Source organism: Gymnogyps californianus, chromosome 16, assembly GCF_018139145.2.
Source record: "Gymnogyps californianus isolate 813 chromosome 16, ASM1813914v2, whole genome shotgun sequence".
NCBI lineage: Eukaryota > Metazoa > Chordata > Aves > Accipitriformes > Cathartidae > Gymnogyps > Gymnogyps californianus.
In genome coordinates, this window is record NC_059486.1 from 10,781,131 (window position 1) to 10,925,309 (window position 144,179).

At 37.7% G+C, this 144,179-nt stretch overlaps 1 protein-coding gene and 1 long non-coding RNA gene across 3 annotated transcripts; both read right to left on the bottom strand.

Moving 5' to 3' along the window:
• Positions 1–26,261: 26,261 nt before the first annotated feature.
• FZD10 (frizzled class receptor 10) lies at positions 26,262–28,230 on the bottom strand. Its single transcript, XM_050906562.1, has one exon. The coding sequence runs from the start codon at positions 28,228–28,230 to the stop codon at positions 26,473–26,475; it is 1,758 nt and encodes a 585-aa protein (XP_050762519.1). The 3' UTR covers positions 26,262–26,472.
• Positions 28,231–30,971: 2,741 nt separating this feature from the next.
• Positions 30,972–101,854, bottom strand: LOC127022791 (uncharacterized). Of its 2 annotated transcripts, XR_007767374.1 has the most exons (5): positions 101,803–101,854; positions 99,978–100,037; positions 60,668–60,775; positions 31,776–31,893; positions 30,972–31,049 (listed from the first exon to the last, which is right to left on the bottom strand). It is a non-coding gene; the product is annotated as an uncharacterized LOC127022791 (long non-coding RNA). The 2 variants fall into 2 exon arrangements; XR_007767373.1 differs by lacking the exons at positions 30,972–31,049; positions 31,776–31,893 and adding an exon at positions 55,517–56,227.
• Positions 101,855–144,179: the final 42,325 nt, after the last annotated feature.

Sequence of the window (144,179 nt, forward strand, 5' to 3'; positions counted from 1 at the left end):
AAATACAAGACAGTATCAAGAAAAAAGTCAAAGAGGATAGTGATCTTCCAAGGATTTTACTTGATCTGTTAGGTATCAGAAGAGAAAAGCTGGTGTCAAGGTGCTCCAACATTGTAGCAATGGAGGAAGATTTGGGATTGGCAACTATTCTTACAACATAAAGGACACACAGCATGAAGATGAGGAAACATGTTGTATTTGATCATGTCTAGTGCCTAAGTGTGTATTCCCAACACTTCACTAGCATTTTTGTGGAAGTAGCTGCCATTAAAGGAATTAGCTTTCAAAAGAAACATTTGGAGTAAGAGGCATGAAGAAAACTTCCAGAACAAGACATACTCGTTCTTGCACTATATTGCTATGCCATTTGCCATACTGCAATTGTAGTTAAATCTAAGTATCTGTAGAAATGTTGACTGTCTAAACCCTCACTTTACAATGCAAAATCCCATGGGTGCAGAAGAAAAACATGCATATGACAACTAATACACACACACACTTCCAAATTCTTGCACATATATTCAACTTTAAACATGTACGAATTTTCTCTCAAGTCTCTTGAAGAACTATTTAAATCTTAAATATATAATATATGCTGGCACTTTTGCAGGACAGCGGTCTAAGACACAGCCACTCCTCAAATACTTTACAGTACAATCTGTGGCTGAACTTTGGAAAGGTGTCAGAGAGGAACTATGCATATCATCTGACATGGGTCTAAGTGATTTAAAATCAGCACACCAAAATGACAACAAAAACCTCTGATTTCATCCAAGCTTAACTAGTAGGCAAAAGCCTTCGCTTAGTTATTCCATTTCATAGTGAACTTCTTGGTCTGAATGCAAGATTTCTACATTTCCACTGGTGAAACTGAAGACCAGCTTTGTCCTATGCTCTCTGTCTGGCTTATTAAACCTGCTAATTTGTATTTATAATTATAAATACAGAGATCATACCCCCGGTCAAGCATCTTCTAAAATTCTCTGGTGTAGACTCACCCAGTACAATATATCCCTTAGTTTTAGTTGGCAAATATAACAGAAACAAGAATGAAAGCAATAAGACCTTATGCACTTGAAAAAACAAGATTGTTATCTCAATTTTTCAATTGCTATTAGTGAGAAAAGTAGCCAGCAATATGTAGGTCATCATCAGTAGCCGCTTTGGTAGTCTGAGAACAGTTTAAAGGAAGGAAGAGGTTTCTCTTTGTGGTTGAATAAGTTACTCTATATCCATGAAGTAGCTGTGTCTCACCCCCAAAGGGAAAAGCATTATCAGCAAATGAATGAACAGGGCATTCTGTGTTATGCCAGGAGCACTGTCTTTGAAAACAAGGGAGACAAGAAAAGTAGATTCAGTGTGGCTTTTATTTTCCTGTCTGCCATTGTAATGGAGCTCCTCCATTAACTCATTCTTGTCAGGTTGAATTGAAAGTGACAGTTAATAACTTACACCAGCATCTGCTTGCACTCGATGCAGTAGCAATAGAGCTCTGCAGTGTCCTCACAGTGTGTGGAGAGACCTGGTTTGTGGGAAGAGGTAGTATCTAATAGTATTAGAGTATTAGATACAGCTGGAGGAAAAATATGGACGTGCTCTGAGCCAACAAGCTCTCCTTTAGGCCACCTGGAAACTCCAGTTCCTACTGATGTACCAGTAAAATCTGGTGAATATAAATATTCTGCTTCAACTAAGTTATCAGAAGTTCAGTTCCTTACTGATACCACCCTGCTCACTTAATTAAGCTGCACTGGGTTTTCCCAGCAGACAGGAGCTGGATCTGAGCTAGAAAAATAATAAATATTTTTATTTTACAGCCATATGCAATGACTGATCCAGATGCTAGCCTCTTCTGCAATGTGGGAATTCAGAACTCAGATCAGTGACAGGGAAAGCTCCACTTCAGCCCATGTAGTAGTACTATTACTATAGCGTGACTGTGCCAAACAGCGATCCACCAGGTGGAGACCTGCATTACACTGTCATAAGAGTTTGTGAAGGACTGGGTCCTGGGCAGGCATGTCATCTGGCAGTGAGTGTTTCAATCTTGTCCTAATTATCTTTCTAATCCCTTAGACAATTTATATCATTACCACTATCTCCTTGAATGTGTTCTAACCTAGAAAAAATTACATTAGCCAATACATTGCTCTACCTGACCTAGCTGTGCAAGCAAAACTCTTGCATCGCTCTGAAATTTTCACTTGGGCTTTTCCATGAGACCTTTTAGTGCTCAAGTCAAAGTAACAGATCTGTAATTGTTTTCAAAGCATGCTTGGATTAAGTCATTATCTACCATCGCATAATGAGATATATCACACCCCTCAGTCAAATTGTTTAGGCATTCCTTAAAATTTGCTCTTATCATTGCATTTTCAGTAATTTTCAAACATCAGAGACTGTTGGTGCCAAATTTTCTTTTGTCCTTCCATCAATGTGTAGGACAGCCGCTTTTGGTACACTCACTTTATTCCCTCTGTCAGGTAGGACAAATTCTGCCTTTAATTATACCCTACTCTAAATGAACACTTATGTCTGGAGTGCTGATGTCTCCCAGTATTGCTACAGTGATTGTCTCACAAACCATTTGGCTGGGTTTTTTCACATTGTTATGTTGCCATTTTTTGTGATGTGATTTATAGTGTTTCCCTTTCATCTTCACCTGTGCCCTTTTCTGAATGGCGTACATGGAAAAAAAAAACTCAAAAGTGGGACATATTTTCCCAGTGATAATCTTTACTGTTTCACTTTCTTTCCTTCCTTTTCCATCCCACCCCTTCTTTCACTAGATTCTTTTGCAGTGGCCTAGATTTAACATCCTTTTACAGCTGATTCTTGTAGCTGCAAAGCCCTGCTAATATCATATTGTACTAGTCAGAAAAAGTTATTTAGGGCAGGGACAGTCTTTTTGGTCTATATTAGCACACAGATGCCTTGAGCCAGCACTGAAACTCAGAGGTACTGCTACAATATGAATGGTAGCAGGAGAGCTAAATATATCTATATGTATCTGTATATCTATCTATATCTGTAACTATATAGAGAAAGGGGAAGGTAAATGTATCTAAAATTTGAATGAAAGCTATTCTGTTTACTCACTTTATTTCTGATCCATAATGACCCTACTCCCCTTTATTTTTTCAGAGGTTACCCACTTCCTTACTTGTCCTTCTACAACCCCTATCCTCAACCTTTTTATTTCCTTAAGATTCTTGCTCCTGAATTATTGGTGTATTGTTCACAGCTACTCACCGTAGCAAAAGGTAACAATGGTAACGATCCATCGAAACAACTCTTAAAATTGTTAGCTAAAAATTCTAGTGTACCAGAGTGGCCTAAAGGGGAAAATTCACAAACATGGTAGTATAAGGCCGTGCATGAGTCTGTATTACTATTCCACTGGCCACAAGTCCAGCAAAAGATTCCTCGTTTCCCTTCCAACAGCCACTCATTTCTGCATGTTTGTCACAGATTACCATCTGTTCCATTTTGCTGATTCAGTGTTTGGATGGTTGTGCTCTATACCAGACCTTGTATCAGTTTTGAAAGCAAAACCAACAAAAAACGAACCTTGCTTCTACTTTTTCCTCAGTTACTATTTTTAAACCAGAAAATGTCATAGTTCTGCTTTGGGCCACAACCAAAATAAAGCACTGATTCAGAAGAAAAGAATAAAGAGGCCAAGAATAAGCAGGAATGAGAATTTCTTCAGTCTGTTCTAACAGGACACAGAACCACAGGCTAACAGTATGCAGAGGCGAAAAAAAAGCAAGCCTTGTTTGAAGAACTTGCAAGTAACTCAAGAGCTGCTGTTCCCTTCCCCTCAATTGAGTGACTGTATCATCAAAGGGCTTTTTGCATCCATAGCATCCAACAAACTAGCTTGAAAGTCTCAGGAATTTAGATAGTATCCTCTTCTTGGATTTTGAATGGGGCCTGCTGGATGTGATAGTAAGCTTTGTTCCCTGGTAAGCTAAAGATCCTTTTCTCTGTTTAAGTGCATGTGTGTGAGACAGAGTGGCTGTGTCAGAATGGATGATCTCAGCTTCTTGAGTGGCTTTAATTGTATAGGCTAATCATCCCATACAGGCTGATTTCATTTATTCTGTCTGTGACACAGTAAGCCTCTATGTAGCACAAATAATACAAGAATAAATAAACCCAAATATTAATCATTCCTGGCATCGTAACTGTTGAGTGTTGCAGGGGACCTATGTGCAAATGCTGACAAGCAATGCAGGGAGGGTTGGAAAGAGACGCATGTCTCGATTGGTATCACTTCTCCGTGCTAAATTATTTTGGACAAAGGAACATTTAATCCTTAGAGCTCATATATCTGAAAAGCATCTGATTCATATTTGAAATAGTATGGACTGGACAGGTGCTCAGTACTTTCAGAATATTTTGCAAGGAGAGAATAGTCCTGTCCTGGTTTCAGAGTATGATCAGAAAACCTAAGATTAATCCTTCTGGGGACTCAGACTTCCTGTATCAGAGTGGGTAAGTCATTAATTACTTTCCAAGTACTTTACAGTGTTACAAGCAGAAAACCTTTTGAACCTCTGCTCTCAGAATGGTCCATTCACTTATTCTTTCACCCAGGCTGCATGTGTGAAATCCATGTTTGTGCATGACAGCAAGGCATTTTGGGAGGTATGTGACACATGCCTTAATATGTAACTTGCTGACTATAATTAGAATGATTAGGAAACAGATTAATCAAAACAGTTTAAAGTGATGTTTGCCAACAAGGATCAGAAGCCTGTTAAACAATCCATACAAACACAGCCATTTTGAGCCTCTGCCATTTACCATCTGGCTCAATCTCCAGACTCCCCTCCTCTCCAAACACTCGCAGAAACTTAATTTCCCTCCTCGCAGGCATAACCTTGATGTGCAGCTTCTCTTCCTGGGCAGCAGGAGGAGGTAGGGCTCAAATACGTTTGTCTTCAGTGGTATCCCACTGTACTTATGGATTGCTTGCTTGCACTTGTCTCTAAATGTGTAGCTGAGCAGAGACTGTTCTACCTCGGTGCAGAGAGTGGCGTTTAATAATACAACTTCTTCCACAAACAGAAACATATTTTACCTGTAAACAGCTGGAACTACCCTGTCTCGAGCAGAATTGCAGGAAAAGAGAGCTATCTCAAAAGCAAAGCTTGAGAGTTCATAGGCTATATTATGGTAACTCTAGGATTTTCTAACTTCTTCTGAATTTAACTCTGAGGTTGAATTAATAGAATTTCTTTGCATTAATAACTTCATTTTAACTAAAGGAAAAAATGAAATGAAATCGCATGTGCTTAATCATGTTAGTATTTAAATTGTTTTAATTAGACTTTGAAGTTCATGTATAACTTAGGTGAAAGGGATAAAAGATGGCCGTTTCTCCATTTTTGTGGGTTTGCTTCTTCTAATTCTTTATTTTAGACTATGGCGAGGCTAACACAGAAGCAGGTGTGTTTACACTGTAACAGCTGCTCTTTGGTAACAATGCTGACTTTAGAGTTAGTAAGAGCTTGGAATTTGTTGAATATTGAAAAGTACAGGAAAATTATCAAATTATTTTAGAGATCTACAATATCTGTCCCTTTTTTGTTTGTTATTCTTCTTGCTTTTTTTCTTCTGATGTTAATGTTCTCATAGGGAAAAAAAAGGCAAAAACAAAACCCCAAAACTTACAGTTTTCTGTCTTGTGTTTTCCCCTTTTTTCTAGAATGAACAAAAAGCAAGCCCTATGCCTGTCTCCATATTGCCTCTCTCCATCACCATGGACATTACCTCTAGGTAAAAACAACTTCAACCCTTGCAATGCCTCCAGTGATCCTCCCACTACTGAACCCAGCCATGCCTTAAATCCTTTTCCATAATACGCCCTATTTTCTGTCATTGCCTTTATGATTCCCCACAACAGCTTTCTCCCACCTTCCCCAGCTACCTTTGTTTGCCCTCCTGGATGAGCGAGAAATAGGAAAAGCTTTGACAGGCATGAATGTGCATTTGCACTGGTTAACCAACTGGTATGTATGTACTGCTAGGCCATGAGATATGCCTGCGCTACCAGGCTGCCTAAACTGAGTGTATGAGAGTAGAGCCTTCCCTGCCTTCTACTCTCTGACTGCTGAATTCCTGAAACATGTGGGAATTTAAGTTCTTCAGATCTCCACCCTTCTTTAAAGTTTAGTGGAAATTAGCTGATAGGGTGAACAGAAATATAAGGAGGCAACAGATAAACATTGTGAATATATAAGCCTTATTTCCTTAGCATAACAAGTTAAAAATGGGTCTGAAACCCCATCTACAATTTTGTCTACTCTTTAACACTTATAATTAGAATGGCTGACTTGTTACCATATAATAGCTTTTCTGTTTCTTCTGTGTATTTATATGGTCTCCATTATCATAGTAATAGCATCCTCACATCCTTTAACGAATATGATTCCCCCTGTCTCCCTCCAATGAAGATGAACAGTACTGTCATCCCAATTTTAAATGTAGGAATTGGGCCAGAGAGAGACTAAGGCCTTAGTGTAGAAAGTAAGGTCTAAGCAAAGGGACATACGCATTGCAACACACAGCACTATAGCACTTCATTGTGTGTAAAACCTTAAAAACCTGTCTTGTGCTGTGGTTCCCCTCAGCAACCACCGTCTCAAAAAGAACATCACTTTCTGCTGTGCCAAATTCATGCTGAAGAGCAAATGCAGAGCAAAACTGTAAAGGTAATCAGATCAGGTCCTGCATTTGGTTTCTTGCTCCCCTTCTCACTCTCCTTTCTTTCCTGTTCCATTTCTATATTTTTCTGCTCTTTTTGCTATTTTTCCTTTCTTTTATTAAACCAGCCATTAAAAAGAGGCATTTCCTATCTATAGCACTTGAGAAAGAGCTTGTTTCAATAGAGCTTGACTCAGAGCCTTCCAGCTCACATCTGTGGCTCCACAAAGGCAGGAAAAACTTCCTGTTAGTTGTTTTCTTGAATTGTTTTATGCTTGTAGTAAATTAGTGGTTCTCCCTTGACTATGGAGCTCTTTATTCAGAATACCTAGCCTTCCACCTTAAGAGGCTGTACTGACCATGCTCTGTAAAAAGTTTATACCTTGAAAAACAAAAAAGGCATCCAATTTGGATTAAGTAGGTGAAGGCTGTCATTGTACAGTCTCTCCACAAGCTTCTGATGCACCTGACTGTTATTACAGATATAGATAAGTAAACAAAATATCTTTCTTCTGTTAAAGAGGTTTAGCTGTGTAATCAAAAGTAATTCAGTACCTGTTTAGCCTTGGTACTGGCTAACAAGAGGCAGATTCCACGCCCTACTGGAAGAAAGATCAAAGGCTCTTTTGCCATTAATGAATGCTAGCAAAAACCCCAAATATTTAATCAAGAGGGAACAAAACCTTAAGACTCATGCAGCTGTGAACATTTTTACAAATTTTCATAGTTTATACTTGAATCATATCTAAGGGTTTGTTGCCATATAGATGAACAGGATTAAAGTCAGGTGACAAAGGGTGGGATTTTCAAAGCGTTTTTAAAACTGCCGTAGACTTGAATGGGGCCTAGGTTGGGACAATAGGGGAAGAGCTATTACAGGCTGTCACTTCTGAAAAAGCATTTAATGTTATGGAGTGTGATTATGACTCAGAAACACAACAAATGCTTTAGAGGGAGGCAAAAAGAAAAGGATGCACCTGAATGGTTTTGTAAGGCTGGTTACAAGTGATACAATAATTCTTTCCCAACCAAAGTGGCAATCGGCTGATATCCTGAAGCAGAAGATTTGATTACGCAGCTTACAAAACACAATGCCAGTTGTCACACAATTACCCTAAATAATTATAATAATGTATTATTTTCATTGCAGTTGTGCTAGGGAGCCTTGGTGATGGATCAGAATCTACTTTGCAATGCCCCAACACATACAAAAGAACTGGAGGGTCATTCCCCAGAGAGTTTATGGAAGGTGATGGCAGGAAAAATACATGCAACCTGGCCGCTGATATTGGTCAGCACAACAAGAAGCAATCATATTACACCAGATGTTTAATCAATGCTATTTTTGTATAGACATCACAGCAGAGTAGACATTTTAAAAGGTATTACAGGGATTACAATGCAATTACTTAGGAGATGTTTAAGACATGCTCCACCTGTACACAGAGGTAATACAAAAAAAGCAAAGGGGCTTAACTGAAAAATAATAATTAAGTGATAAAGGTGACATCAAAAGGAGTAGTTGTGGACATGACACCTAGCTAGTGTGTGAAAGATGTTAGGTGACGAAATCCACGAAGAGCCTTGTAAGTATTTGAAGTGGTGGAGAAGGGGCATCTTGTAAAGGCAAGCCACAAGCAGATCATGCCACAACACTATCCAACCAAGAAATCAGGAAGATAATCTCTGCAGTAACGTGTTGATGATAGAATTGAGATAAGATGGAATTCATTGGTATGGGCAGAAAGAGGTTATACCTACTAAGATACAATATGAAGAATCTGCATTTCACCCATGTATATAGGGAAGAAAAGACGGATTTTAGAAGTGTTTTGCAAGCAGAAAATTAAGCCTTTCCATACAGCTTGGATGTGATGATCTATGGATAAAAAAACAAGGCAAAAATAGAGTTCAGGTTGTACACCCAAATGTTGGTGAGGATGACAAAAAGAAAGGAAGCATCAAAGTTTATACGTAAACTGTTGTCAGAAAGCAGCGTTGAGATTTTAACTTGGACAGGAGGGGAGTTTCCTTTGTAAGAGCTAAAAAGAAAAACAAAACCAAAAATTAGCATTCTGGTTTAAAAAAAAACCAACAAAATTAAATCAATACTCCAGTTTGGGGGGGGGGGGGGGGGAAGAGGAAATTAAATCAGTTAGGTCATCATTTCTGTTCTGGCTACCCTGCCTTAGTAATGTCAGAGTTGTCATCTTTCTGTCCATCACAGAACAATTGTTTACGCTTGTGCAAAATCATTAATTGCAAAAGAACCTTTCAAGTATTGATGGGATCAATGTAATACAGGGCTATTACTAAAAGTATAGTCTTGCATATGAGACTTTAATTACAGTGATGATGCACAAAGTGGAGAGAATCCTGCTTACCTCTTACAGTCCAAGTTGAATGTGGAGGACTGGCAGTTAAAAAAGCATTATTTAACTGTGCAACTGGTGCATTTACTGTGGAAATCAATGAGCCAGAAAAAAAGCAGAAGATTCTATGCAATTTGTAAGTATCTACTTTCAAAGTAAACCACATGAAAAATCCATTTAAATATTTTGGAGTGAAATGTTCAGGTGATGAAAACTGGGGAATCTCCTACAAAATCAATGAAGCTTTGCATCAGTTAAATATGCTTTGGTTACCTCTTTACTTTTTTTTTTTTTTTAATATGGTTGAAAACCAATATTATTTATGTGGACTACATAATGCTACATTAATTGAGAAATCACCTGGCAGATGAAATTTTAATGTGGATAAAACCAACAAAAAGTGAACTGCTAGAAAAATCTTGTTTAACAAATACTTATGTGAAGTACTCAGCTTCTTAGAACAGAACATAGATAATGTTGAGTATTTTTATTATTCATTATTAAGAACGATGAAAAGAAGAGACATTGCTCTCTTAATCCATCAAAGCCCAGAAGGAATCTATGTCGTACAGAAAGTGAATAAAAAAATAAGTGATATTCCCTAGAATGAGGTCAATGTTCATTCTTGGAGATCCAGAAAACACACTTTGCAGCACATAATTCCATGTGGGAAATGATCTATAAAGTTGCAGAAGCAGAAAAAAATCTCATGAAAGACAGAACATGTGCCAAAGTCTCACCAGTACTTCGGGTATCTGTAGGATTGTACACAGAGTTCAAAATTTTCGAAGAAATGTAAACATTCTTCTTGCATCTACAAATGCTTGCATATGAATTTGTAATTGGGGCAATTACCAACTAAATTACCTGCCTGCTATGTAACTAGGTAATCTGTGTACTTCAATTTGCATTTTTGTGGTACCAACAGCCTTTGTAATCGTGTCCCGTACTTTCACTGAGATCTAGTAATTAAATCAAAGGACAGAGGGCCTGGAGGTTTCTGGATCCTTATATAGGCTGAGTCACCTGTTGATTCTGTTGTGTCACAGGGTAACCGGAGTAGGCAGTTAAAATGGAATTAGTCATTCTCACTTGGGAACTAATAATCTGCAGAAACAGATATTGCCATGTTTACAGATATCAGAAAGGATGGAATTCTGAAGATTTCTGCTGTAGGACAAAACTTAGTACTCATCCAGAATCCTCCCTCCCCCATTAAATTCTAGATTATCTGAGTTTAAAACCAACAGATTATATCCGCAAAATACCTCTTTTTAGTCCAAAGATAAACAGATCAATTGTTTAGTTTCATAGCAGTAAAAATATCAGTACTTTTTTCCAACAGTTTTTTCTTTCTCATAGGAGCTTGTTACTAGAAAAGAACATCTGAATCATCAAGTCCAGGATCCGTCAGTCAGAGACAACCATGCAATAGATGCTCATCCAGAAGGGTCCACGAACTTGCTACTCCCTACCTTTCACGGACACTTCCCACCATCACATAGTGAAGTTTAGACCTGAAGTAAAAGACTGAGGGACACAGTAATAATTACTATTAGAAAGAGGATAGAAAAGCTGAAGTATATTACCAGAGATTTATGCTTCTGCTAAGCACCGTATTTGTTAGATGACTCTAGCAGGTGTGTGTTGCACCCTACAGGAGAAAAAAAAAACAATTTAAAAACCTCAATGATCTCTGCCAGTCTGACCTCAGAGAAAATTCCTTCTTTCCTGACCCCAAATCAGGCAATCAGCCTAACTCTGGGTGTGTGAGCAAGACTCATCAGCCAGGCATTTGTGAGAGTTTAATACCACTTGCCAAATCCACCCTCAGGCTGTGGCCAACATCCAGTGCTTCAGAGAAAGATAGAAAAGGGGGTTTAGAAGCACGATGCAAAAAGAAATTTTGGGCTTTCCATAGAGCTTAGTTGTGATGAACTACAGAGAAAAAAAAAAAGTAAAAAATAGAGTTCACGTTGTACACCCTGAGGATGACAATATTTCCACTCCATTCCATTTTCAGAAAAAGAAAGGACCAGAGCTTTTAGGCAAACTGTTGTCAGAAAGATGTGATGAGCTTTTAGTTTGGATAGGAGGGGAATTTCTTCTGTAAGAGCTAAACCCCCCCCCAAAATTAGCAAAACAACAAAATTTAATACTCATGGTTTTAAAATAGTCAGAACAGCCCGAATTAAAAAGTAATAATAACCAAATAATGTGTTTTTCAGTGAGTTTTGATTACCCCTGAGGAAAAAAAGTAGTCAAATTATACATCAAAATGGAAAACGTCCTTTCTATCTCTTACAGTTAGCTAGTGAGAATCCATACACCATGGTGTTTGTAAAAAATAAACATGAAACGAAGCAGAGTTCAAGCAGCTTTTCAAATCCATTGGGGATAGCTGCAAATCAAATACTCATGACTTAAAACACCAGGTGAAATACCTACCTCAAGATTCCCTCCTAAGCTGTGATCTCTTCCATACACTTACTGAGCTCATATCATTTTACCCCTTTAGCTTCAGAACTTCACAATGGAAAACAATGCCTGCTTTTTAACAGCTTCTAACTAGGAAAAGAAGTTAAGAGAAAAGGCATATACACAGTTTATGAGAGTACTTTCAAAGGCCATTCTCAGCTATCATAGAATGTATCTATGTACCTTGTTGAAGTTGATGGGATTACTTCTCAATGATACTGCTATCAGAAAGAACAGAATCTGTCCCATCAACTTGAAAATGTATGATCATTCTGTATGGTCCATTATTGGTTAAAGCTTTGCCAAGGGCTGATTGGCCTTGATTTACTCAAGCTGATGCATTTCATCTCAAAAACTGAGTATTCAAAGTAGAAATCTGCACTCCTGATAGATGATAATGGCCCACCTAAAACTGGAATTGTTTTCTTGAAGCCTGTAGCTCACCAGAGGAACCCCTTAGCAGCTGAGTTCCTAGTTTAGCTAGGAAGCCAGCCTTGTGTCTTCTGTGGCACTCTCTTTTTTTTAACCTGTTCATTTGTTAGTAAGGCACAATGTACTGGAAAAAGAAAAGGCAGACGAGCAGACTATTACTGAACAAATGTTGATTCCACAGGAATCAATTTCAATGGCTTCAAGTCATATATTATTCTGAGCACGATGTGGATATCCATGTCATAAACGAGTCGCATCTATCCTGCCCTCTGTAACAGGATCGGCATGAATGTCAACTCAGCACAGGAGATAGACCAGCTGAGGCCCATGTTTCCTCACTAATAATATGTCTATTTCTTTTGCTTTCGCTCATCTTGTATCATGTACTTGTAGCCTGGCTTTTATCCTCCCTGCATATATATTATGGTCAGTTGTTAATAGATAAGAATATTGATTATGGCTGATATTGATTTAATCGGTGTTTGGTAACTTCACGAATTTGGTCATTATGTATACAGCAGTGCAATGATGAACAGACCAGTTATTATTCTGGAGGAAAGGCAACAGAAAGTGGGAGGCTGTTTCAGCCGGCATGGAAAGATAGCACAAAAGTCATGAGTGGGTGAAGGAAATCAAAGCTTGGGTGGAGCAAAAAGAAAGGGTTAGGGTGTGAATTGAGATGATGGTGAAGCTGCAGGCAAGGGTGACACATTCTGTACAGTTATTACAATGCTTTTAATTATCTCTCATGCCTAACATTCCATTAGCACCATGCTGCCATGGGTGGAGACTGATGGGTGGAAAGGGGCATCGTTCCCCTCCTACCCTTATGCAATTCAAACCACAGTGATAACTGGCAAATCCCTAGACACAAGGCCCTTTTACTTATTGATTCCTCCTAAATATGAGTTGAGCTTTCTCTAGGTGTTCTACATTTCCTGTGTCCACGAATGTTATTCATCTGCTGAAGCCAAAGCATAACAGACATACCGGTTTTTGCAGTTATTAAGATCACTGAGGCCAGTCTTTCTTGTCCATACTATGCTCGCCGAGGGTGTGTGGCCTAATTAATAGGTGGAGCAGTTTAAAGGAAAAATAGAAACATAGGCCATTTTTTCCTCTTCCTCACTGATAAAATTCCTAACTGACAGGAAAAGATGCTTTTCCAGTAATCGCGTCAGCCCTGTTTCTGATTGGCACGGGCACACCCCAAGCGTAGTGACCAATCCCAGACTGTACCAGGATCATGAACAAAGAGAACTTAGTTTAAAAAAAACCTCAAATAACCTACACATTTTTACAGGCACTGCAATAAAATAGACTACGGTCACATAATTTTCAACATGTTTTAAAGATTCCTATTTGGGGAACTGCAATAAAATAGACTGTGGTCACATCATTTTCAACATGTTCTAAGATTCCTATTTTGGGAACAAGAGCTAGCATAGACTTTGTAAACTTGTCTTATAATTTATTCTTTTCTTTAGAAGAAGGATTCACTGTGCTGATGGGATCAGCTGCCTCAAATTTCCTTTGTAGTTATCTGACTTTTAGGAGCTGGACAGAGCATGGACTCTACTGCAGCAGGTCTCAGCAACCATCTTCACTGCTTGTGAAATGGCTCTGAAAACAAGATGTCCTCTTCTTGCGATGAAGACTATTTGTTCACCATCTCTGTTTTTCGCCACTTTTTCTGCAAAAATTTCAGAGAATGCTTGATTCTTATCTGCAGTGACAACCATGATAGGTCCAGTCTGCTCCAATATTTTGGAAATAATCCTACATCTTTTCTTTCACACCCTTTCTCAGAAATGTGCTACAACCTTTTTCCGAAGGGAGGGCGGGATACTTCGCCTGTCTTTTTGCAGTTCTGAACTCGGTTCTAGAGGTACTATCATACCTATATATACAAAATGAACTAATGAAAACTGTAAGTCTTAAATTTCTGAGGGAGATTTCTTAGCTAATCTGTGGAAAATGCTAGATTTTGGCAGATGAATCAAAATTCTCCAGCAAAAAGGAGTGACTGTAATGAAGAATCTCTTGACTATACAGTAACTATACACTAGCAGAATAAATCATCAATAATCAAAGGTTATATTGTAACACCTAAAGCTGAGGTGCAATAACTACTCCATGAAGTGCTAAACTGAGGATGCTAGTGTAGTACGTTGCAATGATATTGTCACAGGAAGAACTATCTGCTGTCTTTAGTGCCCATGATATGAAGTTTTGATTGCTCCCAGAACCTCATCATAGATACTATTTTATGAACGTTTATAAAATAAGAAAATAAAATTTTAGACACCCAATAACGTTGTATTTTATAAAATATGAGAATTCAGTAAGTCACCAGGCATTCACATATCTTCAATATACCAAGCTCTACTCTCTTCCAACCTTCTACCATTCAAACTCCCCTTCAAAAGCCATATCCCTTCCCTTGCTCTGCCTTAGCTTCACTCCTACATTTTAGACTGGTAATTCAAGGTTTTGTTCTCACTGAATTTATGAAGATGAAAGAGCCAGCACAGAGGCAAGATATCAGTCTTGCCCTTATACAAAAAGGCTGGTTCCTCATTACCCACAGGAATCCAGGAAGATATGGGAGCCCTGCCAAGATATCAGCTCGCCCCACGAGAGACAACAAGTCTAGTGGCTTCATGAATTTTCTGGAACTGGGAGCACACTGGCCAGATATCATCAGTCAGCTCTAACTTGTTCCTGAACGACAGTCACACTCTGCTCCTGCTGTGGTCCCGAAGCACCTCTTCCACAGCACCTGTGGGAACCACTGCTTCATGCAGATGTAAGATATTGTTGATGCTGTATCTAAAAACTGTGGCTCCCAGCTCAGCTGACTGGGGGTAATTTACCCCTCCATCCCTGTGTGAGTCAGCTGCTCCGCAGTGCCTGCAGCGATTCAGCTGTGCCTCCCTTCTAACATGTCTGTGCCTCACTAGCTGGGAACGACTTGTCTACACTCTGTTGCGTTTCAGTTCACTATCTGTAATAGGATGATATAGCCTTGGTGTTAACATTTAGATTAACAAACATTATAGTTTGAGGTGATCAGATATTACACTAACTGAAGCCATATAAAGATCTAAGATAGCAGACTCAGATTCATGAAATTCTGAGCATTTATTTTAGTTACTGCTTCATGGTTCTGGGCCCTACTCAAGGGCCCAGCTTGTTATGTTCTGCACTACAGAGTGCCACAATATATTTTAAGGGATTACTTTACTGTCACTTTTACTGTACTAGCATTTATTTTTCATCAGAGGTCTGATATATACCAGTAACACATTAATCATGTGTCACTCATCCCATGGGAAACACAGAAAACAAATAGAAACCAACCATTCCTTTCCTAACATGAACTGCTCTCATTAACTTGGGAATTTGCTTTGCTGATTGCTTTTGTTGTTTTCAGAAATTACTTCTGCAAATAATCAGAATGAAAAGGAGATAATTTAGGAAGGCCTTCCTTGTTAAAAAAGGAAAAGAAAAAACCTCACTACACAGTTTCTTGAAGTGCTGCTTGTACATTTAAATTAAAAATCCAAAAGATTAAACCTGCCTTGAAATATGATTTACTGATTTGAAATATCAACATACTCAATATTCTCATGGCGAGTTTTACGTATTGTCAGATTGTGAAGATAGAAAAGGATACTTTGTCATACACATTTACTAAACTACTCACAGACTACAACTATTTGAGTACCGTATGTTTTTGAACACATATAATGAAAAAACAAGTCATGAATCACTCGTTGTAGTGACCTAGGGTTATTGCCGGAACCGTATTATGAATTGTAGCCTTCTACATCAGTCACAAGCTGATTCTGTACTTGTTAAAATCAGTTGAAAAGCTTGCACTGGATCAGCGCTTTAAAAAGACTACTTTAGGAAAAATATATAATGGTAGAGCCCCTGCAATTTTGGTTTTGTTTTGTTTTTTAAATACCCTAGCAGGTGGAAGGAATAGATTTCATTTACTGAAATGTTGCCTTTTGGTATGTGTATGAAACAAGAGGTTGAGCTCCAGACTAGACAGATCCCTCTCCCATCAGTGACAGAAACAACTGTGCATTTCAAAGGAACCTCCCTACAAGTCCAAGGAACTTTTTGTTATGTAAATGAAACTAACTTGTTTGTTTTTGTTGATGTTTTTAAATGCCAATTTGTAGATATGTCTGTTGTGTTAAACACATCCAACAAGGAACCAGAACATCAGTCTCCTGCATTCTGAGTTCTGCTGTAGACATGGATAGTTTGCTTAAGGTTGCATTTCAAACAGCAGCTCTTTGATGCTTTAAATACCCAGCTGAACAGTGATCATTAACACAAGAAGGTGGGAACATGCAGTCAAATGGAGATTACTTGCAGGAGAGGGACATTAACAGGGGTTGCCAAACTGAAACAGCTTCTACCTCAAAATTACTTCAAACTAGTACAAAAGCATACACAAAACCAAAAACTGTCACTGCCAGTGTTGATATTTAAAACCTCCACTGCTACTGTGAGTCATAAAGGGGGAAAAAAAGTTCTGGTTCTCTTCAATCTGGAAACAGGAATTCTGCCATGGACATGGACTGTGGATTAAGTAGTATGGGATTCACTGTAGGACGGGAAATCACAGAACCTGAGCTGTGCTCCTGACTGGCGTTAAAGTGAGTCTGGGCATGTCTACATTGCACAATGGAGATCTTCAATCTGCACAGGTTGCAGTGCAGAGGTGAAAGCTGCAAACCCACGTCACAACATTTCAGCAAGTTTCACAAAAAGATCACTATGACGTTTTCAGCCCTTTTGAGCCTTATGATTCTCAAGTTAAAAAGAAAACCATTAGTTTGCTCTCTGGGCTCCAGAGACACCTGGAAGTTTCAGCAGGCAGAGATTTGAGTGCAGAATTTGTACAATGGAAACAGAAGCTTAAGTTCTCAAAATAACTGCTGAATTATTGCTTTCAGAATTTTGTTTCTAGGAAACACATAATATTTATAGATAAATTGAATCTGCTTTTTTATCAGAGAGTATATGATCCATTGAGTACTCACTCTGGCTGTGATTCTGCTTTGGTGTTATTTGTGTCATGCCTGAAACCCTGTGGATGACGGCAGTCTGAGGAGGGGAAGACAAACGCACAGTTGTTCCATTTCATCATATTTCCAATATGTGCATACACAGAAGAGGGCGGCTTCTGATTATCAAGGGCTGAAATAAACAAACACTTGGACCCAGTCCAGTCATTCTTAGGCTGATCTCCACTTTATTCTTTAAGTGTGGCAATCCCCCAATCTCATTGGTGTTTCCTGTACTACTTAGTGAAAGCAGAACCTGGTTCATTAAGGACCTTGTTCAGAGGTCACTAACCATCAACAGTCCATATGAAGCCAAATTTGGATGTTAAAAAAAGGAGTAAAGAACATACCTTTTTCTGCCTTTAAAATTTTGGGTTTATCATATCGTGCAAATGAAGGGCTTTGAGTAATTTTCAAAACTGATCAAAGAGCTGCATAATACACCCCTTCACAGTCCAAACTATGTGGGCTTTAAGGGTGGAAATTTCAAAGCAACATGCAGAAGAACCTGTTGCCCCAGATAAGTTAATTAACAAAACCAGTAATGGCTGGGGTTCTGAATTGGATTATTCTTCAAACCTTCTCTTGTCACTGCATTGTAATTTGTTTCAAAAACCATACACTGGCAACTTCAGTTTATCAAAAGATGTAACACTGTAATACTCTTCCCTTCTAATTGTGTAAAATACTGTGCATAAAATCAGATAACCAGATTCCACTGTAAAGATTGCTACACTTGTACATGATAACCAGGGAATCATGGAATCAAAATCTGTGAATGTCATTTCTGTATCTGTGAGGAGAGTAGTGGGTCAGAGCAGTACGATGGAAATCAAAGCTCCTGGGAACCAGATCATATTAATGCACAAAAAATAAGCAGTTGAGTTTGTGTATCTCTAGCTTTAGGACTTACACAATGACAACTCCCTTGAGGCAGTTTGTGCCTTCCTTCCTCCTCTCCCATGGTTCTGTTCTCAGTTTCTTTAGCCTACTTACTACCTATGCTCAATTTTCTTTCTCCTTTCTTTTTTGGAGGAACTCACAATTTGCAAAGTTTCAACTCACTCCATATAGATACACTCAGTCAGTGTTTACTTTATTGTGAAATTTGTTATCAAAGACAACCCTACAGCATTCAAGATTCAGAAGTCTCTTTCATACAATTCTCCTTGTTAGGTATACAAAGGAGCTTCTTAAAGATCTATTATAGAGTGTGAAAAGAAACATAAAATTTCATCCACTCTTTATGTTCCTATCTCAGTAGCAAGACTGAAACAAAGCAAAAAATACTACCCAGGATGGCAGCTACTTCTTTGTAAGACACTTCCCAAATGCTGTGTAGCAGTATAGTTTGTACTATCTATGGATGGTGTTATAAGTAGCAGTCAGTACACTTCAAAAGTTTTGGATATGTTTCAGCAAAGATTTCAAGCACTTCAGTACGGCTCCAGACTAGCTAAGCTGATAGTCAGCTGAAACACAGGCTCACCCGTGCTAATTAAATTTTCTGGATGATTCTTTGGTTATGACTGGCCCAGAACTAACAAAATATATCTACTGGTCTGTCCCATGCTACCTGGAATTCAGAGCCGAGCTGTACAAAGATATAAAAGAGCACAGATGAAAGAGCAAGCTAAGTTTTAGATAGCCCCCAAAAAACACTGGCTTGAGCTGACTTTAAGTTGTAGGAACAGGTTTTTGTCTGTCCCTTAACCATGACAGTGTTTGTAACAGCCACTCTTGTGCAAAGTAACTTTGCCGCTATCATAAAGAAGGCATAAAGCTTAGACAATTTGGGAGGTGCATTTGTGAATAAAAATCCAAACTCAGCAGTAGTGCTGTTCCATAAATGGGCAGCACCTATTACCTTAAATTGTCATAAAGATACAGTAGAATGGTACTATTGCATTATGCTTACGGTCCTTACATTACACTTCAATTCAATTGCCAAAATTTCTAAGAGGGAAATTACTAAAAACACCTAAAAAGATTTGCAAGCTCAAAACCATCTAAAGTGAGACTTGATCTTCCAAACCCCACAGTTCAAATTTACTCTACTTGGTCCAGTGCTCTGTCCTTAAAATTACCTCTATAGTTATCATCGTGCCTACACTGGGAATTGCATCAACTTAAATAATTTTTTTAATCTGGTTTCAAATCGATCAAGTTAAGTTAGCATAAAAGTCATATGTAGACATGTAGCTTGGTTTTTATTCTCTACTAATTGTCAATGAATAACTTATGAAAATGTTACCAACATGTCTTATCTCAAAGGCTTATTGAAGAAACTAAAAGGCTGCATTGAGATCATTGCAAAAGGATGAGAAGTCCAGGGAAACTGTCGTATCTCATTACTAAAATCAGTATCCTAAAGAACAAAAAAGGTTCTTTTATGTAATTTAAAAAAGAAAAAAGATGACAGGATTTAAAAAGAACCCAACACCTACAGTAATCAAAAAGCCTAAAACCTCAATAAAAATCTGTCCTTTCTTTAAAAATCAATTTACAAGACAAAATGCTGACAATATGACATAAAAATATTTTGACCAGATTCACTAAAATCTTAAAAAGAAGAAAAATAGTATAACTGAAAGAATATCAAAGGTCCAGATTTCAATACCATGACTTCTAATGTTATCAAATTATTGTAGTGATCATAGTCCAGTTTTAAAATTTGTTTTTGAAGTTAAAGAACCATGAAGGTCAAAATCAGTCTCATCATTGCTACTTGTAATGTAGTTGTAAGTGTAGCATTTTTATAGCTGTGAGGAAGTAAGGGTATGAGAAAGATAGGCTGAAGGCAGATAGAGTGTTTCTATTGGACCAACTGGGTATAACTGGGGAAAACTTGCAAGCTTTGAGGCATACAAACCTCTCCTCAGGCTAAAAGATTTGAGTGCAAGGTGGGGTTTTTTTCCCATTTTATCAATTGATCAAATGTTCTTTCTCCCTTTCCTGTTTATTATTTCACACAGATATTAGTCTCAGATAAAGGAAATATAAAATAACAAATATACAAGACAGAACCAAACAATGCTTTTCTTCAACAAAAGAGTATTTTCAAGTTTAAGGCACCTGCTCAGAACTGGCAGTCTCTTCTTGACAGTCTCCTGTGTTCATCAGCACCTTTGGTAGCTCAGAACTTTGAACCTCTGTTTCTTACCACAGTCCTTATCCAAAAAGAAAGATAAAACACAAGTTTTGAAATACCTTTTCATTTTAGTCGAACAAAAAAGCTCCAAGCAGTCCTAGCTACTGGCCAGTACTACAGAAAGCTGTGCGTGGGCAGACTGGAGACTAAAAGGATGGGATCACTTGAGAGGAGGGTAAGAGAAGGAAGTCACATGCAGATGATGAAAGACTGATCAGCAGTGGAAGAGAGGGGAAGGGGAACAGAAGTGCTGATCAGTGAAGAAAGGAGGAAACAAGGAGCACATTGTGGGCTCAACTCAAAATGTTGCTGCTCATCGGTAGCTCCCCTGGATACTATAGGTCTAAGCCCCTTGGAAAAGGTAGACTCATGAGCGAAGATGTAAATCGACTGAAGAATTTTTGATGGCGTATCCTGCCAGCAGGAAATGCGGATTTATTAATATTGAGCATTCTGCAATAAATATAAGTGCAGGGTTCTCAAAAAGTCTAACTAAAAAAAAAATAAATTCCACTCCATTCCAACATTATAAACATTCAATATTTGTGAATTTCATTTTGAAATGACACTTGGTTTTGCAACATACTATACTTTGTCCATTCTAACATAGTAGCAATTTTGAAAATATAATTGAAATAATTTCACTCACTAATTTTTTTTTCCATATCATGAATTTATGTCATATCAGGACTTTCAAAAAAATGCTCTGATGTGGAAAAAAAAAAAAGTCAAAATAATGACTTTTCCTGTAGCACATGCTTTCCCTGAGATAGGAAGTTTGATTCAAAGCATACACTGAAATTAGTTGGACACCCATTGATTTCAGTGGAGCAGATCTATGAGGAGATCTTTAAGAATAGAAGGAAGAAACTAGTGACAATAAATTGAAGGAATTCCTTTTTAAACAATGCCTTACAAATATACACAATGATCACTCAGTCCTGCCTTTGATGTACAACTCCCCAAAGCTTTCACTTTGCTACTACAGGAAAAGCAGAATTGGGCTCCAAAACCAGACAGGCACGAACCACATCTGTTCTCAGACACACTAGAATTAACTAATGAGATACCGCTGACTGCAGTGTGTATTTGCATCTAGATTGGCAAGTCCATATCAAAGTCCTGCATACACAACATTAAATAATCAGTGGAGACTCATTTCTGTGATTTGTCATATGGCCCTTGGTGAAGTCAAAGCCTTGTTTTGCGCTATTTTCTAGAAATATCCATTACATTTCACGAGTGAGACAAAGCTCTTTGGAACAGTATTTATTAAGCTAAAATCTGATCTACCAAACCAGGACCTGTTTGTCTCACAAACCTGATCATATGTCTCTTCTGAATAAACATGTAAAGATACAGAAAGCTGAAGCTGAACGTAGTCATGGGCAATACATACTATTGTTCGGACAAAAAAAATGAAACCAGGTTAATATTAGCACCCAGGCTGATTTTAACTTGTAGCTCACTGAAAATAAAGCTTTTGTAATGGGAATGTTGATACAACCTTAACTGTAACAGCACAAACACTGCTACTGAAATACAGTTTTGAGTAAGCTCCATCAAGGAGTGTTTTGTAAATGAATAATGACTTTGCTTAAAGCCAATCAACATCAAGTGTGTTAAAAAAGATGAAATAGTGCTGGAAGGCAGTGGGAGGTAGAGGAGCCTCAAAGTGCAAACAGGTGCTGATCTCCCTTCAGGGGGGATTGAGTGGCACAGACCTTACAGGCCTGTCACTTCTGATCAAAGCAAGCTCCAAGACCACATAATCACCATCACCCACCTTTTAAAGGATGCCCTGATTTATCATCTGTCAGTGTTAATAACTTGGCTACTCTGTCTAAAATACTTAAGAACATTACACAAGGATAACATTTCAAATTTTTTTAAAGAAATGTGTAAATGTTTTAAACTAAAATGCACTGAAGTTCCTCCTTTGAGGCCATCTGTTGTTGGAGACCACCTGTCATCAAAAGACCACCTGAGCACATAATATCCCATCATTACAGAACTATCCCCTTGGAGCCATGGATTTTAAGTGTTAGAATAAGAAGGGTGTATGTTACAGACATTGTTGTTACTGGGCTTTTCATATAGTTTGAAGCCGTGGGATGACAGCCATATGTGAATAATGGCTTCATAATAATATACATATGAAATGCTACTTTGGGAAAAATCTGATAAGAGATCTGAACATTCCTTGACTGAGCTCCTCACATCCTTTCGACCATGGTACTCGCACTCTGCTGTTCAAAGTGTCCTAATACGTCACACCTAAAACTAAACCTTGAAACTACTGAGCTTACTTTTATTTTCATTTATAAGAAGCATTGGCATTTCACTGAGAAACAAGACATATTATTGTAAATAGAATTTTGTGGTTTTTTCTCTGAATCCCGTTTTTCCCTGCTGATCTCATATCCTACCTCATTAATCTCTCTTCAGCAAGCAAAAGTACTCTACCAAGCTACCCTTGCCAAAAAAAGGAACTTTCTGCCTTTCTTCTACCTTGCCCTAACATATGAATCTCTACCTGAATGCTGAGACATAATCTGCATTGTCATAACCTACACAGTTTGAGACAATTTCTACCCTTGTGGGTAACCTACAGCTCTGACAGGAGAGAACAGAGCACTCGTACACAAGCCTGTGGCAAACATCTGATTCTTGATTTACAGTGTTCGTACACACTAACAGAATGAATTTTTTGAGATATTTTTATCTGATAAATGCCACTGGACTGTGATAAAATATCCTTTCCAGAAAGACATCCTGGATTTGTATTCCTCCCTCAACAAGTTTGCTATGGAGTGACTGAATTGTTAATATATCCACATATAGATACTTCTCTTAAAAGTCTGCTGATAAGCAAATACCCAATAGGCCTTGACAGTATTTAGAGAAAAATCCTATAAAATTCAACAAATAAAAATATGAACATGATTTTAGTAAAATATAAAATTACTGTGAAAAGTAAAGAAGTTCAATATAGAATACTTGTGATATTTTCTTAAAGACTTTTTTGTTTTATTATCAGTATCATTTAACTAATATGCAGCCTTCTAAGACCAGAATAAAATTCTCTGTTAAATTATTAATAATGCTATATTAAATCACTGAAATGTTGTGAAAATAAGTATATCACTTTCCCTTAACAGTTGTAAGCTTCCAATTCCTTCAATATTAAACTGTTAAGACCGTTAGGAGTTTTGGGACAGTAACAAGTACAATTTCTGAATTAATTCATTCTTAAGATGTCCTTAAAGACAGTCATTATACTCTGCTGCATTTACAGTACATTAGTCCTGATGTAATGAAGTCAGCATCATTATATACTTGAAGAATCTAATTTGCTTACCAGTAAAAAAAAAAAAAAAAAAAAATTCCTGAGTAACTGCAAAACTGAAATAAAATCTACATACTTAGTTTACAGTTTAGCAAGGATCTATTTGTAACATGATGCATCTAGCCAAGCATTCATATTTGGCATTTTCATAGAAGAACTTGCAGTTCTGCTCTGGTGACAATGAAGGGCCTAAGCTGACAACTGATTAAACTCAGAATGGCAGCAGGAATTCAGCCACTGCTGAACATCTTTCTTCATTTTTTTTCTTTTCCAGAATCCTAGTAGCAGACTGTAAAAATACATGATGAACAATGAAAGCAAATTATTTTCTATAGTCTACAAAAATAGTGAGATGTTTATTTCAGTGGCTAATGTATTTTAGAGTGAAGCCTGAAACCATTCTCCAAACAGATGTGTCACTAGTAAAACCAGCACTAACCTTTATGTCAGAGATGAAATTTGTGTGAAGCAGATACGTTACTGGCAAGGTGACACGCATAATAACAAAACACATATTTGAAGGATTCCTGTAGCAATTTGCAATACACAGGTTATTTTAAAACTTTTTATGTCTTAGGATCTAACGTAATTGATCTTAACTAGAACATACACAGATGCAAAGGCATTAATTCAGTAGTTTCAGAAGTGGATTTGTTTAGTGCAATGTCCTACGTTGGCTCCAGCAGGGTGTGCTCTGACAGGAGTAACTTCCAGGGCATCTAAAAGCTGTGTATCAAACAGTGGCACATACACACAAAGGAGGAAAAATATATTTCCTCTTCCCACAAAAGATAAATTTTATATTGAAAGCTGCTTTGCAAATGTGCATTTTAGAGATAAAGATTATTAATGATACCTGCAACATCATTTTTGTCAGTCATTGCTAGAAACATTTAAAAAGATTACAAGAAGACAAAAATTCATCTGTCGCACTGCACAGATAAATTGAAAAACCAGACCACTAAAAAAGATCCTTTTGTTATGAAGTTCCTAGCCACAAGATAACTGTCACAGGGATCCTCACTCTACCAAAGTCCATTAAGACCTCTTTTCTTTCTATGATGAGATACCTGAGAAAGGGTTTTCTAGAACAGCCTGTGTGAGAAAGTGAGGTTATATTACTATCTCACCAGGTGATCACACAGCGTGTTAGTTAACTGCATGGAAAACTTCAGGTTCATACAAAATCACGCTCCACTAAAAACTTTTTGAAAATGTATTTACAATTTTAACTTTATCAGATTGCTTTCCTGAAGTAGTACTCAAGTTCTGTATTTATATTTCCCCTCTTCTTTTCCCGATCTTCCCGAAGTCTTTTCCCAAATAATAGTGATACTTTCAGTAGTGTTAGAAGGGAAGAAAAACATCTCTGAAGAGTAGAGACTGAATTGTATTCAAACTGTGCTGAAGTGAGCCAGCTATCTTTAACATGCTGAACATACCCTATGCAAATTTTAAAGGGGTGTTAACCAAGGATCATTGTTGTAATCTCAGTGCTTTGTAAACATGGTACTACTCTACATCACTGCAGCTTTTTTTACATCACTAAAGTTTCTTCCCATTCAGTTTTCTTAGTTGCAAAGGCTCACAGAAAGATGCAACTTCAAAATCCATTTATTTAATTCCAACTTGCCGTTTCTTTTGAGTAAATTATTGTTCTATCTGCTTATACTTGCAGGCAAGTATACCAACAACTATTATATTCAAAGTGTGCTTTTATCAAATAATTGAGAAAACAAGTTTATTAACCACAAAGCACATCAGAGAAAGTTTAGAACACACAAAATTATCAAACTAAAGAACATATTTTATTTTTAATAAAATAGTGGAGCATGAAAAATAATTGTATATTACAAATATATACAGCACAAAACTGTGCACCCTCAGCACAGTAAAGAGCATTACTCTATACAAAGCTTCCCTTTGCAAAATCTAGTGCTTCTTGATCTATTCATAGTGAGAATTTGTTTAACAATAGAAAGAGTCAATAAGCCCTTTGGGTCTCTTTGAATTGATCCCCCCCCCTTTTTTTTTTGCACAAATCAGTCCAAACGTGTATAACATTGGCTTGATTTCCATTAAAAAGCCACAAAATGTAACACTAAAGGGTTTCTGAGGACTGGACCTCTTAGTTCTTTTGTTAAGAGATTTCTTTTGTTGTCTTTATGTACAGCAAAATACTTGTTTCTCTTTTCATGTCATGGTAAGAAAAAAAATGTATTGCACATTATTCTTATTCACAAAGTTTGTGTCTGGTGCAGGAAGTTTCTCTTTTAGTGAAAGAATATTGGTGAGCATTATAGATTGAACCTATTTTTAGGCACTCCAAACCCACTAGGCTGAGATGAGTTATAAAGGATTTCTCTCTCTCTTTTTTTTTTTTTTTTAAAGTTAGCACGGAAGTTGCTTTCACAGATAGCATACTCACTGAGGATAGGCCTCTTTGGGACCTTAGTTTCCCTAAAGAAACAATGCTCACTTGGGCACTTTTAAAATCAAATCATTGCTCCATAAAACTTGACTATACCTTGTTACTCAGAAATCTGTAGGAAATCCAGCTCAGCTACATGAAAAAGTTAAATAGGGTGTTGTTTTGGTTTTGGTTTTTTTTTTTTAATAAATCTGAAGGCTGGATGAAGTACTTAACTACAAATTAGTAACAGAAGAGACTGTTTTAATTCACAATATTCCTTTCACTGAAAACCTTTCCATAAGTACATTTACCTTCAGTTTTTCACCAGCTCCTGAATTCAGCGTGACACATTTTTTGCCTTGAGATATTAAACTGTTCTGACAAAAAAAGCACCATTTATTTTTTAATTTCTGACTGCTACTGTGGACATTTGTAAGTCTGTAGGGTGAGATATAGTCTTTTCTAAAACCTAGTCACACACAAGTGGGTGGTTGTAATGTCGATTCGTATTTTGCAAGGTGAGTTTTCTGTGGATGTTGAGGTTTTTTGTAGATTCCACTACTTGTAATAACACTTGCAGGTTTTCTCCTACTTCTCTTCTTTAGTCTTCGACTACAAACATTTTGCCAGGACTGAAGAGTCTTGGAAGTCCAGATCCACATACCACTAGTAATGCCCACAACTAATAACATAAAAATTTTGACCATAAAAATTTCTACTGCTGGAATAGAGTTATTCATCATGCAGTCTAAATTTTTAGTCTGATTGTTCATCTTGCATTTCTGTTGAGTTGCCACAATTTTCCAATAATCCATATTAAGTCTTTCATAAAAATAGCAAGCTATCACGCAAGTTGCAGGCACTGTATACAAGACTGAGAAGACACCAATCCTGACCATAAGTTTCTCCAGCTTGTCAGTATTCTCTCCACCTGTTTTCATCACCCTCCTGATATGAAAAAGGGCCACAAAACCAGAAAGAATAAAAGAAGTGCCAATGATTAGATAACAAGCCAAAGGAATGAGTACAAACCCCGTCAAGGCATTCACATCCATGCTTCCAACATAGCACAACCCTGTCAGCTCATCTCCAGCCACCCTTCTCATAACTAGGATCATTATGGTCTTCACAGCCGGAATGGCCCATGCTGCCAAATGAAAGTAGCTACTGTTTGCTTCAATTGCTTCATGCCCCCATTTTTTCCCAGCTGCTAGAAACCAAGTTAAAGTCAAGATTACCCACCACAAGGAACTTGCCATACCAAAGTAATACAGAACCAGGAACACAATGGTGCAGCCAGTGCTCTCCAGTCCTTCTTGGATGACATAGAGTTGGCCACTGTCCCTATCACAGGCAATACTTTCAGCACCTGAAAAGAGGCGAATAATGTACCCCACCGAGTAGACACAGTAGCACATTGAGAGGAAGATAATGGGCCTCTCCGGGTACTTGAAACGCTGAGGATCTATCAGAAAAGTGAGTACAGTAAAAGCACTGGAGAAGAAGCACAGAATGGACCAGATGGCAATCCAAATGACAGCAAATTGTTTGTCATCCTTGCTCCAGTAAACATCAACCCCTGGAGTGCAGAGCGGCGCGCAGGAAGCACTCTTTTCCACATGGTGGAACTTGCCAGGATTTTCACAGGAGGTTCTGCTGAGGCTGTCCTTATGCTGCTGCAGATCGTGGCCACTGCTGGGCCGCTGTGGACGAAACATGGGTGGCAGCATGCTGGATCCTCTGGGTGGCTCATCCGATCCGTTGTTGGGGGCTTCCATGCACAGGTAATTGGGGTCATTCTTGTTGGGCAGTTTGCTGCAGTCTAAGGAGTCTGGCCATTTAAAGTTGAACTGCTCCATAATGGGAGAGCATTTCAGCCTCGCCTGCTCGCACATAACCCTGCAGGCTGGGATTGGTGTAGAAACCTGCTCTGTGCACATAGGGGCATAGAGGGAGCAGAGGAAAAATTTCAGATGGCTGTGGCAACCATACTCCACCAAGGGGGCAAACTCGTGCAGCTGAATGGCAGCTTCCCTTTGGTTTTCGTGACCCATCAGGTTGGGCATCCTCGTCATGTTGTATCCTATATCCTTGCACATGGGGATTTCTATCGGCTGGCACCTCCCGTCACCGGGGCGGTCAATGTCTATGGAGCTTATCCCCGTGCAGAAGCAGGTCAGCCAGCAGAGCACCAGCAGAGTCCGGGCGAAGTTCCTCGTCGCTGGCCCCATCGCGGCGGCCGCAGCGGCGCGGGCAGCCACGCGTGCGGCCGGAGCGCGGCTCCCTCCCGCAGGCGCCTGGCGGTGGCGGCGTGCGGGGCGGGGAGCGCGGGGGAGGCGGGAGTCACTTCAGCGGCCGCACGGCTGCTGCCTGGGACGGCATCGCCCCCGACCTTCGCGAGGGAGCTCGGCGGCGGGGGACGGCGGCACGCAGGTCGGCATAGCCCGGGCCGCGGCCGCGGGCAGCGCTCAGCGCCCCGCGCCGCTCGGCGCCGGCCCCGCGCCGCTCAGCATCGGCCCCGCCGGCAGCGCAAGGAGGCGGCAGGCAACTTGGCAAACGACCAGGAAAAGAACAAGTACCCCCCAATCCACAGCTGCGCGAAACTTACTGCGGAGAGCCCGGCAACTTTCTTTTCCCCGGGCTCCCACTTTTGCGATCCGTCTTTCCACCACCCTTCCTCCTCCTCCTCTTCCTCCTCCCCGCTGCTGCTTCGTCGGAGCGCAGGCAGAGCGGTGCCGGAATAGTTTGGGTCTGGGCAGATCCGAGCGATCACTGCTTCAACTTGCACATGTCCCGGGCGGCTTTTTGGTGCAGCGGGTTTCTCCGGGGATTTTCCTCTCCCTAGAACGGGTCACAGCTCCGTACTTTCTTGCCGAGAGGTGGGGATTGGTTTATCCGAGTGCAGCATAAAGGAGGAGGAGGAGGAGGAAATATCTAAGCCATTGAAGAGGGGGGCCCTGAAAAATTCCCCCCCCCCCCCCCCCCCCTTCTCGCCGCCCTCTGGTTTGGGTTTGCAATAGGTCGGCTCTTCTGCGCTTTGCAGAGCAGGGCTGGCTCGTGTGTGTGTGCTGTCTGTGTGCCTGCTCCGCTCCCCCCGCATTAGCAGGAACTCCTGGGGCTGGAGCAGCTGGGGTTTTTAGGGGGCGGTTGAGTCCAAGGATAAAATAAAAAAAAAAAAAAAAGAAGAAGAAAAAAACAAAACCTGTGCAGGATCCGCCTTGCATACGACATCCACTTTGCATGAGAAAGGTGAAGCTGACACGGTGATTACTTTCCAATCACTCGGAACGCCTTGAAACCTCCTTAAGGACCCCTACAGGTTTTCCTTGATCAGCACAGATTAGAAAAAGCCCCATTTGTTTCTCTCTCCTTCTGTCTTTCCTTCCTTTCTCCTTTCCCTCCCGTTGCCCTCCCTTGAAAGTTTAACAAGATCTTTTCTCTAGAAGGCGTCAGCCTAACCTCCCTCACTCAGGTAGGAAGCCAGGGAGAGCGAGTGCTTCAGACTTCGTGTCTCCTAATAAGAGGGTTGAAGGTGGTGCCTCCTTGACTGCCTTTATTGGAGGGGGGGCAATGCTTTAGCAGGGAGGATGTGGGGAGGAGGATGCATTTTATGGCGAGTGCTATAAACTCTTCGCTGCCAGGGTCATAAAATATGGTTGCTTTCAGCCTGGAATCTCAGCTGTTTTCAAATGTCGTGCTTTGTCTCGAATTCCTAAATGAACAGGACAGGCAGGATTGCTGAAAAAGTACCTGATTATGGTTTTAATCACAGTATGGCATCACTCGAAAAGTAGCTTGCCTTTTTTTTTTTTTTCTTCTTCCTTCCTTTCCTTAAATAAGAAACCCTAAGAGGACTAGAGACATACCCTTGGGGAAGTTACTTCATCTACTATAGAAAAAGATACTTACAGATTTTGGAGACGGAGATCATTCTAAAGTGAGTTGTGTTTACTTTTTAAGTTAAGCTTTGAGATTTATTTTGCTTATTGGTCTATCAGAACTAGAAGGAGGAAGTTAAATCCCAAGCCAAACTATAATTCACAATTTTACAGACTGAAAGGGAGCACTGTGATCAGAAGTCAAAAGATGAGCTCTACTTTTTCTCCCCCCCCCCCCCCCCCCCCCCCCCCCCCCCCCTCCTTTGAGCTTAGTTTTAGCGAACATATTGATGAAGAAGGAAAATCTCTCTTTCTCTTCATTCATGCTTGCCCACACAAACCGGGCTCCTCTCCATTACTGCCTGTTTCTTATCGAAATGAACACGGATTCTCCTGGAAACTACCAAATCCCGCAGGGTCAGAGTTAATACCCCACCAGGCTCTAGAAAGGAAACTGTTGGCTTCCTCAATTGTGATAAGGGCGAAATGGATCCAAGCGAGGACAACAAACCAGGGCTAATGTTTGTCTTTGAAAACCCTGAAGATGTGGTTAGTTTTTGCCTAGAAGTAAAAGCCATCATAAAAATGTTTTAAAACAGTAGTCCTTCTTTTTGTGGCTTTTCAGTGGATCGAGGCGATTATATAAAGTATTGGTCTTAGGGGCTGACCTTTCCTTGGGCACTTTTAGATTCCTTAGGGAATGTTACAAAAGCAGGCAGTGTTATGTGCAAAAAAAGATTTATTTATTTTAGTGTGTCTGTGTGTACGTATGTGTGTGAGAGAGTGTGTGTGTTGGGGCATTTCCATTCTTCATTAATCTAAGCCTGTTTTCTTAGTATTTGTATGCATCCTGATTCCTCTTCTAGAAAGCTCAGTTGGGGGTAGTAGGGAAGTGTGGGGAAAGCTTTTACAAGGGACAAGTAAATTCTACTTTTTAAAGTAGAATGTAAATAATAATAAAAGTAGAATTTAAATAATGCATAAGATGAACATATTCAATATTTGTTTTATTCAACTTGATTGTTTGGGAGCTTGTTTTTCTTTTTTTTTTCCCAACAAGTATTTTTGAAAAGCAGATTATATCACCATTCACATTACAGTAATCTAGAAAAAATACATTAAATAAAACACGGCCTGTTTTCTTCTGTAGCACTGATAGCAACCTTTTTCTCCTAAGAGGCAAAAAGAAATACAAATAAAAGTGAGGAAAAAAAGGGGGGGAAACCCCCAACCTTTGTAGTTGTGTCTCTCTTAATTGATCTTTTATGTGCCAATTTAAATCAGCCTTGTTTTTCTAGCCATTATTTTAGCCAATGCATCCCGCTTTAGATCATTTATTTTACTTTCTATGTTTTTAAAGAGCTATCTAGGGGTATCTCCCATTCAACGAGCTTGAGTCAGTGAAACTAACAAATAGAACATTATTATAGAAAAATGAGAGCGCTGAGAAATCAGCAACTGGAAGATACCTCTGTAACTAATAAATGAAAAGAGCCTTTTGATGGCTCCAGCTGAAAAGATATTTTATTTTATTTTTTTTCTCCTGTGTGTGGGATTTGAGATGTGTGATTCTATGGAGCAGCCAGGCACCCCTGCTGCTAGGCCCTGGCTAGGAGTTGGCCCCCCTCTGGCAAATGTTATGGAGAATTGGGAGGAATTTTATGGCTGTCTTTTCCCTCAGCTCTTTTTTCTTTTGTCTTCTTTGAAGAATGACTTTAGACATTTTATTTACATATTTAACCATGGATGAAAGAGGAAAAAGAAAGCATTTGGGCCGTTGTGGGAATAGTGATATGTTTAAATTAATGGAAATCTTATTAGGCTTCTAAAATTTTAAGCAAAAGATTTTTAATGAAACTTTATAATTAAACATGATTTCAAATAATGTGCCAACTCACAGGAAAGATGCATTTTGCCCTCTAGCTATCCATCTCCCCACCTCCCAAAAATGTGCAGAGGAATCATCTGTATCTTAAAGTCCAGCTCTTCTGTTCCGCAAGCAAAAGATTAAAAAACCTGAATATTTAATAAGGCATGTCATAATTCAAACCATAACTAAATATTTTGTAGGTAAAGCAAACCATAAACAAGACAACAAAAAAGATACCACCACCCCTCATCCCTGCAATGGCAAAGTTTAATGCTGTGTAATCTATTGCAGTGACAGTGTAATAAAATAGTTTGATATGGGTAATGGTGAAAATCAAAGTTGCATCTATTCTATACATGTTAGAGTCAATGGAAATTACAGTGCTAGGCAAGGTTTTCTGAAATGGGATTAAAGAAAACCCAAATAATCCATTTGAGATAAAATGTTCTGACACTTCAGCAGTAAAAAGAAATGAAATGATAGGCTTGGGGAGTTGAAGAGTTAATTAATACATTAAAGATTTTTAGTAAAATAGTCTAGTTACTTATGATTAACAATAGTGTGTTATGACAGAACATGAGCTGATTTTCACAATCTTGTGTTTAAAAATTGTGTAGCTATAACTGTTTTTCAGGTTTAATATTTTTGGCCAGCGGTTTATTACACAAAAAATAGAGATCAGTTTAATGTTAGTCCCATTCAATAATCCTATCCTCATCTATGTTTGCATTCATTCGTTCAGACACTTTTTAAGTGCTTACATCTGAGACATGTTTCATTCTGGTAACACATTCTAACATACATATTTTAAAAAAATGTTAGACATACAGAAGATAGCAACTGTAAAAGAAAAAGATCACACACAAAAAAGCTGATAACTATTTTAGCAATATTATAAGCTTGCCTTTCTTACTGAATTTCCACTAAATATTCATAAAATTAAATGGCATACAGAAAAATGTTTACTTTTTAAACCAAATGGGCTTATTTTTTCCTAGCCACAGAATCTTTGTAGCAGTTTTCCTCCAATATTTAAATAAACATGTCTGCCTAATAGGACAGGCATACTGAGAAATATTCCCATGCAAGTGCGAATATTCACAACGCACAAAAGTTTTAATTACCTTAGAAAGCCACCACCACCAACAGTTAAAAGAATTAAAAACAAAAACAAATCATAAATGGATGAGCGAGTTGTATAGTATTGCTCTAATACAATTTAGCTGGCTATTTTAAGGGCACTTCCCTTGAAATGTGGTTTGAAATATTACCAAAGGTTCGACGGGGTGCATTAGTGTGAATTGCAAATCAGAACATTTCTTTAATCCCCTTTTCATGGCCTGGCTTCGGATCAGTGGCATCTAAGGGACTCCCCACTGATTCTGGCTCAGGAGGAACCATTCACTGGGGCAGCTTCCCTCCTCTATTCCCACAGTCCAGAAAACAACACCACAGACAGACACCCTCCAACTAAATTAGATTAAACTCCTTCTCTTCCACAGCACATTAGCCTTTTCACTGCCCAAGATTCATTATTCAGCTACTCCTAATTTAAAGATACAGTATTTTTCTCCTCTTAGGAACAAAAACAACAAACAAAACTAAAGCCAAAGTAGAATAAAAAAGATTCCTAGTCAGAAATAAACCAAATAATTCTAAAATTACATAAAGGTAGGAGAATATCCTTTTTGCTTATACTCTAATATTACAGGGATATTATCATTTTAAAGCACAGGCCACAGCAGAAATTTCTATAGAGACTAAAAATAAGGACAGGCCTAGTAAAAAAGAAAATACACACAGATTTTCTTTTCTTATATACACCATTTGATGAACTTCATTCATCATTCTTTTTGTGTGCACTGTTTGCATATCTTGCAGCCAAATCTAGGCTCAGAAAGGCATAAACATAGTGAAAACTGCATATGATAGTGAGGATTAATTAGTTTTCTTCTAGTCACTTCCTCCGTTATTTTCCATCCATAACTTCTCCCCTCTTACTTTTCAAGATAATACCAATCTTTTTAAAACTCCCTCATTCAGGTATGAATCTGTGCCTCTTCACAAATACAAATGCAAGCAGCTAACAGTAGACAGGAGTAGTAAGATCCCAAGCAAGCTGTCTCTTGGGTCTCAAGGGTCTAGATGGCTATTGCTGCCCTCACAGCATCAGGCGTTGCAGGCACATGAACAAGTTCCTAGGAACTCCCACTTCTGGGCACTATTTTATATAACCTACATTACTTGTGTACCACCTGGATGGTGCAAAAGGAGAAAAGTGATAATCTCCAGCCCTTAATCTTCTCCGATTTAAGAAAAAACGAACCACCCTGCTACAGAAGAATCTTTACTCCTCATGCTGTTTTGTAAAGCATCACTAAAGTGTCTTTCCAATAAAATTCCAGCACAAATGTTTGCAGCATCTAGCTTGCAGAGAACTGGTAAAATAGTTTTGTTCTTCTGGAAGATCCTGAAAGGTACTCTCAGTGCCTGCAGCTCCCAGTTGCAGTTTCAGTGCCTCTCTAAATTAGCACCTAGATTATGGAAAGATGACGGGGTAGATAAAACAATCTGAAGTATACGGCAATATTTCTGACATGGATGTTATCCTATTGTACTTGAGCTTGCAGCAGATGAAAGATGTTGTGTCTTGGTCCACCAAGAGCATTCATACCTAGGCATTAATCTTGTGGAAATCTCCCTTAAATACATACATAAATACAATAAATAAATACATTTATTACTGCTATGGTAGAGGACAGCAAGGTCTATTGCCCTAGTACTAAATATCACTCATTCATGAACTTCCAAAGAAATATACAGAAGTCCGTTTATCTGACAGTTACTCTACTTTGCTCATCTGAAAACTTGATGAGAAATGTTGTGAAATTAGGGTTTCTTGTGAAGGTTGCAGGACAGACTGATACTTTTCAGGCCTCAAATCTCTAAAAAAAGGGTAATGTAGCTATAGGACAGGTCTGAGGATTGAGATTTTTGGAGACAGTCTTTTTTCCACTCATACTTGTTCACTACTTGTTTTGGTGGTGGAAGAAATGGCCTGTGGGCATTGATGTAAAAGATAATTTCCAACTGTCTATAACTGTTGAAGTAGTCACATCCCAGCTTCTCTATCCATCCTATAATATTCAGAACAGACTGGGGACAGGCCAGAAGTAAAGATTTAGAATATGCAATTAGAAAGGGAATGAGGTTTATGAGAGAGCTGCCAGGGTAAGCAAACGTGAGCTGGAGATCCCTGGTGCTTTGACGTGAAGCATTTTCATCCTCAACCCAGGATTTAAGAGCCTCAAAGATGCCACAAAGTGTCATTCTGTGCCCACCACTCACGTCCCATTTTACCTAAGTAATCTTTTTTCAGTATCTTAATTCTTAATTTTTGAAACTTTTACAACACTTTCTACAACAAAGTATTGTTTAAACCTTCGTAAAGGTCACCAAACTTGTGTAGGTAGAAGGCAATAAATAGGATTACATATTCTTTTGGTACTTCCGTAACTGGCCAGATTCAAGAAATCATGAAGATGATGCACTTATTCAGAAACAAACAAAAAATCTGAAAATCAGCATATTTTCAGACTTCTACACTTCTCAGACTTGGTATAATAGTTAACAAAAAAAAAAAAAGAAGCTTTGACCTACAAAAATTGAAAAATCTCTCTCATTGAAAATCAGTGACAGCTACAGTCTTTAATTCTCTTACATGCTTTTTGCAATATCCCTGTTCCGTAAGAAGATGGCATTGTCTTTCATCAACTGTTCAGCAGCAGAGAGTTGGGATGCAATAGACAAGTCAGTTCTCTTTATCCTAAGTCTTCCAAAACCATTCATTATTCTGGTATTATTTCTATGGTCTTTTTCACTTCAGAAGACTAGTTTATGCTTTTACAGTGCCTCACTTCGTAATGCCTATATGTTTGTCCCATACAAGAAGAAGAGAACAATTTTAGAGTTTTATCAGTAGTCTCCAAACTGTCACACAGGGAAAACTAACGTAGTAGTGAACTTGTGTTAGCAATCCATTTAATGCATTTAAGATGATTTTCTAGTCTGGGAGGTAGGCTAAAATTCCACACCTCCCTATGTGAACCTTCATTTCTTTTCACCATCTCTAACTTATACTGTTGTCTTAAGGTAACTTTAGTTTGCATAATTTAATAATAGTATCAATTTTAACCTTTAACGGTCCTTGACCCAGTTTTATCTACCTACCTAAATGTCAAAGTAATAGTAGTAATCCTCGGAGGAGGGACAAAAGCATATTGGAAGAGAGCTGGAAAGTGATTTACAACCTAATGCAAGGGCCATTCTGGCCCAGCTTCAGCCCCTGAGAGCGTTACAACAGCTGAAATGCAGCAGCTTTCTGACGTATCCTCCCTTTGTCCTTGTCTTTGACACTTCACTATGTGAGCCAGAGAGGCCTAGGCCAGCTCCTTTGCCCGCTGCAGAGGATATCAGGATTCTTACATGTTCGTTAAGTAAATGGTAAAGATCTCTCAGGCCCTTTTATCCAACAGAGTTCCTTTATAGCACCGCATGTTATATTGTATTGCACTTCACAGTGAAGGTGGTGGCAGCCACAATAACACCCTTTTCTGAAGTTCTGAATAAAGGTTTTCAAATAATTTTTCAGAAGACGAGTAAGAGGCATTTACTTTCCTAACACTAGACTGGTTTTCTTTGATTCATCACATTATCTCTTTAGAAAGTTTTTACTCTAATATTATTTAAAAAAAAAAATCTGAAAAAAAATCAGTTTGGAAACCTGCAATGTACCTTCTCTCATGCTTGATATAGACCACTGTAATAAAAACATAGCCTGATATATCAGCCTTCTTAGCATGTAGAAAACAATCCTAGCACAAGTTGCCTTCCTGTCTCAAGTTCAATCCTCTTCATAAGAGCCTTTTAAAACTGACTATAATAGAGACCCGTGTCTCCCAGTGTTTTGCAAGTGTGAACTAATTAATGTTTTTAAAATCCTTGGGTGGTATTGTAGGTAAGTCCTTTTATAATCAATGTAAAGAAGGATAAAATGTGATACAAAATATGTACCCTGCATCAGAAACTGAAAGAAGAGCACAGTAAGAAATAAAATTCTGGCATTCTAATTCAAACCCTGCTCCTTCTCCTAGATTAATCTTTTTCTTTCTCAGATGTTTACCAACACCTGTCATTCACTGGACAACACTCCAAAGCCAGGTCTGAAAGGCACATATGGCGTGCACAGTACATATAGAATTGGCTATCTTGTTTCCTTGCAACAGTGGATTCTTTGTTGATGATGCCAAAATGGAGAGTATACCCTGGTAACTGCACATCAATTCAGTGCTGGACAGTTGCTAGTGTGCTGCCTGGTGTGTACTTCTTGTTAAGCAAAGTGAAGAAAGCAGAGTGTGCTACTGAAAGTCACTGAATGTCAACATTAGGGAACAGCTTTTTACAGACAAGGATTTCTCCAACTACTGCAGCTGCACAGCAAATTCATGTGCATTCTGCATCAGTGGAGTACAGGTGTGTACCAAGCAAGTCTCCTATTTTACTACTACTTACTCCTGCCTTGCAAACTCAGCAAATAGCCTTCAGCATATAGAACAAAATTCAGCTATTTTGGTTGAGCATGCTTAAAAAGAGTCAGTGTAAATGGAGAGCTGCCTGAGCACACTAAAGCTTTGCATCTGTGCAGCTGTAAAAGTGCTGGTTTTCAACAGTGACGTTGTGAACTTTGCTGGCCACCGTCAGCTGAATTGGCCAGTGTAAAGCAGGCCAGAGCACATACATTGTTGCAGTATGAAATGGCATGATGTTTTCTTTTTCAGGTGGATAACCACCCCTGTAAGGGCCAAATCCTGGTATTATTGGAAGCAAAGACTTTGCTGTGCTGTTCAGTGGAAGCAGTCATTGTCTTTCCAATTACATAGTTCTTCAAAACCATAGCTATTGTGGCCCATTCCTATCATGGCACTGGCCCACACTAGGATGGGTTTGTCTGTGCTTTGCTCCTGCTTCTTGTTTTATGTAAATTCTATTTTCAACTGTATTTTCCCTTGTTTTTCACCTCTGGTATTAAGTGATAATTCTTCAGAATATGGGCAGAGAATTCAAGAGAATTACTGTGCAAATGATCTGGGGCCTAAATTTTACCCTCACCTATTCCAGAATAAATTTATATCTACTTGAATTTCACTAGTGCTAGAAGGAGTATCCAGCAGTTTGGGCCAAAAGAAACCTGACTTCCATGATGCAGTTATGCTTCTGTGATGGATCTGAATGAAAATCTAGTAATTCAAAGCTTCCCATACGTACATGATAGGTATATATATTCCCCATAGGTATATGTTATTCCCCAATATATAGTATGATATAGTGAGGAAGTACCAATTCCACAATAGCTTTGTGTTTTACCCATTCTTACTCTCTTCCCTGGGCATCTGCTAGAGGGCACTGTCACAGACAGGATATTGGGACTTTTGGCCTGACCTGCATATCCATTCTACAGTCTTAGATTCTTAGGTCCCATGAATGGATGATATGGGTTTAATCACTGCTGTATGTTGCTCTTGGATATTCTCCATCTGGCATTTTAATTTTAAGGGTGTGATGGCAATCACACATTCCCTGAAGCAGGCATGAAAAGTGAGAAATTTAAATACCATTGTTTGGAATGCTATTTATTATTTCCAGATCACAAAAAAGAGATGCTTTGTGTATCTCACAAGTAAGGGGCACACGAGAGACGGATCCAGTAGTTAAGGTAGGCATGTCAAATTTCACAAATGAGCATAAAGGTCACATATAAAAGCTGGTTCTGTCCAAAAGCCACAGCTGATGTGTTTGTAGTTTCTCCCATCTGATGACCCTAAAAACTAATCGTAGCTGGTTGGCAGAATTTCTAATCTAGGATGTCAGACTGCAGGACAAGAGAGACCTGGTTAGGCTGTGTTTTGGGCCAGAGTGTCTGTTGGCTATTTGAGCCCCACATTCACTCACAGCCTAAACCACAGTCCATCTTCATGTCACAAAATCTAATTTCTTCTTTTATCCTGGAACCCAACTCATCATACGTAACCTGACAAGGCTGTATTTCCCATGTCAAAGCAGGAATTTGATAGAAATGTTAAAGCATTAGACTGAGAATCAACCTGGCTCAAATCCACAAACTGCCAGCATGGTACCGAATGAGACACATAAAGCTCTCTTATACAGTGAAGTTACACCAGGCACGAAATACAGTAAGGAAGTGTTACATTTAGATCACTCTCAGATGTCCAGATTTTTTTTCCTATTTACTTTTTTAATTATTTTTATTATTATTAGGAAATGATTAAAACAAGGTGGGAGAAAAGACCCGCTTAGTCTGAAATACTTGTATCTGCATAGGGAAGTGCACAGACAACAGCATGATTTAAGTATAATGATATAGTATTACTGGAAAATGCCTCTGTGTACACAAGCCCATTGTCTAACTTTGTGTTTCCCCTGTCTTTAAATGATGAATATTCTGCTTGATGTTAGTGAATGGGAAGTGCTCAGACACTGCAGTGTTGGAATATACTATTACTTTATGAGAGAGTGATCAGAAAATTCAGACATTTGGGAAGATACAGATAGACCTTTTCAGATTGATTATAAATTCAGTACACATAATATTCCAGTTTTGGCAATCTCATGTTCAAGAGCACAGAAACAGTGTTACATGTTGCACACATTAGGCAACCAAGTATACAGAATCAATTCAAAGCAGCTGTTGAAGATCAGAAATTTTAGGGGAGCTATAGGGTGAATTCCTCCATCTATACATCTTTTTTTGGAAGGGGGAATGCAAAGGAGAAGGGAATGAAAAATTGATACTGCTCTGTGCTCCAGATGAAAGAACAAACATAATTTTATTTTCTTTAATGACTGCACTGGATTCTGAAATTAAACCCAGCGGGTAAAAAGATCCTGTGCAGATTTCAAAAGAGATCATGTAGTCTGTCCATGTGCTAAGGCAGGCACATTTTTTAAGCCCTGCCATGTTCTGTAAAACTGAAAAAGGGTTATCTCTGTAAGCATTCTGCTTTTCAAAGCCATCTATCTCTCTCCACCTACCCCAAGTCAGTGGATATTCCAAAATAAATGTCATCCTAACTTTAAATGTCATTTTGTGGTTCCTCCCTCTAACTTTAGGATGAGAATTCCTGTATACGCTGCATTAAATATTATTAGAGCTCAACATACAGACAGCACTCCTTTTTTCTTAACCTCTCAGCAGAGCCAGACAAAAAAATAAAAAAGGAAAAAGCCAAAAAACCAACAAAAAACCCGGCCATATAAATAACTGACTATAATCCCCAGTACAGATTTTAAACCAATTGAACTGAGAATAGCTAACCTTCACTCTGAACTCACTCCAGCTGCAGGTTAATGCAGTTAATTGCAGAGCACCTGGTCTAAGCCTCAGGTATATGAATCATCCCCACAGCACACCTTTCAATCTTTTATTCTTATGTAATGCCCTGGGGCAGCTGACAGTGCCTGTTTAAGCTTTGTTCCTAGTGGGTGTGCCAATACGCTGTCAGAATGCCCTTATTATATGCAAAAGAAAGGCTGTACTTTAAAGCGTATGTATGTATCTCCAAGGCTGTGGTTTGAGGATACACTGTCTCCAGCAGCAATACTGACTTAACACGTACCCACCTTCCCTCCAAAGGAGCCTCTGCTGCGTGTTGCTGCTCCCAGGCTAGGTGCGCATTCCACCAGTTTTGCTAACACAGCTGTTTGTGGGGTCGTGCTGTGAACTGGATCAGGAAATTGAGTCGTCTTAAAAATCAACCCTAACAATATTTACAGATTTTTAACACCAAAACGGTGCATAACATTAAGCTAGTATTGCTTCTGGAATCAGCACATTCTCAAATGGTGGCCTGTGAATGTGGCTACATAAAGCAATATGTGTGTCTATATATGTGTATACATGTGTGCTTTTATTTGTATGTGTTTGTAATGTGTGCTTTTATTTGTATGTGTTTGTAAGACAAATAGTTACCAGTGTCTATGTACATACACATTACTTCAGACACTCATACAACACATCCTTTTAAAACCAAGGCTAGTCCTCTTTAGTTTGGTAAGTTCTTTTTTAACTCCATAAATGAATTGCATAACCTTTATCCATGGAAAGCCTGTTCTTGGAGACAGATTTATTTATAACATCAATAGCAAAAAGGCAAACTGAATTAACTGTTTACCTAAATACTATAATGTATATGCATATAACGTATGTACAGCCATGTGTGTTTTATAAATAAATACCTATGTGCACATGTATTGGGCACTGAAAAGCCTACAGGGTCTTTTGGTATGGGTGAACTACTTGTAGACACTCGTAAGCTCTTGCTAGTCTGGGATTGATTATGTCCTGCTTACTAAAGTGGTTTGTAGCTTTAAACTGGTAAATATAATTTAAAAAGGGCGGGACAATGTTTTGAAAATAGTTGGTCACTGCCTTATCTTGCACAGACGTAACTATGAAAGTACAATCTTATTTATCTTACCATATATTAACTGAATTACATTTCTTTACATAAGTTTAATGCAACTGTGTCACACAACATCCTTCAACTATAGGTGATACACAGATGAAGAACATGAAACTAAGGGATATAAAGAAGGTTAGTGGAGAAAAAGTTGTGAAGAGAAGGCAAATGAGCTGCATTGAACATGTACTTTATATACAAGATTAACGATAGCTTGTACAAGAATTGTATTATAAGAATGACAGTCTGGAAATTATAAAACTGCCCTCTTTGGCAATACTGATTTCTTGTTTCTTTGATGTGTGTTAGCACAGAAGATTAGGTTACTCCTTAAATTACACACAAATAACAATCAGACATTGTCACAACAATCTTGATGTTGTCATCTTTTCCATTATGCCATTCTACTACATTGGTTGGCAAACTACCACTCAAATATCAAAGTACACACTCATAGTGATTATGATTTCAAGCTACTTATTTTCAGTCTGCCTGATACTCATTTTTTTGTCCCTTGCCTCATTAAATGTCCCCATATATAATGAGTATGTTGCGAGTGTAAAATACTAAATTTCTGATTTCATAGCATTTGATGTTTGCTTTGTCCAAGCATAATAAAGGAGCAAACCCAAGGGAAGTGTTTAGCTATGTCCTGTAAGCCTCCACAAGTAGGAGCCTTCTGAGAAACTGGGATGCTAGCCTTTCAGACAAAAAAGGCCAAATCTGCTTTCATGGAAATCAACATCAAAACTCCTGCTGACTTACATGGAGTCAGGACTTTGTAGCTGGAGAGGTCATGTTCAAATGCAACTTTGGAGCCTACAGTGAGACCACACCTCAAGGGTGAGTGACAGATCCAAAAGAGTAGAGCGTTCAGCTACCCTTACAGGCTACAGATGAGTTCCATTATATAGAAACAAGAATTTCTATCTATGATGCCTGGTTTAGGATAGATAGTTATCTTTGATAACCTGTAGGAAGATTGGTGACTTTAACTTGAGCTATGGATAAGATGTAAATAATCTAAATGGTTTCCTTAGTTACACTCTATTTACCATCAGTCACAGCGCATTAATCCAATCAATATTTAGACAATCTGAGGTCATTACACTGTGTCTTCCCCCTTTGTAATCAGCATTGGCTCATTCAATTGGGTGGGATACTTCATCATATATTGTAATGACACAGATGTGCATCTACCCTGATGTGACAGGAGAATCCAAATCATGCAATTTATTACCTAAAATACTCTACCTGATTTCAGGCATAACTCATCTACTATAAATTAAGATCATCTTTCTGTAAGGGCCTGAACAAGGTCTGTGCATCACTTAAGCTCTTTAAGTAATGCCAAAGTGATGCACAGTGGAGAATTTCACCATGAGAAATGGGGTCCCTCTTATATTCTGTCTCTAAAACAGAATATATTAAAAAGTCAGCAGTGATTCAAAGTCCATGACGTAAGTGGGAAGTTGCTCCAGCAACCCTGATTTTGTTCAGTTATGGACTCTAGAATTTAGTCTAATGGTTTTAATGTTTTCACTGTCCTTGGCTTTAGCTTATTAAAAATTCAACTTGAAATTCAATTAGATGATACTTTATGTTATTGGAGTAAATACAGTTTTATCATCAGTTTGGTTATTTATTTGCCATTTTGCTTTTCCATGTCAAAACAGTGAAACAATACAGTTACCATAATCTCCCTGTTGCTACTGATCCCAGGTATTCCTGCAGAATCTTTCTTCCAATTCTAGAACAAGTGTTTATAAAAATGCTTTGTCAAAGGTAAAGCAGAGAACAGACACATCTCTTCTTGACTCTTATGATGAATGCTTGCTGACACAGGTCATAAACTTTATAGCATTTATTCCAAACAAAAGCCTGCTATTATGTAGTGGGGTTATCTGTAACAGGGGAAAGAAAAGAGGAATGCTTGCTGTTGTTTCTATAGTACAGTTTGGTTTTATTACTGTTTAGCTGATATTACAGTGTTTGGGTTTTTTCAAAAGAGGGAAAGAAAAGAATTGTGGACTTCATTTTTTTTAGCTTCTAATCTCTTGCCAAATGAATTAGCTAGGAGCATTTTATACTGACAAAATACAGTCTAAGCTGTAACAGTTCTGACTCACCTGTTGCTGTCCAGTCTCCCTTGAGAAGCAGCTTACTGTAGCCAAGGAAAGTTTTGGTCCCCAGAGTATCTATTAATCTTCCTTATTAGTGGAGATATTTCTTTGAATCTAGGATCTCACTGCCTTATGAAATGGTAGCACAGGAGAAACCCACCCAAGTTTACAGGCTAAGGCAAGTAATCAATCAATGCAAACAACAGTGCCATACGGACAAGATTTAATAAGAAGAATGAATGGAACCAGCTAAGCCTCCAGGGACAGATGAACCTACTTCTCATTTTCTGTTTATTAAAACCATTCATTTCAATTTGTCATGTGGAAGCATTTACTTCATTCAAGCACAAGTGTAATTTAAAAATCCTATTAGTAATACTTTAAAATACAGACTGTCAAATTCTTTACACACAGGTGATAAGGGAACCAGAGTGGCAGCTTAAGATATCTAGTTCCAATCTCAGTGCAAGATTTACTAAACAATGGGTCAAACTCACTTTTTCTGTAAATTCTCTGAAGCTAATGCAGTTACAGAAGGCAGGAATTTAGGAAAACACGTCCATTCACTGCCCTCCAAAGGCCAGATACGAACTTCTCTGAAGTTGCTAAATTTTTTTTCATCGATTTTCTGAGATTTATCTTTCTATTTGCTCTAACTGGCTGTGAAATGAATTCAAGAAACTTGTAAGAGTTCCTGGAAAACTCAAACAGCTTTTGTTTCTCAGGAGTAAGAAGCATCTTGCAAGCTCTTCCATTACTGAGACCAAAGGATACTCACTCTGGCTAAAAGGCACTTGCTGTATTTTGCATACTCACTGCAGGTCTCCTTATCCATGCTACTGAAAGGAGCCAAAACACATACGTGCTTCCCTGGGCAGAACTAAGTCAAGCCATTAACAGTTACAGTTATTGCTCTAGGGAGAATGCTCTTAGAAGACATTTAGTGGGAAAATTTATCCAAAAAAAGTAAATTGCTAGGGAGCTAGCCCTGTCACCTTGTTTCTCTGCATCAGTCCTTGTGCAAATGTATACATTTTTATGAATTAGAAAGATTACATTTGACTCTGTTCTACCTGTCTCTGCAGTGAGTTTTGCTTCTGGGCTTGATCCAAAGCTTGCTGAAATGATAGTCTCTTCATTTACTTGAACTACCTATAATTCAGACCCTATATATGTCAGTTTAAGAATATGACAAATATCTGTTTGTGGACTTTGGGAGTGTAACTGCCAAAGAGCAAGTTGAGATGCAAAACAGAAGTTTTCCTGGTGTGGCCTTGGCTTTGCCTTACTCTCTTACGTTCATTGCCAATAAGCCAGACACTTAGCCCTAGCATAACATCCATCTTCACATATGTAATTAGTATCACACCTACAGGCTCTGTTTCTTTTAAATAATCCTTTGATGAATGCTAGAGATATTAAGCATATTATTAGAAGGAGATGGTGCTTAGAAGAAGCAAAAAATGCTATGCTTCCTGACTGCTTTGTTCTTTTGAATTATTGCATGGTAAAAAAAGAAAACAAAACCTTTTCTCTCTTCCAGAAGAATATACAAAACACTGCTACAGATTTGGCAGAACTGTTTCAGGTTCAAATAGTTACTAATAATCTAAGGCAGGAAGGAGAGGAAAGGCAACCTCAAACTCTCAAAATATTCAATAAACTCATGGTTCAGGAATAGCTCAATACATGACAGCCTATAAACCTCAAGGCTGGGAATTGAAACAACAGCTTGGTATGAAGTGACCAGACCAGACCTCCCTCCTTAAACTAAGAGACTACAGTACCTGGTAAAGTTTTATAGCCCTAACAAGTTCTTTAACAAATTAAAGCCACTGGAACTATGACTTTGTTCTTTCTTTTCAAGCTGCCCACCTTCCCATTCCTATCCAGCAATGCTACTGCCCAACGGATGGTTTTAATTCAGGTCCCAGATTGGTACAAAGCTTGGTATTCATACAATAAACCTTTCAAAGAAGAATTTAGGTTTATTGGAGTTGTTTAATTGTTGTAGAAGCTCCGCTATAATAAAGGCTTCTGTCATTTTTGTCTCTTTGTTATAATTGACTAAATCTATCAGAATATATTCATAGCTGAGGGAAGACTGGGATCCCTGTGACTGCACTTATATTTGCATTATTTATGTAGCAACAAGAACTAGATAAGGCAAAGAAATAAGATCCTTGATCATCATCTCCTTTGATCATCTCCCCCTTCCCCCACCACTTATGCAGAGCATACCATAGAGGTATTCTGGTTCATAACTGGAGTTCTACGTATCAGTTCCAGGAATACTACACCAAAATGCACCCAACGTGAAGGTACATGGGGTTGCCATGTTCTGAGGCTTTACTGTAGGATTATCTTTTTGACTGTGGCAATACTAGTACCCTGTATAATGGCCTGTGAATTGCTAAGCATACACACCTGCAGTATAAGCTATCCTGTGTTGCCTTCCTGCCCAGTAAACAGGCAGTCAACATGCAGTGCAAGCATGAGAAGGAAACACAAATGATGCAAGTACTTCTTCACCAGAAATCCATCTAAACTGTTCATGTAGAAAAGATTTGGACCAGCAGCAATTCAGTTTACCGTCAAAGATACACCAGCTCTCAGCATGGAATCTAGGTTCTATCTGCTTTTGTTCTCCCAGCTAGGCAGATGTGCCTGTGCAGTACTTCCCATAGTGCTGTGGATGCTCAGTACTTTTATTTCTTTCCTTCCTCTAAGAACCTTGTTTTCTGTGGACTTTCACTGTTTAAATTCCCAGCCAAAGAAAGATGCTCATCAGAACATAGGCAATGGTCCAAGGAAGTCCCTTTGCATACAAATATGAGACAGACGCAGCAAGCATTTTCCTTCACTTTCAGTTTAAGTTTCAGCTTTAAATCATAGTCCAAAAATTGTCTTTCCATTCTGTTCAGGATAGCTCTTGGTTTTAGTATGAGGCTACCAGAAAGTAGCAAATTGGTACCAAGACTTTGCATACTTAAAGGAAAAGGAAAGCACATTCATACACACAATAGGATGTAAATCATGTCAGTGAGCAGAAAGAAAATGCCAGGCAAATCCTCTCCTATTACATGTATGGAGATTTGGGTTTAGTTCTACATAGTTTGCAGTTTGAATTCATCGTCAGGTTTGGCATGTGCCCTTCCATTGCTTACAAAGGAGCCTAAGAATCAAACAGAAATCCTGAAGATGTTGCATTTGAAATCAGATCCGCATTTGTTAGGGAGCTTACATGGTCCAGGTGTAAAATCTCCAATAAACATTAGACATAACTCAAACAGAGACAACCACCCCCTAGTTTGACAAGCTGCTAACCACAAGGCCACAAAGTACAAAGAAGCAGCTTCTGACATCAAGACGCATGGTATTCTTAACTGACACCCATAAAACTAAAATTAGTCAAAACACATTCTTCACCAAGGCTTGGAGCTGTGTTTACTACACACTGAATAAAAAACCCCACAAAAGAAAAAGTTCCAGTTGCTGAGACTAACCTTGGAAATTACGTTCCCAAAATATCCTCACTGCAGGTTTAAATCTTATTTATGCACTTTGGAAGGCTTTTCACTGACTTTAGAGATTATTCTCAAAAAAAGTAAAACAAGCTTTTACCCCCCCAAAAACATAGAAAATAACACTATTCAGGACAAAAAAAATTGGAAGTTTTTAGGGTGTTGCTGCTCAGGACTGCAGGACTGACAAATAAATTTATTAGAATACGTAGTGAAAGTCTATACTAATACTAGGCCACTTCCACTTAGTTGAACATTTCTTCGTGATGAGTAGGAAAACACACTTTCCAATGACGAGTTGTTTTCACATTTTCCATAATACGTCCCAACTATAAATCACATTTTGCTATGACATGCTAAATCTCTTATGTAATGTCTTTTTTACACTATAGCTGATTTCCTAGCGTGTAACATTTTGCATTTCATGACTTGTAAATTTAGCAGACTTTCTTTTCTAAGAGAAATTAATATAAACATTATGGAATCTTTTACCTCCGATTGTCTCTAATTCCTTCTACAGTACTGTGTGTTTCTTTGATGACTGCATTAGTGAAGGAACATGTCTGCCAACCCGGATGTTTATATTTCCACTGAAACTTGTGTTATGATGCTGGAAAAGTGCAACAGAAAATCAAAGCTTAAAAAGGCAAAAAATTAGAAGCCAGGAGAACCTGGGAAGGAAAAGAGTGGGGACTCCCAACCAACGTTGCTGTAGAATGCAGACAAGCGTAGTGACTGACTCCTCTTTACTACCTGATGACCCCTTCTAAAATCCATCTCCGTTGACTTTACTGGGCTTTGGGTCAAGCTGTTAGCAGAGAAGTGCTCTAAGTAAATGCATCTCTATGTCAAAAAATCTTCATAGCATGATGGTGTATAATACAATATTCTAATGTTCTTGAAGAAAATGACCGTCATGATCAGTGACTTCTTGTCTGGCTAGTCTGAAATTCTGTTTCTGTATTGTGAGTCTCTAACACCCGAAATGGAGCAGACAACGTGCATGCAACAGACTGCATTGTGGAAATGTATACACTCTTTTACATTCAAGTTCAAATTACAAGCAGTTAATGAACAATGTGTTAATGCATGGCAGTTGCTGATTACAGAATTTAAGAGTTGAGTCTGGTGGTTTATAACCATAGCTTATTAATGTCTATAGGAAATCTATTTGTTGTCCCTCCCCTACAATTTCGAAGCTCTGAAACAGAAGTGCGGTGCAGCGGACTGTCTTGATGACTCGCAGTGAGAATAAAGTCTTATTACTTGAACTTTCATTAGGAGAACCAGAAATGAGTAAAATTCTCTTTCAATCCGTATAACAATGTCAACACAGATAAGACTTCAAAAACCATTAACCATGGCTCCAGATCCAAAATAATGGTTTTTCTTTTCCTGTAACTTACCAAGTCGTTTAATTTCATTGCAACAGATGCATTTTCATTTCATGATTCTACCGTACTTTATTACACTAGGCCAAAGGAAGAGAGGAGAGAGAATATCTAGAAGTCATCTGTGATATAACAGTGATGGTGAGAAATATGGAAATAATGTTATCTGCAAATAGCAACTTTATTACATTTGCACAATTAGTTGTATATATACAAAAATAAAAAATATAAACACATTCCTTGAATTGCATCCTTCTGCATTTTTGTTATTTGAAGTTTGCATATGCTTTTTCTCTGCACTGGATACTTTATTCTATCTGAATGGTAGCCCATGGACGTCTTTCCACTTGCTCAGTTGGTTGAGCTTGAGTGTTTGTTCTTAATTCTGTCTACTCTAATAGATCATCCATTATATTCCAGTTTAAAGAAATGGTTGATCTCATATTGCCCTGTAACAGTGGTTTTAGCTGTGGTTGTCTGTAAGCAGCACAGTGCCATAAGCACCTAAATAGAATATTTCCTACTTGGAGGGTTTGATCAACAGGTGTAGCTGACCGTACACTCTTGTAGGAGATCCAGATACATGTGACCTATTAGAAGCAGTCCAGAAATCATGGATAGTGGTGGTCATACACACAAAGGCAACAGTTTTGCTGGGGCACAAGTTAATGCAGGCAGTGAGACAATTTACATGTTTTCAGAATCTGACTCAGTCTCTGCATGTCACGGAACCAAGGAAACACACTGCCCACTGTCAGCCCTTGCACCTACTTTGGCACCAATACAGGGAAGAAGGGAACACAAAATATGCATAACAGTCGGGGAAACCATGACTTCAGAATGATATTGAATTCATCCCTAGCTTTTAGTGTCTGTACCTCTGTGTTATAAGACACAGACAGGATCTTGTAAAATAATTTTGTATAGGTACTTGGGCTTGGTTCTTTTTACACCGGTATAGCTGTATTATACAGAAAAATCCTCATAAATATGGGGTCCTATAGCAGGGATTGTTGATAGTCAAGCCTCAGAATGTCACAAAGCAGAAAAATCACATCAGTCCTGCGATGTCTTCCTCACTTGAATAACCTCAGGGCTTTACTGGAGGTACATGCATGGGCTATAAAATCATAACTTTCCAAGGTAAAGCAGCATGCCAGAAGTTTGGACTTGGTTCCTAGCAAATGCTGTGCAAGGTCCAAGATGTGCTCAGCTTCTGCTGAGTAGGTGACAGTGTAAAGGCCTATGGTCTATATTCAAACTGAAGACTGCTGCAGTTCAGACTCTCATGTTAACATCTTGCCACCATTAAGCTAAATTCAAATGTTGTGATAGCAGCATAAGGTTTTATAATACTTAGAGAAAAGTATTCGTTTTCTTACAAACTCCCCTGATACAAAATTTGGTAAGGTAAAAGCTGGAGGGGTGAAGCAGCGTGCCAGTAAAAGTTTGTTTTCTTCTGCCAAGGAAACTGCTGTTTTCAAGGCAGATTCAATTAAAGGCAATGGATGTTACCTTGAGGAGCTACTTTGTTTACATTTCAAAGGCCTAGTCCCCTTGTTAGACTGATACTGTTTCATGCAGCTCCTTAATGAAAAGCATTTGTTTGGTACTATACCTCAACAGCAAATTAGGTTCTCCCAAGACAGTTTGACTATGTGAGAAAGCCTTTGTGACTGCCCAGACTTCTGTGGTGTCATTAAGATAACGACCCTCACATCTGCTCTTTCAAATGCTGTTCTCAAGGAAAACATAAAAATTATTCAGATCTATTACAAATTTAGAGGGTTTATCACCCCAAGTGGATTTAGATAACTTATTTTCCCCCTAAATTGCTGAACTCAGCTTGAAATAAATCACAACAGTGAACATTTTGAAAGTTTTTCTTACCCACTAACTTTAACCAATGTCCCTTTCAGACTCGGACAGTGTCTGATTATAGCAAGCAGCAGTGGCAGCATTTTTCAGAGGGTTTTGGAAGTGTTCTCACTATACCAAGAAATGAAAATGATGGAAAAGTGGCAAGGAAAATGACTGCAACCATGTTAGATATTTCCTGCCTCTTGCTTCTCTTGTATTGTCATTAAAAAAAAAAAAGGGCACTCTCTGCCTCAACTGAATATTTCCACTACTGATGGCTAGAAATGAAAGTAAAAGTCTACCTGTAAGTTACATTCAAAGAATCTTTGTGATAAGATCCAGAGAAAGCTAGAACTCCACTTATTTTGAGGAGGAAACTCTATTGTAATGTAAAATAGCTATAAAATGGTTATATATATGGAAGCTAGTGAGGAAGCATTTTAATACCCATCACTTTAGTGGCTAGCACATGCTAGAAAATAACTGTAATTTATGCGGTGAGAGACCTATGCGGTGAATACCATTCTGGAGTACATGCCAATCAAAAATCCCTTCAGCTAAATGATCACTAAAATCTAAAAGCTGTGTTATCTTTTCTGTTATTCCTGGTATGCTATTGCAGTCAAGTTTGGAGTGCTCCCTGAATGAAGCATGGAAGATTCATCCCAATACTACAAATATATTTAGAAGAAAACACCATAATTAAGATTTATTTATATTCACACCTCAAAATCGCTTCAGTATTATTTGTCACGTACAGAAACTGAGCACATGTGAATCACTTGCCAACTTTACATTCAGTCACTGAGCCTGCTAAACAAGGTAATTTTCACTTTGCCAAAGAAAGCTAGAAACACTGTATCCTCACAACCAGAAGAGCTTGAATGACAAGTGACTAATATTAGGAATTCCTTGTGTTCAATCAGCTACCCTTGATGTGAGATAAAGAGAGTTGATGAAAACAGACAGAACCCAGTTTCAGTCTTCTCTTGGGAAGAGTGAAGACCATTTTTACATAGGGACAAATTCATTCCTGGCATAAGGCTTTTTACTGTAGTGGAATTATACCAAGGATGAAAAACAGGTCATCTTGTTTTGTACTACATGCTTCACATCAATGATGAAATAAACTGGGTCTCAAAGGAGAGGTGATAAAAAGTCAGCACTCATGCTTTGTTGTGATTTCTTTTAAACTATAAAACCTTCTAATGCTTAGTTTTCAAAATATATTAGTTTGATGTATCATTGACTTATGTAACACTCGGTGCAATGACAACTAAAAGCTTTTCATGGAAAATAAAACACTACTTTCTGAAATCATCCAGACCCAGCAAAGCATATGTATCATAGCTCTCACAAAGAAATCAGAAATCACCTGCCTTAAGGATCCAACTGGAAGGAGGAACAAAAAAGAACCCAAAGGCTTTCTAATTATTCTGGATATCTCCATTTTTGTATGCTTGATTTGTGATGCTTTAATGAATCCTGATTCTCAAAAAAATGCTGGGTACCTGTTTACTGAGAATTAGGCATATCATACTAGGCATCCAAAGACAGTTTATGGGAAGATTCAAGGAGAGCAAGCATAACTGAATATTTATTTTATGATTCTATCCTGGTCTGAACTATAGTTTTTGTAACCTGAACATCTCTTTTATACTATTCTGAAAATATTTATAGCACTCTATAGTAATGGTTGAAAATGCTGCAGTCACACTATCATGCAGAGTCGGCTCTATTGCTTTGATCATCCTATTATTTGGGTTATTTTACGACAGTTTTAAATGGCTGAGAACCGTGCAGAGATGACTCAATTGTATCATTAACCATGAACAGCAACTACATGTTAACAATCTGTAACTACCCCTGAACAATGTAAACAGGATTTCCACTGTTCTTGCAGATAATGTTTCAATGATCCTAGGTCACAAATAGAGTCACAAATTAAAAAGCGTCTTCACGAAGTGCCAGCTAGGAGTTTTAACTGTTGCTGGACCAAAAGAATAGACATTTTAAGCAGTTCTTAAAGAGATTTTATATCACTTCAACAGAAATATATGAAAACTGTCACAGCGTTTTAATTTAGTTATATCGTAATAAACTCCCAGTGATATGTCTGACATAATGTGTATGATACCTGTGATGCATTTTTATGATTAAAAAGATAACATCTACTAAATATTAACAAGAGCATTATGTAAATTAAAATGAACTTTAGACCTCAAAAATGATCCTCTCCAAATCAAGGTAGTCACGAGCTATTCTGGTAGTGACCATACATCTACTAGAAAGTTTTCATTCTGCTTTGGGGACTGGCCAGAAATTTGGCCAGTGAGCCAGTCAGAATTTTAAAATGTGAAGAGAAATGGAGATAACTAGGGCTTACATAACATATATTCAGAGAAAGATGAAAGTTTTATTGGATGGGAAAGTAGTTTCAAATCCAATCCAGAACCAAAGCATGTGGATTTGATCATGGTTCCTTTGTCCATATACAAAACACACTCTAAAGCGCATCCTGGTTCCTTGATCATCCAGACCTACAGAGCATGTACCACAGCCTCCTCGCACCATTTGCACCTGGGTTCCTAATTCATGGAAATTGGGTCATGAGGTAAAGGGACAGTAAGTGACCTAACACTGCTGCGTGCCCAAGGACCTGGGACATGGCTGGAATGCCCCTGTTGTGACAAACTGCTCAACAAATGAATTCAAATTAATTCACAGAGAATAAAAATCAGTTAATAGTGAAAAAAAAACAAAAGTGCAAAATACTTCAAAATCTTAAGTACTTTCTTGATTGTGGTTATAAATGTAAAAATGTTGGCTCTATATTTCCATGACTTCAGAATGAAGTGACTGCGTGACTGAAATGCTGCCAGGAGAATCCTCTCCACTACCCATTTTATGCAGCAGACTAAGAATATGCCCTAAACTTTTCTATAATAAAGATATTCTGGAAAAAAATAAGAAATTCTAAATCTCAAATTCTGAATATTTATGCAATGTTGTAAAATGCTATGTGTTTGCAGGTTTGGGGGGTTTGGTTCATTTGGCCGTTTTTTGTTTGTTTCTTTTGTTGCTGTTTTGGTTTATCCCAAAAACCTTCACAATACGTTCCTGGGAACAAAGCTATTTAAAGTAATCTTCAGAAACTCCCACGACATCATCTGAGATCAAGTATTTCTACTTGGATAAGAAATATTTGAAACCCACAGCAGAAGAGTACAAATTTATAACTGCAGATTCCATTCAGTGCATTTTGTGGAATATGGAAAGGGACAAGGACACAAGTCATACTGATGACAGCAAGGAAGACGTCACTGCGGAATTAACTACAAGAAAAAACCAACCACCTTATAATTCAAGAATTCCTCTAAAAAGGTACTATATTTTCAATACACTGTCAAAATATTGCATTTAATTGTTGGGAAATTGGTCTTCAAATACATATAAACGTTATTATTTTAGGATATCTTTGCATTTTTCTATGTTTAGCAAAATTTCCAGACTCTTAGTGCCTCAGAATACAGCAGTCCAAAAAGAAATCAATATTAACATCAGACTAACAGAAGAAGAGCTTTGACCAGTCCTCTGGCTCACAGAGGCTTTTCCTTATTGGGAAAGGAAGTCTCCCACTCCTGTAATAGATCACAGACTGCCAGGGTTACTGTTGCTGAAGGCTTTTTCACAGGGCTTGCTTCTGGTATCAGAGAGCAACAGTCAGCCCTGCCCTTATCTGACAAGTTCACTGATCCCCCTCTGTTCAGATTCCTGCAGACCCCTAATCTCCTCAAAATCTGCCTGATTCCACCAACAAACATCTTTCCTCAAACCTAACTGATCCCTCAAGGCTTCCACCTAACTTATTCTTGGGGATCACCTGCACCCCCACAGCTCCCTCAGACCTCTACTGACCTTTTCCAGCTTCCTTGCCTGACCCCTCCCAGACCTCCCTTCCCTCTGTCCCCTACAGTGAAATATGCCACTGCCACAAAATAGAATTGCATTTATTTTGCTGAGAAGCCTCGAGTCGGTTAGGTACATTTAGATCCATTTCCAAATACTGTGTTTGGAGGTTCTGTAATCACAGTGACACATCCATTTAAAGGCCTTAGTATGTCTATTGACTGAACTGACTTTGAATAGGAGTTTTAGTGACCTAAAGCAACTAGGAGAACCAATTTTTTACTGTATGTTCTACTCAGTTTGATACAATCTATAGAGCAGAACAAATTGTGTCAATAGTTATATTGGATTTTACTGAAAAGCAACCTCTATATAAATAACAGAACAAATCAAATGAAAACACAGTAATCTGAACAAATGTTTTCAGTACTAGAAAGTGTAAGGTGAGCAAATTGCTGCCCTAAGGACAAGGTGAAAATCCCTAGCCCCCCTTTCCAAAGCAAACAAATAGTAGTGAAATGTAATTTGATGCTCATTTCCACCAAGGGAAAACATTTTGTCAGCCACCTTTTTTCTGAGGTTGCCTTAACATTGTTTTCTCGTAATCTGATACTAACAAGTGCTCTCACTAACTATCTTAATGACTCTCAGGGGAAGGCAGTTGATCAGCAAGCCTACTAACAAGGCTGAATTGTGCTGTACACTTCAGTACTCACCTTGCTCAAAGATTCTCAAGCAACTTAATAAATAGTGAGTTATACATTTTACTGCTCTTTGGCCACGACATCCATTTTACATATGGATCAAATGTGGTATTTTTCAAAAGCATCCATTTCAAAACCAGCAAAATGTTCAGTCTTTAAGAAGCCTGCAGAAGCTACAGGTTTTCAGTGACTGAATACGTTTCTCCCCAGATACCTCAAATTTTAAAACACCAAAAATTGAGGAGTTTTAAAAAAGCTGGACATAATTGATTTCTTGAAAATCACATAAAAATCAATAATATGACTAGAAGTAGAATCCAGAAATTTTAAAATTTAGTATTTTGTACCATCCAGGTTAGTAGTGACCAACTGAGACAGACTGCAAATTTGTGTGTTGAGGACTGACTATGATATGGATTTATTTTTAAGTGGGCTTACAAACAAAGAAAAGCACCACCAAAACTTGTACCAAAGTTATGGGTTTTTTACGTTTTGATGAAGAAACTATTTCACTCTGATTTCAGAGTTTCTTTATAGCTTTTGAGTGGCAGGCAGCCCTTTACATTATTAATAAATGTTTTGAATTCAAAGTCTTTAAACTAAAAAGTTTTTTGGGAGGAGTTTTAAAAAACCTAGAAATAAAGCAACTCATCATAACACTTACAAGATAAAGCTTTTTTCACACTGAACTTTGGTTTAATATATCAGAGTCATGAATTTAATCACAAATTCTATCTAATGTTGAAATAAATGCCAAGAATGATGACTAGAGGAGCTCTGTCTTTATAAATCTCCCATCAAATAAAATGGGAAGGTGAAATTCACCGGCGTGTACCAGGAGGGATCACTTCATTGTCTCAGAACAGAATTCAGTCCTGTACAGAGGGTAAGTCCAGAGCTTGTGCATTGAGCAGCGGAGAGGAATAGCAAACTTCAGCCTAAGAAGCTTCTGCTCTGATTCATGGCTGAGAGCAGCCTATTTTCCACCAGTGATTATGGAAGGGATGGAGGAATTCCAATCTTCCAAGCTAAAATTAGCCTTTGAAAAAAAGCCACTTAAGAACTTGGTCCAGTGTCCAGCACCAGCGGAAAAGCTCTTCTTGAACAGCACAGAAGCAAATTATTGTACAAGGACTGAGCGATGATGCATCTGGCCCTAGGGAATTCCTCTAGATCTGCTGCTATTTTCTTTTATTGATCTGAATTCCTTTACTCGTTAAGTAGACAGGCTTACTGCAGGGAGGAGTTTTCTTTTCCCCCTAGGTCACAAAGCAGCAATAGATCTACTTCTACTGCGGCCTCTGAACACAGCACAAAATCCAAGCAGCTATATTGGTTCAGAATTAAGGTCCATCTAGCCCAGTATTCCATTCAGCTCTGTGTAAGTGACTCTCCCTAGGCACAGCCAACAGCATATACAGACAGAGACTGATCTGCAAGCAAAGCAGATGAGATTAAGCAAACGAAACAGAATTCTGTGGTCCAGAGAAAAAGAACATCACATTATTAATGAAGCAACACACAGTTACAGTAGAAATGCCTTTAGGAGAGTAGGAAAGCTGGGAAGGTTAGCCAGCTGACTAACCAGCTGAGGGCTGGAGAAAGGGGTAATAGGAGGCAGCTCTGTGAAGTAAAATGAGAGAACGGGGGGAGAAAATTAAAGCCAGGAATGGGAAGCGGAGTTTTGGAAAAGTTAAGTAAGAAGGCTCAAGGGCCAAGTGTGTTTCAAATGGCTTTGTATAGGTGAATGAAGAGATAACTGAAGTTGACCTCAAAGCAGCCCCCACTCTTTTTTCCATACTCTTGGCTGCTGCCATCTAATGCCTTACTGGGAAGGAAAGGGAATGAGCCTGCTTCTGTCTCAAGGAGGGAGAGGGTGTGAGGTGGAATGAAAAGCCCTTACTAGTGGTGTTTTTACTCCTGCAGCTGCTAAAAGATGGGGCTGACAACTGCTACTGCTGCTGCAGAGATGGCCTCCTGATCACTCTCCTCCCCAAACATTATCAACTCCTCTATATACACCTAACTTAACAGCTTCTTTGGTTGCAGCAAAAGTAATAGAAAGGAGGAAACAAATGGTGCTTGAGCAGCTGGTCTCCTCTTGCCCAAGGGAGACAATCTGCCACCCACCACTTTGTGTTCTGCATGTGCCTAAAGCACCCTCCTGCATTTACACACTGATTCATGGGAATGTCATACTTGATACAAGCACTCACACAAATATACACATAAAATGAACAGAAGTGTCTTAAGTGTCATGAAGAAGAGATTTCAAATAACTGTATGACATAAAATACAGAGATTAAGTCATCCATCAAACCAGCAGTGAACGTTGGAGGAGGACCTACATTTCCCAAATACTCCAGTCTCACAGTTAAGGGAGGCATTACAAATCACCCTTGCTTATCACCCAATGTACGATCATTCAGTATGATACTCTGACAGTGAAGTTCACATACATTTTCTGTTTTCAGAGGAGATTTCTACTTGAAAAACTACTGCAGGTTGTCATTCTCATTTATGGTTTCACCTATTGAAACTTCCTACACATGTGCAGCAAAGTCTGTAAGTCATTTGCATGCCAGCAGAAGTGTGAGTAGCAACCAAATGTCACAGTCCATTGCAAAGTCCTTCGCGATGATTATCAGTAAAAGTCAAGTTTTTTGATTTCACTCAAGCAATACATAGCAGCAACAGCATCATTCATGTTAGAACTATAGCTCATATTTAGGTACAGGGTTGGCATTTGACATACAGGAAGTTTACATTTTGGTAACATAAAATCTTAATGTATGGTAATAAATATACTGGAAAGGATTTAATCATGTGTTTTGTTTCATCATAAATTGACAGGAACCAGTGAATTAAACAGACCTCTATCTCTTTTCACATGATAACTCTCTTAATAGTTACAGAGTATTTCACCTTTCATAACATAAGGGTTTTTTAAACTACATTTTAACTTAAAACAGCTTCAGTGTTTATGCAGGGTTTATACAGATTGATCTGCAGTAATCTATCTAGAGTTCTTTGCCTTGATGAGAGATATTTGAAGTGGTCCTTACTGTATTCTGATGCTTCACTCATTGCATAAAGAGCTACTTCTGAAAAAGCCCATGATGTACTGGATAAAACATCAAGAGCAATCAGATTTAGCAAAATTATTCAGAAGAGGCCCAAGATCAAATAAACATTGCTTTTCCACAGCAGAGGGGAACACTTTCTTACTTTTTGCCTAACAACAAGGTACTGACAGCAGTGTTTCAAGCGGGATGGGGCCAGACTTTGATCTTAGCAGGGGGGCTTGTGTTAACCACAACTGCAAGCTGTCTTAAAACCCACAGGTCAAGCAGGTATGTTTAGTTCTATTTTGAAGACGTAGAAACATACTTTCTCTCATTTCAACAGCAGGACTATTTATTTTGGGGTGGGAAGGGAGGGGGAACTACAGACAGATATATTGTTGAGATAAACCAAAATAAAAGAGACATTCAATATTTATCCATTAAGAAAAAATAGAATACCTCCTGTGTGACAGAATCCCTCCCACCCATTTTAACGGCTACATCCCTCATAAAAATTAATAGGTAAGTATTGAAGAACAATGTTCCACAGCAACGTCTGAAGCTCAAGTGACAAAACAATGAGGGAGAAGAGATGGGCTGAGGATAGCACAAACAGACAGTCACCGCCAGACAGACAAAACCCTGCCATGACAGCAGAAGTCTTTCAGAATATTCAAAGGTCCCTGCAGCATGGACTAGCTGGACTATATGCTTGTCTTCTCTCCGTACTTTTACCCCAAGGCCAAATAGCAGTGGGAGACAGAGAGGCACCACCTGTTTCCTCGGTTTCTCCCTTGCAAAGGTCTGAATGCAAAGGATTCTGGTGAAAGCTGTACTGGAAATAGCCTGCATGTGGTTATGGCCCCGAGCCTGCAAAACTTGCACACATGAGATTCCCACCGACTTGGATGGGAATTTTGTGCATAATCATTTCAATGTCTGACCACAAAAGCCATAATTGGAATTAAAACATCAACTGAATTGTTAAATATCCAGAACCTTGGCACCAAGATAATATGGTTTAACTTTAGACTGAATACATGACATTTACATCTATATATTATCTTACATGATCCTGGGCACTTTAGTAGATTTTCATTTACTGCACAGAAAGAATAAATTAAAAGTTGCCCTATATGGTGGTAGTAAGGATATTACAAACACATATTTTAAATCAAAGCAATTTGCCCCCCTCCCCAACACCCACTCACCCAGGAAAATAATTATTAAAAGTACAGTGCAAACCACAACTTTTTCCTTGTATTTATTATAAAAGCTTTCTTTCCCTTAATGTTTGATCTATCTATAAAAGGCAAAAATGTTTTGTTAGTAAGCCTCAACCTTTGGCAGCCAACAAAGTGACTAAATTTCCTACAAATAATATCAGTTACTCTTTTGTTTACCAATGTGCTTGTTTCTCATAATCCCCCTGGGAAGATATAATGTCCCTGTGCAGATGTTCAATGTTATAATTGGGCAGCATTCAGCAGAAATGTCATCAGTGACACAACACTTTAACAATAAAAGAAAATGAAATAGACATCACAGGGGACTCCCATTTCAAAGCGAACCTTCAAGGATCTGAACGGGAAGCATATTTTCCATATTACAAGTTCTCATTTAAATTACAAAAGTACATTGACATTTATTTCCTGAACAGATGAGTTTATCATTAGTTTAGTAATGAGTATCAATGGCAACTGAAATTACAGTTCCTTTCATACTGAGCTTCTTTTGATAAGTGCCTTTCCTTTACTTACATTCTCATACAGATTTCTTTTATTCTGACTATAACATCTAACATTTTGCATGAATATAAATTTTCATTTTATTAAAAATAGATGCTGCAATAACACATGTTTTTGCAGGACAGCATGAACAACCTGTTTCAGCCTGGACTTGTGCCAAACGCTACCTTCCAGTCAGTCCAGCTGTAATTGAGTACTTGGTCTCATGGTCTAAGAGACCAAAGGGAAATAGCAATAGTGCCTGCACTGTTCCCATATTTGCCATTGGCTACAGAAGCTGCTGTGCTAACAAGACTAGTCCCAGTGCAGCACCCCAGACTCAGGGAAACTGTGCTGAAATGTCCTTCTGTGCTTGAACAACTATGTTCACATAAGTGGAAACATGCCAGCAGGACATACAGGTAATAGTTTGGTTCTTCTGGCTATTGTGAGACCACCCACTCAGAAATCCCAGGCTCCCCAGGGACGTCTTCTCCGTGAACCATCATCCCACTAATAACCAGCCACATGGAGACCTAATGTGAGGAGTACTGCATAAGATGGTAAAAGCAATCCCACAAACTAATACTGAGGGAAAAGATCTAGAGGTATGTCTAAAAAGTTATGAATCCAAATTCTGTTCTCAGGTACACACAGGGTAAACCCTACTACCTTTATACAGGTAAGAATTCAGAGAAATTATGTGGGTAAGAATTCAGAGAAATTCAGAAACAGAGCAAAATTCATCTATATTCCATCGGCTTCATCCAGAAGACAAGTAAAACTGGCTTTTCTACATTCTCTCCCAGAATTTATACAATGGTGATCCCTGCCCAACTCACTAGCAGATTACCCAGAACTGTATTTAAGTAGTTACCACAGGTATTCCACAGGGAAGCTTTGGGGCACATCAAGGTAGACGCTGCAACCGAGGATACCCATGCCATGCACAGCATAATCCTTTGCCATTGAGACTGAAGGGATACACTGATTAAGTAACTCAATATTGAATAAAATAACACCCAGTTTTTGTCAGATGCCAAGCAAAACCAGTATATAAGAATCTTTTGTGCTGTCTCACCTCTTATTCCCCATGTACAGAAGTGCACAATTTCAGAATCTCAGCGGAAGGTTCAGATGGATGATCCTCAGTTAAACTCACCTCAGCTGGACAAGGTTTTGCATTTGGCTGCAGAACAAACAAACAAACAAATCTAGTACAGTGCACAAAAGAAAACTTTGAAGCAACTGTCTGATGCAGTCTGAGGTACAATGTGCTAAAGAAGTCTCAAATGAAGAATTGCAGGCGTCCATACCTGAAGGGGAAAGGAGGGAGTATAAATTGGAGCAAGGAATTCACACAGTACATTTTCCTTCAAAGCATCATGTACATTTGCAAGCCTTGAAGCTATAATTTGCAGTTTTGTCATAAACATTTTGGTAACGTAGTGGAAAAATACCAGTATCCAGTCTATATCACAGCTACCATGATTCGCTATATTGACTGAACTACAGCTATGAAGTCTGTTAGCCTAGACAAAGCATCCAGCATGACAAAAAGGTTTTCATAGAATATTCCAGGTAACACAATACATCCCATGATTACTACCACCTCAATGGTACTTCTCAGCTGCTATAACAATTTTCTCCAGAATTAGAAGAATTTCCTTAGAATTTCTGTACCTTCTTCTGGGCCTATCTATGCTTTGCCCTTCTGGAACTGGACAACCAGGCAAAATGCTAATAAAAATTACAAATTTATCAGATGAAGCAGCATACATAGGAGGAAGAACTCTTTTCATCTCCTGAATTTCAGTCACCAAACTAACACCCTGTATGCTGCTGCACTCCTACAGAGTAACAACAGAACAAAAAAATCTAAACCAAACTCCTGTCCTGTCTTTCCCCAGCAGAGTTTTGACCCTTCCAAAGCAGACATTCCTGAGATTTTATGAAGTCCAGCAGGAACTTGGTTTTGTTATTGATCTTATGTGAAAGTCATACAAATGCTACTAGCCAAGGATGGTGGTTTGAAAAAGCTCTAAAAGAAATGACGTTACATAGACACACATGACCTCTAACGACAGGGAAGGAATAAATACAGTACTGTAGCCACCTCCTCTGCCCTCCTCAATTCGAGCCACCTTGAGACTTTGTTGCTTTCTTAAGCTCCTGCTGTTCTGACTGTGTCTTTTCCCACCTTCTTCAATCCTTTCATTCAATTGCATTTTCCTCTGCACTAAAATCAAATACTCGTTCAAGGCTCTGTGTAGGTGAGGGCAAAACTACGTCTCTTACTTCATTTTTTCTTCCCCTCCTCAATCTCTCTCCTGAAGGTTCCCTTAATCTCAACTCAGTCTCCATGCCTTCTCTCCTGCTAAGTTCTTATGCTGACAATAAGGTCAGAGTTTTGCCATCTCCCCTTCCTCCTTCTTGTACAAAAACAGTCTACAGACTCTTCAGTGATCTCCACATCCAGTGACCATATTTTCCCCTCTTTTAACTATTGGCATAGTTGTCATAAACTATGTCTTTAGTGACACAAGCCTATTTTAGCACAAACAACTGTATGCTTCCAATCACTCCATTTGGGATTAGAAACCACTAATTCAGCCATATTGGTGTGTGACATTTGTGTGACAGTAGGTCAGAGCTGCTTGCTGAGGAGGAAATTATTCCATATGGAACGAAAATAAATCATTCGCATCCAGAATGCTGAGAGGAAAGGAAAGAAAAGAAGGAAAATGGCAGTGGGAAAAGGCGAAAACTGATAAATAGGAGAAACGGACCAATTTTGTATGGAGGTTCTGATAATGAGCGGCTCCTACATCTATTACCTACTCCTAACTAAAAGAGCTGACCTTGACACTGAAAATCTTTAAGTTTTGAAATAAAAGTGATGGAAAGGGGAAAATGGGACAACACTTTCAGGAAAGCAGTTATAAAAGTGTGTTTTTCCCAGGCAACACGTATATGTATGAGACACTGAGCTATTACTCTGAATTTAACAGTGGAATTTCCAAAATCAGTGAACACTTTTTAGAAGTTACATTGCATTGCCTATCTTGTAATGAATCAGATCTCAGTTTGTTCATGTACTTCGGTATCTCAGCAGGAACACAGCAGCTGGAAATAAGGAATTCAAGAGCCTACCCCATTGATTCTTCAGCCATAATCCACAAACTCAGATTCTGCATTTAGATTCTTTAAAATCAAGGGCAGGGGAAGGTGTTGAAAACAGCTTCAGAAAGTTACCTTAAATCCTCTAACATACTACAATGTATGTACATCTGTGCTGGCTCTAGCAGATGTTGGAAAGCTTGCTTTTTTTTTTTTTTTTTTTTTAAGTGAAAAAGAGACAACCAGGCCTCTAACAGACCCTCTTTGATCTCACCTGGGAGGAAAGTTATAATCTGTCCCTGAGAATCTCTACAGTTCAGGCTTAAAAGACAAAAGAGAGGAGAATGTGAAAAGAACAGGAAGCAGCACATAAAATAAAGCAAATGGGCTTTGAAACGCAGCCTGGTTCCCGGGAATGGCACTTTGTCTAGTTATGTCCTTGGAAGGTTGTTTTTTTTAAAAAAGCTGTCTCAGAAATGTGCCAAACCACTTGCTTTTGATTTGGGTGGCAGCAAATGGGACACGACAAGTAGAGCAGAGCATAGTTTTTGCACTGCCCACGGCAAAGAAAGTACCACTTAGAGGACAGCAAGAAAAGGAAAGGTGATAACCCCTGAAATTGCCCATCCACAAGAGAGAGTTTAAAGACGACAATGCCTGGAAAGCTGTATTTTAGAAAATAAAGCTTATCAGAACACACACAATATAAAAAATTAGCATATCTCTAACTGTATATTTTGTTTTCTTCCAAAGACAAGAAAAATTTGTACCTAGTTATCATGATTAATAGTCCTTAAATTACAGCCAAAGGAAAGTGTAAGAAGTTAAAAGGTACTGAAAATCTGTAATAGAAAATTAACAGTAGCTACTACACCTCAGAATCTGTCCATTAATGCCATTTGGCATGAGCTGGTATTGTAGCTGTCCCATTACCACCCTGACAATTGCACTGTTCCATGCTATGGATTTTGTAGTGCAAACAATTATATTTCATTATCGCAAATCAGTATTATTTCCGGGTTTTATTTTAATCTTCAATTTTTTTGCAACAATATGAGTGTATGGAAGTAAATGCTGGCTACTTTACTGAAGAACATAGGTGCTGTGTCGAGTTACAGAAATATGAATTTTATCTGCAGAATACTGTGCATCATAGGGCAATGATTGTCACAGAGCTCTATATGCTACACTAAACTACTTATGGGGCCTTGGTCAATGGCTAGCACAATTTGGAGTCATGATCTCTGCTATTAGTCTGCTGTGGAATTTCACAGAAATCCCATATCCTTATCAGTTTGTCCATTTAAAAGTGTACGTAATTAATTATTATGTACAGATTGCAAAACAAGCAAAAGATGCTCTGACATTTCCAATGCAGATAGTTAGAAATAGTTCCCAAACAATGTTTCTGATTTTCTTGCCAGTTATTGAAATATATTTCTATATCACTCTTGTATAATTTAATAACAGAATTAAGCTGGTATAGTTGCAGTGTATCTCGCTCCTCGGTGAGAGAAACTCTGGCAGTGAAAACATCCTTTTAGTATCTCCATTAGTTCTCAAAAATGGGGAGAGTAATGTTGCCTCATACCTCCTGCAGAATAAGAAACAGTTCTGGAGAATGGGAAGAATTTAGAGGTGCTACTGGAATGGGGAGGATAGATGACCGACATGTCCGGCAGCTCCAAGTTCAGTTACAATAATGGATTTTACACATATCTGTCTGTTGCTATTTCATCTCTGTGTGTAGTCTGCAATTTTCTTTGACTTCAGTGAAATATATGAGTTCCATAGTCTGTGGAGGAGACGAATGAGGCACAGATAAAGTACTGTTATTTGTTTGGGGTGGGAAGAGGAGGCTCTCAATTTTTTTTCTTTTTTTCTTTAAAAGATTTCATCCCAGGATTTGAATTTTTCCACTAAAGCATTCCTATATTTTGTTCTGTGACCTTGGCTTTCCTCTTATGCTGTTTGGTTTAAATTCTGTCAGTTTTAGACCCTGGATGAATATCAAGGAGGCAAAGCATCTGCAGACTTGGTGAACTAAGTCCTTGTTAAATGAATGAACTATATGTTTACAAAGAATAAAACAGCACTTAACTAAATGGAAAGGCTATTACAAGAACCAAAGAAGGACTGATGGCTTGAGTCCTTGCTGTTTTGTCAATGGGGAGCTGTTATATATTTTTATTGCAAGAACCTCTATCCTAAGAAAAATTTGAACTCTAAAAGGAGGTGTATAGAGCCCCTTGAAGCCCAGACTGTAATGGTCAGAATACAGTACAAAATAAAGCAAACAGAAAGTAGTACAAGGTGGGAGAAAAATTTTGATGTAGATGCAGTGAAATTATTTGGATTAGATATCTGCTTTATCCTCTCAATAGTCAAGTAAAGTTGAACTACAGCAATTCAGAAGAGTGTGCTTAATTTTATTTTTCTAATCCTGGTGTCTGTGTTGACTCTCATTGTCCTTCTTTCCCAAGGTATTAGAAACAGAAATACTGTCCTAATGGTTATTTCAATTTCAGCAGCAAAAGGCAGTCTCAGAAACCCCACAGGTAAACCTACACATTCTTAGCAAAGATTGTGCCTCCTCTCTCAACCACAGATAGGAAAGGAAGGTTTGATACTCCACAGTGTTAGGATGGAGCCTTTGTGGCCTTGAAAGAGCTCCACAGTCAAGAAATTACCATTTCTGAGTTTGCAGTGAGACCAAAACTTTTCCAAATTAGCCTAGCTCTATCGATTAGGTTAGAGTATCCAGCAACTGTATAGGCACACAAACTCCTCTTGAGAGATAAAGGAAAGGCACCACCTTCTTGGATACTTCTTTTATCTCCTCATTTCTAAAATCTAGAGACACTTGAGAACAGAAAAAAACTTATATTACAACAATTTTAAAATAAACTAATAAATTGTACCTGTACATCATTGAACATACACTTTCCTATGACCTTGAGTGTCCATGCTTTAATTTACTCTTTCTCTGTTAGCTGAATGGGGTACATTGATAAACCCCTACGTGTGCCCTTTCTGTTGTTGTTTCACACCCTACCAGCTATCCTCAGAATACAGCTATACCTGTTGGTTTTGCTTTGAGAAGCGCTCTCCCCTTTCGCTGATCAGGTAGAGAGCATCGTGCATGCCACCACATGCCTAACTATTGCATCCATGGCTTTGCTGGATTGAGACATCCAGTTTGTACTTGCACCCTTTACGAATGTCACTCGACCTGCCTGAAGATAATACACACCCGCTTGTATCAATACACAAAATCAAACCTGTGTTTTTGGCTTAAGTTAAAAATAAATCAAGGGAAGATCTCTTACATAATTTTCTATGTCTTTCTGGTGTTAGTTTGTTCTGTATAGAATTTTATCAACAGAACTTGTATTTGACTGAAACATGGAGTGATACGTACTGTTTTTAGGTGGGGCTATTTACCCATACCAAAAGAACCGTTCAGTTACCAGGAGTTTCTGAGTATTTACTTTTCAATTTTCCTAAGCATCACTTAATTTACCATTTTCACTAACAGACTGGCACACAATTTTCCACTTAGCCAGTAGTTTATCCGTATCAACCAATGGGTGATGTACTTGCCTTTCTTTTCACTGCATTTCTCTACAACAAAAGATTTCCTGCTGTCAATATTCAATATTACTTGATATTTTTTCACTATTTGTATATAAAATGAGATTCTCTCCTCCCTAGGTTGTACAATAAAACCTATCCCTACAGCCCCCTTAGGTAAGGGAGTGGTCCTCTTGCAGTTCAAATATATCAGCAATCACCTCTGTGTCTATTCCTAGTGTACAGAACCAAATCTTCAGCTGGTGCAACTGTCTTAGCTCCATTGACTTTAAAGCTGCAGCAACCTACTCTCATTAAAGATCCAGCTTATATACTAGAAACAACTTATATCTGATTGACAGAGACCTCTGCTTAACAGAATGCAGGCAGTATCTGAGGCAAAATTATTTCATCATCTTAAACCTTTCTTATTATACTTTATAACAGTATAGGCAATTCTCAGGAAAGGACAGTGATATTTAAATGAGACTATGGTCTGTGTACTGGGGCACAATTTACAGCAATATAAATATTATAGTGTGTATAGTCCAAACCAGATAATGCCAATCCTGCGTGTTCTCAGCAGCCTTCATTGATGACATGGTACTGATGTATCTCATATATTGCTCCATCACAGGGCTCACAAGGCTGCACGTTTACTCTTTCTTCACTGTAAAGAGTTGTTCCTTCTCAGTTCATGTAACAGGGAAGGAACTCTACCAAGTTATCTTTTTTGAAGTCTTTATAGTTCTTTCTTCTAGCTTCATTAATGAGCTGATGGCCATGGTACAGCAGTAAATTACTCCACCTTTTAAAAGTAGGTTAGCAACCTGAAGAAGAGTGATTCCACTCCAGCAATTCTACCTCCTCCCCCCCATCACACACCCTTTTTAATTGCACATTTTCTAAAATAGTCTGAGATCTGGATCAGTAAATGGTCTTTTTGGTGCCAGCACAGAAAATATTAATATGTCAAAACATCCTGCGCAAACTCACATATCTCTGTGTATCACAAATGTTACATTTATATGCTTGGTTTTAAACAAATGCATTTCCAAGCACACTTTTTCATAGCAGAAGAAGCTGCTGAAGTTTTTACCACACAATATTTTCTTCCTTCTTTTCTTGTTTTCAGGGTTTTTTTTGTTTGGGTTTTTGGTTTTGGTTTAGGTTTGTTTGGGTTTTTTTACTGCTTATTAACAAGGCAAATCCTGTTTTACTTGTTTACCCTCAAGGAATTCTGCTATTACAACTATTTTCATAATTTTAATTGTAGTGCAAATATATGAAAAAAGTCTTTCTAAAATACTAGCTGTATTACAATAGCACGGTGGCCCACTGAATATTCGGGACCTGTTGTATTACTATATTATTATGCACTGCCAGACTATATAGAGTAAGCCTCACTCCGGAGGAGTCTGCAATCTAAATAAAATTTACTCTCCATATTCAGAGCAATGAGTGGTTATGATATTTCAGGCAATGGAAATATCAGTACAATACTGATTCCAGACCCCAGTAAGTTCTCAAAAGGCCAGCCTGTGTCTTGTACACAGCCCCCCCCATATGGCTGTTTCCAGGAAAGTTTACAAGCTTGAGCAAAGTGCCTTGCAAATGCACAAAGCCAGCTCAGATGTATCTACAACAAGATTCCCAAAGCTTCTGGTTGCAGATACACGGCACAGGCACACCTGAACTGTCTTAATATCTGAGCAGGTTTATTAGCTTGGGCCCAGCCTCACATGAATGGAGATCTGAGCTGACAGCAGAATCAGTGCATCTGCATATCACACACAGTCGGAGCTAACGAGCCCTTCTAGGGTAGAATCTGTTCAGAGCTGGTTTCAGCAGCTTGGTACCCGTGATTCCACTTACCTGCAAGCTGGACAATCAAGCTGCAGATGTAGAACTGAAGGTAGAGATTATGGATGAATGGCACATGAAGATACAGAGAATAGGTACAACAGTTTGCCAAGATCTCCACAGCTTGCTTCTGGAAATTTCTGTCACTTTTTCAATTCACAATCTAGATACTTAAGCTTATGACTAGCCTTTCTCTTATTAAAAAAAAAATAAATTATAATATCAGTCTTAAAATTTTGCTTCTGGCTACACTGAAAATTTAAGAAGTTAAGAAGTCATTAACTAAAGAAAGACGTATCATATACATCAACATACATTGTATTTTTCTCACTACAGGGAAAAGCTTTTTCATAAAAATATAAATATTATAGTTTCACATAGTGAAACAGAAGGCAAATTAAACTAATAATGCATAGAAGATTTGCTATATGTATGAACTGACAGGCTTTAAATAAACACTCTCGTTAGCCAAAATCTTGTTCCAGTTTGTAGGATGTTAACATACACATTAGTAATACCTCTGAAATTGTCACTCTGTAGACAGGAAGAGAAATCTAATTTGCATTAGGACAGTAAACATTAAACTAATCTTGATTTCCACAGATCAAATTTATATTTTTATTTTGATTTACTGGATATCAAGTGTCAATTTAAAATGAATGTCAAAGAACATTCATTTTCAAACCCCTGAAAAGAAGAAGAAATCCCCCAGAGCAGTCAGCAAAACAGATCATGTTTCCTATTCCAAGAGATTCTAGTTATAGAACTTTGATGGTAAAATAAAACTCTTTAATCTGTGGCATAATCCTGAAGATAGCATGCTAAAACTTGAAGGACACCAGCATGCAGATGTTCTGAGACATATGTTTTTAACCCCTGGGCTACCTCACTTGCCAAGAAAATTTAATCATCTAACATGTACATTCATGAACAGTCTACTGCTAATAGTGTCTATGGGACAGCAATGTTTCCTGCTGACAAGAGTCTCATCCTGAAGCTACTGCACCTGGTATTTAGATATGGTGGAGAACAGATTATTTTGAATTTGACAGGAGTTTTTGCAAAGATTGGAGCCTGGTTTGTGGACTTTTTCTTAAAAAAGTTTATTGCAAAAACTCCAATCTCTCATATATTCAATAAAAAAGTTAAGAAAACCATTTCAGATTTGTGCACCTGACATGTATTGAACTTTACTGATGGGGGTAATCACCTTGAAATCAAGAGATGACACCTGCAAGTAAAATGAAGCATACGTACAAGGCTTTATAGACCTGAAGCCTATTAATGAAATATATTTACTTTTACAAAAAACTCATGGGCTATATATAATCCTTCTTGTACTTTCTCTTTAAAAAAAGTAAAAAATGTAAAAATTGACTGTTAAGCAAAAAGCACACGTTATCATATAATTATGGAGACATGCTTTTTAGAGTGATCAAAACAAAAATTTTGATATGTAGTCTTTTAAAATATTACAGCCAATGCTGAATGAAGCAAGCATTCTGAAAAACCCACAAGGCGTGTAAACTGGGAAAGGATTTGTGCTGGCCACTGTGCTGAAGGTAGAAACAAATGGTTTGTGGTTCAAATTTGTTGAGAACCACTTAGCCCTGCTTTTTGTAAAGTTTACTGAATCTTCCCGTTGTGGAAAGGACACAGAATCGCAGGCTACCAAGGTGTATATAGGCACTGTCATTTATTGTCGAGAACATGGTAGCCAGGGTCCAAAGAATGAGCAGATGTTTTGCAGTGCTGCTTTCAGGTGCATGTAAGATCTGAACAATCACTCCACATAGCTCATTTCACAAGAACGTAGAGAAGATGGAGAATCCAAAAAAAGAGAAGGAAGCAATCCTATAAACTGCACTAGTAAACAGTGCATTTGATTAAGCTCTCAGTTGAACAAATGCAGTTTCCAGCATAGTCCATAAATCCATACACAGAGATTTCAAAAACCCAAGATATTTGAGAAAATTAAAGAAAAGCTAAGAAAAGAATTTTATTCTTTTCTAAAACTTTGAAAGATGGCCATGGGACTGAATTTTGATCTCACCCATTAGAATCTGTACAGTATTTCAGACTCCACCAAAGTATTTCATGTGAAAGCCTAACTTTCAAGATTTCATCATTTTCTAGTCAGGAGTTTTACATGGTCCATTAGTAACTTTTTTAAAAGGGCACATTCAGGTTATTCCATCTAGCATACAGACTGATAAAGAGATGGACTTTCTATGGATTTAGTAAGGTAAATCTTACAATGATTACGTATCACAGCTGCAACAATGAAATCCATCAGAAAGCTGACTGCTGGAGATACTCAAATTCCTCTGTAATTAGCACATTGGTAAAATCCAAATGCCAAACCCTAGCAACCTCAAGGAGCGTGCAAAGAAGCTAAGTAACACAGCAAAGAAGTGACATCGCCATGACCCTGGCTTTTTTACACAATATCAGGCAGCTGGAAGACTGCTGCTCCTGGAGGAGGAGGAATGGGGGAAGGGGAGCAAGAATAACTGAAGTTATTGCTTTGAAAATTTAGTACTTTTATAATTGGGACTTTAGCTTTGAGTAATTTTCCAGAATCTTTTTTGTTACAGGAACTAGGAAGTAAAATAGGAAGCAATTTTATCTTACCTTGTTTTGATTAGTCATTATGAAGATACCAATACAAAACCAGGACTGTACTGAACTGAAGATCTATTATGACCTGAAATTGCCTGGAATTCGAGTTTTCTCTCTTGATTTTTTTAAAAATGATCTTCTCAAAGTGGATGCAACTTTGCAATAATCTTTGGAAATGCCTGTTGGTATAGAACTATGTCAATTTAAAAAAAAAGAGTGCATAAGCTGGGATTCCACACCTGCTGTTGCTGATCCAAGTTTAGGTTTTGCATAATATATGTGTTCACGACAACAAACCTACACCTATTAAATGCCACAGATGCACAAAATTCCCATTAGTTTGATAAGCAGCAAAAGCTCACTTCATGTGTCCCTCTATTCTTCAAACTCCTGTCAATCAATGGGAGTCATCCAAGGAATACTGGTTCCAGCTGGAGATTCACGTATGGAAAATGACACTGAAGAGGAGTGAAAAGTATGTTTCTGTATAAGCATAAATCCCCCAAAATCCAGACTACCTCAAGACAAAGAGATTGGGCCTATATACCTTCATACAGGATCCTACCTTAGAAGTGTGGACTTTAGGTCTACCTATATTGTGGGGACAGAGTAAGTCAGCTGGGAGAGGTTAAAAGAAAAAAAAAAAAAGCCTTGCCTTTTTTTTTTTTTTCCTTCACTGTCATGTTCACCTCTTTCTCAATGGCCAGTACAGGTCAGCCAGCATTTGTACGTTAGGTGTTGTAATCTGCCACCAGCACAGATCAGCAGGAAAATTGCTACGTCCCAGGAGCAGCAGAAAAGCAGGGAGGGAATTGTGACTCAGAGGGATGTGTTTGAATCACGGGGCCTTCTGAGGGAGGGGGATGCAGTTTGTGCAATTCTTGCTCAGGGCTGTGCTTTGAGCACTGTCTAGTCTTTCAGATCACAATGGAATGGAAAAAGCAATATATGGGCTTCTAGCAAATATCATAAATGAGCATCTCATGACAGCTCAAGACAGTAAATGTTTATTACATGTTATGCAATTTATATAGCATAAAGAATTATATCCTTGTTTATCTAATCTGATTGTTATTGCTACTGAAATAAATGGCTTGCTTAAAGAAATAAGGAAAGCGTGATTTGATGGGGTGTGTAACAACAATATTGAAGATATTTTTCAAAGCAGACTAGGAGATTTAGATGCTCAGTCTCTTTTAATAGAGACACTTTGAACCCCAGCCTTGAATTTTTCCTACATATATTAGTAAACATGAAACATTACAGAAGCCATATGTTTCTGGGGTAGGAACTTCAAATTTTCCTTTGTATATGTGCACTACAGAATCTAGTACGTAATAGCTGATCTCCCCAAGCAATGGGTTAACTGAGGATCTATAGTAAAACAATAAATGTTTTGGAACTGAGACTGAGATTGTTGGGACTGAGACTGTACAGAGTATGGTACACTGAAGACTTCAATAATTTATTTTGTGCTAGGCCTCATAGGAGCACCAGAATTCAGATACACTTAGACATGAGTTTCCTTTATTTCTGATCATTGGGCAGTTGACTGCACAAATACAGTTGGTATAAATAAAGGAACTCCATATAAATAAATATACTCCAAAGGAGAAGAAAGTTGATTTAGAGCTCCTCCAGCAGCAGATTGTAAGCATGTCCTACCAATTCTATTTCATTCTCAAAATCTGTCTGAAACTAAGAAAAATAGTAAAGGGAAAACCAGCCTGTTTCCACTGGTTTACATTTCGGGGTGTGATAAAAAATACAGAAGCGATAGCTCTCGGGCTTGTCAGAAAAACGTGACTTATAAGAGCCTCTAGCTATTGTTTGGAATAAATCCACTTTGGACTCACAAAGTTTAGCTTGGGAAACAGAAGTGGTTCCAATTCAGCTACAGTTCAGGTGCAAAATTAAAGCTGCCAGCTCAGCAAACATTCTAGCAGCTCCCTCCATCCAGCCACTGTTTGTAACCTCCTGTAGGCTCTGGCTATACTTCTGAGAGACTCTTGCAGCCCACATATAACAATAAAGCAGGAAGAGGCAGTTAAGAACCTTTCTGTGCTTGTTTGTCACAGAGACAGTGCCTCAGAGCTGTCTAGCATGCTGGACGGCTGTAACTTGTCGAAGGTTTTCTTGTTATTTAATAGTACACACTGTGTCCTTGTTTCTAGATCAGCAGCAGCAGCAGCAGCAGCAAAAGGCCTCTCCTAGACTGGCAGGGTTATTTTAAATTACACATATAAGTCTGTCCAGGGTCATTACCTAGATTGGCAAAATCAATCTGATCTGTATTGAAGTTGTAGCATTCATGCATGGACTTGTAACCATGTCCAAATACAGTGGTATTCTACTCCAAAGAGCCAAATAATGCTCCAAGGAACCTCCACTGATTTCATTAAGGCTTGCATGGATGTAACTATAATCCTTAAATGGTAAGAAATGTCATGTGAACATTTTCTTCTTCAGATTTCTTTCAGTGCTTTAGATTACCATCCTGAAGTTTAAGATTTCAAACTTTCATCCCAATTCATGGAGGAAAAATTTAAGATCTACTCTGGACACTTTAGCATGGAGTTAGAGAAAAGCAGGAGAGTTACCCCAAGAACAGAAGAATTAAATACTGAATTTCATGCTGCCTCTTATCTGGATTTCAAAATAAAGCCACAGAAAAGTTTTGCTGAATACACTGAAGTAGTTATTTAAATTTACACATTAAATTTACAGTTAAACATATTTTAGCAAGTTTCCAGATTTTTTTCTTTTTCTACTTTTATCCTCTTTGTCCTTCCTTCATTTCAAGATTTGGAGTACAGCTCACATTTCCAAAGATTTAACCTTCGCTGGAAAAGGGAACACAAAATACTCCACTCCCCCATTCTCCAGTAGTATTTTACAGCAGAACAGACAGTTATACTCACTTTTCCTTCATTTCTTCCATTCTCTCAATCATGCACCCTTCCTTTGGCAACAACAAAGATTGAAGCAACTGGGGTTGTAACATTCAAATATTCCCAAACATCTTTGGTAATCTTATTTTTTGTAATATTTTGTATATTTAAGTAAGTTAACGCAAAAATCTTCATGGTCAAAATACGGTATGTAGAAACAACTAAAACACAAATTGGCGCTTTGTGATATCAGTGCTTTTTCCAACACACTGTTTTCATTCCTAAAGACACTTTTATGAACCAATGCAAGAAGCAAGACTATCTTTACATAAACTGCCAAAGCAGATATAATTGTGAATGGTCAGTGATTAAGCATTATGCCTTGAGCTCCTTATCTGAAGTTGAAGTTACTTTACAGACCAGTGCAAAGTCTGATGTATCATTAAGCCTCTAACAAAAGCCTGTATCCCACTATATTTGCATGCAACAGGTTATCATGCCAACAGAAACACTTCTATTAATTTTTAATCTGTAACGTTATGCACAAGTTTCTGAAGTCTGCTTGCAGCCCAACATTAGCCATCTTTGGAACAGTTCTTTTGCATGTTTTACATTGTGTGTTATGTCATATTATGGAAGACCACTGCTTCCTCTCAGAAGTATGGCATTAGCATAAAATCAGTCAGAATTTCAGGGCTGGACACTCAGCTGTCATGCCAATACAAACCAGTCAGAGAAAAACTTGGAAATTAAACAACTCCATCCCTGCTTTATTTTCCCAGCTATAAAATGGGGATAATTATCAGCTACTTTTCAGGTGTGATTTGCAGTTTAATTGATATTTGTCACATCCCTTGGTATTCTCAGATAACAGGTGTTAAGTAGTCTTAACTTAGCTACTATTTTAATGAACAATATTTAATAAGTAGAGAACAAAAGCCAAAGGTAAATTATCATCTTTTTAAAGATACTTTCTGTAGTAGTTTCTCTAGATGACGAAGTAAATCTGTCATATTATACCATTATGCATTATTAGTAAGACAGAATCTGACCTGAAGTGGCTAGGTAGTCCAGCAGCAAACACATTTATAAGCAGCTGATGAAGATGGGGAAACAAGAATCCTTGTTGCCACTGTCTTGCTATGAGCCTTGAAACAGACTGCTTTGTTCCTCTACTTCTACCACTTCTGTGCGTCTATTTAGACTGTAATTGTTCTGAGACAGAAACTGTCACAGCTTTAATTATAGTCAATAACCAGCTTCCCTAATAATTCTTGAAAATGTTTTTCTGAGGCTATTACCTTCTAGAGAATAGTAAGTTTATTCTGTGATAATTGTTCCTAGCATAGCGCGACCTGCCTCTTACCACCTTCTTTAATCTAAATAGCAGACAAAGATTTGGAGGTAGAGAGGCAGAAAGAGATAAAGAGTGATTTGCGCGAGATTACTTAGCAGGTCAGTGACTGAATCAGGAATGGAAATCCTGGTTCCTGACATCCACTGGAGGTTGTACCTGCTGGACCACATCATCACTCTAAAGATCCCAATACTTTGCTCTTCTACAATTGCACCATTCATCCAGGAAGTTACAGGCACAGCATTCTACTCTGCAGAAGCCATGTGAAGCAGTTAAGGATCGTATACTGTGCATTTTGAAAACATGAAAGAAACAAGCTTTGTTTAGAATGTTTGTATTTAGTCCAAACAGCCAGTTGGAATGACCGAAACCAAATCCAGGTAAGAGTGCTTAAAAGTTAAGTGTGTGCTCAGCGCTCCAAAGGTTTAAGAAAAACGTTAAGAGAAGCTATTTTCATATATGTTTTAGAGAACAGCTCAATAGTTTGCAGGAAGGTTAGAAATAAATACAACTCTGTGGCAGGAACATTTTAACAGAGCTTTTCCTGCAAAATGGCTATATCCCAGCTAAAGCCAAGATGATGTGAAAATGTTTCCTAGTATGCTGTCTGTGCTGTTGTATAGCTTTCCCATGTATGATAATATCAGAACTTCTTAAACTCTCTTTAAAAGAGAGAGAGACATCAGGTGACAAAATGATGTAAATACTGGGACAAGGAAGAGAGAAAGAGTTGTCTCATCAGTGCTAAAATTCTGACCATCCTAGGCATCATTAGCAATGGTGCCAGCCATTCAGAAACAAGTCACACAGCAACCACGACTGATAACAGAATCAATTAAAAGCTTCAGGCTTCATTTTCACTTTTGTTTTTCCTTAATTATCCTTGAAGATTGATAGTAATTGAAATAGAAATCCTACATTTCACCACAAGATGACAGCAATATCAGCTTCCCATACCAATCCATAAATATCCTCTCTGACAAGGCAGTAACACTCTTTGTTAGGGTGTTCTCACCTTTTGTTTATTCGACACTCCAATATAAAGTGGGCTTAAGATGCAGCCAATCAAGCAACTTTACTATCTTAGCTTACTTTCTACTTCTATGTTGTTGTTCTAGGAAATTTAAAAGCAAGGACTACTTACACTGCACACATCCTTACAGCATGTCATATTAGAGAGAATAATAAATACAAGAAGGATGATGTACTTAAACAAAATTTAAAAATTAAGTAGTAAAGTTGAGATCAAGAATATAGTTGTCCTGATTCTTTTCACAGATTTTTTTTTTTTTTTTTTGTCTCTTGCCCTTCCACAATGGAGCTGCAATAATTTAGCCCTTTACTTGGCTCTGTAAAGCACTAAGGAACGCTCAGTAAATCAAACAGATGTGAAGTGGGTGCAATAAGCCTAACCCTTGCTTTCCACATACAGAGATTTTGTACAAAGGAACTGTGTCTGAAAAGAAATGCAGGGTTTTAAAATTAATTTATTTTATATACTGAAGGTAAAAAATCTAAAGGATGTGAAGTGCTTTCTACTAAGTCTAAATGTCACTGTAAGATTTGTCTGAATTAGAGGATTTCTTGAGGAATGTAGATACTGCTGTATGCGTGAAGAAAAGCTAAACATGTTTCTATACACAATATCTACACTATTCACAAGGCAGCTTCTGATTTCAATCAAAGTAACCTAGGACTAACATAAATGGATGGTATATAACAAATGGAGAAATCAAAAGGTGGCAAAGCTTCTTGCTCCTTTCCCTGGTTCTGTGCAGCTTACCCCAGGCATTGTGACACCTTAATGTCATTCAGCAGCTAGAGGTAAGTGATCTTCCTTTCCTGCAGGCTTGGTATGCACTGTAGTTCTGTAGTTTCTTCTCCATCTCTCATATACTATTGCAGCGTATTTAAAAAAAAAAAGTATTTGATTTCTATTTTCATTGATCTCATATCAAATTAAATTCTGAAACTGTACTTTTAAAAACATATATTTCAAGGTGTCTAATCAGCACTGTCTCCTGATCCCTAAGTGAGGACCCTAGGAGCTGCTAATATTAATATCAATACTGTAAATTGACAGTAATAATTGAGCCAGTGCCACGGAGGCTGGATTTAATCCATGAGCATTTTGAACTATAGTCTTATCAGTGGTAAATAGATACAGCTCAATGACTTCAATACAGCTTTGCTAATCAGAACCATAATTGAGGTTCTGATACATTGTACTACTAAGTCTGGAATGATTTCCATTCTAATTTCCTGTTTTCAATTGTTCCTAGGTTTCTAAAAGATTAGAATTTAAATGGAAACTTTTCTTTCTAAGGGTGAACAGGGTGACTGCTCCCTGTTTGATATAACAGAATATAATTGCTAAATATAGGAAATACATCGCTTCTGTTTTATAAGGAGAGAATACTTGTTTGTGCCTGGCTGAAACTGTTATTACATATTATTAGTACTCAGTGAAGCACAGTTGCTGGATGGATGTGGAAGACGACCCAGGATATTCTTATTAAAAATGGTTTCGTATGCACCCACCACAATAACTCCAGCTCTCCTCCTTACGTTCTATATTGCTTGCCCTTCTTTTTATTATAACACCAGCATAGTATCCATTTCTCTGGATTCCCTGCATGCCCTTTTCACTAGAGGGTCTGTGGCAGCATGGGCTCTCGTTGGTTCCAAATTGTGGATGTGCTGACTGGTTAGCCTACACTAGAAGGCTTCCTGGTTGAAAGGCAGGGCAAACAAGAGAACTGTTGATATTACTGATAATACTAACATATAAACAATCATTAAAATACATAATACTAAAAAAGATAACATACAAATGGATACTTCTAAATATGTAACATTGCTTTCTCACAGGTAAGTTTTTGTTGACTCGTTCACAATTCTGCCCAAAATATAATCACCACAAAACAGCACTGAACGCAAGGTTTGCAGGAAGTAGTATCTTTTATTGGATCTGCTGACTAGAAAATATGTACGGGCCCATGGTTCCTTCATCAACAAAACAGCTAAAACAGGTTTAACATAATTGTGTTAATCAGCTAGACAATTTAAAAGAAAAAAGTTAGTCAGTGTGGAGCAAAGAAAATGCTAGCAAAGAAAGTGGTGAAAGTTCCTGAAAGAAACCTAAAAAGTCTGTCTAATAAAGTCAAACCATATGAATGCCTGCCGATACTCCCACTGATTAAATTAGTTCATTTTGTCATACCATATCTTCATTAAACGTTAAAAAACCCCAACATCAACAAAAAACCCCTCTCTTTTCTATTTCCCTTTCTGCCTTTGTCTTTAAACTCATTGATAAGAGCAGGTGAACAAAAAAAAAAAAAGTGCTATGATTTGCAGAATCCTCCTCTTTCTGCTTCTTTATGGCTACTTTTATGGTGGAACCAACAAAAAAAAAATATTCCCCTACTATCTTTTTTAACAAGGCCAATGGAAAATAACCCTTGATCTAAAATAATCATCACTGAATGAACATTTGGCATATAGTCTGTATGACAACAAAATGAGCTACATCAAAGATAGGACAGCAGGAAAAGGAATGTGGGGTAAGGGCAGGGAGCATCATTATAAATACAATGACATTAAACTCATTAGTTTAGGGCAGAAGGGGCGATACAGCTGTGAGAACGCCATCTGAGCAAGATAAGAACTTACCTTGTTAAAAGGACCATGCTATTAGTTTCTAAAAAGATAAGAAGATGCGCTCCTAATCTAAGGAATCTGTGAACTAGCCTGTCAACACAAAATATGGATTAAGGGCATGTTTGGCTAGATTATTAGATATCTAATTTACATTGACTTTATCTGAAATCATGTCACTAACATCCCACAGGAGAGTACAGTATTTGCAAATTCACTGATAGGAGATCGATTGTTCATTTTTAAATTTATACTCTACGTTTTTACTTAGTGGAGGTCTGTTTGGCATTTATATCCCTAACTGCAATGGCATTCGTATGCTTGAGTGTTGTTAGATGGAATTCTCCAAGGTCTATTTAGCTCCTATGGATAGTAAGAAATTTAAGAAAGGAAAAATACTAGATACATCTTTTTATTCTTATTTTTAAATTAATCTTGTAAAAATCATTCATGTGTCAGTATCCACCGTGGGATGTATACTTCAGCTTTAGAGAATGTTAGACTGATAACACTGCCCCTAGGTGGTCACAATTACATAATGATAAAAAGCAATATGTATTTAACATGACTTTCCTAGCTCTCTTCATTTAGTGGAAGGTAACATTTAGTGAAACTCATCTCAGGTGAGTTACAGCAGATGCTCACTGGAAGCTAAGAGTAGTGTGAACACTTTTGAAATACATTCCTGTGTCTCTTCCAAAAACATCTTGGGCCTTTTAAAAAATCCTACTTATCTGTTGAAACACTGAATGAATCAAGGAAATACAGTCTTGGGACAAATTTCTGAGAGCAAATTCTTACTTTTACAGCTTTCATATGCACAGACTGCTGGAAGAATGGGAATATAAAGAAAATTAAAACAAACAAAAAAATGGGGATAAATATAAAGAATGTTCATGTACCTGTGCTCATGTATGTCAATCCCATCACTTTTACCGATAAACTGCAAGTTTGCTGATAATCTACCTTAACACTACTTTTACTGGCAGTATATAAGCTTGTCAAACATCTCAACTTCACAGACAAATGGCCACTGGAATGAGTAGAGAAATATCTATATGTTGCAGATTTGACCTGCAAATGTGTAGCGAGTTTGATAATATCAGGAATGTTTAAAGACCTGAAAAGTATACATACTTTTCCAGATGGTCTTCCTCTACAAGAGTCCAAAGATTTTTTGGTAGTTTTGGAAATACAAAGCTTTGAATATGTAACCCCTTTCAGCTGATTGTACAATTTACACAGTGATTTTTTAATTTACATTTTCACAGTCTTTTTGTAGGATTAATGTTTTTTGGAGAAAGATAGCCAGCAGCAGATAGAAGGCTTTATTTTTCCACTGATTTCAGTGAGTTTGGCATCTAACTTGTTTCAAAATTTATCCTTCTTAGTTGCAGCTTCAAAAAAAATCTTAATCTGCAGAAAGGGAATAATGGAACTGTTCTACTTGAAAGAGACACTGGGAAGATATCTTCTCTGGGGACATGCTCATATTGCTTGACAAGACCAAAAGAATAAAAATGAACAGACCAAAAGAATAGAAATCCCATGTGTTTATGACATCTTTGACACAAGACAGCAAAGTAGCATATTTCCCATGATATAGCTTGGTTGTGTTTATTAGGATAGTACAAAGCTATTTTGTATCAAGATCTGGACACAACCTGTACTGGAACTATGATCTGAATTACAGTGTAGAAGAGGCCAAAGGCTTTCACTTATGGCTAGACCTGTATTCTTACGGGAAAACCATCTCCTGCATATTGTAATGATTATGAGGCTACCTAAAACTGCATTCATTATCATTTTTACCAAATGCAGACTAGATTAAGGGGCTGAAACTGGGGGGAAATTATGTATACTAACATATACATCTAAACTCTATCAAACAAATTAACGACACAATAAACTTTATGTGTTACAACTAATTTACATTTCAATATCCCACAGATATCCCAGATATCCCCTCTGCTGACTGTGCCCAAAGGACGTGCTTTCAACTTAGTTACAATCTGTTCTATTCGGTTACAGATTCAATTTATATTAGTTTTCATATCTACAGACTTATATGTAACTTTCAGAATCAGGGAGGATTACCACATTGCCGTGGGGTACTTAGCTGAAATGGAGCATATGGCTATTAATATTATTATGAATCTGTTGCTTTAGGCTACATTAGATTGCCGTTGGGGTTCTGATTCTTAAGAAGAAAGGATTGAACTACAGTCATCCTCTTTTGGTGCAAAAGACTTGGAATAAATAATCGCTCTTGTACTTTTTTTTTATTTACATGCCTCATTTAGGTAACCTTCAACATGGCAAAAATTTAGACAGGGTTCTATCTCATCATATTGTTCGTGGCATATTTAGCTTTAAGCATTTGTTTTTGTTTTCCTTCTTTTGTTAAAAAAGTTCATAATACTTTTACAGGGCTTTATACTTTTAAGTCATTATATTAAGAGTCATATTTAGCTTTAGAATTGCCTGCTTCTCTTCAGTTCAATGTCTTGATGAATTACTGCACTTTTATTCACTATAACAGCTAACGTGAGTTACTTTCTTGAAATAACATCTTTCAAACTATTGTATCTTGTGTAGGAATAACCAAACTGAAAAGCGTTGGTCTGCAAAGAGAAGCTAAATTAACATTTTATAAGCTGGGTTACTTGAATTGCTGAGAGCCAATTACATCAAGCATCAGTTGCAATCAAAGCTTCAGCTTCTCTCTTCAACAGACTAACTAGCTTGAATTTAAAGCATCAGATAAACTGAGCTAGATATTTGCATGTGTGAATAAGAGTTGAATTAGAAACAAATCTTAAGGGCTATTTTGGTCTTACAATGTACTGAAGTCCCAGATTTTTACCTGACACTCATCTCTGTCAAGCTGGGGAACAACAGGACACAGAGTAACAAAATTATGTCGGGGTCTGGAAAGTGTCAAAGGGTATTTAAGGCGAATGGAAAAGTGGTATTTGGAGGGATAGATTTACATAGAATTACAGAACTGGACTTTCTAACTTTTGTCTCTACTGACAATCCCCCTTTCTCTTCTCAGTAAAATGAGAATAAAGGAATTTTCAGGGAAAGGGGGAGATTGCTTAGTACTTTAAGTCCCACAGCATGAAAAAACAAACCCTCTTTTAAAAGTGAGAGAGAAAAAGAAGGAATGAAAAGATAGATTTACTAGAATAAGAGAATGTGAGCAGATACTGAAGTTCTGGAGTGGCTCTGATTTGCAAGGCATAAAAAAAATTCAAAAAAGAAGAAACTGCAACCATTTTTTATTTAAGACTTCACATTATAATTACTCGGTATCTTTCCTCAAACAAGAATAACAACCTAATGTGACTGTGCTTAATTGAGAGAAAGGAAAAGAATGTGAGTGATGGTATTATAGTACACAGTCGCCTGAAAATGAACTGTCAGCAGATACAGCTGACAAAAGCAAGATTAAAATCGAGCCTTACCTAGTACATAGCCCTGTCCTCAGGGAACCGTGCTCCTGTATGTGGGGTTGATCTTGTTTTACAGTTTGGCAATACTCAGCACGGATTGAAACAACTGTGATATTATATAAACAACCTACCATTGAGCTCACACAGGACTAAATGTCCCAAGCAATAATACCCACAAAAAATACAGAAGTCATCAACTAATTGCAAACTGCAAAACTGCGTGTCTGAACAGGCCCTTGAAAGTGCTAATATTAATCTGCAAGTACAAGTAATAATTCTACACACAATGAATTATGCTGTCTCCTAAGGCATGTAGTACATTTTGCAGGTACCAGTTTGCAAACTGACCTGCAGAATCCTCACACTACTATTTAAAAATATCTCAGGTGTAACCTCACTATATGAGACCTGTTGTGCACCTTAAAGTAGTTTACAGTACCTCTTGCACAGTATTTCACAAAGATCACTCACATTTTTAAAATCTCCTTCAAACTGCCACAGCCTGAGCGCCTTGCCCCATATACAGCACATTTTCAAAGAAATGTTGATTCAAAACCATGATTTACCTTCTCCCTCCCAAAACAAGAGATATACATTCTCCCTCTAACTGACACTTTCTCATGAGATTTTATTTTGATATGTCTTTTTGTCCTGCAATGTTTCACCACCCAGCAGCACTCTGCTAATCTACACTTCAATGGTAGAATTCACCAGAGGTACACGTTTAAATAGCACATCTTGAGATGGGAACAATGAAGGGGGGATGGCTCTACAATAAATAAATAAATAAAGCCCTATCACACACTTAAAGCCAAATGCCTGCTGGGACTTAGGTTGAAAAGCACATTTGGAAACTGATCCCTTGAGAAGATATGTTTGTTACGGTGTTTGGCCTCAGGATTTAAAAGGATTTGCTTTTAAGCTGTTACTTTACTGCAAGTATGTGACTGGAGGCCTCAGGTGTGAAAGTCCTTTGATAAAAGGGGCTAGTGTGTGCCAGATACAGCGAATGAAAAGCATTAAGACTAATAGGAGCTGGGAAGTGGAAAGCAGGGAAAGGATGTGGACAAAGTCCATCAAGTTTAAGGCAAGCAAATGCTTGGAATGCAAGAGGGATGAGAAACCACAAAAGCCCTTGAACTTCTTGCTTTGCATACATGAGTGATTACACTTAGGGAACCGAACACCAAAGTTGCAAGGAAGGGTCATTTCCACTTAATCAGGTGAAGCCTGGCTGGAATCTGCGCACAAAAACCTCCATAAACTACTACTGCTGGAAGAAACCACAGGGGTCATCTAGGCCCTTTGCTCTACTGCAAGATCAGCTCTACTTAGGTCACTCCAGACAGATAAATGTTTATCTACCTGTACTTAAAGACCTTTAACACTGGAGACACTGCAGTTGCACTGCAGGAAATCCATTCCAATGCTTCATTCTATTTCCATCAGAAAGTGTTTCTTAATGTCTGACTTGGATGCTTCGTGCTGCAACCCACGCCTGTTACTGCTCATCCTGTCTGTAGGGGATAAAAAGAAGAGCCTAATCCCATTCTCTTTCCCAGCCTTTTATGTATTTGAAGATCCTTTGGTCTCTGAACTATGTCAGTCTCATCATACTGTGCTCCTCATACACCACTCTGATTACATGAGCAAAACTGCAGCAGTTCTCTAATCGGAGATCTCTGCATCATTTGCCTTTTAGAAGTGAGGTGTACCATTTTTATCTTACCTTAAGATAATTATACTTTGTTTCCTCAACCACTCCTATATAAGAGAAACTTTCCTTCCATATCAAAAATTGCTCCAAGAGAAACTACAGTAAGCACAGCATGTTGCACTGAAATTTGCAAAACTCATACTTTTCCACAATTTGCTTCATACTGGGATTGAGCACTGTAAATTGTTTTTTCAGTGTATTTCATGGTAGACTGCTCTTTCAGTGCTCTAAAATGGCTACAACTGCCAAACCTGCGGGCTGCACTTATAGTCTGCTAGATACTGGACAGATTAATGGTGGTTCAGTATCAGAAGCTTATGCTGGACAGTATATGCAATATATTTATTGGTTTGTTTCAACTTGAAAACCCTGAAGAACTATGTGTACATGAACCAAAACTAGATGTAGGCACATGATGAAAAAATTACAGTCTCTGTTACATACAACATAAATTTGACCTAATCTGGAGAAAGTGCCTGCAGTCCTAGAACAGAACTCTTGTTAACTGTCATTCCTCTACTGAAATAACAAGAAATAATAACTGGAGCACTAGATCATCTGAACTACTTCAGGTCATTCAACCACATATTTGTCGTCAGTACCCATGCCATCATTTTCAGAGTAACAAAGAATTCTCAGTTATCATGACTATAAACTCCTTAGCATCAAAACTATGCTTATCACATTGAGGGTGCAACCACAAATAAGTTAGAGGTGCATGACTTCCACGAAAAATCAGGCTATCTACCTTCTGCATAAGAAAGTTCTCAGGGGCACTACTTCACCATAAGAGGCTGTCATAATATATGGATATCTTGCTCTGGAATGCCACATATGCATTAAGCTGACTGAAGGGAAAAGAACATTATATTTATATGACATTTCATATTCTATAGCAACAAATTCAGAGCTGCCTTGCCAAATAAACACTGCATATATTGTTATATGTTGCACAGCATTCAAGATCAAATTCAGAATATCCACTATATAGCATCTAGGTATGAAGGGATAAGGAAAATCAAAATTTTTCTTTCTGACAAATAGTTGCATTCTGGGAGAGGGGAGACGTATATTGACTTTTTAGATGAAGATTACATGAGACACAGAGGAGAAGACAAATGTAAAAGAAAGACAAACTGCAACAGGGGGCCCAATGTTAATCATATTAGACGTCATAAATTTTGGTGAAATGTTTAATGCAAAACCAACAAAACTTTTCCAAAATATGTAGTAATTAAGAAATAGTTATAATATGTCATACCTGTGGTAGCCCTAATGATACAAGCACACTGAGGAAGAGCATGCAAGCTTTCTGGCCTACAAGTCCACAGCTGTGAAATAGCTCTGAATAAGCTCTTGCATTCCTGAAAGGACAACCTGTTTTCTTAGTGTATCATGTCATTAGATATATTGTGTCTAATAAAAATGTTACCTCAATCACCAAGTCATTCTTTTGTTTGATGCAAAAATATTTCAGGAAAGTTTCTGAAGTCAGAATCAAGCAATGACCTACCCTCTAACAGCTTAGTTATCAGGAGAACAATCTATCTTAAATGCAAAATACCTAGTCCTAGAGCAGGAACTGGAACCTGAATCTTTTAGATAATATCTTAAATACTATGCTAACGAAAGTCTCTGAATTGTCACAAGTATTTCTCTCACGGTAGTAAAAAAAACCCCTGGAATTACTTCTTGAAACTGCAGTCTATTTCAGCTTTGGTGACCAAATGGTATTCATACATGTCCTTTTTCCCTTTTCACTTTTTCAACTACAAAGGAAAAGGAAATCTCTCCACTAACAAGTATACAGCCATTATTTCACGTTACTTCAGACAGTGAAAAGTCATTCTCAAATATACTTGCCACAACAGTGACTAAACCCCTTGAAAGTTTACATAGCAGAAAACCTGATTCTAATCATTGTATGTAGCTCTACCTCGTGGCCTGATGTATGTACTGCAACAGCATTAGCCAAAACCAACCTGCTTGCAACAAAGAGGAATTTATTTAGTTGGCAGTTGCTTTGATCATTGATGTTATGGAGTTGTATTTAGTTATCATTTAGTCCAAAAAAATGATCTGTCTCTTTAACCCTAGAAGTGCCTACACTCTACATACTTATGTCACTTCCTCATTTCACTTTTGTTGTCAAAACTCACTTTTTAATTTCAGCATCAAGTTATGCCATTGATGACAGGGAATAGGAGCACAGGATCTAGATATATGCATAAGCCCAACTGGGATCTAGAAACCGTGTTTTTCTTTGTTGGATTCCCATTAGGGTCTCAGTCTATGAACTAATCTCTGGATATAGACTGTACAGGGCTCCACAGGAAAAAAAAAGTGTATGTAACAGCAGCTTTCTTTTAAGCTAGAGAGGCAGCCCTCACTTTTATTATACAGTCTTCATGTAGTTACAATATACATCCAGAAACTAGGAGATACAGGTTAAATTTCTACCTTAAGAGCCTCTGATCTGTACACCTTTTCTTCCAGGAGTAGACCCAGACATGTATGTTGTTCTGTATAAAACATTATTCACATTTTGTACTGCAACTATGTGGAAAATCCAAAAAGCAGAAAGATAAAGAACTGTACAATCACTGTGCACTGAAACATCAGTTTGGGCAGTCATATCAGGGTTGGAGATGTGGGGTTTGCTTCATTTCCAAGGTCTGTTTTGTATTTTATTCAATCATGAATTCAAGTGAAATACAGAAATGAATCCTTGCTCTAAGGACTGAACAAAGGCTTCCTCTTTCCCCAGCCAATGATTTTACAATTATATTAACAAACATGACTTGGGTATTCTTTTTCTCTCTATGTCTGGCACAAACCTTTTCCTTCACAGTGGTAAAGCTCGAAGTACAGCTGTAGAAAGAGCCTGCTACTTGCCTAAAGATGGCAATAAGGGAATTTCTTCTGAAAAAAGAAATACAAGTTTGAATCACTGTCAGATGGCAGGATAAACTGAATTAATGCTAGTTTGTTATATAATAAGGTATGAGATGGCAACACTCATTTTATGAGTCTTTTAACTCTCTGCTTGCAAGTTTTTAAAAGAAAAGAGAACTTTGTTCATTTCCTTGAAAGAAATGAAAGAAATACAGCCACTGGCAGAGAGGTGAAGATTACGGCTATAGATGAGGTATGAAGGCCCTTTCTGGCAGACATGACTAAAGAACTATTGGGATGGAATTAGAAGTTCATTCCTGTGAATTGCTCCTGTTGCCTTGCTCTAGGTAGCTAGTTGACTGTGGTGACTAGCTGTCTCCCCAGTTAGCATACTGGATTAAACTCCACCATCTCCAGTCTGTCCTACACATTGCACAGGGAAAGGCCTAACTTGCAGCCAACTAAGTCCTTTCTTGGAATTTATCTGTATTCTGTCTCAGTTCTCAATCCATTGGACATGGAAAAACCAACACTGAATACCTTCATAGGAGTGTTATAAAGATATGCGTAGCAAGGGTGTCAGGGGGTATATGACACAGCATACTATTCTGAATAGGAGATGCAATTCCATACTTTGCATAAAATGGGATGTTAACACCTTCACTGCACTGTTTTCCACCTTTCCTGCTGTAGTCTGTCATCTATAAGGGAAATACTACAAAAATAGGGTTGTTATTTCTACTGCCTCTAATGTCAATTGCAATGACTAGTACACAGTTAATCAGAAGATTCAGTCCTTTCTACCTACTTTTTTTTTTTACCCTTTTGATCACAGCAGAATTAAACTAATCATGGTCTGACATCTAATTGTAATTGTATAATGCAAGTGCAGATCTTATTTGGTAGACAATTTAGATTCAATATTAGAGGAAAATTGAAATAGCATTAAGCAACAGAGAAGATAGAGCTCATTTAAAAACAAAATTTTATTTGTACACTAAAAATCTTGAACCATGAATTTTTAAGACCATCCTCTTGCAACAACTTCACAAAGTGTTTTGGTATTTCCAGATCTAGATTATTCAATAAAACCAGTTTCAAATAAAAATGCAGTTTAGTTGCAGCTGGGATCCAAGTTGGAAAAACTAATGCAATATATGTAATCATACCAACAGAAATCATGACTCATTTTGCTTTAAGATAACACAGCAAATACTTCCAAAAGCTGGTGGCAAACACAGGACTGCTGTAAGATTATGTGTCACTGCTCTGCAACAGTGCATAATAGAATGGATTAAGGCTTTTAAACATCAGGGATTATAGGTGGCTGACACCCCTTCTGATAGTGCAGCAACACATCTAAAATCTCAGCAAAATTATATGATGAAAACAGAGGTAGAGGCCGAAGTGCCTGATTTTGGCACCTTTCATGCCTAAAATGTTGTAGTATTTAATCTTGAAAAATGGCAAATGGTTTTTTCAGTTTTAGCTAGCTGAGATTCTGCACACAACAGCATTAAATGCTAAAGGGGGCATCTTGACATTCTCTGTATTTCCTTTTTCCATTGATCCCTTTCCAAAGAAGGAAATTAAACTGACATAACACAAGTGATAGAATACAGATGAAGAAAATGGTTAATCATATCAGACAATTTTGAAATCAGCAGCCCATGCATGCCAGGAAACATGGATTTATGTTGCATTTCTCTATATTGGGGCATTTTCTAGATTATTCTTCATTAGATAGAACTGCAAAGTACATCTCTAAAATGTGACACACAAATCAAATTAGCTCACTAAAAGCAACAAAATGGGAAAAGATAGTTGTGATACTTAGTTAAGGATGCTACAACATAGAAAATGAAAATATTATTCCCTTAACCATTAATAATGATTTATTAGGTCATACCAAAGGTACAGTAGCCCAGCACCCTGTCTCTGGTCACAGCCCCAGCAAAGGCATAAGAACAATGCAAAGAGATCATGATACTTCTCAGAATACTTCACCAGCTTCCAACAATTTGTGACTCCAGGAGCTTTCAAACCAGTAAATGTGCTTGAATTTAACAGTTCTTGGTAATTGTTTCCTGCATGAATTTGTCCACTTGCTTTTTAAGTATTAGCACTAATGATTGACAAAATACCAAATTCATACATTGTCAGTATTGCTTTTGGAAAGCCAATGGAAATTCTTAACGTGCTTCTCTGAACTGGATTTCAAGATTTTGTCTTAGTATCTTGGAACACAATGATTCAACAATTGGTCAGGGCTGAAAGCTTTTGATGCCTTCTATATAACATCATTCTATTTCTGCAGAAAACAATTTAATAACCATTTAAAGGCTTTTCTACTGCATTCAGGTTAGATAACCACGTACATTCATATGTCGAACTCACATGAAGATGAAAGTATTTTCTTTTGCAGAGTATTTAGACTACATGATGTTGAGATAAGTTACAAAGAAACAAGCAATTGAGAATTATTTTAAAACTAGACACTACAAAGCCTCTACAAGAATGAAGACTGAAAGAAACTGCAGTTTTAAAAACAAAGCTTATTACCTAGTTGCAGTGCTGAAAAGCGTGGTTCATCCCTTTCAACACTCCTTTAGAAAAAGACAGGTGACCGAGTTGAATTTTACCCTATGCTGTGCAGCCACTAGATGTCAGCATCTACTACTTTCATCATTTAAATACATCTTTCCGTAAGAAGACAGACATGAAAGAAAATGAGGATGGCATGCACAAAGAATTTGGCTTTGCACCAAATCCTGGTATGTCCACATTACTGCTCATCTTGATCTTCTGAAGATATTTCAGAGCTTCAGACTGGAATTTACATCTTCGTATAGGTAAAACTGTTACTCAACACTGATCTCAGTGAGATTTTTGGCTAGACATTTTTCTTGAGAAGCAATCACATGCACATACCAAAAGATTATATCTCTGTCTCACCTTTCAAGCATATTTAACGAAGGAAGAAAGCAACTATATTCCAAATTCTACATTGACAACATGCATTCTTTTCTGTGCAAGACTTGGGAGATTTTTTTCAATATTTGTTAAAAATTATGACTATTTCGGTACATTAAAAAGGTGTATCTTCAATCAGTAATACAGGATGGAGAACAATGGACTACTGTAGCAATTCTGTGGGGCTGTAACACATCACTAGCTAAACAGTAGTCAACTATTTTTGCTTCAGAGGGGATACTCAAGCAAACATTTACTGGAATTACATAACATAGCTGAACTTGCCTTGATTAATCTTAAAATTCTTACCACTCATTTTCCCATGAGTCTGACTCACATGAAATTAGGTCCATAACATCGCAGGAGTGAAGCTGTTGTCATTTTTATAACATGGAATACGCTTCCTAGCCAGTATGAGCGATTGGTGAAGTCCTCCATTTAAAAGTTTTTCAAACAGTTCTTGAAAGCATTAAGCAACACCTGCACCTGTCTCATCACAAGCTAACCTGCACAAGCCTGTTACCTCTTGGCGCTTTAGCAGATACTGAAGAACACTACGCAGCAAAAAGATAGCTTTTATAAAGCCAACTGCTTTTTTGCTTTCCAGCAGCATTACTCCATGCAATGGTTCATTTAGAATCTAACTTCACTTAGACCTTTAAACAGCCTTCACTGTTTGGGTTTTTTTTAATTAGTCTCTTCAAATCTGCTGTGTCAAAAATTCACCAAATATTGCCCAGGGAACCAAGGAAGTCATTGAAAGAGCACCACTATTAAAAATAGTGAGAGTTCTGGGCAAGTTTAGTGTGGGCTCTGGACATGCACTTGTCCTTGCACCATATGCATTGCTGAAAGGGGAAGCATACTAAAGATTAACATATTTTAAAAAAGCATGCAGAGACAGGTGAATTAAGACTCTCCTCCAATTTCTGGATATCCCTGAGGACTTGGGCAAGCTGATGCTGAAATTCTGCAAACTGACATCTTCTGAATAAAAATACTCCAGAAAGCTATTCCAATTACAGACTAGGTTTGTTTAAAATGATTACATTTTTAAACTTATATAATGGAAATCAAAGAACTGCAGTGGGCAAAAATGGTATTGCATACTGATTTTGCAAAGTACTGACTACTTGACACTGAGACTTGGCTATTTCTAATTACCTATCAATTTTCTTACATGTGTGAGGGGGTGACCAATTCTGCTTAGTTAAAACATTTAGGACAGAGGAAGGTTAAACATAGCTGCATTCTCATGCAGATAATAGGTTTGAATTTAACCAATGCCTTCTCCTAGTGCTAATACCTTTGGCAGATAGCATCCTATCATGTTATCACATTATTACTTTCCTGTGAATGTCTTAGTGAGAAATGTCATTTTATATCTTGACTCAAAACTGCATTTCACTTTTATGAGAAAAATTCTGTAAAATTCAAGTCCTCTTGCATCATCAAATAGGAAAAAATTGACAAAATAAATTAGATGTGTCATTTACATATTGTCACTATTCAGATATCTCTGACAGTGGTCTGTGTTCAAATTTCAGAGGGAATATAAGCAATAGGCACCTTTGTGGTACCTCTCCTCCATCCTCCAAATTAATCTTCATGCTTGTTTAAAGGATGAAGATTGGCTTAAACATGACATCTCTGGATATTCTTGTTATCCACAGAAATATTTAACTCCTCTAGATCTTTCTCTCCTATATTTCTTAAAAACAAGCCAGGACACCTCTCCTAATTTTTGCCTCATTTGTGGACATCTGTCATTATGTACAACAGAGGATTGGTCTCAATTTTATTCAACAATATTTAATGTGACCCAACACTAACAAAGCTATAGGAGCTTTTGCCATTTTGATAGGAGCAAAAAGCTATCCTTCCACAAAGTCAATTGGAAGTCCTCTAATCTCTAGTTGCTTTCAATAGGCAGTAGGTCTCATGACTTACAGCAGCTTCAGACTTCCGTGGCAGAGGTACACACTCAGCTCAGCTAATGCCAAAGGATAAATTATCTACGTAATTTGCATAAAAAGTACTCCAATCAGATATATCCTTTCCTGTTATGTTGTTTGATGTGGTATTTCAGAAATCATATTCATAGATCAATGAATTCAGCTACTTTAATTCCCTGAATTTTACAATGAGGCTGAACCAAACATAAAATAGATTGGCATATCCAAGCAAAACAAAATTCTATATTCTACAAGCTATGAACATTATATCACATCATTTCAACATCAAAGGGCTGATTAATGATCCTGGCATTTCTGAACTTAGCAATTTTTCCTTGCTCAGATATGAGGCATTGCAGAAGCTATGATAAGTGTCCAAAGTCCTGTCCATTTAATCTTACTAAATTATTCCCCATTCATTTATCTTTCAGCTGTGTTATTTAAGAAAGTCTGCATTTTCAGGCAGAAATCTGAGCAATGACATCTTGGTAGGCTGGTGGGGCATGCCAAGTTATGGAGCACTTCTTCCCAAACTGAATCCAAGATAATCTTTCCATGGAGGCAGGACACTGGAATTTGTGTACTGATTATAGGAACAAGCAAGGTGCCAATCTCAGCTCTAACCCTAGGTAATAAACTTGGGTCATAATTCAATCCGTGCCTAACAAAGCCAAATCATTCAGCCCTGCATTTTAAAAATACAACGGGTTGATTCTAGGAAGAAGTGAGTGAAAACTTTCTCTCCTTAAATGTTTTTAGTAAAATGTACACCTCACAATGACAGTATTAAAACCATGTTGATCAAAATCTGCAGTCAACAGGAAGGTATCACAAAAGGCTTAAGTATAACTGACCAAAGTACACAAGATGAAACAATAAAAGCAACAAGACCTATCCTAAGCTGAAATCCTGACCCAACTTAGGTCTGTTAAAGCTTACCCTTCTCTTCAAAATGCCACGAAGTTAATTTGTATTATTTTTATTGAATATTAATAGATTATGTCCCAAATTAAGGGCTTTGACTCAATTTGAAGTATATTTCTGTCTACTAGGTGGTATACTAGCAGATGAAAAGAAAATGCATAATGTAATCCATAATGCCAACATTCACACTGATTTAGCCTGATGTTCACCACAGGCCATTTCAATTTCAGTATTTCCACACAATGTTTTCAACATATTAAGTCATAACTATTAGTGAGCTAGGAAAAAAGTAAACAAAAACTAAGTCACACATCAAATATTTTGCAAAAGATGCTGTGACTGGAAAAAAAAAAATCACTGATCATTTTCTGTACCTGCACTATGTTTTTAAGTTACTTTCATTGGTAAAGACAAATTTGCTATTAAACATACTCTTGCCAATTCCATTCATTTCAATTAACAATGTCTGTGTCTCATCTCCTTTCCTTAGTCAACCAAGTATGGGAATTTGTCTACCACTTAATCTTTACCGCAGAAACTCATAAATAGCCTCAGTTCAAGCCCTGCTGTGAGTTAACACTGCGCCTGTTCAAAACACCCACCCGTTGTCCCCAAGGTCACAAAAGGGGCCTGGGAGGAGTTGCAGATCTTGCTCCCAAAGGCCTTGTTTACACTAGATTCCTTTTTTTTTATGCTGTTCTCCACAACTATAACATAGCTGCAGCTCAGCCAGTGGCAGTCTGGGATTACACAGGCCACTGGCACTTTAGATAAAGTTTTTCAATCTGGGCCATCTGCCAAGTCCCATTAACTTCCAGAAAGCCTAACTCCGCTATGTGGCTTTGAAAACCCAAATCCTAACACTTGTTTCTTCTTGACCTCTTCTGATCTTTTCTTCTGCCATTAGTTTTGAGTTCAGAACCACATCCAGAAGAATCATGGTTAAAATGCCTGCAGTACTTCCATCAGGACCATCTTTACTGAAAATGTAAAAGCCAGAAGTAAATTTGGAAATTTAATACAGAATTTTGCTGGCTTGAGTACAGTAAGAACCTTCTGATGCCTGGACATTTGAGTATTAGGATCTATACCTACATCCAGAACAAATGGTTTTCAACAGAAATCCTGGCAAAAATTAAACTGGAAATTAAACAACTTTGCAGCTGAGCAACAAGTATGATTTGCTCAAACAGAAAAGGAAAGCAGAATATAAAAATCAAGTTCTGCCTGGTCTTTTCCACTCTAGAAAAGTAATTTTGTGCATATTGCTTTTCAGGCAGATGTTCTGAAAAAGTTTATTCTATTGTGACATTTACATACTCAGAAGTGTCATTCAAAAATGCAAAGCAAAGACACTTCTTTGAGATAGATTATCAAAAAGAGATACTGTCTTGCTTTTTATTAAGATCCAGTAATTTGATATGATTTTACAGCACATATGCCAAAAATTAGAATTGTTGTTACTCATGTTGATTTTCATGAAGGTCTGAAAGTAAAGTTGTGCATTTACATTTGCTTAGTGGATAGAATATTTGCTATTGAGGGTAGTAAAATAAATAAAGTACACAAGTTATGTAGGCTAAACAATCACAGAAGGTTCTGTTTGGTGAATTAAACAAACTCTTCCAAACCTAGATGTAATATCACACAATATTTACCTAAAAAAAGATTGTGTGAGTAATGCAGTGAAGGAGATTGTATGAGCATGGAAAACACTCTGCTTGTTATTGTAAAGTCCTTCATATTCTTTAGATGTATTTCCCCATCCTAGCTGTTTGTCTTCAATTTGCTCATCATTACAACATTTTGTTTCACAGGAAAATTCTTACCAATTTTTATCAGTGCAATCCAGGTTTCTTCATGACCAAGACTACAATCACTCAAAAGAAGTTATTCAGACACCAGAACAACATGGTCTATAACATTGCTCCAAACACCAGCCTGTAACATTTGAATATGTTCTGGCCAGATTAAGAGTGAACTACAGCTGTGGTCTGGAAGAGTTTTGTCCCAGGCAGATTTGGACAAAGTTCTCAAAAAAAGTGACTATGGAAAGATACTGAGAGGGAATTTATCCCTTTGAGCAAGTTATCTGGTTATAGTCTAGAAAGCACATACACATTTAATCCTTATGGGAAAAATCCTGCAAAGCTTTATGTATATTATCACAGAAATACATGAAAATAGAGCACTAAACTGAAAATGGTAATCTGTACAGAGACTACTTAAGCAAATTCAGTGCAAGATCCATCTTTCGAAGAATTTAGAGAACTTTTACATATACAGGCTCCCTTCAACATTCTTCAAATTCCATTTACAAGTTTAGAATCATGTTTATTGGTGTGAAGATTATTAGCTAAAAACTTAAATATTTGTCTATTCCTCATCCTTTATGGTCTTAGTGATACATTAAGCATTAGGAACTGCACTTAAAATTTCTCATGGAGTAAGAGCATTGTCTTTTTATTTGTAGCTGGTTTCTAACTATTGTTAAAGCAACTGTGTTAATAAGTATGATACATACTGTTATAAAATCCAGAGATCTGATCATCATTAGCAGTGCCTGTTTCCAGTATTCTACTAGTAAACTATGACATGTACCATAAGAAAATGTAAATCTACACAAGCACATCTTGGCATCATCAAGAACCACAATTCTACACCTCACATCTTTCTTCCCCATTCTTCCCATCTGTAATTACCACTTGATTCCTCACACACCTGCTTTTGTTTCTGCTTTTATGGCTGAAATGGATCCCTGTTTACATTGATATGGGACTGTGGTGAGTTGACTCTGGCTGGATGCCAGGTGCCCACCAAAGCTGCTCTATCACTCCCTTCCTCAGCTGGACAGGGGAGAGAAAATATAACAAAAGGCTCATTGGTCAAGATAAAGACAAGGGAGATCACTCAGCAATTACCATCACAGGCAAAACAGACTTGACTTGGGGAAAGATTAACTTAAATTTGTTACTAATCAAATCAGAGCAGGATAATGAGAAACAAAAACTAAATCTTAAACACACCTTCCCCCCACCCCTCCCTTCTTCCCAGGCTTAACTTTACTCCCGAATTCTCTACCTCCTCCCCCCAAGTAGCACAGGGGGACGGGAATGGGGGTTGTGGTCAGTTCATCACACATTGTTTCTGCTGCTCCTTCCTCCTCAGGGGGAGGACTCCTCACACTCTTCCCCTGCTCCAGCATGGGGTCCCTCCCACAGGACACAGTCCTCCACAAACTTCTCCAACGTGAGTCCTTCCCACGGGCTGCAGTTGTTCACAAACTGCTCCAGCATGGGTCCCTTCCATGGGGTGCAGTCCTTCAGGAACAGACTGCTCCAGCGTGGGTCCCCCACAGGGTCACAAGTCCTGCCAGCAAACCTGCTCCAACATGGGCTCCTCTCTCCATGGGGCCACAGGTCCTGCCAGGAGCCTGCTCCAGTACTGGCTTCCCACAGGGTCACAGCCTCCTTCAGGCATCCCCCTGCTCTGGCATGGGGTCCTCCATGGGCTGCAGGTGGATATCTGCTCCACTGTGGACCTCCATGAGCTGCAGGGGGACAGCCTGCCTCACCATGGTCTTCACCACAGGCTGCAGGGGAATCTCTGCTCCTGTGCCTGCAGCACCTCCTTCTTCACTGACCTTGGTGTCTGCAGAGTTGTTTCTCTCATATTCTCACTCCCCTCTCTGACTGCAATTGCTGCTGCACAGTAACTTTTTCCCTTTCTTAAATATGTTATCACAGAGGCGCTACCACCGTCACTGATGGGCTTGGCCTTGGCCAGCAGCGAGTCCAACTTGGAGCCGGCTGGCATTGGTGCTATTGGACATGGGGGAAACTTCTGGCAGCTTCTCACAGAAGCCACCCCTGTAGCCCCCCTGCTACCAAAACCTTGCCATGCAAACCCAATACAGGAACAAAGAGAAGCAAGTAGCTCTTCAAAGAGTTAATTCTGCATAAGGTTAACTGTAAGAGAAAGTATAATAGGAATATCACCAAGACTCTCAAAAACTTTTAGTATTAGTCCTCATTCCTCAAAGAAGGGAGACAGACAAAATTCTGCATGTGCATGAAAAAAAACAGTAAGAAAAACTAGGGGCATAGATAAATCACCTCCTGGACCCTAAAAATCCTACCTTGTCCAAGCTGCCTTTCCAACTGCTATTATAGAATTAGAGCATAGGAGAAGAAAAGGTGTCTCAAATTTTCATATAACCCATGTTCATAAAGCAAGCCTAGCAATTTATTATGATCTTTGAGAAGTTCATTTAGGAAATCCTCATTTGTCAGGGTTTGACTTCCTCCAGTTGATGAGATTGAACCGTATATTTTAATCAAGAGCTGATTAACATTTCTTTTTCCCCTCTTCCAATAAAGGCTCAGTAATAGGTTCTGCCCAACAACTCCATGCTCTATTGTTTCCAATGGAGACAGATGAAGTTATATTCTCTGCAGACAGCCTCATTTCCCAAGAACACATCAGCTGATCACCTGCTACATTGTCCTGTGGCAGAGACATTTCTTTTTTTACTACTTATAAGTTTCTATTTAGCATATCTGAAGTATTACGATTAAAACCTGATGTTATCACATTGCTTAATATGCCAAAGGAGTGTGAGCTCTTGCAGCCATGACTTTGGGCATTGAGGTTCATGACCAAACAAGAAATGCAAGCAAAGAACATTTGAACATGGGTTGAAAACAATCAACTTTCCAGTAAAGTAGTTCTCATTGTGGGTGAAATCAAATCACCTCTGTATACATGGAATACATAGTACCTGAAGTTACCACTTGCCTCCACCTACTGATTAATGTAAAAAACCAGAAGATGGGACTAAATGTTATTTCTGAAGGTACACTCTTATCACAGTGGCCCTTCATTTCCCTCCCACCCCAACTCAGTGCTTGTTTAAAGCCTGAAAAAATATCTGTGCATATAATTGGCCAGTTAGTTTTTCACCTTTCTCATCACCTAGAAGAGATACAGCAATCAAGACAGCTGCAAAGAAGCAATTTTCTAGCTGACCCCCTATTCCTACAGTAAGAGTGACATAAAAGCTGTATGTAGGAAACAAGATTGCATGGGACAACCAGCAGATGACAGTATATACTTAACACTAAATTGTTTCCAGTCTTAAATCTATCACTTAGTTTTTCCATTTATTAAACTGAATGAATACACTTTGCAACATTAGATACACCTGATAGCAACACAAGAACCTGTTTATAAATAAAGCCAGTATACTAATGCCATTAAAAAGAAATATTCTAACTTACCAAATTATTTTAGACTGAAGAAAATGAGACTGGCCTATCTGATATACCATGCCTATATTAGTGGAGTTTTAGCCAAGTATGCCAAATAAAGATAAATCTGTTTTCTGGTCATGAGTCTACAAAATAGTTTCATTCCCTTGTTTTTGTTTTGGTTGGTCTCAAACTCCAGGAAACAGCATTTTCAAAAAGGTTTAAAGTCAAATCATTAACAGTTCTCACATGCTTTGAGCAAAAGTGATTTTGATTTTTAAATCTCTTACACTTAGTCCAACCTGACTGGCTGCTGCCACTGAAGCACTAGCCCTACTTGCTCCTAGTGAGAAGATCCTACTTTTTTTTTTCCAAGTCACTGGTTTATTTGCTTCTGCATCCCATAATCTTTTCACTCTTCTTTGGTGTGTCCAATTTAGAGAAATCATCACACTTCCTCTTTTCATTAAATGTGCTCAGAACACTTTGTATAAAATAAATAAAAATACTGACTAGTTCAAAAAATGTATATTTTTGATAGGAGGAGGTTTAAAGCCAAGGCACTAATTAGCCAACACAGATGCAGGAAGTTAGATTTTGATGATGTGATCAGATGTAAAAGAAGATAATACACAGTCAAAGAGGGGAAAATGATGCATTATACCCTCAAGAAAGGGATTTGATTTGTTTGCCTTTTAAAGTCAAGTGCTGAAGCCGAATGAGCTGAAACCCAGTTTTGATGCATGGAGAGGAACATCTGTGATGGGGATGGTCCAGAATATGCAACATATGGAACGATCAGACAAAAGCCCATTTCAACTTCAGAGGAAAAAATGCAACCCTCCCCTCCAACTACAGATCCTAGAGAAAATCCCACAGAAAGGGAGGGTCAGTGGTAACTAGCAAACACTGATGTTTCAGATGTAGCTGTACGGAATACACCTGTGTAACAGCTGGCATCTTGGCCTGTCCCTGTGCTGAAGCAGCTATTTTTCCTTTTAACAGCAAAAGCAGACTCACTTCCTCTGTGGAGCAGGGAAGGAGAAAGACATAACTCATACAGAACAGAACCATGAAGTCGCTCTTAACATGTGCAATTTAGTCATTTGGTGCACAAGACATTTTTGCTGATAATGCTTTGTCCACCTATCTAGAAAGCTCTTTTAAGACTATATAATGACATGAACATCAACAATAGCAGTGGATTAAGACAGTATGCTATTATCAGTCTGAAGATTCACCAGACAGTGCTCTCAATCTTCTCGCTTGCCCTTTTTACCTTTATTCCAGGAATTTATGTACTAAACAGTAGTGTGATACTCAAAGTCCTTCCGTAATAACTTTATCTTTAGCAAATATTCAACAAAATCATTCTATTCTTCTAGATTATTTTGGGACTGAGCTGCAGAGACAGGCAAAAGCAAATCTCTACTTCAGAGTCTTTCTTTCTCAGGGGGACAAACTAAAGTAACACATCTGGGGACAAGGGCTTTGTCTCCTATCCTGATGGACTTTGGCACTGCAAATTTCAGTGACAGTAGGCATTTGTTAGCATCCATCACTATATAAACTGATAAACTGCAAAGTAACCTCATTTTTAACAATGATTTAGGGTGCTGCTAAAGCTTCGTACTTTCCAACTTGGAGTGACAAATGTTGCATGCATAGTTCTTTCTTAATAATACAAGTGTTCAAGCTGTTACCATTAATAGAAAAGAAATCACATTTTTAGAAAACTAGAACCCTTTAAAGATAATTAAATTTGTTTACTCAACCACCCAGCTGGTTTGGTAGAAAAAGTAAATATTCCTTTGAAATTCCAACATCTTGTTCACTATTAGAAAGCTTTTTCTGAAAACACCCTTAAAAGTATTTTTACAAGGAGAAAAAGTGATAGGCAACATGATAGAAGCCAGATTTTTTTCCTTCTCTCTCCCAAAAGCCTTTCTTAGGCTGAAGGTCAGAAATGTCAGGTGTTCTACACTGTTTTTAGGCAGAGAGTTCACACAGGTGTTAATGGCTAATTCAAATTCTGGTTTCTTGCATGTGGTATTTAAGCAGGTGAAAGACAAGACCATCTCCAAAAGCTGTTAAATAAATATGTAAAGAGCATTTTGGTACAATCAACTCTTACCTTTCCATTGAAGTTTGAAAACATTTTTACTTCACTTCTCTTTTACTTCTAGGAGTGCTTCTGAGAGGAAAAAAGTTAGAAATTAATATCCTTTATGTTTCTAAACTGATAAACAAGCAAACTTAATTGTCAGATCAGATAAAGTAAATCTCCCATCATTCCTTTTTTCCATGTTTTTTTTGGGGAGGGTTCTTTGGTTTCAGAAGAAAATCCAGGGAGTTATCCCAACTGCATATCTAGTTGATATAAAAGAACCTTTCACAGCCTTGAAAAAACTCTTAAGGCATGCCAGTATCATTACACCTATTTTCTAGATGGGCAATAAACAAACTCAAACTCCTGCTATTTTTTGAAAAGTGACAGGCACCTGTGATTGTAACAATTGGTGTAAATTCAGAATTTCTAAACATTGTCCCTTATGTGTCCTGTTCAAGGCTGCACAGTAGACCAGCATCAGCCACAACCAGGAATCTGGATATTCTGATTTCCCAATTTGTGATTCCTTCACTAGATTATGATTTTTCCCTTGGGAAAAACACACAAATATTGCTATTTACTCAGTTACACTTTTTGGATACAAAGCTGACAAACATTTTTAGTAAATAGCTACCATTTGTTAAAATTCCTTGTAGAACAGTACAAAACACTTGGGATTAAATGTCGGAGGCTTCTTAAACCAGGGCTAAAGGACTGCCATAAGCATTAAGGAAGCCTCACTGTCAGTGATATTTACAGCTGCCATTTCCCACCAGTAAGTACAGCAACATGCTTGTGGAGGTATCCTGCATTCCAGCTTCTTAGCCTCATTTTAATGCTATTCTGATTCATGAATATACAACTGTAAATACAGCAAAATAAATCTGTGCAAGTCACATGAGACTTTTTTGAGGTATAAGTAATAATGCATGCAGGTCTTTTCCTGTTCAAATCACAAAGAAGCACTTAAAGCAGTTCTCATATGAAATATCTTTTTTTAAGCTCTGAATATAGAATCAGGCTTTAAATTCACATAGGCAATGCTGTATTGGCTGGAATGGAAAATCAGATTTGTGCATGTCAAAAACCAGAATAATTTCATCAGAAATAAAGGCAGACTTAGAAGGGCTATTAAGAAGAACAGAAAAGAAGCTTTCTTTTAATTGCTGAAGGGAGATATCCAAATTAATACAAGACCACATCAGTATAATTGAAAACATTACCAGATAAAATAATGTGAGCTCAAATAAAAGGCAATAAAGCATTGAAGTTCTTGTGACATTTTAATCAGAAAACCAAATACAGGCATTAATATACAGAAGTGACTGCGGCAATTATTTTAAGTTTTTGAAATTGATTTGTTTTGCATTTCTTCATACTTGAACTTGTACATTAATACAAAATACAGTTTTCCAGTAAGGCCATGAGAATGTACTCTGGGTATTTAAAAGCAGCTAAGAGTTAACTACTTATGAGATAAATAGAAATAAATTGCAACATTACAATTTAAATTCTATCTACAACCAGGACCACCACAGTAAACTGGAGGAGAGTATAAAAGCAGTTTTTATAGACTATCTGTAGCACACCAAGGTCTACATCAATTCCCAGTTACTTTAAATTACACCTGTTGGCAAGGACCCACAAAGAGACATTACAGCTCATAGGACTGACCGTGTGGGAAGCTCCAGCTACTACTCTTTCTACTTCTGACACTTGTGCATTAGAAGCAGGAAGTGTAGAGAAGAGCAAGGTTACAACTGATCACCTCTGCTAAACTGTCTTGTCTGTTGATCACAGGTGTGTTATCCCCATAGACCCTCATTTTTGGATGACCCTCAGACATTACCTTAAAAAAAACTAGGTGATATTTGGCTCTGACATCTCAAACATTGGATCCTTGTAGAAGGAGCCTGCAAGTAGAAATTTGACAGAGGTGCTTCAAAGGGAAATCCAGTGAATTACTTTCTGTAAGTCCACTAAACTCTCAGCATTAAATCCTAAGGAAATAAACTTAAGCTTTTGATTCACCAGTGTTTTGCACTTTGGTATAACCACTTATACCCACATAAATCCAATATAATGGTAGCATTTGCCTCTAAATTGTACAGTACAGATTTCTACAAAGCCTTTAGTACTACTGTGAGAAGACTTAAGTTTTTACTCGAAAGCAGTTTTAGTAATTAAAAGATACATGTATACACAAAGGAGAATGGTGGATCATAAGTTTTATAGATCCTGCTCTGCAGAATACAGTCAATAGCAAAAATGTCATTATTTACTGGTAATGAGTTGCATGTAGATATTTATCATTAATATGCCAACTGTTTGTTTTCATCTGGAACTGCCTATTTGCAAATTGGGACATACAAAAAAACCTGTTTCTTGACAACTGAGACCTAAATTTCTTAAAAAAAGTTGCCTAAATGATACTAAATAAAAAAATCATGATTCATCTTTTGTGTGTGTTATGCAAGGAGGTATCACTGTTCATGTTTTATAGCTCAAATGATAAGCCTTGGATCTCAATTTCAACTCAAGCAGGAAGCCTTCTGTGCCTTGCGCTGGTGTGTATCAGAGCAGCTTTAGCACTGCTTCCATTTATGCCTAAATAAAGCACATTAAGATTCTAGTTATTACTTTCAGTGTTCCTCTTCTACTGGTGACAGTACTACTAGTTATTCAAGTCAGTGTGCAGCAACTTGTTTACTGTATAGCACAGGGCAAGCCATTTTACTTTTGAGTGCCCTTCCTGCAACCCCATAGTGAGGATTAACTAGTATTTCCAAAATGCTCCTGGAAACTTAAATAAGTTAATTTCTAATTAATAAAGATCTGGTACCTTCTGCATCTACAAGAGCACAAAGTGTGCATGACAAAGTATTCTGAGGAGTTTTCTGAAAAAGCTCTGAAAAAACTGCTGGAAAGGAAACATCCCATTCCCACACCAGATCCATGCATTGCTCATGTCCTGATTACTATAATTATTTATTCATTTTGAAATACACTGTTATGATAGTTGAGACTTACTAACTTGTGGGAAGTATCTGAAAGAAAGTACAAAGCTATTTTAGGACATGAAGCACAGAGCATTTACTGTTCATGTATTATTTTCCCCCGAGTCCCTTGTATGTGAAAAAATATTTCCACAAAGGAAAGCATTATTCTTAGAAGACATTCTGAGGAAAAGAAAACCTCATGTTCTCAGACTTGAAGCTAAACCCCAAATAGCAAGAGTAAGCTTAAAATATCTGGTTTCATTATTTATTTGGGGGAAATTAGAACTCTAAACTCACTTATAGCCTCTTACCACTGTCTTGTAAGTGCAGAGGAGACAACATAAGAACAGTTGATTTTGCTTTTAAAAATGCTGTTAATCCTATTCTACACACATCTAACAATACTAAGCATAGGGGAAGAACAAGCAGAGATATCTGCTTCATTTGTCCTACACTAAAAGAGCAAAAGACTTCAAAACAAAGAGGTCAGTTAAACAACTGGTTCTCTATTGGTTGGGATGAGATCTATTCTTTTTCTAAACAAGCTCTAAAACTAAGATTCACTATGATAATCAGTTTTCAAAACTTCATTGACAAAAATTGAAGTCTAAGAAGCTAGGCCTATTTCTTAAAACCTTTGGGTCAATAAGAAAAAATCACCTTTTGTTCCAATTCAACACAACCTGTTTTACAGCTGTTGTTTATCAGCTCAAGCACACTTTCATGAACCTGAATGCAATATGAAAGTACTTGATGCATTTTAGAGAACAAGACACTATTGACACTTCGTATATTAGAGGCTGAGAGAGAAATGCATATTGATGATAGCAGAGTTGTTCCAAAAAGGAAGGAATAACAAACCATTTAAGATTTTATTAGATACTTTCTGGATGTTGGATTACCCAACTTTAATAGTGACGTAAGGAGAGCATTTCCTAGCTTTGGTATTTTCTGCATTCCATTTAATGCAAATACACATTTTACCAGACAGGATGGCTTGGCTGCTTTTACCCATGATCAACCACTTCCAAAAACTCTCCTGGTAAAATCTTGAGCCCAAAGAGATCAACAGCAAGTTTTATCTCAATTTCAATATGGACAGATTTTATTTTTTGTAACATACTAGTCCTTTAACTACTACCATACAGAGACATAAAACTTCATGAAGTACACAAATGTACTGTATGATTTATTTCCCCAAAAGACAACATAGTATTAATGAAATTAAAACTTCTTTCCAATCACCGCTGCTACTGCTTTTTTTAAAATCAGGATTAAATGGCAATTACTTAGAAAGAAGCATTATGCTTAATTCGCTCATTTGCAGTACTGGCAAGCAGCACATTAACTAGATACAGTTATCAGCTGTAAAAACCTTATTAAGCAGAAATAGGAATTAATTAGGGTTGCAACTCTAGAATCAAAGAGGGTCAACATCCTAAGGTTGCCTGAGGACTTTTGTTTGACCTACAGATGATTACTATAATAAAATGCCCTCAGGAAGTTAACTCAGTGGGGAATGCTTTATTTATGACTTACATACGCTATATGACTAAATAGCATGACTGCAAGTCAGGTTAAAATTATTTATTAGAAGGCCTTAAGTTTTGAGTCCAGACCTTACTGTTGCATAATACACAACAACTGTCTGCCACACCAGCATTCTAAAAACAAACACATAGGATTGCTGGAGCTTTTTATTTCTATTGTACTGGCATGTATAGTAGCAAGCCATATCTTTAAAAGTTGTCTGTATAGAGATTTCTCAGAGTAGTAGCTATACGCTTTTGAAGAAAAGGAAACAACTCTAAGTTTTCATGCTATTTTGACTTCATCCACTTTAGTACATTCTTCTTTTCTGAGATGCTTACACCACATATTATCAAAAATATATCTGAAAAGATATCAATTACCTAGCTAGACTCAGGAAGAAAGCCTTAGCATACCAATAAAACACCTGTTGCAATGTCAAAGTAGAAAGAAAAACACAAAAATCATAGTTTCCTTCCCCTTTTACTTAAAAACTATTTTGGCAAAGAAGAAATTGAACTAGTACCATAAACTGTGACTCTACCAACAGGCCAGAATGCTGTCTTAAAGACAAATGGAGCCTAAACATGACAGGACCACAATTTGATTGCAATTTTTCCAGTTGCAGAGGAAGGGCAGACCATTACAGACCAATATGCACCATGTTAACTGCTGGACTAGCTTCACCACACATGGGGAATGAAACTAGCGCCATCTCTCCTGTTCACATTACAGATAGAAACATATGAAGGAAAAATTTCCTTCCTCCTGCCTGCTCAGCACAGGTGGAGACAGCTGTTACCTGATGAAGGCAAACTACATTGGAAAGCCTGCTGTCCTGCATTACCTCAAGCACTACACCCTCCATTTCCACAAAGGGGATTCTTATTTACTGGAGCAGGGAGGACACAGGTGCTGAAGCCACAGTCCTGAGGAACACCACAGAGTGCCCATAGCCACCTCTAGTGCCCAGCCAGCTAGGGAGATCTCCCTCCTGGCTACACCAGGGAGGAGCATACCATCTAGGCTAGAGCAAGTTGCTCAGGACAGACAGCACAGCTAAGAAGCGCTGCCACAGGTTCTCATCTCACACGAGCTACCATTATTACCACAGCGACTGGACGCCCACCGCCCAGGCACCGCGGACGGCACGACGGGGCTTTCCCGCCCTCACCTCGCGCTCCCGTTTCCTCCCGCCCAGCACGAAGCCATACGGCCTCGCGCCCAGCCTTTTTATCTATCTCACCTGCCGAGCCCTGATTGGCTGCTGACCGCCCCTGCCGGCTTTTTAGCCGGTGGAGGAGGCGCTGGTGCTCTTCTAGGTGGCGGCGGCTCTCGGCGGTTTCTCGCGCCTCCTCCCCTCAGGGGACCGCCTTGGTAGGGCAGGTGGGTGTGGGCGGCGATGTGGGGCGGCTGCTGGGGCGGGCGGTGCTGAGGAGCTCGGGGAACGGCTGGAGGGGGGTGGAACTGCTGGGAGGGAAGTCAGACGAGCTTCCCTGGTACAGTCCCTGTTCGTGGGCAGTGCCCGGGACACCTGGGCTGAGCCGCGGTTCCCCTGAGGGGAGGGAGAGAAGTGGGGGGGCTGTGAGGTAAAGCTGGGACCTAGAGCGGGATGTTAGGCTGAAAGCATCCCATTCTCTTAGGAAGTGTCTGTAGTGCAGGTGGGTGCTGCCCTGCCCCTCTTCCCTTGCAGGTGGTACGAGAAGGGAGAACATCCTGGCCCAGGTGCTGGGGAACCCCCTTTTAGGCTGTCTCCTTCTGGGCTGTGAGTACCTAGCTTGACTGGTACTGGAAGGAGGTTGGCAAGGTGCTGTGGCCCTGTGGGGCTGTGGTAAGGAGGATAGAGATTAAAACACTGAGCAGGTCTAGTGGAGAGGGAAAACTAGACCAGTCTGCCAGAAGCAACATGGCTGTTATTAACGATGCTGAAAAAATGACTGTAGTACTCCTTCTGCCTATGTTAAGGTGTGCTTGTCTTGGGGTTTGAACTAACAATGGGTTTTGTCTGAAGCATGTCCCTCACAGCTGGAACCCAGCATCATAGTGAACACTGCATCCCAAGTCTGTTCTTGTAAAGTTATTTGGATTTGCTGTTGGAGTTGCATGCTAAAGATTAGCCATACCACAAGCTAGATATATATTTCACTTAAACTGTTTAACAAACCATAAAATAATACAGGCCACACCACGTAAGAATTTTGCTCATATTGGGATAGACCTTTTCTTGTTCTATCATTATAAAAAGCAACAGACAGCAGTAGATTTATCTGTGATGTAATACACACTTACTATTTGTTGTAAAATTGTGAGGAAGTCTATAAAGAGGATCTAACTTTATGAGAACCAAACTGATGAAACAAACTGTGCTGATGCATTGTACTGATGTGACAGCTGAAAGATATGAGTGCAGACATAGCATTGTGCTTTCCAGCCACTGGTCAGGACTATGACAGGGAAGAGGTGTCCTGAGATTGAAGTGTTGTGTGGGCTGGGTGCAGCCTGTGGGCCAACAGCTGAACCATGCTAGCTGAAATCAAGATTCATGGCTTTGTTAATGCCACCCAAGTTCTAAATATTGTTTTTAATAACAAGCAAAATGCTTAAGGCCCTGCATTATCTGGGTGCTACGCTATTTAAAGACCACAGATGACAAATAGTGCTATAACTGTGTGGTCTAGGACAGCTATCAAGATGCTATTAAATTTAGTTGATAACAGGGAGTATAAATCTTGTGGAACAGTGCAGTAATTCAGGGTTCTGTGTTAAAGTGACAGTGTCTTTTTGTGGATTGTCTTTTTGCAATACAAGACAAGCTCATGATAACTGGTTCACAACTGCAGCTATAAAACATGAAAATAGCCTTTCTCTCGTCCACTGTATGAACTGAAGAGATCAAATGTAATGACTGCTCAACTGCACTTATTCAACCTACAGCTTAACAAAGAAAAATGAAATTAACCATGTTTAACTGTCTGTGTTTGGATATCAGTAGATTTCATGATGATAAAACTGAATAGAGTACAGAACTGGCAGGGCTTATGTATCTTTCTAGTTCACAAGATAGCTCTTGGGAACCTGTGATTTAAACAAAAAAGTTTTGGCTGTCCCCAAGGGGAATGAAACCAGCAATAGTCTTGACTGTTTATAGTTTGAGTTCTCCTTGCTCACATGATAATCCTGTTCCTGTCTTCCAAAATACTGAACAGTCTGTTGAAAGCTAGATAGTGTATCATGCAAATACATTGTCATTGTGTAGCTGAAGTTCTCATCCCTAAAAGGAGAATGGGAGCTTGAAGCAATTTGGTAGCACATACAAGTTTAGTTTTGAATGTATCCATATATTTTCAGAACTTGGATAGTCAGAATTTCAACTAAAGCTTGACAAATTAAAAAAAATTAATGCTTTGGCAAATTCATATTGTACCCAGAAAAACATTGTCACACAAACTCACCAGGATACAGAAACATAATAGGGCAAGAAGGAAAAAAAGAGAATCATCTGATGCAGCTTAGGTTAAACAATAAGCAAAGAGGACAGCTGGATGATCTGACAAGGAATCAGATAGTAGTGATCAGGTAGTTTCTGACAAGGAATAAGGAGAAGAATTCATTGCATCTTTGATTTTTCTGCATATCCATTAATATGCAGTGTAACATGAAAAATACTTTATGCCATCAGTGCTTCTTTCTTTCTATAGGAGAGAACAAAATATAAGATAAAAATATGCAGCAGCATGAAAAAGTTCTGGTACAGCAGAAGCATTGGATATTTGATAATACAGTCAAAAGACCCTGCAGCTTCCTCTCATTAGCTTGGGTCCTCTGGAAAGCTGACACTAACAATGCATTTTTGCCATATTTGTTGTGACAGCATAGGTGTCTTGCCCAGTATATGCTAAAAGTCTTTCTAGTGTGACAGTGGTTCAAACAACATAACCATTTAATTAGGCAAAGTGACTTTTCTTCCTTTTTCCTTTCCCATCTTCTACAGCAAATGCTGTAAAATTACTACTTTGTACATAGAAATCAAGAATGTTACTACATCTATGTCATTGTTGGTCTATCAATGAAACACTGCAAAGATAAAGTTTCAGGCCACCAATATTAAAGGAAGGGGAGAGAGAGTTGGCTATAAGCACTTGTTTCTTCTTGGCCTGTTCTTTTATTAGTTCTCTTATTAATAAAGTATTCTGTACTGTCCCTGTATTTTTTGTTTGCCTTCCCCCTTTCTATTTTGGTGGTTTTGCTGAAGTTACTATTGACTTCAAATATCAAACAGGTAGCTGACATTGATTTCTACCTCATAGTGCACTAAAACTTAAATGCATGTGAAAAAGCCTTGACTGGGAAGAGAACCCATGACACTTACAGAATCATGGAATGGTTTGGATTGGAAGGGACCTTAAAGATCATCTGGTTCCCACCCCCCTGCCATGGGCAGGGACACCTTCCACTAGATCAGGTTGCTCAAAGCCACATCCAACCTGGCCTTGAACACTTCCAGGGAGGGGGCATCCACAGCTTCTCTGGGCAACCTGTTCCAGTGCCTCACCACCCTCACAGTAAAGAATTTCTTCCTAATATCTAATCTAAATCTACCCTCTTTCGGTTTAAAACAGTTACCCCTTGTCCTATCACTACCTTCACTTTCTAAAAGACTGGCCTCTGCTCAGCCACAGTTATGCTGATCCCTAGAAATCCATGATGTGTTTTTCTGACAGAAGGAATTAGACTTATCTGATCTCATTTACAAAAACATATGGAAAACTGGTTTTCTCTCAGCATGATATTTTTTAGCAGTGTAATTGCTGACTGAGGTAGACCTTGCATCATAGAGAAAAAGATGAGAATTTAACTTCTCAGAGTAGCAGACTTTTTTCGCATCCTTAAACTGAACTATTTAACTATTAAAATGAACTGTTTTGCTGATAATTTTTCTTGGAAAAAATCCAAGCACACACATTTGAAAAGGAACAAATCTTCCACAGTATCTGGATTGTTGACCCTGCTTTTGTTTTGGGGGATAGCTTTGAAATATTTTTTCTCCAGAAAGTCACTGCACTGGCATAGACTTCTGAGACATAATTAAAGGTAATAACTTCAAATCCACTGAAACTCCTAAGTGTTTGTTACACACTCTTAGTTATCCGTAATTGAATACGCAGTTAAGATTTTAGTCGATTTGTCTGGAAGTATTTCAGTTCATTGGCTTTATAAAATCTCCTGGGTTGATCATTACATTACATTTGCTGCATACCTTCCCTCATACCTTTCATTTTCCAGTTAATGCTCAAGCCTATTTCCATGCAAAGGGCTGTTGCTTAAGACATGAACAAACTGCATCTTAGTTTTACTTGCATACATTTAGGTCCCAATGAAAACCCTCATGTTGAAAACATTTGGGTTAATTTTAGACATTAAATTTAACAGGAATATTCATATGAGTAAATATTTTCACAATTGCTTTTGTCCCAGAGGATGGAGATGAAATGAAATTTGAAGCCTAATATATTACTTTTTCCTGTGAATATAAATTTCATAGGAGAACACTGCTTTTTCATTCTTTTCCATTAAAAGGATAGTTAAAATAATGAGATTTATTAAAGGGAATCTATCAAGACATAAGTTATGAATTGATAATGTGACAATATAAAAAGTCAAATCCATAAGTCCTTTGTGTTGGTAATCCTCGGTTTTCTGTAAGACCAAAGTTCAGCCTCTGTAAATCTCACTACAGTTTTGTGTTTGGATTGGGCAAAGAAACAGCATCATTTTGTGACAAATTTCTTTTTTTTTTTTCTTCTGAGCTAGCAAATGTAGTTGTGTGGCTTTTATTACTATTCTTGCTTACGTGCCTGTGGTTTTTTTTCCTTCTGAACCATAAAGAATTATTTGGCATGTCTTAGGCTTAAAAAACTGTGTAGGTTCTTCAGGTGAAAAAATATTACATGTTGGACCTAAGTAATGAAGGTATTTGATGTCCATTATCTGTATTTTAAAGTGAAGATAGCATTGAAAGAGGGAAGGACTAATTTTTCATATACTGCTTACACAAATGTACTCCTTCAGCCTGATTCACTTTTATATCCACATGGAATTGAACTGAGACTGTTATTCTTGGCATACATGCAGGGATAGATGTTTGAAAGCATTGGAGTTAAAGGCTGTGGAATCCAAGCTTAATTTTTTTTAAAGTTCACATTGTTGATGTAGATTATGCTTTAATTTGTCCAAGAGATGCAGATGCAAAATTATATGGAATTTATTCTCATTACAGTTAAACTAGCATCAGTGTGCCCTTTTACCATGCAGTAAAAGGTCCTTCCCAGGCTTTTGTTACTTTGCCATCATGAAGGGAGCGTCATCTACTTTCTGCAGCTTTTTAGCTGAAGTGCCTTTTTCATGTTAAATCAAATGAAAAGTATTAACTAGTTAACTGTTGTTGCTGTTTTGTTACCTGAAGCATTTGCCTGACAAAAAAAAATCCCTGAAATATCCCATAAGGCTTTCTACCATTATCAGCTTGACAGCAGCATAGTGTTTTGATTTAGTTTAGTGGCTCATGATGGCTGCTATTAAAACTTTTTCTTTCCCTGAAAACTGTATTTCAGTTACTTTTTTTGTGAGAAGATGAAGGAGCTGGTCTTGAAGGTGAATTGGGTTACTTTGTGTGGTTAGGATTCAAGTTCTTTCTATTTTGTCATTTGCATTCTTTATAAAACATGGCTTTATTGGGTTTTTTATCATTTAATATACTCAGTTGAAGTTGAGAGAAGTTACCTAATAATTTTGCAGCTAAGAACTTTTATGTTTCAAAGGCAAAATAATTCAACTGAGCTAAATAAACCTTGCAAAACCAGGATGTATTTATTCCTCTCCAAGGTCATTCCTCAAAGTCTTCACTTTGCATGAAGCAACAGCAAGTGAACAAGTGGCTGTGATACCCCTTTCTCATTCTGATTGCTGCTAGGGAACTGCCCCAAGGCCTGCAGCAGTGATTGTCCCCAGCATTTGGGACTACTACTTAATTAACTGTGCTCTGCTTCTATTTGACATCAGCATAGACTTCCCTAAACAGATTCCATTATGTACCTTGTGTTTCTGGCAAACTTCCATCATACCTTCTTTGGGTTTGATTGAGATGAGAAGCAACAACAGGCCAAGCAACTGGGCAGAACAGACCTAATCAGAAATGTGAATTATGATTCACTTTTATAGTTGAATGGAACAGAAATGTTCCCAGTTCTTCCATATGCTGTATTTTCATTTAAAATAATACAAGTGAAACAAACGTATAGATGCAGTTAACTAGAAAGATGATTATGAAAAAAGCTATATCACAAAAACTTGATTGAAGCAGTAGCCTAAATAGCATGTTCTTTCTCACTGGTTTTGGCCTGAGTTGATTTGTAGGATTCAGTGAAGAACATCCTCGAATCTAGTCAGAATGAACTGCATTGGAAGTGTTTGAGATGTAGTCTGACTGTTACACAGTCCTTTATGCAAAAACTAGAGCTTTCTGCATTATTTCCTCAATAGCTAGCTCTGTGCAGACAGTGCTGCGCTAACATGTCTGTGTTGCTTCCAAAGCTGAGCTAATCCTGGAAACTTCATAGCTGTGTTTACTAGGTATTCAAGTCTGAGCTAGCTCACTCCTTGTGCAAGCAAGCTGAAGAATCTTCATACCTGGTGCTAATAATCTGTAATCTAAATAAATTGCCTGCAGACTTTGCATGTGAAAGGTGATAGCTCTAGTGGCTGATGCTTCTCATTTAACCTGCTGTTTGTGAGCCTTTCATGAAACTAATGACAATTTTATCTGAACAAACTTGGGTGTGCTCTTGATAGCACAGAGGCAATAAATTACTAACAACTGGGCAAGTTTAGATAGCCAAATCAGTAGCTAGGTTGCAAATGTCACCCTTGGCTTCTGTTTTCTTGAATCAGACCACAGAGCGTAGAAGTCAAAAGACTAACCTGTTGTTCCCCTTTGCCCCACATCCCAAGCCTACCAGCCCTCAAGTGTTCAGCACTGAACACCGTACAAATTGCCATTCAAGCTACCAAATGCAGTTTAAGACATTTGCATACTTGCAGTACCGTACAGCTGTGACCCAATAATTTCATGGCTAACACAAGATTTTTATAAAACTGTGCTCCACTTACAAACATTCTCCACACCCCACACCAGCACCCCTCACTCCGCCCCCCCCCCCCCCCCCCCCCCCCCCCCCCCCCCCCCCCCCCCCCCCCCCCCCCCCCCCCCCCCCCCCCCCCCCCCCCCGATTTAAGATAGAGAAGTGGCATTCTCTCCCTAAGCATATTTTCTGGGAGGCTGCATTGTGAGTCGTGCTTTCAGTCACAAAAATAAGTAAGCTTTTTAGCTATACCTAGCAAAATTATAGTCACTCCAGGAGAATCAAAGTTTTGTTAGAATCAAATTAACTATATGTCCTCTACTGTGTAATTATAGAGCTTGCTCTATTACATTGAGGCAAAGAAGAATACCTATTGCTCTTTTTTTGTATAACAGTCAGGACAGAATAACAGCACCAATGTTGTGTACCTGTTCTGCCTAATAGTATAGGTTAGGAAGTATTTCTCCCCGCTGGAGTGTGAAACAGAACAATTAACAGCTAATATTCCACTGAGAAAATAACTTAAAATTTTATTTTAGCTTTCTAACCCAATTAATGATTATTTAGATTGTACTTGTGTTACGTCTTAGGCCAAAGAACATAAATTTTCAGAAGTTCAGTGGTCCATCTTCCTATTGCTGAAATAAAAACAACCAAAAGTCCCACAACAGTTTGTGTAAGTTAGTAAGTGCGAAATAGTATCCCAAGTCCACATAAGGTAGACTCACCCATAAAGTGGACTTTATCACTAACAAATTAGTTGTTTGTTCTGCTTTCAAAAGATGATTTAGAAAGCTCAATTCAAGTAGTAAAGTTATCCTCAAATCATCTCCCCTTTCTTCTTTAGAAAGACCAACAGGGAAATAATGTCGAGTTGGGTTTACAAAATTTTTGTTCCAGTAGCAGATGACTTCACTAACTCTTCAATAAAAATCTACTAGGCCTTGTTGACCTGCCAGTACCTTTAATTTTAGTGAATACCTTAAACATGTGAAGCTGGTAGAAGATCATACAGGAAGATATCTAGAAAAATTGACTTGGAAAAGACCTTTTTCTGGGGAAAGTTTTTTTCAGATACTAATTCTAGCTAAGTTTGCACAAGCTTTTCTGCTGTACTAGTTTTAATTGTTTCATACAATTAATGTAGCTATGTTGATTTACAAATGTGATAGTCCTGCTTATAATGCAACTATAAACTCCTTAGAGCTTGATTGGTTTCTCCAAACATTAAAAATACAAGAGGTGAAAACATTGCTTCATCTCTTACCTAAATTTTGCATGCTTTCAGCAAACATAAATTAAGAGAAAAAAAAATTCAAATAGCACTTACTGAAACCATTGGCACAGTGTTTAAGATTTTCTTTCATGAGCTACTCTATGGATAGTCTCTGACCTGTCACCTGGAGAGAGAGACCTATTACTCACTTGTTAAGGAAAAAGTCTTCATCACCAGGGCCATAATTTTTGCCTGTACAGTTCTTCAGACTGCAGCTATTTTGTGCATATGATGTACCACACAGTCTGGCACCCTACTCATTATTTTCTGATTCTCCGCATCCTACACAGGTCTATTACTTAGATGCAATGATAACACTTGGATTTTAGGAGTAGACCTTTCCATTTCCAGTTGCAGGATACTGATTTTTACATGTAATTCTCTTAGTTTACTCCAGATTTCCAGAGATGCCTGTCACCTACCATAATATATAAATCAGAGTAGCAGAAGATTGGAAAGAGATGTGAATCTTTGTAAAATGAGTTACAAATAATAAAGATGTGTGTTACTAATACATGCACAAGCTGCTAGAATTTAGTATAGATAATATAAAACATGATATTTGGATTATGGTATTAAATATTCACTTAGAAGATGGAATAACTACAGTATCTGACATTTTGACATGTTATGTATTAGAAAATACTATTTTTAACAATGTCAGTCGCAAATAAAATTCTTGCTATATATCTTTCTCCAACGAATATATACAGGTGACAAACCACTTGCTAGGGTTGCCATCAGTTATCCAGACTTATTAAAATATTCTTAAATTATGAAAAACTGAAATGAACTGGGACATGAGTTGTAAAAAGATATTAATAATTAGCCAACAAATTTCCAGTGGTGTTTCACAATTTATTCTCCTTTTAAATGGTTGATAGTAAGTGTTCAGTGAGAAAACAGATATGAACTGAAGCAAAGAAAATGTCAGGTCATCTAATAAAACTGATGTCAGAGTGAACCAGCATGACAAGGGATTATATTTAAAGGCAGTGGAAAGCATTTGAATCTGTATTGGGTAAAATAGTCGTCTTTTCTGATTTGGTTTAGCGGTGACTAAGAAGCCTTTATGCACCATTTCCTGAGCAGAGAGGCAGATTCAAAACCGAGTGCAAGGAAGATGTTCAATCCAGATATACTGGCAAAAGGCAGAAAATGGATATCTAAATCCTGTTTTAGAAAAATCTGTCTTCATGATAGAAGATGCTAGTCCTCTCGTGGTACCCACTCATTTCTCCAGTCCTCAGAAATACTGCTTTTTAGAGATTTCAAAAGCCAGAACAAGTATAAAGGCCATATAGGATATATTTCATCAACTGAAGTTATGCAAAGCTGCTAAGAATGTGCTCAGGTTGAAGTAAGGGGTAATCCTGTCCTATGGGATTATTAATTCTTTTAATCTAAACACACTTAATACTTTCCTGCATTGGTTCTGTTACTGGCAAATATTTAATACATTTGTATTAACCAGGCTGCACATGAAAGGATGAAGTCAGTCTTCTTACTAAACTTTATGCACAGTCTTGTAGGACACATGGGGTTTCCTAATGTTTGTTTGAAGCCTGGGGCAAAACTTTGGTCCTAATTCCCCATTAGGTCCACAAACTCATTTTTCCCCTTTAAGTGAGGAAAAAATAAAATAAACAGGAGAACTGTAAAGAGGAAGAAGAAATAGGAAACAGTTTGAAATGCTATTTTGATAACATTTTCTTTATTTTATACATCATATACAGATCTCATAGCTTTAGTTACATGTTCACTGCTTTTTCCCATGGATGTTTCTCTGGAAAAAAAATGTAGTCATGTCATTACAAAATGACAGATAACCATTACCAACAATACAATTGCCATTGTATCTCACAGATGACATGTAATTATTTTCTAGGATATTTGCATTTTCTCATGATGTGTAGCATAAATGAAACAATTTCCAACTGTCTCAGTCTTGAGAGAGAATAATAATTATATTTAACAGATGCATTCATGATTGCACCTGTGTTAACAGAAAACCAGGGTGCAAAAGCACTGCAAAAACCCCCACAAACCCCTCTCCATTTATTACTTCAAAGTTGTCTTTCATATCAGGAGATATATGAAATATATACCTAGGATTCTAGAATCCAAAATATTTCTAGCTAACTTTATATTAACTTTATTTTCTTTTTGAAAAGTGATTTATTATTAGTATGAAAGAAGTCCAATACTTAGAATTCAGTCTGTTATTTTGCCACAAATAAAAGTATGCTTTGGAAGATCATTTAACCTTTCTGTTACCCATGATCTAATCAAGGCATTTAATATGCAGCCCTCAGATTTCTGGCAGCTGAACTTTTAGTAAAGAAACATATCTTTTTTTAAGCTATCTTAATAATCACATACTTCTTTCCTTATCCTTTTTCCATGTAAAGATTTCGTTTCAGTTAACAGTTCACTAAACTTGTCATTGCCTTTTTGAAGAACATGTTCAATTCAATTACAAATTAGGTTCCCATTTTTTCAGGTTTTTTCTAGGTTGTTGCTTAATGAGTAGAAGTTGACAGAGGATTCTATTACTATAATCTTTAATTAGGAAAACTCACATTTTCTGCATGTCTTAGGGTTTAATATTGCCATTTGTTAATATAACGCTTTGAGTACCTGTAATTGCAATAGGAATCATATCAAAATTAGAACTACAGAGTTCTTTGGCGCCTGGTGTTGTAAAGCAGAGGTCAGTAAACTCTTGCAGTGCATAAACATGAGACTTAGTTGTGAACCAGTATGAGACAGGAACTAAGTGTGTGAGTGTTGTGCTCAAAAGATTAGTCAAGTCTTGGGCAAGGCAGTGGATAAGAGAGAAAATAGAGGTATATCGAGAAGTGAATTATAGTGATAAAAAATAAGGTAAAAATGTTCAGTGACAGTGTCTGGAATCAAGACCAGTCCTTACCAACAAGTGGACACACTAGGTCATGCTTTTTTGCTGCTGCAGAGACAAAGGAAATAATCTCTTCATGCCTGGGGTGAACAGAAAAAGATAAAATGGAAGCAAATTGCAGCAAAGAGACTTAAATGTCTTTTTCTGGTGACTAACATGGTAGTAGAGATAATGCCCTGGAATTAATTGTCCTGAGAGGCCATATGACACTATACATAGTGTCTGTCATTTGAGGACCACGAGAAGAGGTTGGACAAACGTCTGTCATGAATGACCTATATGTCTTACCTTGGAGAGGGTAGATGTATTAACCAACTTCTTTTATCTTTATAATTTTAATATACAGAAAAATCCTTGAAATTAAGCGATAAAAGATGTCAAGAAAGTGTTTATCCAATGCATGTGTTGAATTGGGAAAATAACAGGAGGAAAAATGTTATTTTTGTTTTATTTTTTATTTCCTCACCAGCTACCATCTCTCCAGACTAATCTAGAACTATTTAAGGCAAAGCATTAGCATATGTCATTTCCAAATAAAGTAGTTTCCCCATAGTCTTCCTTAAAAATTCAGCACACTCAAACGGCTAAAGCCTTCCCTTTTAGGTTGTACAATAAGTGTCTGAAGCCATGTACTCATAGAATCCCCAAGGCAAATAATCTGAAACTGTATGTTTACTATAGTGCAGGTTTCAATATTAGGAGAGAAAAACAGGGTTAGCTGGTAGAATTTAGCAGAAATTCACTGTGTGTGCTAGCATCTGCGTTGGATTTTTTTGGTAAATGTGTGTAAGTAGAGTGATTGACAACAAAGGCACCAGTTCCCTGAATTAAGAAAGTGTTTGAGAAAGGATGCTCAGATTCTATTTGGCAGTAGGAGTACAAGTAATGCCATCGTTACCTTAACAGATCCTGTGATACTAGAACCTCAACCAGGCTCTAAAAATTACTTAATATGAATAAAATATTTATTTTTTCCTTGTATAATGGATGAGCTATCTTGAAATAGTGCCATGTGAATAAACCCCTCTAGCTCAACAGCAAAATGCTCAAGTTGTCATCATGTCGCTGCGTATGAGACATGACTGAATCAGTTCTGCTGAATTCAACTGTAATAATAAAATCATCATGGGGATTTCAGTTACCCGCAAGAAGAGCACCCTAGCACATGCAGGAATATTCATTGTGGTAGTACACTCCAGCCTTATGCCTGTACAAAGGTGTAATTTTGGCTGTTGTCCTCAAATACAATCCTAAAATCCTTTTCTGCAGGATGTGTGAAATCCTAGTTCAAATACCTAGTGTATTGTTTTCCTGGTTTTGGCTTGGATAGAGTTAATTTTCTTAGTAGCTGGTACAGTGCTGTGTTTTGGATTTAGTGTGAGAATAATGTTGATAACATTCTGATGTTTTAGTTGTTGCTAAGTAGCGCTTGTCTTAAGTCAAGGACTTTTCAGTTTCCTATGCTCTGCCAGCAAGCAGGTGTGCAAGAAGCTGGGAGGGAGCAGAGCCAGGACAGCTGACCCGAACTAGCCAAAGGGGTATTCCATACCATAGAATGTCATGCTCAGTATATAAACTGGGGGGAGCTGGCTGGGAGGGACGGATCGCTGCTGGGGCATTGGTCAGCGGATGGTGAGCAATTGCATTGTGCATCACTGTTTCTTTTTTCCCCTTCTTTTTTTGTTATATTCCTTTTCTTTACAATTATTATTTTATTTCATTATTATTATTGTTAGTATTATATTTTACTTTAGTTATCAAACCATTCTTATCTCAACCCACGAGTTTTACCTTTTTTCCCCGATTCTCCTCCCCATCCCACTGGGAGTGGGGAGGTGGAGGAGTGAGGGAGCAGCTGTGTGGTGCTTAGCTACTGGCTGGGGTTAAACAATGACAATTGTGTAAAGTAAAGAAAGGGACATTAGCTATATAGTAGCATCTGGCAGTGGAACTGATTAACACCAGTTGAGAGACTGGCCCATGCACAGAGAAAATAGATGAGAAAATAATAAGGTTACACCGTTCCTGCAAGAAATGTGTCACTGAGCATGACCTAGTATGGGTCATAGGTTCTTGGCTACATGAGTCTTTCATGAAAAATGATATATGGGTACTAACTCTTTATTGTTGCTTATCAAAACATCTAAATTTGCAAAAAGAACTGGATTTGACTCTTGATGAAAGAATTCTTTTGTAAGAGTGAGGGTAAATTAATTATTAATAGTTAATCACAATATTAATAATTAAATAGTAAATACAAGTTCAAATGCATCTTTCCCTAAGCTCAGTGAAAAATGATTGCTAGAGGTGCACCAAATTAAAGCACTGCAGAGAACTGCCATGTCAGGCGTTCCCCCTGTACAATCAGTGGAGATGGTGCAATCAAATCCTTGAGCTTCTTCAACCTCTAAAACTCTATATGCTGCCAGCCCCATGCAACTGTGTTTTGTAGCACAAAATGCTTTTATTTGGGGAACGCTGTACTGTGGGACCCATTTGAGGGAAATAAGCTTGCTATTCTTCTGACAGGGAAGATGAGATCAGTTTTTGTTTCCAAGGGATGGCAGAAAGTGCACCATTTTCCCTAAAGCAATTTGAAGCATAGGAGACAAGATAAATTTGTGTTATGCAACAGAAGATGCTGTGGAATCTCCTTAGGTAGTGCCAACCTATGCAGGCTTGAGCTCTTCTACTCACATTATGGAGTGCCTGGAAAGGATATAAGCTTAGGTCTGAAAGCAGTATAGTTATCTTAGTCATAGTGCTGTGACTGAACTGTTGCAACTCTTGCTATTCCCCATTCTGGTGCTGTTGGATGCTGCTTGTTCAGTTGTCCATGGACCATGCTTTGTGTGATGAAGACCTGCTCAGAGAGATTCTATTTTTAAACACAGATTCAAGAGTAGATGGCAGCTGCTTTAATAGAGCCTTCCAGTGCTTTAGGGAACAAGGACACAAAATACACTGCTTCACAAAAGGGTCATGATCATTTGTAAGCTCTTCTCTCAGGCATAACCATTTCTCTTCTGTGTATAACACCCAATACAATGGGCTCTTGATATATTAACTCTAGATGCTATATTAATGCAAATAGTAATCAAAGATGTTGCCTGAGCAATATTCCTAATTACTCTCTTAGTGAATATTTTGAGACCAAGATTACAGAGCAATTTTTTTCTTTTTAACTGTCCAGCAAGCACAGATAGAACAGTTGAACAAAGTAGCAAATTGTTATCAGCAACTCTAGCTTAAAAGATATAAGGCCTGAGTTCTGATTTGTGAGTAGTGAAGCCAATGCCAGCTACTCTTATTTTTTTTCAGTAAGCATTTCTGGTCAGATCTTACTCAACAAGAAGTCGGTTCAGTTTAAATTTAGACCTGTCTTGCCTCCATAGTTTCCCTGACTTCTTCTCAACTTGTGGGAATTTTGATTTAGAGAACAGTCCACCAACTAGATATCAACAGCTGATGAGAAAATGCTTCTCTCTCCACTGCATAAAGGCATCATAACTTACACCCCCTCATTCTTCATTAATATGCAGTTAGACAATTTATATACCACTTTATTCATTAGCATATAAATTGCGACCAATATACTGCATTCCCAGAACAAAAATAAACCAGTGTGAGGAAAGGAAAAGCTACCACAAAATGTCTAGTATTTTTATATCTATAGCTGCTTCAGTGAATTATAACCCAACAGAGTCAAACTGTTACACTTTGCTTCATTATGCAGAAATGCTGCTGTGATCATTTCCTCACCACCGTCAATGCCTTACATTTTGAAATATCAAAGTATTTTCTGAAATGAAACCATTATTTCCTGTTTGGAAAGCAAAGAAATATTTTTGTAAAATATTCTAAATAAAAATTTTAAATCAGGTTGTTATTATTTGTTTTACAGTGTCACTCAAGCTCCAGACTATGTCAGTAAAACTAACCCTACAGCAAAGTGATTCTACTCTGACCATGATTATGAATGCAGGGCTGCTCTTTTAATATGCATCTGCAAACTCTTTGCTTACACATGACACAAGAGAGTGTATCTATATCCTATTTTCAATAGGGATGCCAATATTCCTTATGAAAATATAGTTTGGACACCTATGTTTTGTGCCAGTTTGGTAAGCAAATGAAACAAGTTTTCTACTAGCTGAAGACTAGCTTTGCTAGTACATCTGTGTCTAGTTTAGTACATTAACAGATAAACTCATTTGAGTCTTCCTGCAGTGGTTTAAGAGGAAGTTGTCTCTTCTGATCGTCCTACAGAAGAGAAAGTGACCCCCCTATTTCAACCATTGCAATGCAAGGTCAATATTCTTAGCTTAAACCACTTCAGAAGACATATTTGAAATCAGGTGCAAAACAATGTTCTTTGTTTGCTAGTAGTCATGTCCTGTGTATGAAGTGAGGTGTACAGGAAGGGGCAGTAACATGTAAAGTCACTGCAGCCAGGTTTGATAGACATTTTAGTGAGGATATCCAATGTCACACAACCTGTGCTCCATTTGGGGCATAAATTCTAAGTTCTGATCAGAATCAGGGACATCAGAACTTCCAGTCAGTACCTCAAATCCCTCTGTGGCCTGTTCCAGCTTTTGTGACATTCCAGTGAAGCCAGAATCACAGTGGAATTTCTCTAGGTGTAATGAGGGGAACTTATTTATATTGGACCTTCAGAAATAAAAGATATGAACAGTAAGAGCATACCTATTGGAATTACAGTATTTACCTGCAAAGAAAATTTTTTTCCGCTCAGGAAAAGAACAGTAAATTGGATAGCATGTAGGAAGAAATAGCTTGATATGAAGTTGTAAGATGCAGTCAACAGCAGTAAATTTTAGTACAGAATTTATTTAGTACAGGATTTATTTTAGTAATTGCTTTTCAAATCCTTGTTTTGTTTAAAATTGTATTCCAGCTATGTGTCTGTGAACACAGTTAAGCCCACTTGCCTTTCTGATGGAGGGCCTGATCAATGTAATGCCTTCAGGCAACATTATCAGCCAGCTGCTTTTTCTATTGTATGGTGGGCAGTATGATGTATTTTTTTAAAATCTGAGAATGAAGTCTGAATTTCTGGTTCAATGGCAGGATATCATTTGGCCACAGTGAAAATCCACGTATGCTACAACAAATTTTTCATTGATACGGTGCTGTCTTAAATTCGAGAACACATTTCAGGATCGTACACGTCTATTAAATTTCTTGATCCCTCAAAATAATTGATACTTGTTTTCCTAAAGCTATGCATTGAAGGAGAGTACCCCATCAATAAATTTAACCCAACGTGAGCCAGTAGAAATGTATTCAGTTCTTGTTATTCTTTTGCCTAAGTATTCAGCGTAATGCAGAATCTCTCCAACACACACAGGAGTTTAATACTGTCCTTTAGTACCTGGATTATTTGAAATTTCAGGATATTCATTCTTTAAATTCTCAAGGGAGTATATTTATATATTACAAACTGTCAATATCCATTCTATGGAATTAATTTTGTATATTTACAACTATATTTGTTAATGTTCTCAGAGTTTGATTACCTTTGGAATGTCCCAGTTTTTTGCCATGTGGTACCAGACATGAACGAATGGTAGTTGTCAGTCACTTGGAACTGGTATGAAGCACTGAAGCAGTGATAGAATCTTGCAGTTAAAATATTCACCAATTACTAGTTTCCTTAGGAACTGAAAGCTATGTATTCTATAAACACTAATGTGTGAGACCTCCTGATAAATTATTAAATGTTCAAGAAAAACACAATGAAACTGTTCTTAATATAAATGCTATTGAATTTAGGCAAATAAAATTCAAATTTAAAATGCTTCAGATTAAGTCATTAATTTTGGTATATTGAGGAAGTCTGATGATCTTAGGCATTGTACTGAGGGAAGACCTGTAAAGTTTTTATCTAGCTCTAAAAGTTTCTTAAGCTTGTGAAGAACATTTCAGATTCCAATTTGGATCTGTATGTAAATTGATCAGTCGCCTATCCTCCAAGGATAACTATTTGTCCTAGGAGTAAATACTTGAGTAAGGTATGTGTACATGGTAAATTGATGGAAGCTTATACACAGCTGTATTATCATGTTCCCACACCAAATAAATCTTACTAATTATGCAGAAGATTGTTTCCCTATTGCATCCTAATGATTTACCTCCTGACTCTACTAGAGTGTATGATCTTTATGTATAATTATGCTGCTGACATCCTGGAAGATTTGTTGATAGGGTTACTTTATGGAAGATCACACCACCTTCTGCTTAAGACAGTCAATTTAAAGTAATTACAACCTTCATCTCCATGCAGCTTTGATTCATCTGGAGTGTGCTTTCAGTTGTAGGTTATCAGTAACACAAATAACAATCTACTTATTTTTGAATGGCAACAAAATTGCTGTCGGGATCAGAAGTGTAATAAACATGCCATAAGTATATCTGTATTGCTGGCCTGAATTAACAAAGCAGTCCACACTGTAATAGCCCCTTTAAAGGTGGGTATATAAGTGTTGTTATTGCTTTTTATAAAGCAGGCAAAAACCTTCATCTTTGCCTTCTTGCATTACACCTGCTCTTTGGCTGCACAAACTTCTTCTGACTCTGAATGCTGCTGTGGAATTCATATCAGTCTCAGAGAAGGCTCATTTGTATTTTCAGTTTTCTCTTAAGTAAAACTTATCCACTCTATTGCTTTAAGCAAGACTAGTAATAAATATTTAGAAAACTCCCATGAAGATAAAAGCTTATCAGAAAAGAAGATTATATGCCTTTGCAGCAGTATTAAATCCTTATTTTTCCAGCCTACAAATCAACTCTGAAACTATCCCTAATTGCTGGCAAAAAACCCGCAACCAACCACCCCATTAAGCTTGGAAAGCACCATGTTAAATGTTATTTCTTCAAAGAGCAGAGCTCAGTTTTTCTGCCATGGGAAGAAATAAGTTAGCGATCATATCCTACTCAAATGTAGCAGCTACAATGTTTAATCTCAAGCCTTCTTATATGCAGACCAAATAATTTTAGATGATTAATCAAGTATTTTGACAGAGCCACATATACAGAAATCTGAAAAAGCAGAGAATAAGAAGTCCCTTCTTTGGATGCATAGTGTCCCTGGATTGACTTGGAAATTTAATTTGCTAGAGAAATAGGAAATTGTTGTTTGCTTAAGAATATGATCTGGGAAAACTGGAATAGCTGTGTATTTGATTACTGGTGTAGTTCTATTAGAGTGGACATGTAGTTTTCTTTTCCTAGATAGATATGTTGCATTTAAATGAAGAACACTAACCCCTTGTAGAAACAAGTTTCAAATAATCAAACAAGACCCAAAATACAATGTGCTTTGAGCACATTGTTTACCAGCTTGTGCAAACTCAGATCTGTTTGGTCTAAACTGTTCCCATCTGGCTTAGCAGAGACACATCAGCTCCTCTCCAGATTGTGCTGAGGGTTTCAGCTGATTACTGTCTTTTTTGCTAATAAGCACAGAACTCGTTCCGCCTAAGGATGGAACTCTGTAACATGAACATCTGGGGAAGCACAAGGTGTCTTGTTAACAGTCTTGCTATCTCCACATGTAAGAGTTCAATGAATCCTTGATGGTGTGACAGTTTCTCTGAGAACAGAATTAATTAGCAGGCTTGATCTAAAGCACTGTTGCTCTGATGTGGTCCTACGAAGGTCTCGACTTGTCATCAACTCCTGCTCTCAGTGAAAACAGACACTTCTTAAAAAATATGAGACAGAAGACATGATCAGCCATTTTTTTTCTCTTTCACTGTACCTGTGAAATTTAAACAAAAAAGTTGGGCAAACATTGACTGTTATTGAAGAGAATGACCTGAAGCATTTGATTTCATTCTCTGAAACCTTCTGGCAAGCATTACTTTCTTCCTTCTGTGTTAAGCAGTGTTATGTTTAGGGAAATACAAAAGCCTTACTTGGCTTTTTCTATTGTAAAGACTCATACAGAATCAGCATGATTTATCATAGTCATTCTGTTATAAGTCTATGAGGAAAATGAAGTGAATTACAACAGAAAATTTGAGAGGCATGCCAAATCAAATGAAAAATTTGCTCTTTAAAAAAATCTCATGGGAAAGTAGTCTGTTGAAACACTCTTTAATGTTTGATTCAAATGTCAGGGGAGTAGGTTGCTTAGAATGCTAGAGAGACCTGATTGTAAAAGACAGATGAGAAATGGTAGAGGGTAAATTGCTAGGATGCCGAAGGTACTTATGTCACTAAAATTGACCTTTAGCCTGATTTTAAATGTTTTAACTTGTATGTCAGATGAAAAACATGTTAGTATATGTGAGGTAGTTTTGATGCCTGTATTAGAGCATAGGCAAACACTAGAAATTAACGTAAATGACTGCTAAGTTTGTAAAAAAGCATGTATACAAAATATACAGAAAATATTTCCATTTTTGGATGCATGATAGCTTCAACAGATATGGGATTCATTGGGACTATTGCACTTGTGCAAATTACCTTGGACACATTAAATTGTGCATTCACAAGTCAATTGCACATGACCTATGGGTACAGCATGAGGCCTACAAAACCCAACACTCCATATTTTTTTGTCTTGCACCCAAGAAATCCATAGAAAAATACAGCCAAGCCAAGTCAGCCACCTGTATACACTACCACTTATTAATTTTATCTTCATAATGTGATTATGAGATATGGATGCACTGTCCCGCACTTCACCGATGGGAAAGTTAAACATGAGATAGTTTAAATGTCTTGTGGCAAATTAGGAATTAGATCTTTATCTTCTAAGCTTCTCTATCAGGAGCTTTATCTTTCCTGTTTCTGTGCAACTATCATATACTGAACAATGGCTATGGAGGAAGAGAGAATGCAGATTAACATCTCCCTACACAGCATGAACATATCCTTGTTTTGTTTATCTGTGAACCTCTGTGAAGACATAAATGCCATTCAGATTCATTTCTTATCTATCCCTATTTCATCTAGTTTCTGGTGGAACTGTAAATCCGGATGGTTCAATAATTTCATTGCTATATAAAGTTAAAAATCATGATGACTGTGATACTAGCAGATAACATTGCTAGATATTTAAATTCTTTGTTTTATTATTTTATCTATGCATGCAAGGCATGGACCATGACTTCCATTAACTATATACTCTTAAAAAAAAAAAGACAAACATGACGTGTGTTGCCCCTTTACCCTCTAGTAAGTGTAAGGTAGTTTATCCCTTCATTCCCCTTAATTGTTCCTGTGATAATTTGTTTATACCCTGAGACAACTTAGCAGGAAGCCTGGGCTGGAAGAGTTGAACTCAAACTTACAGATGGTATCTAGGTTATGGGCCTGATTACCAAACGGGATGTAAATCTGTGGTACAGGTATTAGAATCCTAAGTACAAAAAATTGCCACGTGAAAACACTGAAGAGGCAAAACTAGAGGTCAGTTGGAAGGAATATTTAGGTATATATGACAATAAAAATGCTGAATGGGAAGAAGTCTGCCCAGTCTATTCAAGTCAGCAAGTGGCTGGCTACTTGTGCAGCTGAGAATTGTATCCTTGATGAGACATGTGGCCAGATGCTTAGTTGGTGTAAATCAGTATAGCTCCACTGAGGTCTGTGTAGCTGGACTGATTTAAATTAGCTAGGATCCAGGCCCGCTGCCATTAGAGACAAAGACAAGCTACTTTCAAATGCAGTGCTGGAAGCCCCTATACTCCTGTGTGAGGCTCCTGTGAACTCTTGAATACACAAATAGCTGAAGCTCCAAGTAGTGCCACTGCTCAGATTTTGGCCATTTAATAACAGTGGTATAAGTGCTTCATTTAACAATGACTTCCTGTTCCCTTTGAAGTTCTCTGTACCACGTACTGTTCCCAAGGCAGCTCTCTAGTTTGCAGGTGCTCGTAATGGTCTCTGAAATTTATTTTGGAGTTGATATTTTCAAAGTGAAGGGCAGTAAAACTGACTTATTTCTTCTGTCTTACATGAGCATGTAAGAAAACTGTTTAGGAGTTGGTAAAGTATATTTGACGTGCTGAGATAAACTTAGTGAATTGAGTACTTTTTACACTTGGATTTTAGTAGATTCCATCGAGTTTGGAGGTTTATATTAAATATTTTTTTCTAAATTTTTGTCATGGTAAGTCTCGGGTATGCCAGCAGAGTTGCAATATGGGATGTTAGGAGTTAGCAAGAGACAGGTAACGTATATGCTCTCCACCAAAAACGTCGGAAACATGTTCCATCTTTAAAATGGGTCACAGTGCAAATGGGAACTGATGTTCCTGTAAGTGCAGACTGGCCATTCATGTGTGACTAAATAAACAGAGGAACTCACAAGCTACTTTCCAGACAGGTGAGGCTGTCCTGTCAAATTATTATTTAAACCATGCTAACCCACTTTATGGTTACAGTCACTTTTATTTCATCACGTTAACTAAAACTGTAGTTTCAGATGTTCCCAACACTATTGTTCAGACTTCTATTTTGAGCAAGGCGTTCTGTTTGGTGTGCCACTGTGAGAGGAAGAATGCTTCTTCATTTCTCCCTTTCTTTTTAATGAAACAATTTATCAAGTTGCGTGAGTGAAATTCTGTTTCCTTCAACTCTTCTAGAGGTAATGGCAAGGATAATGACTCTAACAGCACTCCTGAACTGTAAAAACTGATCAAAATGTTGTCTTGAAATTTAATTACCAACAGAGCCATGAACTCTGCACACCATGGTGGAGAAAGCCAATGGGCTCAGCTTAGGCAAAAAGGTTAGTGTATTGAGGCACTAGATGTTAAGAAATTTGTCATCTTTTTTTAAATGTGCTTGAGTTGACTAAGTGGATTTATATAATGCCAAATTTTTCTGTATATTAGATGATAATGCCACATTTTGCAAATTAATTCTCTGAAATGTGAACTGGATTTGTGATTGTAATTGTCTTTATTAATGACCTGCTTGCTGATTTCGATGAACTAGGTTAACATAAAAGTAACAGAGAACCCTAGCTTTAAGGGAAGGAGCCAGAACTTCTGGCAACAGGTCTGAAGTGATAACCACTTTTGAGATGGTTTGCTGTAGAGACATTTACATGTGGCAGGATGGCAGTCAGAGTCAATGCATGTTGAAATGGGTGGCAACTTTCCATTAAAGTTTTGGGGATTTTAATCAGAGCTGTAGATGCTTCTATGATGTGGTGGATTCACAGTGAAAGATTATAGTGGAAGTTCATGAAGTTCAGAAGGAGAAGAGCAAGCCATCATAAAAAAAAAAATTAAAAATATCCACTTAATGAATTTGTCTAACTTTACAAATGACACTTTATTAGAATTGCAATAAAAATACCAGTTTGCATCCTTTTCTGTTTTAGAGATGCATTATTAGCTTCTCAAGATTATAGTTTCAGGTAGTTCAATTGTTTCTCAAGAACACTTTTTGTTTTACAAGAACAAAGCTTTCTTGACAGTCTTGTTCAAGACATAATTAGAACAATTAAGTCATTTTAGGTTAACTTCAGCAGCAAAGAAACCCATAGACTTTAATAGGAGCAGAATCAGCTTTGAACTAAGCTTAGGCATAATTTTTTCTTATTCCTTTGAAGACACAAAATAATCTCTCTCACATGGACGGATTTGCTAGTTAATTATCCACAGCATCTGCAGCACAGAATTCAGTCTTAAGCCATTTAAGGTTTGGCAAGACAGATATATGGCTCTGCAATCAGAAAATTGCATCTTTGCTAAAAACTATTTGACATCTGAAATTACCAAGAGCCAGATGCTGGGCTGATTTGGTGGACTTATTTGTAGGTATGTCTATTGCAAAGGGACTACACATTCAACACCAGTTTATCCATGTCTGTGCTTCCCATTGCAATATGCTTTTGAAAATCTTGAAATTCTTTTAATTCTCGCTAGAGGTGGCATCCAATATCCTGAAAAAAGGTAGAGGTTTTCCTATGATAAAATAGCAAAAATTCTTGTACTTGGTATAGAGTTTGAATGGCAAACTTCTGATTCGGAACTGTATCTCACCAAGGTTTTATGAGTGTTCAGAAATAAAATTGGAGTTTTTCCTGTGTAATAGAGGCTGTCACAATCTCTGGATCAGATGAAAGTACAAAATTTAAAGGTATGTGTAACTGTGTTATTACTTCCCTCTATATAGACAGATCTTTTTTCACAATTACATATGAATATACATAAACCTGACAGGAATGTCTCTCTTCTCGTCATCTGTGTAACAGCTAGTTCAACTCAGAAATGCCTGCATCAGACCTAATAGGAACACTCTGAGCATACTAAATAATGTCCCATCCGTAGCTTTCCTTACTAAATGGTTCCAATGACCAATGCTCCTTTTTATTAAAATTTGTGTGTCATTTCTAGTATAAATATTGTCAATGATTATTTACCAGTCTCTAAATACTCTAAGTTTTTTTTTTTTTTTTTTTGGAAACTTGGCTCTAGGACTCTCTGATGTTGTTTTATATTGGTGAAATGCTATTTGGTTCATTGCTGCTATGGCTGATATTCAATGTTGAAAGTGCAATAAGCCCCACTTTGTTAGTATTATCTCTGCAGTCCTATTATTGAGATAGAGGCTACTCGGAAAAGGATGATATTTTTCACCATTTTGGGAAGTGTTACCGTTCCCTGAGGAAATGCAAACATCCCACACTCAGTTACTTTATTCAAGTGTAATTTAAAACCGGCTCTCAAGCATAATGGGATGTTACAGCCAATATTTATTTTTCTTTCATTAGATAAATAGTATTAAATTGCAATCCTTGAGAAAATTGTACAGACTGTATCACATCTGAATGTGTTTGAGCTTGAGTCTCGCTCAGGCAAATTCTCATCATATTCAAATAACCATCATTATGCAAATAAGAACATCCTCATTGCCAAGCAAGTTTAAAATGGATGTTTGTTTTTATCATGATGAATTATCTTCCTCCTGGTAGCAGACAGCTACGTGCAGCTCAGAAGAGCTGTACAGGTCCTGTTTATTCTTCAGACTTCTTTTGCCAGTTGCAAGCTGATTTTTTTTGCTAGCTAGGATAGGCTTTGATTGTTCTTCTTCGCATGTATCTTGCTTGAAAAACAGCACAACCAAGCTTTTCTTATCACCAGAGTTTTTGGCCTGTTGGTGTTACCAAATTTGCTCATAACAAATCTTTTTTTGTGAATCAGGCAGTAGCAAACCAAGGTCATCATCTTCCAGAGGCAGGCCAGAATTTCATACCGGCATATGTATACCCTGTGACTGAAGAGTAAATCCTGGGTTTAGTGCTCAGCTTCAGCACTTATCCCAGACAGTACAGCAAAGAAAGGAATGTTTCTTCTAGCCACCTTTGCCCTGCAAATCAGCTGTGAACTGTTTTGCAGCTGTTACAGGTTCAAGACTGAAACAACCTCTGCAACCTCAATAGATACCCTTCCTTTTTCCTAAGGTCAAGGGAGTAATGCCCCAGCAATTGTAAAACATGTCACTTTAGTAACCAAATGCCAGTGGTTACCTCCTTTTATAGAATTAGACGAATAATCTCAGATTTAATACAGCATCTACAAAGACAGTTAATAGCTGTGTAAGGTCCTTATGCAGAGTTAGACACTCCTATTTGTTGAAGATTCTGTATTTATAGTAGTTCCAGGACTCTTGTCTCCTTAGTGTAACAGAGCCTCTGCTGTGCCCTGTGTTCAGCTATACCTGTAGTGCATGGCAAAGGATGTGATTTGACACCCATGGGAACTGGCAGCACTCCCAGCCCATCCAAGTATTCATACACTGATCTCTTATCTCTGGTTAATTTGAAGGTTTTGCTGGCTTGTAAAAAAAAAAACCTCACCAAATGCATCGGGCAAGATGTTTATGCCTTGACTCCATCCTGGAGCAACTTATTGCAAGTGTTTGGTATTTAAAATACAATTAATTTGTTCTGCTTTTATGTCACAATCTGCACAATGGAGTCCTAGTTATGGCTAAGGCCCTATGCACTGCTACAATTAAAATGACGTATAAACTAATAATATATGGGTCACAAAGACAAAGGAAAGGACTATAGTAACTGTTAATTTTTTTGTTTGACTGTTTTCTGCATTATCTGCCTGGATCGCATCAAAAATTTTACTTCCAGCGACGGCCAGTCTACATGGTAGAAATACACATTAAATGCCCAATTTGCAGAATGTCGACTCGAAATGGGCTTTTTTAGACTTTATTTTGATATTTCTTGTACTTATTTTCCACAGTACGTGAAAACAGATTAAATACGACTACTGCAACTGTCGCTGTGTCAGAGGTACTGTACAAAGTTTGCAAATTGCGGTTTCCTTATATAAAATAAGGTTCTTCTGTGAGAGCCATTTTATTCTATCAGTGAGTGCCTCAAGGTAGAAATTAATTCTAATTCAGAAAAGCGTAAATAGAAGGCTGCAAAAGTCATCTTCATTTTTTCTCTTTGATGTGTATGTTGTGCAAAAGGAATGGTAGTTGTAGTAAGAGTATTTAGCCAAAACTTAGGATCTCTATTACCACATTAATTCTTAATACTTAAAAATAAATGGATTGTTGTGGAGATGACAGTCTCACAAAGATTTCTTGCTTGCTTTGTTAGACTATTACCAGATTCCTCTCTAAACCGTGCAGAAAATGACTAATTTTTAGTCCAGTTACAGATATTGCAAATGAAATGTACTGCCTCATTTATTTATGACACAGAGGTGCAAAGTGAAACATGACACTAGAACTAATATCTGTTGTAGGACATATTTTATGCAGATGATGGTCCATTTAACTTAAAAAATACTAGCTCTATGAAATCAGAAGAAATAAATCTCGTCAGAATCCCAACTTTGTCACATGATACAGGGTTCAATATAAATTCATCAGTGCCATCTATGTCTAAACCTATAAATCCATAGGTTCTTCACTCAAAGAAAATGCCTACAATCTATCGCATATTAAATCATTTTTCAGTTTTGCTTCTATAATATTTAGAAGACGAAAGGTATGCAGCAGGAATAATTCCTTTTGTCCTAGGTTTACAAAGTTTTGTTAATGCAATGAACAATAAATAACAAAAACAATCTCCCTTGTATTTGGATTAACTGCAACCTTCCATGCCCTTTCTGTTCTTTTCTCTTAGTTTTTCTGCCAAGCATACTGAGGATTAAGAAATCAAAATAAATAGCTGGAAAAGAAGTGCTTAATTCTCTGCAGAGGCATAAGAGAATGTATAAGTGAGCTATAGGCCAAGAGTTCTTGTTATGATAGCAACATTACTCTTATTATATTTACAGTTAATGTTATAGGTTCTGTAAATTAAAAATGCCTCCAAACTACTTGAAAAGGAAATGTAATCTATAAATAGCTACTTTATGCACACTATATCGTTTCCAGTTCAGTTAAGCAAAAAGATTTTTCATCCTCTAGTGTAACAGCTTATCCTATGAAGTTATGTCTGCATGCAAGTATGTGCTACAGGCCAAAATCTGCTTTCATTTGTATCTTTCGAAGATCGCTATCTTAAAAGAAGTTGAACAGTATACTTTCTATGACCAGATTCTATCCCTAGCCATTTTTGTGTGTGATCCTGAAATAACCACAGGTCCTAAGCATGGTTGATTATAAGCAGTTGCTAGTGTGTTTTATTTATTAAAAGACAGATTTGTGTGTATTCCCTTATGTATGTTTCAATTTCTTTGAAACGGGTCCTTTCAGTAGAGTAGTTAGATGTCCCTCAGATTACCGAATGAGTAGAAGATTTGGTTTAGAGCAGATCTTCACAGATATATGAAATCATGAGATGTAAACTACTTTTCTAATCGGGGGGGTGTGGGGGTGGCGGGGTGTTGACATTTTAGGCTTTTTCTCTTTAAAAAAATACTTTAGAACAAAACATACGAGGATTCTTGTAGGTACTGGATACAAGAGAGAGGGAATATTAAATTTTGTTGTAGCCTTTTCCAATAGCATTGATTTGGAACTTCTTGCTCCCATCAACCATGGAGTGGATAATCAAATTTGTACTTTTAGTCTTAACACAGCTAAATCCTGGAGTGCTTAAATTTGCTTTTTTTTGGAAGGATCAAAGATCTGACTGAGTTTTTGTATGCAGTATGTTTTCTGGTTTCACTTTGATTCAATTAGGAAATAGATGATAAGCTTTTACAACACTCAAGGGGTCACTTGGATGGAGTTAATGAAGAAACAAAAGGTGTAATAAGGCAATGCTCTTTTCTGAGTGACTAATGTTTGAAAGGCGGGGCAGCTCTATTAGGATCAGATGAAGGGGAAGAAAAACATACATCAAGTCTGCCCCAACCATTTATTGACATGCAGTCTTAGTTTACATGAAAAAGCAGCCACAAATGCTCACTGGAATGAAAAGATACAGATTTTAAATTTGTAATTCTTTTTTCTGGGCTTGGAAAAATAACTTAATGACAAGAAACTGTTGCAGTTGCTACAGTTTTTTTTAAAAATCACACTTGGATCACAAAAGTGTAGACAAAGAGTAGGGTCCACAGCAGTCATGCTGAGCAGTTATGTTATAACTCCTGTTTATATACAATGAAACTTTTTATAAAAAAGATACATAGAATGGCCCATCTTGCAGGAGAAGGGAAGTGTATACATGCACCATGATGTTTTGCATAAGGCAAGAGTGTATAGTTACATTTTAAAAGGGAAAAGAACATAGTGGATAAATAAAATTTTATTTTTGTTTTGCTTTATTTTTAATGGAAGTAACATAGTATTCCATTGCAAGAACCCTCTAACTGGTTTTTTGTGGTTTTTTTATCTACTGGCAATTATAGAAGCTTGAGGTATTTTCTAAACACAAAAGAAAAACTATATTGAAAAACAGTCCAGTTTTGCTTCCACAACTGATTTTACAGGGGTATTGACAGTGTTAAGGGAAAGAAGCAACTGTTTTGGAAAATGTGGCTGCACCACTAAAATGAAATAAATGAGCTGTAGCCTTTTTTTCATTACAGAGTTGAACTCAGCTTCGCAAATTCTGTAAATTTTTGCCCACCTTCAACAGTCTGTATGTACCTCACTATATGGCTCTTTACACAAAGAAAATTGAGCTCTAAGACAGGGCTTTAGAAAAATCGTTAAAAATAGAAGCTGTGGAATTTATTAGAATTGTTGAGATGCCAGTTAGACCTGATTAAGTTTAATTAGGCTAAGAACATATTACATCTTTGCCCATATATGAAGTTATGCTAAGTGTGACCCAAGTAAGAAAGTGCTAGGGCTGGCAAACTTCAGAAAACCATCTGTACTCTGCTTTCTGGAGGACAGCAGGCAGATCCCTGCAACAGCGACAATGTGAGCTGGTATGTCCAGAAGTATAACCATATCAGTGCAGATTTGCAGCTGACAAAGCCTGCTCCCTAGTGCTGCTGTGAAGGACAACGTAGTTTCTTGTCCCATCACACTTAGCTTGGTGGACAGCAGCCTGGCATGCCATCTGATCTGCATTTGATTTTATCTGGACGTGGCCTCTGGCAACTCCCATGCTAAAGATCATATGGGTAGAGAGGCATATCTCATACTATTGTCTTCACCACTAGAACACATTACTTTCTTGTATAGTCTGGGATTAAAATTATTTTTTCTTTTACTAATATGAAGGTTCCGAATTCCTATAATGCAAGTGTTGTTTAATATAGGCAAAATAATTTAAATTATTTATTAATGGCACATGTAATTGAATAGCTTAGCTGCTTAATGTGCATAGAGTACATCATTCGTGTCCTTCTTAAATGACAAATAGTTTCTTTATTTTCATCTTTTTAACTAGATGGAATGGATGTATATGTTAACTATTTATGCTGTTTGGTTTACTTCATTCTTTTGATAGGCTAACAACCCACTTTGCTGAGGTGTGCACAGCTTTAATTTCTATCATTAACTACAATGACTTTAGAAAGAAAACAAATTGTGACATTGTTTGGGTGACATAAAAAGTCCATTTTCCTGATCAGACCATTTACAAAGTTTAGTAGAATCTAAACTACTATGTTGTGGTTTAATATTTAATCCAGTGATGTTTATAACAGACTTCATGAACAGGACCAATACTTGTTTCAAATGTCATTTTTGCTAAGCACAATGCCTCTTAGTGTCCTGCAGCATAAGAGTTGTTACAACACTATGTCACATTCTTAAGTTAAAATGTTGTACTAAGCTCGCATAGAGAAAGTAGAACAAATAAATGAACATGAAATCAGCTGCTCTTAAATAAAATAAGAATTGCGTAAAGGATGTAGCTTACCTGGTGAGCTCCATTTTATAATGACAGCTGTTTTATTACACCTTTTACTGACCATGTGTTTAATCAATATAAAACTCTAATAATGTAACAAGATCTCACAATGTTTTCTGACAAGTACTTGTAAATTTTTCTGGAATACTACTTGTTAAACAAAGATTAAATGTGGCTATTAAAAGCTGGCAATAATGTTCCAGGAAGAGAGCTTTATTTCTGCACATGAAATGGGTACTAGGAAAGGATTGTTAAACTCTGTAAACTTAAAAAAATGAGGTAGTGACAGAATAGCTATTACTTTATATAAATAGTCCAATAAGCAAAATTGCACTTGCCTTGGACTACATGACTATGAGATTCTCAGCAGCACAGAAAGCAAAGAAAAATTGCGTTAATTCCTGTATAGTATCACTTCAGAGAAAATAATATGAATTGCATCAATTACATGTCCTAATTGATACTGTTTGATTAAATCGCCTAAACATGCATTGCTGAGATTATTACTTACTGTGTAGTGGTGGCACTAGCCTGACTATTGTCAGTTTAAGCTTCTGAGTATAATATAACTTGAAATGATGCTGGACATAATTTAAGATTTAATTTGCTTTCTAAATCGCAGATTAGAAAATCAATGAGTACCAGATTACGAATATCCTCACTCCCACTGATGATCAGCTATGCACATAAAAAGTCTTTCTGACTTGCATTTAACCACCTGTGTTCATTATAGAAGTAGAGAGTTCAAATTCTTGACCTTAGAACAAGAGTTAGAAGGTTGCAATGCTGCAGAATAGCTACTTAAGGATTAAACAAATGCTAAGAGCACGTCCAAAGCTTATACTTGTCTTAGGAAAGAAAGTTAGGCTGATATTAATAAGCAAGAAGATCAGCTGCATGATAGAAATTGAGTGTCTCAGAAATCAGCTAATCTTGTGGTCGAAACGTAAGCCTATGGGATAGGAAAAACATTTCCTGGGTTTTCCCAGACAGGTTTTGTGGATCAGACCCCATAAAGAGCCTAATTTTGCCTAGGTTTGAGGGGACTGACACCCACATCTCCAGCTATAGGCTGTCCTTCCTTTTGAAGCTAAGTCATAGTACAACAAAGAATGAAAAACACCTGAGTCTGGAAGGAGAGGAAATAAAAAAGAGCTTAACTGTCCGGTAGTGGTTGGGGCATCTAACTGAGAATGGAGATTCCAGGTACTGCTTATCTAATTTCTGTTGAGTGTTGAATATAAAATTAACCTGAGAAAAAGACTCCTTATTCCCTCCCAGCTGAGTGCCTTAACCACTAGATTTAAGAGTCACTACAGTGTCATACTCCTGATAGAAAAACGTAATTTTTAATTGTCATTAAAAATTATTCCAGGCACGTTCAGGCTAGATCTAGATGTTTGCTGCACATTGCCAGTTATGTAATTCAGTGTTAAATCTAGATTTATGTGATTTTGAAATAAAGATTACATTTGATCTAATCCTGGGATACACCTTACTTGGAGATCCATGAAAACAAACTCTGTGACAAGATCTACACATAACTATTCTTACAAACTTAAGATGATCTATTAACAGCAACTCTCTTTTTTTTTTTCAGCCATTCTCCTGACCAGATAAAGTCTTTTGATGCTCATCCAAAGATGTAAGAGATTACATTTTCTCCTTGTGCAAATCACAAGCCAGACTTTTGAAGTTAATCATGTTTTAATGATATAAACTGATATGAGTTAGATGAGAATCGGGTGAAGTGCTTAAACCCAAGTAATGAAAGAATTCTTTTAAAAAACAAGGCCAACTAATTTCTTTGTAAAACTAATGAAGGAATGATTTTGGAAGATAAAACACTTGAGAAAAACAAAATTTTATTTATACTCCTTAAGCTTTTTATATAGCCTGCTTAGCAGCTATAAAATAATGTTAGAAACAATATCAGTTCTGCAGAATATAAAATGAGGGTTTACTCTGCTGTTCCCCCACCACCTTTTTTATATTCAACACCAGTAGAGACCCCAGCTCCAGAAGAGGAAGGATCGCTTTATTTGCTATGCCCCTCTAAAACTTTATCCACATCTGGACGCTTAGGATAGAGAAGATGTAAGAGGGGGAGACACTTTAAGGGCCATTTTTTAAGCATTTCTTACTATTCTCATATACTAACTTTCTATATAATTTTCCCTGTAGGTATTGGAATATAAGGTTTAACATCTTACCCTTCCATGTGATGTTTTAAAATAAAGGCAAATATGGTGGCATCAGTCTCAGCTTGGCTGTAGACTCAGTGGCCTATAAATGAAAAATGATTTCTCCATGCAGGGATTTGTTGTATGTCACTTTTCTTCTGTCTCTCCTGGGAGAGGTGGTAAGGATAGTTTCCCCAATAGAAAGCAAGAAAGATAGAAGTAGAAGCTGAGTCAGGCTCCTCCCTTTTACTTTTTATCCTTCATTTGAAAAGGATAAAGCTCATATCACCATCTTACTCAGTCTTTTATTGGATGGATTTCTTGTGAAAATCAAAAAGACTAGGTCAAAGTAGAAAACAACCCAAATAGTTCTGTGAACATCAGAATGAAGACTGTTTTTTCTACGACTGTTGCAATAGTTGATTGTAATTGATACCTAAAAAGCTTTTTGTGTATCACTACACCAATATTTGTCAGTCTTGTGTGGGTGGAGTTTTCATGATGGCTTTGAGTACTTCTTCAGTGTCCTTACCGGGAGTGTATCATCGAAATTATTACTCTTTTATTCATCTCTTGAAGGTCACCTCTGATTTTATTGTGGTCCTGTGTAGCTCACTAGCCACAATGCAGAAAAGGGGGAATTTAGCTGTTATCTCAAACTAAGCACAGAAAATCTTTTCCCTGGGATTTTAGCTTTACTTACGAGTGTGTTTTGGAAACAATCAAACCACTAGCAGTGACTCTAATTGCCAGTCCTTCCAGGCCCAAGTGACTGTGCTGTGCCTGCTTGGCAAAGTCCTATTCCTTGTCTAACCCAGCTGTACCTGTTTACTTCACAGATTCACTAGGCTCAGCTGCCCCTGGTTACCTACAACTGATGAACTATGAGCAGCTGGAACTAACTCGGGCATTGACTAGCTCAGCCCTACCCAGCTGTGACTTCGGGAAGGTCAGAGGTTCAGAGCTGTTGCTAGGTGAGGGTTGGCAGCCTTTAAAATCTCAGGGAGAGCAGGCAGTTGGAAATGATTCCTCACTGATGGTAGGATTTCTCACAGACTATCAGGTATTCTGCTAGAGGTTTAATTACTTATAAGAGGGCTAATTAACTTCTTCCTGCTTCCTGTAAAGATTGTACTAGCGAAGAGTAATTTCTCCCTGTTTTAGAAAACTCTTGTTTTTTTCTTTTTACTGGAAAACAAGCTTCAGACAGGTGAGGAAGTAAAAATGGTTATATACAAGTGAGACTGACAGAGATGCAGTAGGTTGTTGTGCTTGTGCTACAATGCTTGTAGTATGCTTATGGCAAAATATCAGTGATGGTATGGCAATTCATGTGATATATCAGCACCTTCCCTCTACTGGCTTATTAAAAAAACACAGGACCTTCAGAGGTATCACACAATTAGAACTACAGAGGACTAATTGAATCCTGGTACTTCTGACAGTCATGTCTCTCAATTGCCCTACCATTTTTAATGTGTCTGAGCGATCAAAGTGAGACAATACTGAGTATATTTCACTGATGTTCAAAGACTGCATCCCAAAGAAAGATCATGAATGTGCTATAGACTTAATAATGCTGTTTCTCCTGTGACCTGAAGGAGATGAGTGTTCTTGTTGATCTTCCTAAGAGAGAAAAGAAATATCTTCCTATACTTTACCTCCTATGGATCTTCATGGAGCTTTTACAAGAGCTATCAAATCATTGGCTACATCATTTAAGTCTTTTTGGCAGGTTTCTGAAAATGCTAGTAGTAAAACATAACTTGTCCTAATCTCTTTTAAATGGATGAAGGCTTTTAGATAAATTAAGTCATGTCAACATGACAAAGTACAGTCACTGTCTGTCCCATTCCTTATGGTCTGTGCAGTGATACGTACTTTCAATTTGTTTGTCATAATGACTACTCTTAGTCTAAAATACCTGTAATAATAAGTCCAGTTATGAGATTTTCATAGGAATTTTACATTCAGAAAATGGACCCAATAATAGAAATACAGCCTTTGTCCCTGGCCCTGTGAAAACGTATTCAATTTTGAAGTTAGTAGAAGTCTTCAAACAAAGCAGGTGTTGGCAGGAGCTTCTATCATGAACAGCTCCTATATGTCTGCAAAGTAAAATCTATGGGTTTCATCCTGTACTCTCTGCATGCTGTAACTCCTTGTCCTAACTGCAGTGAAGAAATTCTGCCCAGTTTGGCAGAAATAGGTTGTAAATTGGAAGATTTTATTGAGAAGGTAATGTTAACTTCTGAAGATTTATTTGAAGAAGAGAGAGGCAAAGATACTATGACATCTTGTCTATGGCAAGAAAGATTGAATAAGCAAAATTTACAATCAGAGCAACTGTACAGGTGTTAGATTTACCCCAAGAAATACTTCAGTCTGTGAAACAGGGTCTTTAAGTGCTTATATTCACTTGTCATTTTCACATAACTATGTATGAGATCATGTCAATGAAACCACCAGGTTAGTGAGACTCTGATAGCACTATATTAATGTAATATATTACATTCTGGTAAATCCTTGCAAACATGTAATTAATTACTATTTGCAAGCAACTGTCAGAAGGTACATATTACTTTTTTATAATGGTCTAAACAGGAATTTAATATTTAGCCTGTTTAAGATCATCTAGCAAAACTGGGGAAAAGTTGAAAATATAATCCAACTTTCCTAATTTCCAATCATTTGCTTTAACTACTAGGTAATATATTCACATTGACAAAATACATACCATGGTTTTTGTGGTTGGTGTTATGGTTTTTGGGTTTTTTTTTTAAGTGGAGAGTTCCTCTTTGTAACACTGGCCAGTGACAGATACTTGGGTAGAAATATATTAATTGGGCTATAATGCAACTTTCTTCCCCTGAGGTTTTATATTCTCTCAGCTTCAGCAGCTTGAAAACGTGAAGACTATGTTTAATAGCCACCTTTGAACTCCATGAATTTGTCAATGGTAACAAAAGGACAAATTTTTTATGTTCTCTTGTTTGAACTGGTTTTTATTTTTGGCCTTCACAAATTCTTGTGGCAATGAGTTTGGCAACAGGTTACCTTGCCTTGTCCGAAACAGATCTTCCTTTTTTTTTTTCCTTAAGTTCTCGTATTGTGAGGAAAAAAATGAACAGTAATCCCCCATGCATTTTTTTTTACACCAGTCATGTTTGTTTTTTTACAATCTCTGTTAGGCCCCATTCAGTACTTTTGTTTCTAAGATGGTCTGATTTGATTTATTTTTGTTGGGAAGTTATTTCACACCTCACATGATCTTGCTTTCCCTTCACTCTATCTTCTGTCTTCCCTATGTGTTTTTGAGGCAATGACAAGAACTGAACGTAGTATTTAAGAGGTATGTTGTGCATTTATGTGATAGCTTTAACTTTATTCCCTTTCTTTTGTAATTTTTTTAATAAATTACATTTTCTGTGGGAATAACCATGCCATCTCCTCTCTTCTTACTAATATTTTCTTCTAATTCCACATGTAGCATTTATCTTTTTTAAGGTATAACTGATAAATGTGTCTAGTAACATTCAGAGATGCTGATCTTAACTTCCATTTGACTTAGAAATCTGTGCTTTGGGTCTGAAGAGAAAACTAATTACCTGAATCTTTGCCTACTTTTCAAACTTAGTTAGACAAATGTTGCTTCTAACCCTATGCCCTGTCTTCCTCATATCTTTACACTATTGTAATTACAGCTTCATTTACTCATAAGCATTCCTAAATTCCTACTAGCCTTTTGGACTACTGGTGAGCACTGAGCTGATGTTTTTTAAAAACAAACAAACAAAAAATCTGTAATGACTCTAATATCTGTCTTTCAAGTGTTAAGAGCTAGTGTCTATCAAGGTATATTTACTCTTAAAGTATCTTTTTCCCCATATTCATCCCTTTGCACTTTATCTGCTTCCAGGCGTCATGCAGCCATTCACACTGGCCAGGGAAATATAGATGGAACCATATTTAGTTATGCTGATATAAAAATCTCCCATAAGATTCGGTCAATTTAGCTGGAATCTTGTTTTGGAAGAATACCAGGAAAAATAGTTGAACCTACAGTGATGAAATGTTTTTGTCTTTCAGTTTGTAATGGCTTCATTTTTATATTTCATTTTTGTATTTGTTATAAAAGTTGACACAGAAAGAAAAGATTTTTACAGAGTGAATCAAATGTAAAATCCTGTGTGAAATTGAACTAGTCTTCTGCATAGTGTTAGTGCACATATAAAGCTAATTGGAGAAATGAGAATGTGGCACAATAGACTTTCTAAAAAACCTCTCAAGATTAGATATAACTAAGAAAATCCAGGTTTTGCTCCTAACTGTACTACAGTACTTTGTGATCTAGCTGTGTTACTTCATTTCCCATTCTGTTTAAAATTTCCATCTTAAGATGCAGAAATAAGAATGCTGTTATGTTTGTAAGCCATTCTGAGATGCTAAGGTAGAAAATGCTATAAATTGAATGCAAAGCATTTATACTGAATGTAAATCATACTAATGATCATGACTCAGGGCATTTCCTGGGAGCATTAACTCCACAGAAGATGTTTGCTTCTGTTCATTAACCTCAGGAAAAACTAGTTGTTAATGACCTTAGGCACTGAGGTGCTCTCTGAGCTGTGTGTTTGCCCTCAGTAGACTCTGAGCTGGTAGCTGAGAACTGTCTGTTATGTTTTCAGAGGATTTTATTTTTGTGCTTATATTACAGCATTATTGGGCATTTGCATGAAGTTAATACCCTCACATGTTAGACTGAATCAAGGTTTCAGAGGAACTCATTTAGATTCTATTAAAACTAGATGCTTCTGAGCCTAAGGGACCAGTAGGCTACAGCTGAGGCCTTAGGAACCTTTGCAATGGAGGATTATCTGGAGAACAGCTGTTCTGCAGCAGCAGCAAGGCTCTTAGGTCCAGGACCAGGGCCTGTGCATATCAGAAAGCAGAAATCAATTAAACTTCAAGCAGCTTCGATCAGTAATGGCTGACCTAGCTGGAACAAAAGTGATTTGCAAGGTGACAGCATTCAGTTTAGTACTCCCCCAAAATATAGTGAACTTAAAATAGTATTCAGAATGATGGCACTTCACAGAAAGTTTTAATCTGCACTTAGTCACTGTGACTGTGAGCCTAGGCATCCCTTACTGGTCTCGTACAGGTTGAAACAGGATAGGTAATGGATAGATTAGCATTCTGGATAGCTGCAGCTTTATATTCCAAAATAAAAAACTTACGCAAGGTTTGGTGGCTAAAGTAGTCATAGATATCTTTCAGTGTCATGAGAATTTAAACAATTTTTTTTTGTAGTTAACACTGCAGAAAATGCTATAGTTTTCAAGCCTCTGTGTGTGTAAGTGCATGAATAACACCTTGGGTGACAGCCCAAATCATGCAAACACAAGCTATGTGAAGGAAGGGAATTTGCAGATGCAAATATACAGTAGAATTAACATTTTTCAGCCCAAAGAAAGAATAGTCAGTGTTCTTCCTATGCTTGTTTTCTAATGCATTTTAGCTAGATGGCAGCTGTGGGAAGGCCTCTAATTACAGAACAACAAGGTGTTTCCAATAAGATATCTGTTGTCTGCTGTTTAATTGATTATTTGCAAACTTTTTGTTTATAGATGGAAGATTTTCTTTGGGAAAGACTTTTGTCCTATGTGATTTTGCCCTGGAGAATAATAAAACCAAACTATTTGGGAGGATAGAGGGTCAAGCTAACTCAGCGATGTTCTGGTTTGTGCTTTAAGTTGACTTGACATTGATCTATGTTGTCTGGTGCCTGAAGAAAATGACAGTTTGACTACTTCCTTTGCCTGTTCTCTATCAGCCAGCCTCCATGGCAGGACTGTTTCTCCTATGATACACTAGAGTGCAGTATCAACTCAGTTCAATGTATTTAAGTTTACATTCTATTTTCCCAGCAGAAACTGAAAGAGAAAACCAAACTTTCACTTCCCCCATATGGGTTTTAGTAGGCTCTTGGAGTTGCTGTGCAGCTTTTATTCACAAAACAAATGTAACAGCCAACAAACTTGTGCCACTTCCGTGGGTTGGGGACTGCTAATTAGAACAGCAGTGTTGTCAAACTGAATGCCAGCAACTCCCTTCAGGTGGAATTTTAAGCATCATAAGGTAGTTCCTGATAAACCTGATTTAGCATCAAGCCATAAAAAAATCAAGCTTCTTGTCAATCTCCTAAACCATCTTATTCTCTCCTTTTACTTTTTCTTTCAGTTTTGCTACTGTAAGTTCCTTGCAGGTTCTAATCCCTCAGCTTTACAATTTTGCATGTAATTTTGTATCTTTTTAACAGAATCATGTTTTCAAAGTTGTTTTTTTGCTACGCATTCATGGAACTAGTGTAATTTTCCCCTCCCCAATTTCCTTCTCCAGCAGCTCCAACTGCAAGGACAGCCAATGTTTATAGCGAGAAGGTTAAAATATTCTAGGTATCTTTGGTTGCTTCGTCCCATTTACTGACTCTGCATTTTCAATATGAAATCTACTATAATGTGGAAGCTGTTTCCAATATACTATAAGGGCTTTCTACCATATGGTCTCCCATCTGTGATAAGAATGAGGGTTTTAGAAAAAGGCAAAAATTTTAGAGTGTGACTGGAGTTGAACTGTGTGCAATATCTGCCTGCTTTAAGGAAGTCTTGAAAAGTAAATATGTGTATTATACATGTCATGAATTCTTCTACCTCCTGTTTATTCCACATTGCTGATCAAGCGTTTTCTGTGCAAAAAATAATGGTTATGAGGCCTGGAGAACTAGTGGAACTGAATACATCTCAAGAATGTAATTCAGTAAACAGTTTGCAGTCACTTCAGTTGATTGAAGTGGCTTTTAGGTCTTCAGTGATGACTGACACTTTGGGGAGGGTA

Bases quoted from the DNA above. Each gene is read 5' to 3' on its own strand.
- FZD10 (XM_050906562.1), bottom strand. From the start codon at position 28,230: ATGGGGCCAGCGACGAGGAACTTCGCCCGGACTCTGCTGGTGCTCTGC.